The sequence below is a fragment of the Rhinoderma darwinii genome, unplaced genomic scaffold, assembly GCF_050947455.1.
Source record: "Rhinoderma darwinii isolate aRhiDar2 unplaced genomic scaffold, aRhiDar2.hap1 Scaffold_88, whole genome shotgun sequence".
In the NCBI taxonomy this organism is placed as follows: Eukaryota; Metazoa; Chordata; class Amphibia; order Anura; family Rhinodermatidae; genus Rhinoderma; species Rhinoderma darwinii.
Genome location: NW_027464450.1, coordinates 391,182 through 535,360, shown reverse-complemented (window position 1 = coordinate 535,360; position 144,179 = coordinate 391,182). Strand labels below are relative to the sequence as shown.

At 45.8% G+C, this 144,179-nt stretch overlaps 3 long non-coding RNA genes across 3 annotated transcripts; 2 read left to right on the top strand and 1 right to left on the bottom strand.

Moving 5' to 3' along the window:
* Window positions 1–20,839: 20,839 nt before the first annotated feature.
* Window positions 20,840–47,916, bottom strand: LOC142731927 (uncharacterized). The gene is made up of 3 exons (XR_012879293.1): window positions 47,824–47,916; window positions 32,097–32,249; window positions 20,840–21,352 (listed from the first exon to the last, which is right to left on the bottom strand). It is a non-coding gene; the product is annotated as an uncharacterized LOC142731927 (long non-coding RNA).
* Window positions 47,917–66,482: 18,566 nt separating this feature from the next.
* Window positions 66,483–112,039, top strand: LOC142731928 (uncharacterized). Its single transcript, XR_012879294.1, has 4 exons — window positions 66,483–66,541; window positions 71,607–71,757; window positions 103,987–104,085; window positions 111,936–112,039. It is a non-coding gene; the product is annotated as an uncharacterized LOC142731928 (long non-coding RNA).
* Window positions 112,040–125,271: 13,232 nt separating this feature from the next.
* Window positions 125,272–133,172, top strand: LOC142731924 (uncharacterized). The gene is made up of 5 exons (XR_012879291.1): window positions 125,272–125,685; window positions 128,660–128,780; window positions 128,909–129,111; window positions 130,178–130,272; window positions 132,665–133,172. It is a non-coding gene; the product is annotated as an uncharacterized LOC142731924 (long non-coding RNA).
* Window positions 133,173–144,179: the final 11,007 nt, after the last annotated feature.

Here is a 144,179-nt window from a genome sequence, read left to right as displayed (position 1 = left end):
TAAAGCCATATATGCACAGTAAAGTGAGAGGCTTTCTCTACAAGCGTAATTCCCGGCCACAGCGCTGCCAATGCTCCGACTTGGAATTCTCACATTACAAAGCCCCTAATGTCACTGTCTATGTACAGACAGTAACATCAAGGGATCCTCCAGGAGCAGAATCCATATATAAACAGTGACGTCAGGGGCTCCCTCCAGGAGTGGAATTCTCAGCCAGTGCAATGCCAGTGTTCTGGCCTAGGATTTTGGCATCTTAAAGCTCCTAACGTCAGTGTCCATTTATGGACAGTCTTGTCAGGGGCTTCCCTAGGAGCAGAATCCCCAGTCAGAGCGTTGCTAACGTCAGGGGCTTTCCGAGTTTAGTGCTTAAAGTAACGCTGTGCCCGGGGAGTTCAGGTGATATATCCCACTCTATGCCTATACAGCCTTCCGTTGGAGGTATACGTAGAGACTTCTCCCAACGCATACCTCTGACGAAAATAAAAAATTTAATGTGAATATACTCTAAGAAGCCCACAGCTCTGATAAATATGGTGCAACTTGGGTTGTCAGTGCTGCACAAACTGACATCTACACCAGTTAGCATAGATGTCAGCTATAATATCCGCAGGTGTAAATTAAATATGTCATGCAGGAGATCTGCTCTCCCGCTGGTCCCGACTTACTAGCTGAAAAGACGCGAAAACAGCATAATGTCTCAAAAAGCTAAAATTTTTACTCAAAACGGGCATGCACCAAAATTTCCCATTACATTACTTTACAATATCATGTATTATAAAGACATTTACTTTTGAGCTACTTTGACTAAATCGTTAGCAAATGGAAAAAAAAAACACCAAGGAAAAAAATGTAATTAAAAAACTACGGCCTCCTCCATTTCCCCTCTAGCCGTCCTTTCCATCTCCAAAATGGTGTGTTTTCTGCCATTTTAGGTAGAAACATTTCTATTTGCTCACCATTTAGGCAAAGTAGCAGGAGGGTATATTATACAGCTTCTCAAACTCTACCTTGAAGAGCTGTGGGGTTTGTATTTTAATAGTAACTTTTTAATATAAATTTACTTTTTACTCTGCCTGACTTGGTATTTATTTGTTCAGAGTTTCAAGCTCACATTGGCTTGGTCCTCCCCTATAGGACCTCTCTATCTGTTGAACTAAGTATCATTACTAAAACTTATGTGAATCTGATTCTTAAACATCTAGTTACTACTTCTGATCATACAGTACAGTCAGCCAAGCATATCAAGTTACCAAGTTCAATCACACACTATTAAAATGAGTAAGGAGCATGGATACATATCAGCATTAGATACACATGGGTAGAACTTATCATTGTCAAACCTTGTTCTTGAAGCTTAAAAAAATGGTTTACATTTATTAAAGATCATATCCGACTACTACCATAACAATTGACAGACATCAGGGGCTCCTTCCAGGAGAGTAATCACTAACCAGAGCATTGCCGACGCTCTGGCCATGGATTCCTGGGTTTTTAAACTCCTAACATCACTGTCCATATAGTGAAAGTGACATCAAGGGCTTTCCCAAGTCAGGAGTTCCCGGCCAGTGAGTGCTTGCGATGCTCTGGCCGGGGACTCCAGAGTTTAAAGCCAAATATTGATATTTAAAGCCATATATGCACAGTAAAGTGAGAGGCTTTCTCTACAAGCGTAATTCCCGGCCACAGCGCTGCCAACGCTCCGACTTGGAATTCTCACATTACAAAGCCCCTAATGTCACTGTCTTTGCACAGACAGTAACATCAAGGGATCCTCCAGGAGCAGAATCCATATATGGACAGTGACGTCAGGGGCTTCCTCCAGGAGCGGAATCCCCAGCCAGTGCAATTCCAGTGTTCTGGCCTAGGATTTTGGCATCTTAAAGCTCCTAACGTCAGTGTCCATTTATGGACAGTGTTGTCAGGGGCTTCACTAGGAGCAGAATCCCCAGTCAGAGCGCGTTGCTAACGTCAGGGGCTTTCCGAGCCTAGTGCTTAAAGTAACGCTGTGCCCGGGGAGTTCAGGTGATATATCCCACTCTATGCCTATACAGCCTTCCGTTGGAGGTATACGTAGAGACTTCTCCCAACGCATACCTCTGACGAAAAGAAAAAATTGAATGTGAACATACTCCAAGAAGCCCACAGCTCTGATAAATATGGTGCAACTTGGGTTGTCAGTGCTGCACAAACTGACATCTACACCAGTTAGCATAGATGTCAGCTATAATATCCGCAGGTGTAAATTAAATATGTCATGCAGGAGATCTGCTCTCCCGCTGGTCCCGACTTACTAGCTGAAAAGACGCGAAAACAGCATAATGTCTCAAAAAGCTAAAATTTTTACTCAAAACGGGCATGCACCAAAATTTCCCATTACATTACTTTACAATATCATGTATTATAAAGACGTTTACTTTTGAGCTACATTGACTAAATCGTTAGCAAATGGAAAAAAAAAAACACCAAGGAAAAAAATGTAATTAAAAAACTACGGCCTCCTCCATTTCCCCTCTAGCCGTCCTTTCCATCTCCAAAATGGTGTGTTTTCTGCCATTTTAGGTAGAAACATTTCTATTTGCTCACCATTTAGGCAAAGTAGCAGGAGGGTATATTATGCAGCTTCTCAAACTCTACCTTGAAGAGCTGTGTGGTTTGTATTTTAATAGTAACTTTTTAATCTAAATGTACTTTTTACTCTGCCTGACTTGGTATTTATTTGTTCAGAGTTTCAAGCTCACATTGACTTGGTCCTCCCCTATAGGACCTCTCTATCTGTTGAACTAAGTATCATTACTAAAACTTATGTGAATCTGATTCTTAAACATCTAGTTACTACTTCTGATCATACAGTACAGTCAGCCAAGCATATCAAGTTACCAAGTTCAATCACACAATATTAAAATGAGTAAGGAGCATGGATACATATCAGCATTAGATACACATGGGTAGAACTTATCATTGTCAAACCTTGTTCTTAAAGCTTAAAAAAATGGTTTACATTTATTAAAGATCATATCCGACTACTACCATAACAATTGACAGACATCAGGGGCTCCTTCCAGGAGAGTAATCACTAACCAGAGCATTGCCGACGCTCTGGCCATGGATTCCTGGGTTTTTAAACTCCTAACATCACTGTCCATATAGTGAAAGTGACATCAAGGGCTTTCCCAAGTCAGGAGTTCCCGGCCAGTGAGTGCTTGCGATGCTCTGGCCGGGGACTCCAGAGTTTAAAGCCAAATATTGATATTTAAAGCCATATATGCACAGTAAAGTGAGAGGCTTTCTCTACAAGCGTAATTCCCGGCCACAGCGCTGCCAACGCTCCGACTTGGAATTCTCACATTACAAAGCCCCTAATGTCACTGTCTATGCACAGACAGTAACATCAAGGGATCCTCCAGGAGCAGAATCCATATATGGACAGTGACGTCAGGGGCTTCCTCCAGGAGCGGAATCCCCAGCCAGTGCAATTCCAGTGTTCTGGCCTAGGATTTTGGCATCTTAAAGCTCCTAACGTCAGTGTCCATTTATGGACAGTGTTGTCAGGGGCTTCACTAGGAGCAGAATCCCCAGTCAGAGCGCGTTGCTAACGTCAGGGGCTTTCCGAGCCTAGTGCTTAAAGTAACGCTGTGCCCGGGGAGTTCAGGTGATATATCCCACTCTATGCCTATACAGCCTTCCGTTGGAGGTATACGTAGAGACTTCTCCCAACGCATACCTCTGACGAAAAGAAAAAATTGAATGTGAACATACTCCAAGAAGCCCACAGCTCTGATAAATATGGTGCAACTTGGGTTGTCAGTGCTGCACAAACTGACATCTACACCAGTTAGCATAGATGTCAGCTATAATATCCGCAGGTGTAAATTAAATATGTCATGCAGGAGATCTGCTCTCCCGCTGGTCCCGACTTACTAGCTGAAAAGACGCGAAAACAGCATAATGTCTCAAAAAGCTAAAATTTTTACTCAAAACGGGCATGCACCAAAATTTCCCATTATATTACTTTACAATATCATGTATTATAAAGACGTTTACTTTTGAGCTACTTTGACTAAATCGTTAGCAAATGGAAAAAAAAAAACACCAAGGAAAAAAATGTAATTAAAAAACTACGGCCTCCTCCATTTCCCCTCTAGCCGTCCTTTCCATCTCCAAAATGGTGTGTTTTCTGCCATTTTAGGTAGAAAAATTTCTATTTGCTCACCATTTAGGCAAAGTAGCAGGAGGGTATATTATGCAGCTTCTCAAACTCTACCTTGAAGAGCTGTGTGGTTTGTATTTTAATAGTAACTTTTTAATCTAAATTTACTTTTTACTCTGCCTGACTTGGTATTTATTTGTTCAGAGTTTCAAGCTCACATTGACTTGGTCCTCCCCTATAGGACCTCTCTATCTGTTGAACTAAGTATCATTACTAAAACTTATCTGAATCTGATTCTTAAACATCTAGTTACTACTTCTGATCATACAGTACAGTCAGCCAAGCATACCAAGTTACCAAGTTCAATCACACAATATTAAAATGAGTAAGGAGCATGGATACATATCAGCATTAGATACACATGGGTAGAACTTATTATTGTCAAACCTTGTTCTTAAAGCTTAAAAAAATGGTTTAAATTTATTAAAGATCATATCCGACTACTACCATAACAATTGACAGACATCAGGGTCTCCTTCCAGGAGAGTAATCACTAACCAGAGCATTGCCGACGCTCTGGCCATGGATTCCTGGGTTTTTAAACTCCTAACATCACTGTCCATATAGTGAAAGTGACATCAAGGGCTTTCCCAAGTCAGGAGTTCCCGGCCAGTGAGTGCTTGTGATGCTCTGACCGGGGACTCCAGAGTTTATAGCCAAATATGGATATTTAAAGCCATATATGCACAGTAAAGTGAGAGGCTTTCTCTACAAGCGTAATTCCCGGCCACAGCGCTGCCAATGCTCCGACTTGGAATTCTCACATTACAAAGCCCCTAATGTCACTGTCTATGTGCAGACAGTAACATCAAGGGATCCTCCAGGAGCAGAATCCATATATGGATAGTGACGTCAGGGGCTCCCTCCAGGAGTGGAATTCTCAGCCAGTGCAATGCCAGTGTTCTGGCCTAGGATTTTGGCATCTTAAAGCTCCTAACGTCAGTGTCCATTTATGGACAGTCTTGTCAGGGGCTTCCCTAGGAGCAGAATCCCCAGTCAGAGCGTTGCTAACGTCAGGGGCTTTCCGAGTTTAGTGCTTAAAGTAACGCTGTGCCCGGGGAGTTCAGGTGATATATCCCACTCTATGCCTATACAGCCTTCCGTTGGAGGTATACGTAGAGACTTCTCCCAACGCATACCTCTGACGAAAAGAAAAAATTTAATGTGAACATACTCCAAGAAGCCCACAGCTCTGATAAATATGGTGCAACTTGGGTTGTCAGTGCTGCACAAACTGACATCTACACCAGTTAGCATAGATGTCAGCTATAATATCCGCAGGTGTAAATTAAATATGTCATGCAGGAGATCTGCTCTCCCGCTGGTCCCGACTTACTAGCTGAAAAGACGCGAAAACAGCATAATGTCTCAAAAAGCTAAAATTTTTACTCAAAACGGGCATGCACCAAAATTTCCCATTACATTACTTTACAATATCATGTATTATAAAGACATTTACTTTTGAGCTACTTTGACTAAATCGTTAGCAAATGGAAAAAAAAAACACCAAGGAAAAAAATGTAATTAAAAAACTACGGCCTCCTCCATTTCCCCTCTAGCCGTCCTTTCCATCTCCAAAATGGTGTGTTTTCTGCCATTTTAGGTAGAAACATTTCTATTTGCTCACCATTTAGGCAAAGTAGCAGGAGGGTATATTATGCAGCTTCTCAAACTCTACCTTGAAGAGCTGTGTGGTTTGTATTTTAATAGTAACTTTTTAATATAAATTTACTTTTTACTCTGCCTGACTTGGTATTTATTTGTTCAGAGTTTCAAGCTCACATTGACTTGGTCCTCCCCTATAGGACCTCTCTATCTGTTGAACTAAGTATCATTACTAAAACTTATGTGAATCTGATTCTTAAACATCTAGTTACTACTTCTGATCATACAGTACAGTCAGCCAAGCATATCAAGTTACCAAGTTCAATCACACAATATTAAAATGAGTAAGGAGCATGGATACATATCAGCATTAGATACACATGGGTAGAACTTATCATTGTCAAACCTTGTTCTTAAAGCTTAAAAAAATGGTTTACATTTATTAAAGATCATATCCGACTACTACCATAACAATTGACAGACATCAGGGGCTTCTTCCAGGAGAGTAATCACTAACCAGAGCATTGCCGACGCTCTGGCCATGGATTCCTGGGTTTTTAAACTCCTAACATCACTGTCCATATAGTGAAAGTGACATCAAGGGCTTTCCCAAGTCAGGAGTTCCCGGCCAGTGAGTGCTTGCGATGCTCTGGCCGGGGACTCCAGAGTTTAAAGCCAAATATTGATATTTAAAGCCATATATGCACAGTAAAGTGAGAGGCTTTCTCTACAAGCGTAATTCCCGGCCACAGCGCTGCCAACGCTCCGACTTGGAATTCTCACATTACAAAGCCCCTAATGTCACTGTCTATGCACAGACAGTAACATCAAGGGATCCTCCAGGAGCAGAATCCATATATGGACAGTGACGTCAGGGGCTTCCTCCAGGAGCGGAATCCCCAGCCAGTGCAATTCCAGTGTTCTGGCCTAGGATTTTGGCATCTTAAAGCTCCTAACGTCAGTGTCCATTTATGGACAGTGTTGTCAGGGGCTTCACTAGGAGCAGAATCCCCAGTCAGAGCGCGTTGCTAACGTCAGGGGCTTTCCGAGCCTAGTGCTTAAAGTAACGCTGTGCCCGGGGAGTTCAGGTGATATATCCCACTCTATGCCTATACAGCCTTCCGTTGGAGGTATACGTAGAGACTTCTCCCAACGCATACCTCTGACGAAAAGAAAAAATTGAATGTGAACATACTCCAAGAAGCCCACAGCTCTGATAAATATGGTGCAACTTGGGTTGTCAGTGCTGCACAAACTGACATCTACACCAGTTAGCATAGATGTCAGCTATAATATCCGCAGGTGTAAATTAAATATGTCATGCAGGAGATCTGCTCTCCCGCTGGTCCCGACTTACTAGCTGAAAAGACGCGAAAACAGCATAATGTCTCAAAAAGCTAAAATTTTTACTCAAAACGGGCATGCACCAAAATTTCCCATTACATTACTTTACAATATCATGTATTATAAAGACGTTTACTTTTGAGCTACTTTGACTAAATCGTTAGCAAATGGAAAAAAAAAAACACCAAGGAAAAAAATGTAATTAAAAAACTACGGCCTCCTCCATTTCCCCTCTAGCCGTCCTTTCCATCTCCAAAATGGTGTGTTTTCTGCCATTTTAGGTAGAAAAATTTATATTTTCTCACCATTTAGGCAAAGTAGCAGGAGGGTATATTATGCAGCTTCTCAAACTCTACCTTGAAGAGCTGTGTGGTTTGTATTTTAATAGTAACTTTTTAATCTAAATTTACTTTTTACTCTGCCTGACTTGGTATTTATTTGTTCAGAGTTTCAAGCTCACATTGACTTGGTCCTCCCCTATAGGACCTCTCTATCTGTTGAACTAAGTATCATTACTAAAACTTATCTGAATCTGATTCTTAAACATCTAGTTACTACTTCTGATCATACAGTACAGTCAGCCAAGCATATCAAGTTACCAAGTTCAATCACACAATATTAAAATGAGTAAGGAGCATGGATACATATCAGCATTAGATACACATGGGTAGAACTTATCATTGTCAAACCTTGTTCTTAAAGCTTAAAAAAATGGTTTAAATTTATTAAAGATCATATCCGACTACTACCATAACAATTGACAGACATCAGGGGCTCCTTCCAGGAGAGTAATCACTAACCAGAGCATTGCCGACGCTCTGGCCATGGATTCCTGGGTTTTTAAACTCCTAACATCACTGTCCATATAGTGAAAGTGACATCAAGGGCTTTCCCAAGTCAGGAGTTCCCGGCCAGTGAGTGCTTGCGATGCTCTGGCCGGGGACTCCAGAGTTTAAAGCCAAATATGGATATTTAAAGCCATATATGCACAGTAAAGTGAGAGGCTTTCTCTACAAGCGTAATTCCCGGCCACAGCGCTGCCAATGCTCTGACTTGGAATTCTCACATTACAAAGCCCCTAATGTCACTGTCTATGTACAGACAGTAACATCAAGGGATCCTCCAGGAGCAGAATCCATATATGGACAGTGACGTCAGGGGCTCCCTCCAGGAGTGGAATCCCCAGCCAGTGCAATGCCAGTGTTCTGGCCTAGGATTTTGGCATCTTAAAGCTCCTAACGTCAGTGTCCATTTATGGACAGTGTTGTCAGGGGCTTCCCTAGGAGCAGAATCCCCAGTCAGAGCGTTGCTAACGTCAGGGGCTTTCCGAGCCTAGTGCTTAAAGTAACGCTGTGCCCGGGGAGTTCAGGTGATATATCCCACTCTATGCCTATACAGCCTTCCGTTGGAGGTATACGTAGAGTCTTCTCCCAACGCATACCTCTGACGAAAAGAAAAAATTGAATGTGAACATACTCCAAGAAGCCCACAGCTCTGATAAATATGGTGCAACTTGGGTTGTCAGTGCTGCACAAACTGACATCTACACCAGTTAGCATAGATGTCAGCTATAATATCCGCAGGTGTAAATTAAATATGTCATGCAGGAGATCTGCTCTCCCGCTGGTCCCGACTTACTAGCTGAAAAGACGCGAAAACAGCATAATGTCTCAAAAAGCTAAAATTTTTACTCAAAACGGGCATGCACCAAAATTTCCCATTACATTACTTTACAATATCATGTATTATAAAGACGTTTACTTTTGAGCTACTTTGACTAAATCGTTAGCAAATGGAAAAAAAAAAACACCAAGGAAAAAAATGTAATTAAAAAACTACGGCCTCCTCCATTTCCCCTCTAGCCGTCCTTTCCATCTCCAAAATGGTGTGTTTTCTGCCATTTTAGGTAGAAAAATTTATATTTGCTTACCATTTAGGCAAAGTAGCAGGAGGGTATATTATGCAGCTTCTCAAACTCTACCTTGAAGAGCTGTGTGGTTTGTATTTTAATAGTAACTTTTTAATCTAAGTTTACTTTTTACTCTGCCTGACTTGGTATTTATTTGTTCAGAGTTTCAAGCTCACATTGACTTGGTCCTCCCCTATAGGACCTCTCTATCTGTTGAACTAAGTATCATTACTAAAACTTATCTGAATCTGATTCTTAAACATCTAGTTACTACTTCTGATCATACAGTACAGTCAGCCAAGCATACCAAGTTACCAAGTTCAATCACACAATATTAAAATGAGTAAGGAGCATGGATACATATCAGCATTAGATACACATGGGTAGAACTTATCATTGTCAAACCTTGTTCTTAAAGCTTAAAAAAATGGTTTAAATTTATTAAAGATCATATCCGACTACTACCATAACAATTGACAGACATCAGGGGCTCCTTCCAGGAGAGTAATCACTAACCAGAGCATTGCCGACGCTCTGGCCATGGATTCCTGGGTTTTTAAACTCCTAACATCACTGTCCATATAGTGAAAGTGATATCAAGGGCTTTCCCAAGTCAGGACTTCCCGGCCAGTGAGTGCTTGCGATGCTCTGGCCGGGGACTCCAGAGTTTAAAGCCAAATATGGATATTTAAAGCCATATATGCACAGTAAAGTGAGAGGCTTTCTCTACAAGCGTAATTCCCGGCCACAGAGCTGCCAACGCTCCGACTTGGAATTCTCACATTACAAAGCCCCTAATGTCACTGTCTATGTACAGACAGTAACATCAAGGGATCCTCCAGGAGCAGAATCCATATATGGACAGTGACGTCAGGGGCTCCCTCCAGGAGTGGAATCCCCAGCCAGTGCAATGCCAGTGTTCTGGCCTAGGATTTTGGCATCTTAAAGCTCCTAACGTCAGTGTCCATTTATGGACAGTGTTGTCAGGGGCTTCCCTAGGAGCAGAATCCCCAGTCAGAGCGTTGCTAACGTCAGGGGCTTTCCGAGCCTAGTGCTTAAAGTAACGCTGTGCCCGGGGAGTTCAGGTGATATATCCCACTCTATGCCTATACAGCCTTCCGTTAGAGGTATACGTAGAGACTTCTCCCAACGCATACCTCTGAGGAAAAGAAAAAATTGAATGTGAACATACTCCAAGAAGCCCACAGCTCTGAATAAATATGGCGCAACTTGGGTTGTCAGTGCTGCACAAACTGACATCTACACCAGTTAGCATAGATGTCAGCTATAATATCCGCAGGTGTAAATTAAATATGTCATGCAGGAGATCTGCTCTCCCGCTGGTCCCGACTTACTAGCTGAAAAGACGCGAAAACAGCATAATGTCTCAAAAAGCTAAAATTTTTACTCAAAACGGGCATGCACCAAAATTTCCCATTACATTACTTTACAATATCATGTATTATAAAGACGTTTACTTTTGAGCTACTTTGACTAAATCGTTAGCAAATGGAAAAAAAAAAACACCAAGGAAAAAAATGTAATTAAAAAACTACGGCCTCCTCCATTTCCCCTCTAGCCGTCCTTTCCATCTCCAAAATGGTGTGTTTTCTGCCATTTTAGGTAGAAAAATTTATATTTGCTCACCATTTAGGCAAAGTAGCAGGAGGGTATATTATGCAGCTTCTCAAACTCTACCTTGAAGAGCTGTGTGGTTTGTATTTTAATAGTAACTTTTTAATCTAAATTTACTTTTTACTCTGCCTGACTTGGTATTTATTTGTTCAGAGTTTCAAGCTCACATTGACTTGGTCCTCCCCTATAGGACCTCTCTATCTGTTGAACTAAGTATCATTACTAAAACTTATCTGAATCTGATTCTTAAACATCTAGTTACTACTTCTGATCATACAGTACAGTCAGCCAAGCATACCAAGTTACCAAGTTCAATCACACAATATTAAAATGAGTAAGGAGCATGGATACATATCAGCATTAGATACACATGGGTAGAACTTATCATTGTCAAACCTTGTTCTTAAAGCTTAAAAAAATTGTTTACATTTATTAAAGATCATATCCGACTACTACCATAACAATTGACAGACATTAGGGGCTCCTTCCAGGAGAGTAGTCACTAACCAGAGCATTGCCGACGCTCTGGCCATGGATTCCTGGGTTTTTAAACTCCTAACATCACTGTCCATATAGTGAAAGTGACATCAAGGGCTTTCCCAAGTCAGGAGTTCCCGGCCAGTGAGTGCTTGCGATGCTCTGGCCGGGGACTCCAGAGTTTAAAGCCAAATATGGATATTTAAAGCCATATATGCACAGTAAAGTGAGAGGCTTTCTCTACAAGCGTAATTCCCGGCCACAGAGCTGCCAACGCTCCGACTTGGAATTCTCACATTACAAAGCCCCTAATGTCACTGTCTATGTACAGACAGTAACATCAAGGGATCCTCCAGGAGCAGAATCCATATATGGACAGTGACGTCAGGGGCTCCCTCCAGGAGTGGAATCCCCAGCCAGTGCAATGCCAGTGTTCTGGCCTAGGATTTTGGCATCTTAAAGCTCCTAACGTCAGTGTCCATTTATGGACAGTGTTGTCAGGGGCTTCCCTAGGAGCAGAATCCCCAGTCAGAGCGTTGCTAACGTCAGGGGCTTTCCGAGCCTAGTGCTTAAAGTAACGCTGTGCCCGGGGAGTTCAGGTGATATATCCCACTCTATGCCTATACAGCCTTCCGTTGGAGGTATACGTAGAGACTTCTCCCAACGCATACCTCTGACGAAAAGAAAAAATTGAATGTGAACATACTCCAAGAAGCCCACAGCTCTGATAAATATGGTGCAACTTGGGTTGTCAGTGCTGCACAAACTGACATCTACACCAGTTAGCATAGATGTCAGCTATAATATCCGCAGGTGTAAATTAAATATGTCATGCAGGAGATCTGCTCTCCCGCTGGTCCCGACTTACTAGCTGAAAAGACGCGAAAACAGCATAATGTCTCAAAAAGCTAAAATTTTTACTCAAAACGGGCATGCGCCAAAATTTCCCATTACATTACTTTACAATATCATGTATTATAAAGACATTTACTTTTGAGCTACTTTGACTAAATCATTAGCAAATGGAAAAAAAAACACCAAGGAAAAAAATTTAATTAAAAAACTACGGCCTCCTCCATTTCCCCTCTAGCCGTCCTTTCCATCTCCAAAATGGTGTGTTTTCTGCCATTTTAGGTAGAAACATTTCTATTTGCTCACCATTTAGGCAAAGTAGCAGGAGGGTATATTATGCAGCTTCTCAAACTCTACCTTGAAGAGCTGTGTGGTTTGTATTTTAATAGTAACTTTTTAATCTAAGTTTACTTTTTACTCTGCCTGACTTGGTATTTATTTGTTCAGAGTTTCAAGCTCACATTGACTTGGTCCTCCCCTATAGGACCTCTCTATCTGTTGAACTAAGTATCATTACTAAAACTTATGTGAATCAGATTCTTAAACATCTAGTTACTACTTCTGATCATACAGTACAGTCAGCCAAGCATACCAAGTTACCAAGTTCAATCACACAATATTAAAATGAGTAAGGAGCATGGATACATATCAGCATTAGATACACATGGGTAGAACTTATCATTGTCAAACCTTGTTCTTAAAGCTTAAAAAAATGGTTTAAATTTATTAAAGATCATATCCGACTACTACCATAACAATTGACAGACATTAGGGGCTCCTTCCAGGAGAGTAGTCACTAACCAGAGCATTGCCGACGCTCTGGCCATGGATTCCTGGGTTTTTAAACTCCTAACATCACTGTCCATATAGTGAAAGTGACATCAAGGGCTTTCCCAAGTCAGGAGTTCCCGGCCAGTGAGTGCTTGCGATGCTCTGGCCGGGGACTCCAGAGTTTAAAGCCAAATATGGATATTTAAAGCCATATATGCACAGTAAAGTGAGAGGCTTTCTCTACAAGCGTAATTCCCGGCCACAGAGCTGCCAACGCTCCGACTTGGAATTCTCACATTACAAAGCCCCTAATGTCACTGTCTATGTACAGACAGTAACATCAAGGGATCCTCCAGGAGCAGAATCCATATATGGACAGTGACGTCAGGGGCTCCCTCCAGGAGTGGAATCCCCAGCCAGTGCAATGCCAGTGTTCTGGCCTAGGATTTTGGCATCTTAAAGCTCCTAATGTCAGTGTCCATTTATGGACATTGTTGTCAGGGGCTTCCCTAGGAGCAGAATCCCCAGTCAGAGCGTTGCTAACGTCAGGGGCTTTCCGAGCCTAGTGCTTAAAGTAACGCTGTGCCCGGGGAGTTCAGGTGATATATCCCACTCTATGCCTATACAGCCTTCCGTTAGAGGTATACGTAGAGACTTCTCCCAACGCATACCTCTGACGAAAAGAAAAAATTGAATGTGAACATACTCCAAGAAGCCCACAGCTCTGAATAAATATGGCGCAACTTGGGTTGTCAGTGCTGCACAAACTGACATCTACACCAGTTAGCATAGATGTCAGCTATAATATCCGCAGGTGTAAATTAAATATGTCATGCAGGAGATCTGCTCTCCCGCTGGTCCCGACTTACTAGCTGAAAAGACGCGAAAACAGCATAATGTCTCAAAAAGCTAAAATTTTTACTCAAAACGGGCATGCGCCAAAATTTCCCATTACATTACTTTACAATATCATGTATTATAAAGACATTTACTTTTGAGCTACTTTGACTAAATCGTTAGCAAATGGAAAAAAAAAAACACCAAGGAAAAAAATGTAATTAAAAAACTACGGCCTCCTCCATTTCCCCTCTAGCCGTCCTTTCCATCTCCAAAATGGTGTGTTTTCTGCCATTTTAGGTAGAAAAATTTCTATTTGCTCACCATTTAGGCAAAGTAGCAGGAGGGTATATTATGCAGCTTCTCAAACTCTACCTTGAAGAGCTGTGTGGTTTGTATTTTAATAGTAACTTTTTAATCTAAATTTACTTTTTACTCTGCCTGACTTGGTATTTATTTGTTCAGAGTTTCAAGCTCACATTGACTTGGTCCTCCCCTATAGGACCTCTCTATCTGTTGAACTAAGTATCATTACTAAAACTCATGTGAATCTGATTCTTAAACATCTAGTTACTACTTCTGATCATACAGTACAGTCAGCCAAGCATACCAAGTTACCAAGTTCAATCACACAATATTAAAATGAGTAAGGAGCATGGATACATATCAGCATTAGATACACATGGGTAGAACTTATCATTGTCAAACCTTGTTCTTAAAGCTTAAAAAAATGGTTTACATTTATTAAAGATCATATCCGACTACTACCATAACAATTGACAGACATCAGGGTCTCCTTCCAGGAGAGTAATCACTAACCAGAGCATTGCCGACGCTCTGGCCATGGATTCCTGGGTTTTTAAACTCCCAACATCACTGTCCATATAGTGAAAGTGACATCAAGGGCTTTCCCAAGTCAGGAGTTCCCGGCCAGTTGAGTGCTTGCGATGCTCTGGCCGGGGACTCCAGAGTTTAAAGCCAAATATGGATATTTAAAGCCATATATGCACAGTAAAGTGAGAGGCTTTCTCTACAAGCGTAATTCCCGGCCACAGCGCTGCCAACGCTCCGACTTGGAATTCTCACATTACAAAGCCCCTAATGTCACTGTCTATGTACAGACAGTAACATCAAGGGATCCTCCAGGAGCAGAATCCATATATGGACTGTGACGTCAGGGGCTCCCTCCAGGAGTGGAATCCCCAACCAGTGCATTGCCAGTGTTCTGGCCTAGGATTTTGGCATCTTAAAGCTCCTAACGTCAGTGTCCATTTATGGACAGTGTTGTCAGGGGCTTCACTAGGAGTAGAATCCCCAGTCAGAGCGTTGCTAACGTCAGGGGCTTTCCGAGCCTAGTGCTTAAAGTAACGCTGTGCCCGGGGAGTTCAGGTGATATATCCCACTCTATGCCTATACAGCCTTCCGTTGGAGGTATACGTAGAGACTTCTCCCAACGCATACCTCTGACGAAAAGAAAAAATGGAATGGGAACATACTCCAAGAAGCCCACAGCTCTGAATAAATATGGCGCAACTTGGGTTGTCAGTGCTGCACAAACTGACATCTACACCAGTTAGCATAGATGTCAGCTATAATATCCGCAGGTGTAAATTAAATATGTCATGCAGGAGATCTGCTCTCCCGCTGGTCCCGACTTACTAGCTGAAAAGACGCGAAAACAGCATAATGTCTCAAAAAGCTAAAAATTTTACTCAAAACGGGCATGCGCCAAAATTTCCCATTACATTACTTTACAATATCATGTATTATAAAGACATTTACTTTTGAGCTACTTTGACTAAATCGTTAGCAAATGGAAAAAAAAAACACCAAGGAAAAAAATTTAATTAAAAAACTACGGCCTCCTCCATTTCCCCTCTAGCCGTCCTTTCCATCTCCAAAATGGTGTGTTTTCTGCCATTTTAGGTAGAAAAATTTCTATTTGCTCACCATTTAGGCAAAGTAGCAGGAGGGTATATTATGCAGCTTCTCAAACTCTACCTTGAAGAGCTGTGTGGTTTGTATTTTAATAGTAACTTTTTAATCTAAATTTACTTTTTACTCTGCCTGACTTGGTATTTATTTGTTCAGAGTTTCAAGCTCACATTGACTTGGTCCTCCCCTATAGGACCTCTCTATCTGTTGAACTAAGTATCATTACTAAAACTCATGTGAATCTGATTCTTAAACATCTAGTTACTACTTCTGATCATACAGTACAGTCAGCCAAGCATACCAAGTTACCAAGTTCAATCACACAATATTAAAATGAGTAAGGAGCATGGATACATATCAGCATTAGATACACATGGGTAGAACTTATCATTGTCAAACCTTGTTCTTAAAGCTTAAAAAAATGGTTTAAATTTATTAAAGATGGGGGCGTGGCCTGGCTGCTGACCGAGATGGCTGCATTAGAGGTTAGCTCCGCACCCGAGATCTTATAACAGCGACGATAAAGACAACAACTTACCTTCAGAGACAAGAATCAACCGTGGGAAACTGCTGTCGACATGCCCAAGAAGAAAAAGCTGACGGCGAAACCGGAGAAGCTGATGGATTTCTTCTTCTCTGCAGCCTCCGAGTGAAGCCAAGATGGCGCGGCCGCAGACTCAGGCACGGGCCTCGTGGTGTCTGAACACCCGACCAGACAAAGGGACGCGCGTGCTGCAGCGAACATGCCGAGACGCAGTACATCAGCACCTCCCCATCCTCCGGTAATATCTCCTGCAAATGAGTGGAACCAAGAGAGAGAGGAGGTGAGAGACACCGAAACAGACCTACCAGTGAGACGCCATTCAAGGGAGCTCTCCTCATCGGCTCCGTCGTCACCATCCCCCATCAACAAGAAGAGCCATGCACAGCAGATACAACCTCCGTCTGTCCTCAGCAATGAGGTAAGCCATGATGTGATTCCAGGGATGGGGGTTCTGGAGACAACAGATATGTTTGAGGGCATTCCTACATCTGACATGGCACTTACTGAGTCCAGCATGAAGCACATGTTGCAAGCGTTGAGACGCTCATTGCAAACGGACATTGGCCATTTAATTAATCCTCTCCAAGTAGCGGATGAAAGGGTTCATGTTGTTGAATCCAAGATGGGAGAATTTGCAAGCTCACATAATAATTTAATTGATGCACATTACCAAATGGAATCAGAAGTGCAGTTTCTCCGCACCAAGGTGGCAGATCTGGAGGATAGGTCAAGGAGAAACAACATCAAATTTAGGGGTATACCTGAAAATGTAGCCCCCCAAGAGTTGGAGCAATTTATCCAAAAGTTTATACATGTTATGCTTCCCACATGTCGACCATCTGATATGCTGATAGACAGAGCTCATAGAGTCCCTCGCCCTAGACACCTGGAAGAATCAGTACCTAGAGATGTATTGGCTCGGATCCATTTTTATCAGACCAAAGAGAATTTAATGGCGGCGACAAGAAAGCTAGGAAATCTACCAGAGCCCTACCGGAAGCTAATGTTATTTACGGACCTATCAGTGGCAACGCTTCAACTTCGTCGACAACTGAATCCGATTACTGCAGTATTGAGAGAAAACAAGATTGTATATAAGTGGGGATTTCCGGTGCGGCTGATTATATCCAGTAACAACGAATTCCACATCGTTAGGAATATGGAAGAAGGGATGGCCTTATTACGCAAGTGGAACTTACAAGTAACGAATGCAGAGCCAACACAACGACAAATTCAGAGACCGTTATCAGATGGATGGCAGTCCGCGAAACAGCGGAGAAGGGATAAGATCTGAGGTTCCTAAGAGAGATCTCGGGTGAACCGAGCGGCTATTTCCTGTAGACTCGGTACTCAGGGACAATGTTCTCTAAACCTGAAAATTTGAGGTTAGCTAATATGCTAGACCTTTTTGTTTGTCTGCCCGCAAGGGCATTATCCACAAAGTCATGTTTACTCATGGTTATTCAAGTTTATTGTTTGTCTGTTTTTCCACAAAGTCTGACAATATGTTTAAGTATACTGAGGACACATCATTATGTGAATGTTCATCCGCTGACAGGTGCATCTCTAACATATATCAATCTTGTTCTATTTCCCAATGGTACTTAAAATTCTTTCCTTAAATGTAAAAGAGCTGAATAGTCCACAAAAAAGGGCATCCCTGTGGGCGGAAGCTAAAAGCCTATCGTGCGATGTCATATGTGCTCAGGAGACGCATCTTGTCCAGAAGGATGCCTTTCGGATGAAGCATCCAAATTTCAGATGCGTGTTTCAAGCACACTATCATTCCAAATCTAGAGGAGTACTTATTGCTATGAAAGATTCCCTGGCTTTCCAGCTTATTACTGAGGTTGTGGACCCAATGGGTAGATTTGTCATACTGGTCTGCTCCATTAATAGTGTAATATACACAATAGCATCTATCTACGCTCCAAATAAAGGCCAAATAAGATTTGTGCACAAACTATTAAGACGGGTAAATAAGATCAAACAGGGGAGACTTGTCATATGTGGGGATTTTAACACTGTATCAGATCCTGAGGTGGATGCAACCTCTTCTGCCAGAGGAAATGTGCCGTCACTGGGCAGAGTACTGTGGCAGAGGGAGTTGTATGATGTCTGGAGAACACATCATACGACGGAAAGAGATTATTCATTCTTCTCGGCAGCACACAAAACATATTCAAGAATAGATATGTTTGTAGTAGACAAAGAAATTTTAACAATATCTCAGGCGTCCACGATTGAAAACATCACGTGGTCGGACCATGCCGCCATTACTTTGTCAATAGAGGAGACGCATAATTCCAAGCAGACATACATATGGAGAAGTAATTCATACATCTTAAATCACTCGAAATATAGACCTATTTTTGAAACAGATTTGAAGGAATATTTTGAGGCTAATGTTGACTCGGTGAATGATCCATACACATTATGGAATGCCCATAAAGCTTTTATAAGGGGAACATTTATTAAGCTGGGACATAGGGACAAAAAAGTAAGGAATGAGCAGATATCTAAGCTTCTTGAAGAAATCAAACAACTAGAAGTACTTAATAAAGCCCAACAAACATCGGCACAAGTAGAGGCCCTGGCGAATCTTAGACAGAAACTCCGTACCTCTCACCTTTTTCGCTATCAACAAAATTTTAAAAAGGTGAAAGCCAAATACTACTCCCAGAATGATAAAGCAACTAAACTTCTAGCTTCCCGAATTAAAGTACAACATACTAAAAATAGAATTCCCTATCTGAAAAATAAAACGGAGACTGGTAAGCTATATAGCCCTATTGAGATTGCTAATAGATTTAAAGACTATTATGGTACGCTCTATGACCTGCGCTCAGACCCTTTTTCCTTCCCAATACTAGAAACAGAAATCCAACAGTTCTTGTCTAAATTACAACTTAGCAAACTAACGGAATAACAAATAGAGGAGTTGAACTCTCCTGTGACAAAGGAAGAGATATCTAAAATTATCGCTTCCCTTCCTACATTTAAATCTCCGGGACCAGATGGACTGGCAAATGACTATTACAAAACATTTCAACCTATTCTTGTCCCATACATGCAAAGGGTGTTTGAGAAGGCTATGGAATCGGGTTCATTCCCAAGGGAAAACCAGGAGGCCCTAATTGTAACATTGCCCAAACCAGGAAAGCATTCAGATGTTCCACAAAATTTTAGGCCTATATCACTACTTAATTCGGATCTGAAAATTTATGCCAAATTATTGGCTGTTAGATTAGCTCCTTTGATACCTGATTTGGTGAATCCTGACCAGGTTGGATTTGTTAAAAACAGACAAGCCCCGGACAACACCAGACGCATTCTAAACATTTTACATTATCTGGAGACGGAGAACATACCCTCCATACTGGTATCATTAGACGCTGAAAAAGCATTCGACCGGATTAATTGGATGTATGCGTTTTCGGTTCTTAAACATATGGGATTCAGGGGTAACATATTGACAGCCATTATGGCATTATATTCGGCTCCTTCAGCAAGGGTTTTTACAAATGGAGCTCTATCAGACGCGTTCCATATTTCTAATGGGACCAGGCAGGGATGTCCGCTATCCCCCCTAATATTTGTCCTATCAATAGAGCCACTGGCACAAGCATTAAGAGAAGACCCTTTGGTTAAAGGGGTAAAGATAGGAGAGCGGGAGCATACCGTTTCACTATATGCAGATGATGTGATCCTCAAATTATCAGACCCAGAGGAATCTCTTGAGGCAGCAGTAGACATCATCACAAAATTTGGGCGCATCTCACATTACAAGCTGAACACCTCCAAATCACAAGTTCTCCCCATAAATATTGCTGGACATTCACTTTCTTTTATGAAAAATCGGTTCTCTTTTGACTGGCAATCAGAAGGGATAGATTATCTAGGGGTAGTATTAACCTCATCTCATAAGGATCTCTAGAAACGCAATTATATACCAATGTTAAACATTATTCAACTTGAGACTCAGAGAATTACTAAATTTGAGATTTCATGGATAGGACGGATAGCAGCTTTTAAAATGATGTTACTCCCTAAGCTTCTATACCTCTTCCGTACCCTCCCTGTCTCAATCCCTAAGTCATTCTTTGCTTCCATACAGAAGATTATCTCAAAATTTATATGGGCCGGGGGTAAACCTAGGACTTCATACACACTATTAACTAAAGACAGGAAAGCAGGCGGGGTTGGTGTACCGGACATATACCACTATTATATGGCCTCTCTAATATCTCCGCTAGTATCTTGGTGGCAACTGGATACCCACAAACATTGGGTACAAATTGAAAACCACGGAGCCCAACCGTTTAACTTGAAACTGATGATGATGGCTGCATACTGGAAGATGCCCATTTTTTTAAAGGTTTCTCCATTGATTAAAGCCTCCCTACATATGTGGTCAAAATTTCACGAGCTGTCTATACCAAACAATGTTTTAGATATATATACCTACCCCACGGAATTATTGGAATTAGCGATCCCAAATTTAAATATGACAACATGGATCCAAAAGGGTATCACGGACATCTCTAAAATATGTGTAAATTCCCAAATTATGCCTTTTGAGAGATTATCGGGTATATATGCTCTTACAGAGACAGATAGATATAAATATATACAAATTAAACATTTTATGACAGTACGATGTCAGGAGGAGACCAGAGGTAATAAACCTATCTTTCAGGTATTCACACAGCGAAGCAAAGGGTTAAAACATATATATTCCTTTATTGAGGGAAAAAATACGTTTGTTAAGACATATCCGTTTCGGGAATGGGAAAGAGATTTAGGTATTACCTTTGAAAATGAGGATTGGGCCAAGGCGTTCAGATGGATTAACAAATCTCTAACCTGCAGCTCACATTATGAATCGGCAATGAAAACAATACTGAGATGGTATTATACTCCAGAACGGTTAAGTAAAATGTATCCAACATCCTCGTACTTGTGTTGGAGGGGTTGTGGCCAAAAGGGTACTTTATTACACACTCTGTGGACATGTCCCTGTATTTTAGGGTACTGGAGAAAGATATTCAAACTAATTTCGGATATTAACGGGACAACTGTCATAGGAACAACTCAGTTGGCTTTATTATTTATGGAACTTCAGGTTATCCCTCCGAGATTCAGAGTTCTGATATGCAAAATATTGGTAATAGCTAAAATTATCCTGTCCAGGTATTGGAAATCCAGTTGCATCCCATCAATAGAAGAAGTGATACTAGAAATAAATAATACATATATACATGAGAAAATAGTGGCATATGGATCACCGTCCCCCCAATCCTTTTCGAATGTATGGGAAGCATGGAGAATAAATCCTAATTATAAAAACTAATAGCTTCAAAGGCTGGGGAGACTGGGAGGGGGAGAACCTAAAGGTACTGAGTAAGAAGAAATGACTAAAAACAATCTGAGACAGAATTGTTAAAAGTGTATGCACAATAAACGCTAATGTAAGTTAAAAGAGGCATCTTAATGTCAACTCTGTGGACTTTATGTATGTATATGTGTTATTTTATGTGTTTTTCAAAGCTTCTGCTATGTTGAAAATATTACTTGACTTTATGTATGACAAATTGTGTAGTATTATGCTTATGAAATCAATAAGTATACTGTCATGCTTGTTATATGTGAAAAAACATTAATAAAAAGATTGAACCATAAATTTATTAAAGATCATATCCGACTACTACCATAACAATTGACAGACATCAGGGGCTCCTTCCAGTAGAGTAATCCCTAACCAGAGCATTGCCGACGCTCTGGCCATGGATTCCTGGGTTTTTAAACTCCTAACATCACTGTCCATATAGTGAAAGTGACATCAAGGGCTTTCCCAAGTCAGGAGTTCCCGGCCAGTGAGTGCTTGCGATGCTCTGGCCGGGGACTCCAGAGTTTAAAGCCAAATATGGATATTTAAAGCCATATATGCACAGTAAAGTGAGAGGCTTTCTCTACAAGCGTAATTCCCGGCCACAGCGCTGCCAACGCACCGACTTGGAATTCTCACATTACAAAGCCCCTAATGTCATTGTCTATGTACAGACAGTAACATCAAGGGATCCTCGAGGAGCAGAATCCATATATGGACAGTGACATCAGGGGCTCCCTCCAGGAGTGGAATCCCCAGCCAGTGCAATGCCAGTGTTCTGGCCTAGGATTTTGGCATCTTAAAGCTCCTAACGTCAGTGTCCATTTATTGACAGTGTTGTCAGGGGCTTCCCTAGGAGCAGAATCCCCAGTCAGAGTGTTGCTAACGTCAGGGGCTTTCTGAGCCTAGTGCTTAAAGTAACGCTGTGCCCGGGGAGTTCAGGTGATATATCCCACTCTATGCCTATACAGCCTTCCGTTGGAGGTATACGTAGAGACTTCTCCCAACGCATACCTCTGACGAAAAGAAAAAATTGAATGTGAACATACTCCAAGAAGCCCACAGCTCTGAATAAATATGGCGCAACTTGGGTTGTCAGTGCTGCACAAACTGACATCTACACCAGTTAAGCATAGATGTCAGCTATAATATCCGCAGGTGTAAATGAAATATGTCATGCAGGAGATCTGCTCTCCCGCTGGTCCCGACTTACTAGCTGAAAAGACGCGAAAACAGCATAATGTCTCAAAAAGCTAAAATTTTTACTCAAAACGGGCATGCGCCAAAATTTCCCATTACATTACTTTACAATATCATGTATTATAAAGACATTTACTTTTGAGCTACTTTGACTAAATCGTTAGCAAATGGAAAAAAAAAACACCAAGGAAAAAAATGTAATTAAAAAACTACGGCCTCCTCCATTTCCCCTCTAGCCGTCCTTTCCATCTCCATAATGGTGTGTTTTCTGCCATTTTAGGTAGAAAAATTTATATTTGCTCACCATTTAGGCAAAGTAGCAGGAGGGTATATTATGCAGCTTCTCAAACTCTACCTTGAAGAGCTGTGTGATTTGTATTTTAATAGTAACTTTTTAATCTAAATTTACTTTTTACTCTGCCTGACTTGGTATTTATTTGTTCAGAGTTTCAAGCTCACATTGACTTGGTCCTCCCCTATAGGACCTCTCTATCTGTTGAACTAAGTATCATTACTAAAACTTATCTGAATCTGATTCTTAAACATCTAGTTACTACTTCTGATCATACAGTACAGTCAGCCAAGCATACCAAGTTACCAAGTTCAATCACACAATATTAAAATGAGTAAGGAGCATGGATACATATCAGCATTAGATACACATGGGTAGAACTTATCATTGTCAAACCTTGTTCTTAAAGCTTAAAAAAATGGTTTAAATTTATTAAAGATCATATCCGACTACTACCATAACAATTCACAGACATCAGGGGCTCCTTCCAGGAGAGTAATCACTAACCAGAGCATTGCCGACGCTCTGGCCATGGATTCCTGGGTTTTTAAACTCCTAACATCACTGTCCATATAGTGAAAGTGACATCAAGGGCTTTCCCAAGTCAGGAGTTCCCGGCCAGTGAGTGCTTGCGATGCTCTGGCCGGGGACTCCAGAGTTTAAAGCCAAATATGGATATTTAAAGCCATATATGCACAGTAAAGTGAGAGGCTTTCTCTACAAGCGTAATTCCCGGCCACAGCGCTGCCAACGCTCCGACTTGGAATTCTCACATTACAAAGCCCCTAATGTCACTGTCTATGTACAGACAGTAACATCAAGGAATCCTCCAGGAGCAGAATCCATATATGGACAGTGACGTCAGGGGCTCCCTCCAGGAGTGGAATCCCCAGCCAGTGCAATGCCAGTGTTCTGGCCTAGGATTTTGGCATCTTAAAGCTCCTAACGTCAGTGTCCATTTATGGACAGTGTTGTCAGGGGCTTCCCTAGGAGCAGAATCCCCAGTCAGAGCGTTGCTAACGTCCGGGGCTTTCCGAGCCTAGTGCTTAAAGTAACGCTGTGCCCAGGGAGTTCAGGTGATATATCCCACTCTATGCCTATACAGCCTTCCGTTGGAGGTATACGTAGAGACTTCTCCCAACGCATACCTCTGCCGAAAAGAAAAAATTGAATGTGAACATACTCCAAGAAGCCCACAGCTCTGAATAAATATGGCGCAACTTGGGTTGTCAGTGCTGCACAAACTGACATCTACACCAGTTAGCATAGATGTCAGCTATAATATCCGCAGGTGTAAATTAAATATGTCATGCAGGAGATCTGCTCTCCCGCTGGTCCCGACTTACTAGCTGAAAAGACGCGAAAACAGCATAATATCTCAAAAAGCTAACATTTTTACTCAAAACGGGCATGCGCCAAAATTTCCCATTACATTACTTTACAATATCATGTATTATAAAGACATTTACTTTTGAGCTACTTTGACTAAATCGTTAGCAAATGGAAAAAAAAAAACACCAAGGAAAAAAATGTAATTAAAAAACTACGGCCTCCTCCATTTCCCCTCTAGCCGTCCTTTCCATCTCCAAAATGGTGTGTTTTCTGCCATTTTAGGTAGAAAAATTTCTATTTGCTCACCATTTAGGCAAAGTAGCAGGAGGGTATATTATGCAGCTTCTCAAACTCTACCTTGAAGAGCTGTGTGGTTTGTATTTTAATAGTAACTTTTTAATCTAAATTTACTTTTTACTCTGCCTGACTTGGTATTTATTTGTTCAGAGTTTCAAGCTCACATTGACTTGGTCCTCCCCTATAGGACCTCTCTATCTGTTGAACTAAGTATCATTACTAAAACTTATCTGAATCTGATTCTTAAACATCTAGCCATTACTTCTGATCATACAGTACTGTCAGGCAAGCATATCAAATTCAATCACACAATATTAAAATAAGTAAGGAGCATGGATACATATCAGCATTACATACACATAAGAAGAACTTTTTATTGTCAAACCTTGCTCTAAAGAGCTTAAAAAAAATACTTTCAATTCATTAAAGCTCATATCCGACTACCTTAATTCATTTACCCTACCTTAACAACTAACAATGTCACTTGTTGTGATAATTGACTTTTAAGTCCTAAAGCTGGTTACATGAATGCAATGGGGGAATTTATTAGGACTGGCATTTCATATACCGGTTTTAAACAGAAACCTTCAGAAGTAAGTTGCCATAAATTTACTAAGAAGCGGACGGCTCTGAAATAAATCTGCCGCAACATGGGCTGTCAGGACTCCACAAACTCAAAGCTATGCCAGATACAAGCTTGCATAGATTTCCGCTATAATTTACACTAATTTCTGTTGTGTTTATATTGAATCTGTTGTGCAGCAGAACCCCCTACCGCTGGGACCCACTTCCTGTTTGGAAAGAGGCGAAAGCAGCATAATTTTCCAAAAAAAACATAATTTCTTTTTAAAACAGGTGTGAAACATAATTTGCTACTTTTCCTCTGTCAGATAACTACCACAAGATATTTAATAAGTCCCCCTCAATGTCTTTATTTTGACCCATTACATTGCTTTACAAATGACGTTACCGCCTTTTTATGGACAATGACGTCAGGGGTTCCCTCTAGAAGTCGAGTCCCCAGCCACAGCTTTGTCAATAATCTGGTCTGGGACACTTGCATTAGAAAGCCCCTCACGTCACTGTCAAAACATGGACAGTAAAGTCAGGGGATCCTACTGAAGCAGAATCCCCGGCTAGAGCGTTGCCGATGCTTTGGCCGGTGATTCCAGCATCTCAAAGCCCCTAAGATCACTGTCCATATCTGGACATTGACGTCAAGGGCTCCTTCCAGGAGCGGAATCACTGGCCAGAGCATTGGCAACGCTCTGGCCTGAAATTCTCGCATTACAAATCCCTTAATATTACTATCTATGTAACGTCAAGGTTTCCTCCAGGAGCAGAATCCCTGGCCAGAGCATTGCCAATGCTCTGGTCGGGAATTCCAACATCTCAAAGCCTCTAACGTCACTGTCCATATTTTGACCCTGAAATCAGAATCTCCCTCCAGGAGCGGAATGCCCAGCTAGAGCAATGCCGAGGTTCTGGCCTAGGATTTCGGCATCTTAAAGCTCCTGAACTCACAGTCCATTCATGGATAGTGTTGTCAGGGTCTCCTCAAGGAGCGGAACTCCCAGCCAGAGCGTTGCCAACGTTCTGCCTGTGGATTCTGAGTTTTTAAGCTCCTAACATCACTGTTCATATATGGACAGTGATGTCAAGGGCCTTCCCAAGACAGGGGCCCCCAGCCAGAGGGCTTTCGATGCTCTGGCTGAGGACTCCATAGTTGAAAGCCCCTGACATCACTGTCCATATATGGAAAGTGACATCACAGGCTCCCTCAAGAACCGGTTTTCCCTGCCACAGCATTGTCGATGCTCTGGCTAGGGATTCCAGCATCTCAAATCTTCTGACGTCACTGTCCATATATACACAGTGACGTTAGGGGCTTCCTCCAGGAGCAGAAACCTTGTCCAGAGTGTTGCCGATGTTCTAGCCTAGGATTCCGGCATCTTAAAACCCCTGTAGTCACTGTCCATATATGGACAGTAACGTCAGGGGCTCCTCCATGGGCCGAATCCCAGGCCAGAGCAATGCTAACGCTCTGGGTGTGGATTCTTGATTTTTTTTAAGCCCCTAACATCACTGTCCATATATGGACAGTAACGTCAGGGGCTTTCCCGAGCCTAGTGCTTAAAGTAGCTCTGTGCCCGAGAAATTCAGGTGACATAACCCACTGTATGCGTATACAATGGGATACGTCGAGGCCTTCCGATGGAGGTATACGTACAGTCTTCTCCCGACGTATACCTCAGTCGAAAAGAAAAAACTTAATGTGAACATACTCTAAGAAGCCCACAGCTCAGAACAAATTTGGCGCACCTTGGGTGTTCAGTGCTCCACAAACAGATACCTACGCCAGCTAGCATAGATTTCAGCTATAATATCCGCTGGTGTAAATTATATTAAATCTGTCATGCAGGAGGTCCCCTCTCCCGCTGGTACCAACTTACTATTTAAAAGATGTGAAAACAGCATAAAGTCTCAAAAAGCTAACATTGTTACTCAAAACAGGCGTGCGTGAAAATTTCCAATTACAATACTTCACAAAATTACGGATTTTAAAAATTTTTACTTTTGAGCTACTTGCCTAAATTGTTAGCAAATGGAATAAAAAAACACCCAGGAAAAAAAAGCAATTAAAATACTATGGCCTCCTCCATTTCCCTTCTAGCCATCCTTTCCATCTCCAAAATGGTGTGCTTTCTGCCATCTTAGGTAGAAAAAACAAAATCTATTTGCTTACCATTTAGGCAAAGTAGCATTAGAATATAGTATGCAGCTTCTCAAACTCTACCTTGGAGAGCTGTCTGGTTTGTATTTTAATAGTAAGTTTTTAATCTAAATGTACTTTTTACTCTGTTTTTTTTTGGTTCAAAATTTCGAGCTCACATTGACTTGGTCCTCCACTATAGGACCTCTCTATCTGTTGAACTAAGTATCATTACTAAAACTTATCTGAATCTGATTCTTAAACATCTAGCCATTACTTCTGATCATACAGTACAGTCAGCCAAGCATACCAAGTTCAATCACACAATATTAAAATGAGTAAGGAGCATGGATACATATCAGCATTAGATACACATGGGTAGAACTTATCATTGTCAAACCTTGTTCTTAAAGCTTAAAAAAATGGTTTCAATTTATTAAAGATCATATCCGACTACCACCATAACAATTGACAGACATCAGGGGCTCCTTCCAGGAGAGTAATCACTAACCAGAGCATTGCCGACGCCGCTCTGGCCATGGATTCCTGGGTTTTTAAACTCCTAACATCACTGTCCATATAGTGAAAGTGACATCAAGGGCTTTCCCAAGTCAGGAGTTCCCGGCCAGTGAGTGCTTGCAATACTCTGGCAGGGGACTCCAGAGTTTAAAGCCAAATATGGATATTTAAAGCCATATATGCACAGTAAAGTGAGAGGCTTTCTCTACAAGCGTAATTCCCGGCCCGACAGTAACATCAAGGGATCCTCCAGGAGCAGAATCCATATATGGACAGTGACATCAGGGGCTCCCTGCAGGAGTGGAATCCCCAGCCAGTGCAATGCCAGTGTTCTGGCCTAGGATTTTGGCATCTTAAAGCTCCTAACGTCAGTGTCCATTTATGGACAGTGTTGTCAGGGGCTTCCTTAGGAGCAGAATCCCCAGTCAGAGCGTTGCTAACGTCAGGGGCTTTCCGAGCCTAGTGCTTAAAGTAACGCTGTGCCCGGGGAGTTCAGGTGATATATCCCACTCTATACCTATATAGCCCTCCTTTGGAGGTATACGTAGAGACTTCTCCCGACGCATACCTCTGCCGAAAAGAAAAAATTGAATGTGAACATACTCCAAGAAGCCCACAGCTCTGAATAAATATGGCGCAACTAGGGTTGTCAGTGCTCCACAAACTGACATCTACACCAGTTAGCATAGATGTCAGCTATAATATCCGCAGGTGTAAATTAAATATGTCATGCAGGAGATCTGCTCTCCCGCTGGCCCCGACTTACTATTTGAAAAGACGCGAAAACAGCATAAAGTCTCAAAAAGCTAAAAATTTAACTTAAAGCGGCCGTGCGCCAAAATTTCCCATTACAATACTTTACAAAATCATGTATTATAAAGACATTTACTTTTGAGCTACTTTGCCTAAATCGTTAGCAAATGAAATAAAAGACACCTAGGAAAAAAAATAATTAAAAAAACACCGGCCTCCTCCATTTCCCTTCTAGCTGTCTTTTATATCTCCAAAATAGGTGTGTTTTCTGCCAATTTAGGTAGAAAAATAAAAGAAACAATTTGCTTATCATTTAAAGAGGCTCTGTCACCACATTATAAGTGCCGTATCTCCTACATAAGGAGATCGGCGCTTTAATGTAGGTTTATTTTAAAAAAAACTATCTATTTTTACCACTTTATTAGCGATTTTAGATTTATGCTAATGAGTTGCTTAATGCATAAGTGGGTGTATTTTTACTTTAGACCAAGTGCGCGTTGTACAGGGGAGTGTATGACGCTGACCAATCAGCCTTATGCACTCCTCTCCATTCATTTACTCAGCGCATAGGGATCCTGCTAGATCCTTATGTGCTGTCTTATACTAACACATTAACAATACTGAAGTGCTTAGACATTTAATAGACATTCCACGGGATGTCTATTCACAATCTCTGCACTTCGTTACTGTTTCTATGGTAGTTACAGCAGAGGAAGCGTGATCTCGTTGTATCACGCTTCCTCTGCTGTAACTACCACAGACAGAGTAACGAAGTGCAGAGATTGTGAATAGACATCCCGTGGAATGTCTATTCACTGTCTAAACACTTCAGTAGAACGGGTGTCGCGAAAAAAAATTATTATATATAAATTTGATTTTAGTGTGTTATTAAAATAAATTTTATTTATTTGTGTGTTTGTGTTTTACTTTTTTATTTTTTCTAACTTTTACTTCACTATGGGGGCTGCCATTTTTTTTTTCATCTCTGTATGTGTCGATTAACGACACATACAGAGATGGAATACGGCACATACATCCCCATAGAGAATGCGAACGGGAGCCGTTCCATTCACTATGGTGTACGCCGTCTGTGTGGGAAAGGCGCATGCGCCGCTCCCACACAGTCCAAAAGGAAGGTCTTCGGCCGAGCGACATCCAGCGGCATTTTCATGTGGACTGGAAGCCGCGGCCGGACAGTAAGATGACTACTTCCGGTCGTGACTTCCGGACATGTGATTAGGAGCAAGTACTAGGAGCGGAGCGAGCGGACGGAGCCAAGTTAGCGGCGGCAGGAGCAGGTAAGTTGTGTTTGTGTATGTTTGTGTTTTACTGTGTGATTACCACTGTATGTAAGCCTACTACACTGTGCATTCGCTCAAAAAATGACGGCACATAGTGTAGGAGGTTTGAACATTCAACCCCCTCCTTTCTCCTGCCACTAGCCAGGACAAGGGAGGGGGGATTCTGTGAGCTCACTAGAGCGTGTGTGTCTATACCAAATTTTCAGCATAAAGCAATGAGGTTGCTTTACCCCATTGCAATGCTGCAATTTTGGGAATTGCTCCCTCTAGTGACCAGCACAAGGAAATGTTATAAATTAGAATCTAATTTATAATATTTCCTGAGTTGTGAAAAAATGACAAAAAATAAGACAATGTCTAATCATGTATATACTAACAAAAAAGTCATGTATATACAACTAAAAAAGTTTCAATACAATAAAGATAATATCCGACTAGCTTAATTCATTTACCCTACCTTAACAACTAACAATGTCACTTGTTGTGAAAATTGACTTTTAAGTCCTAAAGCTGGTCACATGAATACAATGGGGGAATTTATTAAAGAGGCTCTGTCACCACATTATAAGTGGCCTATATTGTACATGATGTGATTGGCGCTGTAATGTAGATTACAGCAGTGTTTTTTAATTTAGAAATACGATCATTTTTGACAGAGTTATGACCTATTTTAGCTTTATGCTAATGAGTTTATTGATGACCAACTGGGCGTGTTTTACTTTTTGACCAAGTGGGCATTGTAAAGAGGAGTGTATAACGCTGACCAATCAGTGTCATACACTTCTCCCCATTCATTTACACAGCACATAGCGATATAGCTATATCGCTATGTGCAGCCACATAAACACACTATAACATTACTGCAGTGTTCTGATAATGAATATACATTACCTCCAGCCAGGACACGATGTGTATTCAGAATCCTGACACTTCTCTGTGATTTACAGCATAGCAGGCGTTGTCTCGTGAGATTACGCTGTAAGCTGTCATTTACAGCGAGATCTCGCTGTGCTGTGCTGTAGTCTCACACAGACGCTACAGAAGTGGTCAGGATTCTGAATAGACATCACGTCCTGGCTGGAGGTAATATATATTCATTGTCAGGACACTGCAGTAACGTTAGTGCTTGTATATGTGGCTGCACATAGCGATATAGCTATATCGCTAGTGCTGTGTAAATGAATGGGGAGAAGTGTATGACGCTGATTGGTCAGCGTCATACACTTCTCTTCACAACGCCCACTTAGTCAAAAAGTAAAACACGCCCAGGTGGTCATTAAGAAACTCATTCGAATAAAGCTAATATAGGTCATAACTCCGTCAAAAATGATAGTTTTTCTAAATAAAAACCACTGCTGTAATCTACATTACAGCGCCGATCACATCATGTACAAGATAGGCCACTTATAATGTGGTGACAGAGCCTCTTTAAGACTGTCATTTCATATGCCATTGTTAAACAGAAGCCTGCAGAAGTAAGTTGCGATAAATTTACTGTTAGTGACATTTTTACTACTTTTTTGTAGGGTTTTTATGACTGCCTCTGACAATCCTTCGGCTTTCAGTATCAGGCCCTCAGAAGTCGACTGCACTATTTATTCTGTCAAAACAACGACGGAACCTTGTCACAACGGTGACAAACGGAAACCATTAGCAACGTTTCCGTCACTATTGAGATCAATGGTGATGCAAACAGAAGCTAAGGTTTCCGCTTGCCTTTCCATTGAGGGGTTTCCCCGATGGAAACCCTCAAAGGAAAGACAACGCTGATGTGAACACAGCCTTAGAGGGCATCTCTACCCATAAAATGCTGTATTTGGTATTCTTCCATAGTGTAAATTTTTCTTTTTGTCATGCATGTAGCCATATAACTACAATCAGGGGTGCACCAGGCTGTTAAGTAAGTTCTTATGACCTCCAGGTAATGCTGGAGGTTTCTGACCTATAGCAGCATTCATGGAAAGAAATCAACATTAGCTTATTGTATATTGAAAGCTGCTGCAGCGCTCAGGAGGAAGGACGTTACAGCCGCTTGAGTGGCCATACAATAATTACATATGAAAAGGGGGACATGGTTTTGAAAACTGCTGTAACTCTTGAAACATGTAAGAAACATGTAAAATGGCTAGAGAAAGTCTGAATGTGACCCCCTGCCCTGGCATACAAAACTGGAATGGTCTTTACCTGTTTCCCTGCGGTGAACTTTCCTGCAGAGCCTGTGATTATGATGTGAAGATCTTGTAGCATGAAGAAAATGGTGGTCTTGTCTGAGAACTGAACAGGTTTGATGGGACGAAGACGGCTCTACACATAAGAGCTGCTGCATCAGGTGCTTGTCTGTAAAAAAGACACATCACAATGCCTTAGTATTCCATCAGCTGTGATGTCATCAACTGAAGGGAGAAGACTATGATGTCAACTGTAGGGAGAAGCCTGTGAGTGCTATAGATGAATATCCATGAAGAATTCATCATTTGTAGAGCACTGAAAGCAGATCATTATGCTTTATAAACAAATGTACATTTTGAGGCAACTCTGTTAGTAGAAAAAAAAAACACATCGTATACCATTTTACACATTGGCAATAGAATTCAGAATCACTACTGTAGGCTTATACTGGAACAATTGGGAACTTATTAAGGTTGCAGCATGCTTGGCCATTTTAATGTTTTTGCCTTCTAGCCATAATCTTTTTTTTTATTTTAATGTCTACGTTTCTATTTGAGGCCTTGTTTTATTTTTGCAGGACAAGGTGTAACTTTTTTATGCATCACGTTTACGCTAGAAGACTTTCACTTTTGATTAGCATTTTAGAGCTTTACATGTGTATTCTTTTTATAATATTTTTTGTGCTGTATTAACATAACAGCCCAGCGGATCTCTACCTATAATATGCTGCCCTTCGGGAGTATTCCCAGGAACAATCCTCACTTCCTCATGTCTCATGTTAAAAGTGACACAAAGGCCTATTTTACACGAGCGTGATATACGTGCGTGCGACGCGCGTGCTTTTCACGCGTGTCGTACGCACCTATATTAGTCTATGGGGGCATGCAGACAGTCCGTGAGTTTTGCTCAGTGTGAGTCCGCTGAAAAAAACTCACGACATGTCCTATCTTTGTGCGCTGTTCGCGCATCACGCACCCATTGAAGTCAATGGGTGCGTGAAAACCACGCATGCCGCACGGAAGCACTTCCGTGCGAACTGTGTGATTCGCGCAACAGCTGTCAAACTCTGAATGTAAACAGAAAAGCACCACGTGCTTTTCTGTTTACAAACATCCAAATGGAGTGTCATAATGATGGCAGCTGCGAGAAAATCTCGCAGTCGCGCATCATACGCTGATGACAAACGGAGCTGTTAAGTGCCTTTTGCGCACGCAAAACGCAGCGTTTTTTGCGTGCGCAAAACGCACACGCTCGTGTAAATCAGGCCTAAGGGTATGTTCACACGGCTTATTTTCAGCTGTTTTTCGGGCTGTAAACGCATTGAAAAATGGCTGAAAATACATGGCCTGAACACCTCCGAACATATGCCGATAAATGTCAATGGGAAAAACGGCGTTTCGTTCCCACGAGGCGTTTTTTACGCGTCGTTTCTAAAAACGGCACATAAAAAAACGCCCTGTAAAAAAGAAGTGCATGTCACTTCATGAGCCGTTTTGGAGCCATTTCTCATTGTCTCAAAGAAAAACAGCTACAAAAATGGCAGAAAAAAAACGCATCAAATAACGCTTTGCGTAAAAAACACCTGAAAATCATAGGCTGTTTTCCCTTGAAAACAGCTACGAATTTTACAGCCGTTTTTTGTTAAGCATATGAGCATACCCTTAACCTTAAAAACACACATTAAATGAAATAAATCCTTTTATAAAATTGCCCCCTATAGATAAACCTGCAAGACTTCCAGCAAGCTGCAGAAAAAAGCCGTTGTGATTTTGCAGAAAAGAGGGAGCCTTTTCCTACCAGCCTCCTCTATCTAAACATCTGCAGCGGAAATGCCACTTGTGAACGCCCTAAAAGTATGTTCACACTGAGTTTTTTGTAGGCAGAAAAATCTGCCTCAAAATTCCTTCAGGAGGCTGCACTCTCTTTGCTGCGGTTTTTTTTTTTGCGAGTTTTTCGGCCGTGGGCAAAAAGCGCAGTGAAAAACATTTTCTCTGCCTCCCATTGATGTCAATGAAAGGTCAGAGATGGAAACGCCTGAAGAAAAAAAGCCTTTACCTCCCTTTGAAATCAATGGTAAGCGATTTCTGCTGTATTTTGGCGCAGTTTCCAACGTGTTTTCCGCACCAAAAACAGGGCCCAAAAAAACTCAGTGTGAACTAGGCCTAAGGAAATGACGCAGCATTTACAGTAGCAGCACAGTGAGTGAGATTTGAACAAATCTCATGCAGACGCTACAGTAAAAATCTGCAGCAAAAACGTTCATAAATTGACCTGCAGTGCGGATTTTAAATCCTCAGAATGCCAATTTATGCTGCGGATCCGTTGCTATTTTGTTGCTGGTTTTCCACATTGATTAAATTCAATGAGGAAAACCCGCAACAAAATAGCAACAAATCCGCAGCATAAATTGACATGCCATTGATAGGTCAATTTATTACATTTTTTGCTGCGGAAGTGAAACCTAGAACAAATAGCAAATGTTGTCACTTTTGTGGCGGAAACGCTGCGATTCTGCTTCAAAATTCACAAAAAAGCTAATGCTTACCTCCAGCCTTTGTCATAGTGACGCGTTTCTCTGTTCTGAGTGACACCTGGCCTCCTGGGATGACGTTTCAACCCATGTGACTGCTGTAGCCAATCACAAGCTGTGGCGGTCAATTGGGCTGCCGCATCATTCCAGGAGGCGAGGCTGCACTGAAACAGAAGAAGGCGTTGCTATGACAACAGCCAGGGGTAACTATCAGCTTCTTTTATTTTTTTTCAAGCAGTGTTTCTGCAGCGGAGATTCCGACTGAAAATCGGCACCATGTGCACTTTTTCAGGCGGAATTCCCTGCAGGTTCAAGGTTGGATATGCTGTGTAGCCTAAAGCTGGGTTCTCACTGTGCAGATTTTGCAAGTATTTTTTAACCCAAAACTAGGAACGGAACCTAAACAGAAAAAATATATAAGGGAAGGCCTTATAGGTTCGCTCTCCTTGATCCAATTCTGGCTTTGGCTTACAAAATGCTGACAAAATCTGCAGCAAATCTGCACTGTGGAAACCCAGTCTTAGGCCTTATTCACACGAACGTGTCCGTTTTACGAGCGCAAAAGTTCAGTGTGACATCATTATGACACTCTGTTTTTATGTTTACAAACATAAAAGCAGGAGATGCTTTTCTGTTTTCATTCATTTCTTTTACTACTGTAGCGAGCATCACGTGCGGCACCGGGAAGTGCTTCCATGAGCGCGATTTGCACGGACCCATTGACTTCAATGGGTGCGTGCTGCGCGAAACACGGGCAAGTATAGGACATGTCGTGAGTTTTACGCAGCGGACACACGCTGTGAAAATCACGACATGTCAGAACGGCCCCATTGACTTACATAAGTCTGTGCGACGCGCGGGATTTCCACGTGCGTAGCACGGATGTAATACACGTTCGTGTGAATAAGGCCTAAGGGTGTGTCCGGATGTGGCAGTTTTTCTTCCGATTTGCAGCGTGGGTTCTGCATCGCAAATCCGCAGCAGCTTACAGTACATCACAAGGGGATGGGGTTTTCAAAACCCCATCCACATGTAGCAGAAGACGACGAACGCAATAACAGCGGAGCATTCTGCTTATCTCAAATCTGCAGCGTGCTCATTCTGTTGCGGAGAAGCCACGGATTTTCACTGCGGATTTCAGCCTTTGCAATGCATAGGCTGAAACCTAGGTCAAATCTGCTGCTAAATCCGCAACTAAATCTGTATGTAACATATGTGGATTTCCCAAGAATTCACATCAAAATCTGCGGGGAAATTGTCCGCTAAGTCCCCCTACGGAATACAGGTTGCCCAGGTTCCTGAAAGACAAATCTGCCTAGATATAGTGCAATTTGGTAGCGACGAGGGGCATTTATTTAGGGGGATTAAGTATAAGGCAGATCTCTATTACAGCTTCATATAGTTTGTTACCCAGCTTTTCTGAAACCCTCAAAGGCAAATCTGCCTAAATATGACACAATTTGAGAGATAATGGTTTGTTACCCAGCTGTCCCAGTACCCTGAAAGGCTTTGCCTTATCTATGGCACAATTTGGTAGCGAGGAGGGGCATTTATTTATGGGGATTTAGTATTCTACAGTCTCTATTACAACTTCACATGGTTTGTTACCCAGCTTTCCTGGGATCCTGAAAGACAAATCTGGCTAGCTAAGCTACAGTATGCAAAATGTATCACTGCATAAAAAGGCAGGTGTGTTAATCGCAGCTTCACAGCGATTCTTGGCTCCTGATTAGCAAATCTGACTAGTAATGCTACGATATAGGGGATGTAGATTTATCAATGCAGGACCAGGCAGATCTGGCATTCTGCCGCCTGGGAAAGATTGGTAACAAACTCTGTGGGGCAGTGATGGATGGCATATTGGTCACATAAAACACACACAATACTGCTCTGATACGTTGAGTGTATCTATTAGATAGTATCAGGGAAATATGGCTTGTGGTCACCATTGCAGATCCACAGTGTTGCTGTTCTATGAGAGCTGAGTGACTAGTCGTTCTAGCTATATATATATATATATATATATATATATATATATATATATATATATATATATACATACAGGCCATGCTCCAGGTTTATGTGGGCCCTTGGGCGACACAGACTTAGTAAGCCCCTTTGCGGGTGAACTCACAGCGGCAGTAAAATGTCAGAAAACGTAATTTTTTTTTTTCCCATATAGACATTAGGCCCTGTTTATGCCCCCATATAGAATTTATGCCCTCAGTTTGTACCCCCATAAATTTAATGCCCTCTGTAGATAGTGCCACACAGCCCCCCTCCCAGGTAGTGCCAAACAGCCCTCTCCTCCCAGGTAGTGCCACACAGCCCCCCTCCCTGGTAGTGCCACACAGCCCCCATCCCAGGTAGTGCCACACAGCCCCCTCCCTGGTAGTGCCACACAGCCCCCATCCCAGGTAGTGCCACACAGCCCCCTCCCAGGTAGTGCCACACAGCCCCCTCCTCCGAGGTAGTGCCACACAGCCCCCCTCCCTGTAGGTAGTGCCGTTGGGGTTCCCTCTAGGAGTAGAATACCCAGCCAGACCATTGCCGATGCTCTTGTTGGGGATTCCACTACAGAAGAAACCCCTGACATCACTGTCCATATATGGACATTGTTGTCAGGGACAACCCCATAGCCATAGTCCCGGGCAGAGCACTACTAGCACTCTGCCTGAGACATTTGACAGGGCTCAGGAGTGAAAGAGTACCATGTAAAATTGAGGCCTAATTTGGGGATTTACAAAGTATTGGTTCACAATTGCAGTGCTCTGATGTGAAATAATAAAGGAAACCCCTGACAAGTGACCCCATTTTGGAAACTGCACCCCTCCAGTCATTTATTAAGGGGTGTAGTGAGTATTTTCACCCTACAGGACTTTTCCATAAATGATTGTGTGGCGGATTGTTGCAGAGTAAAAATTGTAATTTTTCCCTAGATATGCTATTTCAGTGGCAAATATTGTTAAAAGGGTTGTCCCGGGTATGAAAATGCCTTATATGTGGAAGTAAACAGCTATTTAGGCACTGTCACGGCGCGGGGTGTGGACCCACTGAGCCGAATCGCGTAGTGGGATAGCAGCTGGCCAACTAGGTACAATACAATGTCTATAGTCCAGAAAAGGTTTCTGAGGCAATGTAAACAGTAGCGGTGACACAACTTGACATTCACTGTAGATGGCACAGTAGATGCAGCGGAAGACACGACTTGACTCTCACTGTAGATGGCACAGAGGCACGGTAGCACAGGATACAGGGTACAGGCAGCAGGAACGGGTAATACCGGGAACTGAAAACACTAGGAGATCATTTACAACACAAACTTTAGGTATACAACAACGTTCAGACAAGGATCAAGTGGGCAGAACCCTTTTTATAGTCCAGCAGCAAAGAAAGCAGCCCAATTTGCCAAGTTGGCAACCCTGCTTAGGGCCCTAAATAAATGGCAGATCTGTGCAAAATGTATTTTATTAGATATTCTGACCACATAGTGGAGCATACATTAACCCCTTTCTGTCGTAAACAACTTTCAGATTTTAATTTTAGTTTTTTTCTCCCCACCTTCCGAAAGCCATAACTTTTTTTTTTGCATCTATATTGTCCTATGAGGGCTTGATTTTTGCGGAACGAGTTGTAGTTTTTCGTAGCACCATTAAATGTAATGTACTAGGAAACAGGAAAAAAATTATTTGTGGGGTAGTAAATTTAAAAAACAGCGATTCCTCCATGGTTTTTTGCGCATCGTTTTTACGGAATTCACTGTGCAATTAAAACAACATGTTAACTTTATTCTGTGGGTCAATACGATTACGGCGATACCAAATATATATAGTTTTTTCTATATTTTACTACTTTTAAAAACCTAAGTGTAAAAAATACAATTTATTTTGTATCGCCAAATTCCGAGAGCCACAACTTTTTTATTTTTCCGTCAATTAAGTGGTATGAGGGCTTATTTTTTGCAAGATAAGCTGTCGTTTTTAATAATACCATTTTGGGGTACATACAACGTTTTTAGCACTTTTTATTTCATTTTTTGTAGGAGATGAGGTGACCAAAAAATAGAGATTCTGGCATTTACAATTTCTCTGAGGGGGCGGCAGCGCCACTGAAATCTGCAACTGCCACCCCCTCCTGCACTATAATTGTACCTGCGTCTTTAGGACACAGATACAATTACATGCATAATTGCAGAATGGCAGGGCAGGTTTCGTGCCCTGTCATTCAGAGGCTTTCAATGACGCAAGCGGCGTGATGACGTTGACGGCTCTAATGCTGTATATAGGTACTGAGCTTTGTGCTGGTGCAGTATATATGTAGAGAGCTTGGTTCTAGTACTGCATACATGTACTGAGCTTGGTTCTGGTGTTGTATTTATGTACTGAGCTTTGTTCTGGCGTTGTATATATGTATTGAGCTTGGTTCTGGTACTGTATTTATATTCTGAGCTTGGTTCTGGTGCTGTATTTACGTACTGAGCTTGTTTCTGGTTCTGTATTTATGTACTGAGCTTTGTTCTGGTACTGTATATATGTATTGAGCTTTGTTCTGGTACTGTATATATCTATGAGCTTGGTTCGGTAGCGGTAATTATATAGGATATATGTATAATAACAAAATTGCAGGGCAGATGGAATTGTTTTCATTGTATATTTAATGGAAAACTGTCAGGTAGTTTAACCCCTTGAACCACCACCATGCAGTAATACATGACCTGACAATATTTTCAAACATTCCCCGTGTATGTTTTTTTTAGATGCAACAAAATCTGTATTATCAACTTTTAAAACGGTGCACACTATAAGCTAATTATTGTATTTATGTACTGAGCTTTGTTCTGGCGTTGTATATATGTATTGAGCTTGGTTCTGGTACTGTATTTATATTCTGAGCTTGGTTCTGGTGCTGTATTTACGTACTGAGCTTGTTTCTGGTTCTGTATTTATGTACTGAGCTTTGTTCTGGTACTGTATATATGTATTGAGCTTTGTTCTGGTACTGTATATATCTATGAGCTTGGTTCGGTAGCGGTAATTATATAGGATATATGTATAATAACTAAATTGCAGGGCAGATGGAATTGTTTTCATTGTATATTTAATGGAAAACTGTCAGGTAGTTTAACCCCTTGAACCACCACCATGCAGTAATACATGACCTGACAATATTTTCAAACATTCCCCGTGTATGTTTTTTTTAGATGCAAAAAAATCTGTATTATCAACTTTTAAAACGGTGCACACTATAAGCTAATTACTCATTAAAGGGTCATGGGGTGGTGCCGCTATCCCGAATAGTCCTGCCTTCAAACCCACCTTCCCATGCTTGATTGACATTCCCCTGGCTGTTATACATCACTAGCAGCCTCCTCCAACTTGCTCGGATGTGCCATTCCCTTGCACTATTTGGGCATTCACTGTTCAGCGAGGTGTACTTTCCCCGCTTCATCGCTGCACCAGGCATGCCAGGGGAGTACAAGACAATGGCGCATCTGCAAGTGTTGGAGGAGGCTGCTAGTCATGTAGAACAGCCAGGGGGATGTCAATTACATTTTCAGCAGAAAGACTAGAATGGGCCTTGGTCGGCGGTATACATTGGAAGTCCTCCAGATCTACCACAGAAAGCTATAAAAGTTATGTAAACAGGGCCTTAGAGCAGTATTACACATAGCTGGCTCTACCTCACTGACATTCAGTGGCATAATAGAAGGCATTTTTATAGCAGACGCAAAACATTATATATACCAACGTATAGCATCAATGAGGCAGTGTTTACTCAGCCAATTGTGGCCTCCATTATAGTTCTACAAGGAGTGCTTTCCAAAGTTCCTAAAAGGCACACCTGCGTTTTTATGCCTTGATAATTCCGACTTTCCAATCTCGCTGTATAATTAGGCTTTCAGTCACTTTGGAAAGCTGGGTAACAAACAACCAAATATGCTAAAGACCAACCTGAGCATGTAGTACACTCGCTGTTGCCCTGATGCCATATGTATGTATTTCGTTTGTACAGAATGTATGTGCCAAGTGTGGTCTCAAATGCAGTGGTTTCCCAACTTTTCCAGACTGCTGAATTTCAAAGTTGCCTTGTTAAGTGGTTGGCCACTTTGTATGGACCATTACTAACCTGCTCACCTCCCTAGATGTCCTTATGGCTCCCCTACAGCTGTCCTGGGCTATATGCATGATATACAGACTTCAGCTTTCTGAGGGAAGTGTATGTGTAACGTGTGTACTGTGTTATTATACGTTTGTAATGTTTTTTGTGTGTAATATGTGTATATACTGTATGTGCATGTACTGTACATATATATTTGTGTAATATGTGTGTGTGTATATACTGTGTGTGCATGTACTGTGTGAGCAATGTGTGTGTTTGTATATATGTGTCTACAGTGTCAGACTGGCCCATTGGAGCACCAGAGGATCCTACAATACGCCCAGGCATGGACATCAGAATGTTTTCTTCCCCTGATGTTGAAATTTTAACTCATCAAAGTCAGGAGATGATTTGCTTAAAAGCTATGTACACCTTTGAGGGGCATTTTTTTAAAAATTAACCTCTTCCTGGCCAGGAGCTTTAACCCCCTTCCTGACCAGGCCAATTTTTAAGTTTTAGCCATGTGCCAATTTAAAAGCAAATTGTTGTTCTATTATTTATTCAACCTACTGTATTTGGTCTTGTTTTTCTCAGAACATATTGGGCTTCCATATTGGGTAAAAAAATAAGATATATTGAATTTTTTTTTAAAATATGGAAGGAAAAATGGAAAAAAAAGTTGAAAAAATGTGAATGTGTGATTTTAGGTGATTTTTTTTTTACATCTGGTGCATGCCAATGGGTAAACACACCTGAATACATATTTGCTGACTTCAACAATACTAAATATGTGCGCATTTCTTACATGCTGGGCGCAAGGTGGCGCATACAGTGAATGATGTGCAAACTGGTTTTTTGAGAAAAAATTTCCAATGCTGGTTCACTGACACCATACGACCATTACAGATGTTGTGATGTCTCCAGTCCACAAAAACTCAGTCCTCAGGATAGGCCATCAATATCTGATTGGTCAGGGTCCGGCACCCCCGTCAATTGGCTCTTTTGAAGGGGCCACAGTGCTCGTACGAGTGCTGCTTCCCCTCTATTTCCTTTACTGCTCACACTGTGAATCACGGACGCACTTGTAGTGGCGGTTCACAGTTTTACAGCCTTCTCCCATTTAAGTGTATACTGTAATACTGCGAACCGCCGCTACAATTGTGTCCGCGATTCACAGTGTGAACAGTAAAGGAAATGAAACGGGAAGTGACGATCGTAAGAGCATAGCGGCCTGCAGCTGTATCACGGAGCTAAATGCCGCTGCGGAGCGGCAAACTTGCTAACTCTGCAGGACGGTCTGGAATGGCCCTGCAGAGTTAATTGCGGACTGTCCGGACGTTTATAGTCTATGGGCGATCCGCAAGTGGTTAAACAGGTCAGTCAGTGTGTTTGGTGTAACTTTATAAATAGTTTTTGATTAAAGATCTGTTTTACTTTTTGAGATACAGCTGCTCAGTATTCTCTATACATAGCAGCCATATCTTTCGCTATGATCTTAATCCGTCAGTCCCACGGACGTCACAGGTTCAGGGTCAGTGGGTGCTGCATGTCTCTGATATGCAGAATCTACCTGTAATCTATCACATCTAAGTTATGAACTTAGAAATGATGGATAACAGGTGGATCGTGCGTGTCAGAGACACACAGGATCCACTTTCACTGAACTCGTCAGTCCCACGGACCTGACGGGAACAGGATTTAGTGCTACATACAGCTGCTCTGTATACAGAATACAGAGCAGCTGTATCTAAAAAAGTTAAAAAAATGTTTTAATAAAAACAAATTAAAAAGTTACACCAATCACACTGATTGACCTGTTTATTAAAAAAAAAAATACAATACATACTCATCAAAGGTTTACATAGCCTTTAAAGGGGTTGATTCATGGTCTATCCTCAGGATAGGGCATCAATAGCTGATGGGTCGGAATCCGACTCCCGGGACCCCCGCCGATCAGCTGTTTCGAAGGAGCCGTAGCGCTTGTATTTCTACTGCTGTTCCGTGGCAGTCAGGGGACATACTGCTCGTTGCACAGGGGCCCCTATAGGAGGGTGGCCCAACTGGACTGCTCTAGTGTTAGGTGGTGAGTGTAAGAAGAACGTTTAAATTTTTTTTTAAATGTGATGGGCGGAGCTTAACAAAAGGGGCGATGTTTATCGGCTACACGGACGGGCTTAGTGGTGGTAGGGAGTTTCGGTACAGATGCCTATGTACTACTAGCGTTCTGCTTGCCAGTTGCCAAGGTTCAGCACTCTACAAAAGAAAGCAGGAAAATATTGCAATGTGAGTGAATTGTTGTATTTGTTTGTTTGATTGATTGATTGATTGATTGATTGATTGATTGATTGATGTATTGTATGAGTGAATTATGCAGTGTGTGAGCTATGTGTGTGCCATGTGTCTAATGTATCAGTGGTGTCTGTGTGTCCAATGTGTGAGCTGTGTATGCGGTACGTGTCCAGTGGGTGAGTGGTGATTGCTGTATGAGTCCAGTGGGTGAGTGGCGTTTGTATTGGGGAGGGCAAAGGGAACAGGTTGGCAGCAGTTCTTTGTGGGGACAGAAAGTGACAGGAGCTATGTTTGGGTGGGGTGGGAGAAGGCAGACGGTGGAATATGCTTAGTTATGGGAGACGGCCATGGACACAGTAGAAGTTGGCAGGGGCTCTGTTAGGGGAGGAGACTGGGGTACAATAGATGGCGGTATAAGGGTGTGGAGGAGGATTTCTAACCCTTAAAGGAAACGTTGCTGCCTAATTTGTATATATGCCAGTAGGGATGCATGATAGATCGAAACTTCGATACTGTTTCGATACCGTGCATCCCCAAACGGTTCAATACCGTTATTTCATGTATTTCGATACTAAGCTGTGCGGCCGCACAGCTAAGTATAGTAATACATGAATGTATGAGAGCGGGGCTGCCTCTGTGTAATACAACCATTGCCCCGCTCCTGAGTCCTGACAAGTGCGCACCGTCAGGATGATGCGATGCAGCCAGCGCTGCACTAATGAGCGGCGGCACTGAAGACAGAACATGGCGGGCGCACTGCAAAACACCCCCATGTTCTGTCTTCAGTGCCTTCACCGCCGCTCATTAGTGCAGCGCCAGCCGCATTACCTTATGCTGACCGCGCGCGCACTTAATGTCAGGAGCGGGGCAATTGTTGTATTACACAGCCGCAGCCTTCGCTCTATAATGGCGGAGATCAGAGAAACCTCTAATCTTCGCCGTTATTCCCCTGAATGCTGCGATCAAAGCTGACTGCAGCTTTCAGGAGAAAATGAGATGGGGGATGCCCCTTGGATCGTGTCACAGGGAATTCCTGTGACGCGATCGAGCGCAATACCATATATGGCCAGACAGCCCAGGGTCCATTGAAGGACCTGTCTTACCATATTTCCTAGTAGGGCACACTTAGGTATGTCCTAACAACTGCCTGTGTACTATCAGTACACAGACCAATGTACTGGCATATATCTGATATATGCCAGTACATTAAAGTTTAAAAATAAAGTAAAAATATAAAGTAATATTACATTTAAAAAAAAATACACATACACCTTTTTTTTACAATAAACATTAAAATAAGTCTCAATACATAAAATCTACACATATTCGGTATTGGCGCGGCCGTAATAACCTGCACAACAATTTTTTTCCGTCATTTATGATGTGTACGCTGTAAAATAAAAAAAAAACACTTTTCACTTATTAATGTGAGGCACGAGGTGTGATGAATTTAACCTCCATGTGCCTCACATTAATAGTAATTAACCCCATCATGTACCTCACACATTAACCCATTATGACTGAGAAACATGATGGGGTTAATTACTATTAATGTGAGGCACACGGAGGTTAAATTCATCATCACACCACGCGCCTCACATCAGAAAATGGAAGAACTTTTTTTTATTTATTACTGTTGGCAAAGTATCGTTTTGGTATCGAAATCGCAATACTACACGAAGTATCGGTATCGAAGTCCAAATTCTGGTATTGTGACATCCCTATATGCCAGTATTGGTTATTTATTGGTGCACTGTGCCTTTTAGTAAAGCTGTTTATGTGCTTTTGCTGCTGTCCCCCCCATAGGTGCCGTTACATAGGAAGAGTGGCCAGTTTGGCCTGTGTATTTATTTGAGGCCAGTTATATCATTTTTGTATATATGTCTTTGACTGTGTTTTTCCCCTCAGAAGGTGATATCGTTTCAAGACATGTTATGTTGTGCTGCTGTTATTGCATTGTAACGTTATGACTGTACACGTGATCCTTCCCACATGTACAGCATGCATCAAGTACAGTGCAGCCAGTTGCGGCCTGTGACTGACGGACCAACCAGGGAAGAGAGCCCTTGGATCTTTCTGCAACAAAATGTGAGCCAGTCAGCAGTCATCCGCCTGAGTAAGCCACATCTTAGGCTGGGTTCACACGTGGCGGAATTTCACTTAAATTCCGCTGCGGACACTCCGCAGCGTTAATCCGCAGCGGAGCCGTTTGTCCATTGACTTACACTTTAATTTAGCAGTGTTCGTTTAGACGTGGCGTAAAATTCCGCTGCGGAGCATAGGCTGCGGAGCGGAATTTGGTGTCCGCAGCATGCTCTGTCTGTTGCGGAGCAGTGGCGGACTCATGGCGGAATTTCTCCATTGACTTCAATGGAGAGTCAAAATTCCGCAATGAAGTCCGCAGATCTTATGTGTGCTGCGGAGCGTATTGGTTTTACTACCATGACATTTCTTCATTCTGGCTGGACCTATGTATTTCTAGGTCTACAGCCAGACTGAGGAAGTCAATGGGGCTCCCGTAATGACGGGAGCGTTGCTAGGAGACGTCTGTAAATAGTCACTGTCCAGGGTGCTGAAAGAGTTAAGCGATCGGCAGTAACTGTTTCTGCACCCGGGACAGTGACTACCGATCTCAATATACATGTATCTGTAAAAAAATAGATAAGTTCATACTTACCGAGAACTCCCTGCGTCTGTCTCCAGTCCGGCCTCCCAGGATGACGTTTCAGTCTAAGTGACGGCTGCAGCCAATCACAGGCCAAGCACAGGCTGCAGCGGTCACATGGACTGGCGCGTCATCCAGGGAGGTCGGGCTGGATGCCGAAAGAGGGACGCGTCACCAAGACAACGGCCGGTAAGTATGAAAATCGTTTACTTTCACTAGGGAAAGTGCTGTCCCTTCTCTCTATCCTGCACTGATAGGGAGAAGGGAAGCACTTTTCCCGCAGTCCGCAGCAGCTAGTCCGCATCAATGTACTGCACATTTTGTGCAGATCCGCAGCAGAATCTGCAACGCAGATTCTGTGCGGCATTGACGCGGACAGTTGCGGAGGAAATCCGCCACGTGTGGTCATGCCCTAAGAACTATGCCTCTAATATTGAGAAGTTTTGTAGTTCCTGCTGTGGTTGGGTGTGCTGTGAACACCGGCTTAGTAAAGTTGAGTTTGCAAGAATTCTCCTGTCTTCGTACCATCAATGCTGCGAAACACCTGCATTAACCCTTACTTCACCACCTGCCCGGGGCCACTTCCTTACAGTGGGGCCCTGTGAGGAAAGGGGGCACGAAAGATGGCCACAGGCTCTGTAGGGTAGCGGGGTAGCACAGGGTGACAAGCAGGCACTGCCTACTCTTCAGCTTCTTCTGCTGGCTGGGCTGGCACTGCTGTACAGGGCTGGCTTCAGACTGGTGGCAGGCACTCCAGACTCCTGCCTCAATCAAAGCTCTACCTCCTCAAACATACAGAGACACCCTTGTCACTGTAAGGAGGGAAAAGACAGAGTGGGAGGGACTAGTATGAGTGGGGGCGGGCATTGGCTGTTGCTTGGGATCCGTATAGTTTCAACGTATAGGTCAACGGAAGAGGGCTCTGCGATGCTATAGTGCCCGTTCCATTCACCTAAATGCAGCTATATGGGCCCTATAGTGTTAGGATATCGGTGGACACCTTTATGAGTTTTACATGTTAGCGGTTTCCTGGAGTTATAAAACTTGCACTAAGTTTCAGGCTGCAAATTTCATTCAGAAGTATTGCAATGTATTATATTAGCAATCAGCATATTGTATGTTAAAATCCCGCAGTAGGACTAAAATAAAAATGTAAAAAAAAAGTTTAATAAAGTTTATAGAAAAATGAAAAAAGAAACTAGTTTCCCTTACAAAATGCCTGACAGTACAAGATTGGTATCGTGGCATCTGTAGCGACCTGTACTATAAAAATACAACATTATTTATCCTGCACAGGGAATGACGGAAAAAACAATGTCAGAATTGCTATAATCTCGCCTCCCAAAACAGCAAAAACAACTCATCAAAAAACAATGGTGAAAAAAAAGTTTCATTCTCAGAATGAAGTGTTTTTAAAAGTTTTTATTGTGCAAAACGAATAAAACACAAAATAACTGGATATGTTTGCTATCGCCATAATTGTGACGACCTTCAGAACAAAGTCATGTCATTTGTACTGCACATTGAATTCTATAAAAACAAGACTAAAAGTTGTTCAATACATTTATGTGCCCCAAAATGGTAAGATTAAAAAATACACCTCATTCCGCACCAAATAGGCCTTTATAAGGCAGTGTCGATGGAAAAACAAAAAAACATGGAAATGTGGAGATGAAAAGAATCATTATGTGGACCCCAACATGGTACCGGTAAGACATACAAGGAATACGCTTTCTAATAGGCGTCCTGCGGGCTTCTGCGCAGGTCAATTTAAATAGAGGGGGAAGCAAATATTTGTAAATCAGTCATTAACAAGAATACATAAAAACATGGGATTTATTTTGTTATTGTCAAAGATCTGTTATCCATGTCATGTACAGATAAAGTACAAAGCTGCCGGTACACGCTGCCGCCAAACAGCAGGAGATGTCGCGTAGCCAAGAACTGCTTAGTAAATCCGCAAATAACACCGCGTGGGATTTGCCACCCGGCAGCCACCATTGTTCAGCTGCAGGGTGCATGGGCAGCCTAACTGTCAGTTAGTCACATGGCTGCTTAACATTAAAGCAACAACTGAACAGTTCAGCCCCATCTGTTGTGCTACACTGCATAGTGTGACTATATTGTCCTGTGTGTAGTGTGTTCAGAGTAGTGCTTACCGATAGATGTCCAGGAGATCTGAGCACTCACAACCAGGTACACATGAAAGGAAATCATGTGCAGGACATTCTCCTCAGAGATCACCAGTCACTGGAAGAGTCGTTACAACTCAACTGATCATGGCAGTTGGCCAACGGTCTTACCAACCAGTCCAAATCATAACGGGGCGTACAGCCAATCACTGCCAGACATGTCTGTCACATGACCTCTTCACTGCAGCCAATTGTCTTTCAGGAATTATCTTTAAAACTGGACAAATATCATTTTCATCAATAATCTTTTTGGACAGTCGTTTCATCCAAATCCAACAAAGCAGATATTATAATGTGTAAGGAAGGGAAATCCCATCATGAAAATGTTCCCAGTGTATTCATTTTCAACAACTGTATGTGGCAGTTTTTAATGCCAAATTCCCAGTGATCGAGACCACGGCTTCTCAATCTTTTACTACTGGGTCCTGAACCAGCCAGAACATGGCGATGCCCGGGCCTAAAAAATGGTCGCAGTCCATGCCAAGATGTTTACAAATATTTATTTCTCAATGTGTCATAATGTGTCATTTTTGTGCAGCGACAGATGCCATACAGTAGATTCGAAGATTCCTTTCTAGGATTTTTTGTTCTATGTTCACCCGGGGGTGTATTTGTTCCAGATTTTCTGCAAAGATTCTTCACCAAAAATCTGCAGCAACTTGCATTGCAAGTTTTCCAAACCTCATTCACACATTGCAGAATAAATCAGCAGGGTTGTTCGGGCTTGCAGATCTGAAAATCCACAGCATGTTCTATTCTGCTGCGGAAAGGTGGAAGAATTTGTATTTGACCCTTGCCATGACAAATCCATGGTTAAATCCAAGTAAAAATCAGCTTCAAACTCCTCAGGGGTGCGATGCAGATTTGTGTTGCTGATTTGAAGGCAGAAAATACTCCCTGTGTGAACATAGACTATGGCTGATGGGGCTTCTCTTTGCTGCATGACAGATCATATAGATAGTATTTTGCATGTTTACAATGTGTTCCTTTCCAAACCAGAACAGGTCACTTTTACAGCAGTTTCAGACAAGGTGGATCACATAATGCCGGCTGTACTATAGTGTGTTTAACCCCTTAGTGACCAGCCTATTTTAGGCCTTAATCACCAAGCAGTTTTTTACGTTTTACCATTGTGGCATTCAAAGAGCTAGAACTTTTTTATCTTTGCATCGACATAGCAAACATAGGGACTTGTTTTTTGCGGGACAAGTTGTATTTTTTAATAGCACTATTTTGGGGTACATATAATTTATTGATTAGCTGTTATTAACTTTTTTTGGGGGGAATAGAAAAAAAAGTTTTCTTATGTTTTACTACTTTTAGGCCCGCTGCACACGGCTGTAATCCCAGTCCGTGATTACGGCTACGGCCGGCCACGGACAGTCGTCCTCATTCGCAGGCCATGCTCCCATTATAAAGTATGGGAGCATGGTCTGTAAAATAAAAAAATTACACATGTCCTATTTTTTACGGAAGCTTCCTATGGCCTGAGCACCTTCCCATAAATATACGGGACGGTGACCGTTGGCAAAAGAAATGAATGGGTCTGTAATTACAGTCCTTAATTACGGATGAAATGTACGGTCGTGTGCATGGGGCTTTACACAGTAAAAACACCTTTTAAAAAAAAAAAAATTTGTTTTTGTGTCGCCATATTTTTAGAGCCATAACTTTTTCTATTTTTCAGCCGATGCAGCTGTATGAGGGATTTTTTTGCGGGATTACTTGTAGTTTTTATTTGTACCATTTTGGAGTACATGCGACTTTTTGATCACTTTGTATCAAACTTTTTTGAAGGCAGGATGAACAGAAAACAGCAATTCTAGCAAATTGTTTTTTACTTTATTTTTTATAGTGCTGGCCGTAGAGGGTTAAATAATGTAATAGATTTATAGTTGAGGTCATTACAAACGCGTCAGTTTGTTAGGGGAAGAAGTGGGTTTTTAATTGTTTTTTAATTGAGGTTTTTATTTATTTATTAACTTTATTAAGCTTTTTTTAAACTTTTTTTTGGTCCCACTAGGGGACTTTACTATGCGATCATTTGATTGCTTTCATAATACATTGCAATACTTCTGTACTGTAGTGTATTATTGCCTGTCAGTTTTACACTGACAGGCATCTGTTAGGCCATGTCTCTGGCATTCATTAGAGGCAGACCTGGGGGCCTCTTTTATCCACCGATCGCATCGTGGGTGTGCTGGTGGGGTGAGAGAGGGAGCCCCCTCCCTCTAAAACCACTCAGATGTGGTGACCGCCACATCTGAGGGGTTAAAAGGACGGGATCGATGATGATTTCGATCCCGCCCCCTCAAGCTTGTCTGCTCCCAGCCCTCAGATACCTACGGTAGCTGAGAGCAAAGCGATCTAACTGCTCCCGGCGACTCCGATTTATTCTGATGCAGTGCCATAGAAAGGCCCATGAATCAGAATAAAGCCTGTTAGTGGCCGCATATTGGTGGTCACTAACGAGTTCATTATACAATGTTAGTAGCCTATCTGAAGACTTGCGAAACATGCGCATATGTTCTGAACACAGATCAGGACAAGCAGCGTCAATTGTTTATATAAAAAAACCAGAAACAGCAGCAGTGCCGGGGTCCTGGATTCAAATGTGAGCTTGTATGTTCTTCCTGGATTTGCGTGGATTTTCTTCCGGGTACTCCGGTTTCCTCCCACACTTTAAAAACATATAAAACTGGCCCCAGTGTGTGTGTCTGAGATAGGATGAGCTCCAATGAGACAGTGAGCTCCATTGGGGGCAGGGAATGATGTAAATGGTGACAATCTCTGTACTGCACTGAAGAATATGTTAGTGCTATATAAGAAACAATAGAAAATAGAAAATGTAAAACAAAAAAAAAATCCCAATGAAACGACTTACAATAAATGTAACTTCCATCCCCTAAATTTACAATGTATTAGTTCCTTACAATGAGTAGCAATCCATTAGTTACCTTATTGGCACTGTCGTTTTCTAAAAAGAACATTCTTGTATGGGATTACCAGACTGTAACCTTACCTTTGACTGATGACTTCCAAGAGGCCACAAGTTCTTTATATTGTATATGTTGCTTAGTCAATAACATTGCTAAAGGGGTTGTGTGATGACAGACATTTATGGCATATCCACAGGATACGCCATAAATGTCTGATAGATACGGGTCCCAGCTCTGACATCAGGGACTTCTCCTGGAGTGGAATCCCCGGCCAGAGCGTCGGCTGTGAGAATAGCCCCATTTGGGGTGAATTGTTTTTACTGCTTCCGTGTGACGGCCATTATAAAGAACGTCCTTCACATGGCCGGAGAACCCTGCTGTGTGAATAGGGACTAATAGATTGTCTTTCAGTTTTACACTGACAGGCAATAATGCGATCAGAAGATCGCATTGTAAAGTCCCCTAGCGAGACTAAAAAAAATCATTAAAAAATAGATTACAGTAAAAATTTAATTACATTTTTTCATAAAAATTGGTTTTATTTACTAGGAGTATAAAAACAAAATACAAATATATGGTATTGCTGCGATCATAATAACAAAAATCTATACATATTTGGTATCGTCGCAATCGTACTGACCCATAGAATAAAGCTAACATGTTATTTACACCGCATATTGAACTGCGTAAATTATAAACGTGAAAATCAATGTTGAAATTGCTGTTGTTTTTTTTTCCAGAGACACGCAGGACCCGCTGTCACTGAACCCGTCAGTCCCGCTACAGGTTTCAGTGCTAGATACAGCTGCTCTGTATACAGGATCCAAAGTAGCTGTGTATCAAAAAGTTAAAATATCTTTGAATAAAAATATAATTACAAAGTTGCACTAATTACACCGATACACGTTTTATATATATATATATATATATATATATATATATATATATATACATGCAAATATTCCCCAGGTACAACATTCGATAAAATATTTGGGGATTTAAGTGTGCCATACTTCAGACACGCTATACAAATTGAATTACCCCTCCTAATACAAAAAAATACAACAGGAATTGACCAGATGGCATAAGTTTTATCCTCATTGGGAAGAAATCATCTTTAACCCCTTCCCGATATTTCACGTATCCATATGTCATAGCCGGGTAGGGGAAGTATGGAACAGGCTCACGGAGTAAACCCGCTCCATACGATGTGGGTGTCGGCTGTATGTTACAGCCGACACCTCACAGTAACGACCGCACCATTTAAATAGTTAGAAAGAGGGGGCGACCCCCTCAAGCAGCTCATCGCGCCCCCCGCAATGCAATCGCGGAGTGGCGATGGTTACTATGGCTGCCTGGGGGCCTAACAAATGCCCCCAGGTCCACCATCTTTGTGCTCCTATTAAGACCTGCCTCTGGCATCATACACTCCTCTTTACAACGCCCACTTGGCCATATAGTAAAACACGCCCAGTTGTCCATTGAGAAACTCATTCGCATAAAGCTAATATAGGTCATAACTCCGTCAAAAATGATCGTTTTTCTAATTAAAAAACACTGATGTAATCTACATTACAGTGCCGATCACATTATGTAGAAGATAGGGCACTTATAATGTGGTGACAGAGCCTCTTTAAATACACAGTGACAGTGTTTTGTCAATGCCTTTTTAATGACTTTTGTTGCGTAATATCACGCTTCAGCAAGTTATCCGAGTCAAGATAAAGATGGCTACATCCGTACATACACGAGATCACATTGTTTGCATTTAATGGCATAAATTACATGATGCTTAGTACAATTTTTATAAACGCATCAATATCGTAAGTACTTTTTAAAAAAGAAAAAACTTTTTGGGAAAGTCAAGTTTTGTTGTTAGTGACACTGTAGAAAAGACTTGTAACAACATGTAACTAAGAGATCTCATCCTCTAGGTGACCCAAGGGCAGCCTTTACCCACAATTTGTGTCAGGACTGGATCCGGATTTAACATGGGTTCATTTTTTCTGAATAATGTTTTGATATTTCTCCAAACTTTTGGCTCTATGCCGTTGAAAAAACTGGTAATTGATCTCTCGTGCTTCAGTATTTATTATTAAACAAGATGGATTCTTGTGTCCTTTGTTTTGATGCCCTTCTTAACATCCATTGTTAATATCCTGTAAAATGTAATCCATGGTCAATATTTATACATTGGTTGTGAAATGTCTTGTCATTTGAGCAGGCTACCCTAGTTCTTATAAGGTCCCCTGTAGGTATTGCCTAGATGCTGTGAGCTGGGTGACAGCTCCTAGCATTAAGGATGGTAGTGCCCGAAGAGGGTTCACAAAATGTTTCCTTTTCTGTATTACAATTCCCCTGTAACATAATCTCGAAGAAGGTAACAGAATCCATGGATGCCGAGCCTGTAACATTGTAAATTATATGTATTGGTTTTATTGTATTCCATAAATGGTGGTACAGACGCCACATCACGACCCCTAAACAAAAAAAGTCATCGATGTATCGTCCATCCCACACAATCCACTCATAAAAAGGATTATTGGCTGAAAAAATTTTCTCCCACCATGTCATAAACAAATTGTCCATGGAGAGGGATAATGTAAAGGATCTGCCAGGCACAGCGGGGTTAACTCCCAGAACTAATCAGTCAGCACCTGAGAATACATCCCTGAGACTGACTCCTGCTTCCACCATTCAGGCTGGCAGGCTTAGGAGTGGGAGAGCCTATCGTAACCTGGCCAGACTCAGCTAGCTCCCGCCCTCGGTCTATTTAAGCCTGCACTTCCTGTCCCTCGGTGCTTGTTATTGCTTTTGTTTCTTTCCTTGTGGTTCCTGGCCCAGCTACAGCTCCTGCTATTTTTGACCCTGCTCCATACCGACCCTGGCTTACCGACTACTCTTCTGCTTTTCGTTTTGTACCTCGCACACTCCTGGCTTGACTCGGCTCGTTCACCACTCTGGTTGCTCACGGTGTTGCCGTGGGCAACGGCCCCTTTTCCTTGCTTGTGTTCCTTGTATGTTTGTCGTGTTTGTCGTGCACTTACTGAGCGCAGGGACCACCGCCCAGTTGTACCCCGTCGCCTAGGGCGGGTCGTTGCAAGTAGGCAGGGACAGAGTGGCGGGTAGATTAGGGTTCACTTGTCCGTCTCCCTACCCCCTGCCATTACATAATAACAAGCCCATACCTAGTCTACCCCTGGTCCCTGACACCACTATGGATCCCCGTGAGACCCTGGCTCAGCAAATGCAGGGTCTCTCCCTACAGGTCCAGGCCCTGGCTCAGAGGGTCAACCAGCCTGATGCCACCCTGGTAGTTCCCCGCACCGCACCTCTTGAACCCCACCTCAAGTTGCCCGACCGGTTGTCAGGGGACCGGAGGACTTTTCTCTCCTTTCGGGAGAGTTGTAGGCTTTACTTTCGTTTAAAGCCTCATTCCTCAGGTTCTGAGAGCCAGCGGGTGGGTATAATTATGTCCCGGCTCCAGGAAGGGCCCCAAGAGTGGGCCTTCTCCTTGGCTCCTGACGCCCCTGAACTTTCCTCCGTTGATTGTTTCTTTTCTGCTCTCGGACTTATTTATGACGAGACTGACAGGACTGCCTTTGCCGAGAGTCAGCTGGTGACCTTACGTCAGGGTAAGAGACCTGTTGAGGAGTATTGCTGTAAAGGATCTGCCAGGCACTGCGGGGTTAACTCCCAGAACTAATCAGTCAGCACCTGAGAATACATCCCTGAGACTGACTCCTGCTTCCACCATTCAGGCTGGCAGGCTTAGGAGTGGGAGAGCCTATCGTAACCTGGCCAGACTCAGCTAGCTCCCGCCCTCGGTCTATTTAAGCCTGCACTTCCTGTCCCTCGGTGCTTGTTATTGCTTTGGTTTCCTTCCTTGTGGTTCCTGGCCCAGCTACAGCTCCTGCTATTTTTGATCCTGCTCCATACCGACCCTGGCTTACCGACTACTCTTCTGCTTTTCGTTTTGTACCTCGCACACTCCTGGCTTGACTCGGCTCGTTCACCACTCTGGTTGCTCACGGTGTTGCCGTGGGCAACGGCCCCTTTTCCTTGCTTGTGTTCCTTGTATGTTTGTCGTGTTTGTCGTGCACTTACTGAGCGCAGGGACCGCCGCCCAGTTGTACCCCGTCGCCTAGGGCGGGTCGTTGCAAGTAGGCAGGGACAGAGTGGCGGGTAGATTAGGGCTCACTTGTCCGTCTCCCTACCCCCTGCCGTTACAATTGCTCTGACTTTCGGAAGTGGTGCGTAGCTTCTCGGTGGAATGACCCTGCCTTAAGGTGCCAGTTTAGGTTGGGTCTGTCGAATGCCCTGAAAGACCTGCTAGTTAGCTATCCCTCTTCTGACTCCCTAGACCAGGTTATGGCTTTAGCGATACGACTTGACCGACATCTTAGGGAACGACAACGTGAACGTTTATGTGTTTTCTCCTCCGACTCCCCCATGATGCCTCCCGAAGCTCCGTTGCTTCGTTCCTCCCCGAAAGATTCAGAGATACCTATGCAACTCGGGGCCTCCGTGTCCCCCCAACAACGTAGAGAATTCCGCAGGAAGAATGGTCTCTGCTTCTACTGTGGGGACGACAAGCATCAAGTGAACAACTGTCCTAAGCGTAAGGTTGCAGCCAGAGAACTTCCGCGTCTAAGTGATCATCGGGGAGGTCACTTGGGCGCACAGGTATTTCCCGTAAATATGAAACGTACTAAGATCTTGCTTCCCTTTCAGGTCTCTTTTGGTGGTAGGTCTGCTACCGGCAGTGCTTTCGTGGATTCAGGGTCCTCTACTAATATCATGTCTGTGGAATTTGCTATGTCCCTTGCTATGCCTCTTATTGATTTGCCTAAACCTGTCCCGGTAGTGGGTATCGACGCCACTCCTCTTGCTAATGGTTATTTTACACAGCATACCCCTGTTTTTGAACTCCTTGTTGGCTCCATGCATTTGGAGCAATGCTCTGTACTGTTGATGCAGGGATTATCGTACGATTTGGTTCTAGGTCTTCCCTGGTTGCAGTTGCATAATCCTACGTTTGACTGGAATACTGGGGAGCTAACCAAATGGGGTAATGAATGTTGTACGTCATGTTTTTCTGTTAATTCTATTTCTCCCCCTAAGGAGGCGAATACGCTACCCGAGTTTGTTCAGGACTTCGCTGATGTTTTCTCTAGGGAGGCCTCCGAAGTGTTACCTCCTCATAGAGAATACGATTGCGCTATCGAATTGGTACCAGGAGCTAAGCTTCCTAAGGGTAGGATATTTAATCTTTCTTGTCCCGAACGTGAAGCTATGAGAGTGTATATCCAGGAATCCCTGGCCAAGGGTTACATTCGTCCCTCTTCTTCTCCGGTAGGTGCTGGCTTCTTCTTCGTGGGGAAGAAGGATGGTGGTCTTAGGCCATGCATTGACTACCGTAGCCTGAATAAGGTCACGGTAAGGAACCAGTATCCCCTTCCTTTGATTCCTGATCTCTTTAATCAGGTTCAGGGGGCCCAATGGTTTTCTAAATTGGATCTACGGGGGGCGTATAACCTTATTTGCATCAAAGAGGGGGATGAGTGGAAGACTGCGTTTAACACGCCCGAAGGCCATTTTGAATACCTCGTCATGCCCTTTGGGTTGTGTAATGCCCCTGCGGTCTTCCAGAATTTCATAAATGAGATTTTGAGAAATTACCTGGGGATTTTTCTGGTAGTGTACCTTGATGACATACTGGTGTTTTCCAAGGACTGGTCCTCCCACGTGGAGCATGTCAGGAAGGTGCTCCAGGTCCTTCGGGAAAATAAACTGTTTGCCAAAACCGAAAAATGTGTGTTTGGGGTACAGGAGATTCCATTTTTGGGTCAAATCCTTACTCCTCATGAATTCCGCATGGACCCCGCCAAGGTTCAGGCTGTGGCGGAATGGGTCCAACCTGCCTCCCTGAAGGCGTTACAGTGTTTTTTGTGGTTTGCTAATTATTACAGGAGATTTATTGCTAACTTCTCGGTCATCGCTAAGCCCCTTACGGACCTCACTCGCAAAGGTGCTGATCTCCTCCACTGGCCTCCTGAGGCTGTCCAGGCTTTTGAGGTCCTTAAGAAGTGCTTTGTCTCGGCCCCGGTGCTGGTTCAGCCCAACCAAATGGAGCCATTTATCGTGGAAGTTGACGCATCTGAGGTGGGAGTGGGGGCTGTCTTGTCCCAGGGTACCAGGTCCCTCACCCATCTCCGCCCCTGTGCCTACTTCTCCAGGAAGTTTTCGCCAACTGAAAGTAACTATGATATTGGCAACCGCGAACTCTTAGCCATTAAATGGGCATTTGAAGAGTGGCGCCACTTCCTGGAGGGGGCTAGGCACCAGGTAACGGTCCTTACCGACCACAAGAATCTGGTTTTCCTAGAATCTGCCCGGAGGCTAAATCCGAGACAAGCTCGATGGGCGTTATTTTTTACCAGATTCAATTTTTTGGTTACCTATAGGGCTGGGTCTAAAAATATTAAGGCTGATGCACTGTCGCGTAGCTTCATGGCCAGCCCTCCTTCGGAGGAAGATCCTGCTTGTATTTTGCCTCCAGGTATAATCATTTCCTCGATCGATTCTGATTTAGTCTCTGAAATTGCTGCTGATCAAGGTTCAGCTCCCGGGAACCTTCCTGAGAACAAGCTGTTTGTTCCCCTGCAATTCCGGCTAAGGGTACTTAGGGAAAATCATGACTCCGCACTATCTGCCCATCCAGGCATCCTGGGTACCAAACACCTCATTACCAGAAATTATTGGTGGCCTGGGTTGCCTAAAGACGTTAAGGCCTACGTCGCCGCTTGTGAGGTTTGTGCTAGGTCCAAGACTCCCAGGTCCCGACCAGCGGGCTTACTGCGTTCGTTGCCCATTCCCCAGAGACCTTGGACACATATCTCCATGGATTTTATCACCGATTTGCCTCCATCCCAAGGCAAGTCGGTGGTGTGGGTGGTGGTGGACCGCTTCAGTAAGATGTGCCACTTTGTGCCCCTCAAGAAACTACCCAACGCCAAAACGTTGGCTACCTTGTTTGTCAAACACATCCTGCGTCTCCATGGGGTCCCTGTCAATATTGTTTCGGACAGAGGGGTACAATTTGTTTCATTGTTTTGGAGAGCCTTCTGTATGAAGTTGGGGATTGATCTGTCCTTCTCCTCTGCCTTCCATCCTGAAACCAATGGCCAAACGGAGAGGACTAATCAATCTCTAGAACAATATTTAAGGTGTTTTGTCTCTGACTGTCAATTTGATTGGGTCTCTTTCATTCCCCTCGCCGAATTTTCCCTTAATAACCGGGTCAGTAACTCGTCAGGGGTCTCTCCTTTTTTTTGTAATTTTGGGTTTAATCCACGGTTCTCCTCCGTTTCACCTGGTAGTTCCAACAATCCTGAGGTAGAGGTCGTTCATCGGGAACTGTGCACAGTCTGGGCCCAGGTTCAGAAAAACCTAGAGGTGTCCCAGAGCGTACAAAAAACTCAGGCTGATAAAAAACTTTCTGCTAACCCCCTGTTTATGGTCGGGGATCTGGTGTGGTTGTCGTCTAGGAACTTGCGTCTCAAGGTTCCGTCCAAGAAGTTTGCTCCCCGGTTTATTGGGCCGTATAAGGTCATTGAGGTCCTCAATCCTGTCTCCTTCCGGCTGGAGTTACCCCCGTCTTTTCGGATACACGACGTGTTTCATGCCTCCCTCCTCAAACGCTGCTCCCCGTCCTTGGCTCCCTCGAGGAGACCTCCTGTTCCCATCCTCACCCCGGAGGGGGTGGAATTCGAGGTGGCCAGGATTGTGGACAGCAAGATGGTCCAAGGCTCCCTCCAGTACCTGGTCCATTGGAGAGGATACGGGCCCGAGGAGAGGACTTGGGTACCCGCCCGGGATGTTCACGCTGGGGTATTGGTCAGGAGGTTCCACCTGCGTTTCCCCAGTAAGCCAGGTCCACTTAGAAAGGGTCCGGTGGCCCCTCATAAAAGGGGGGGTACTGTAAAGGATCTGCCAGGCACAGCGGGGTTAACTCCCAGAACTAATCAGTCAGCACCTGAGAATACATCCCTGAGACTGATTCCTGCTTCCACCATTCAGGCTGGCAGGCTTAGGAGTGGGAGAGCCTATCGTAACCTGGCCAGACTCAGCTAGCTCCCGCCCTCGGTCTATTTAAGCCTGCACTTCCTGTCCCTCGGTGCTTGTTATTGCTTTTGTTTCTTTCCTTGTGGTTCCTGGCACAGCTACAGCTCCTGCTATTTTTGACCCTGCTCCATACCGACCCTGGCTTACCGACTACTCTTCTGCTTTTCGTTTTGTACCTCGCACACTCCTGGCTTGACTCGGCTCGTTCACCACTCTGGTTGCTCACGGTGTTGCCGTGGGCAACGGCCCCTTTTCCTTGCTTGTGTTCCTTGTATGTTTGTCGTGTTTGTCGTGCACTTACTGAGCGCAGGGACCGCCGCCCAGTTGTACCCCGTCGCCTAGGGCGGGTCGTTGCAAGTAGGCAGGGACAGAGTGGCGGGTAGATTAGGGCTCACTTGTCCGTCTCCCTACCCCCTGCCATTACAGATAATTTTGACCCCATCAGGGCGTCTTCTATCTGCAATAAAATAAAACTATCAAGGCACAAGTAATTATGTGAGTGCAGATACTCCACTGACATTAAAATAAATTCTTGTAGACATTTGGAATACCTGGTGTATTTCCTCAAATGGAATTCCATTGCCTTGATTGCTGGAATATGTGGTATGCAGGTAGGGCCACCATCAGAAATTTCTGGTCTTCATACAGTCAGTGGAATTCCATTTGAGGAAATACATCTGGGTCCCCCATTATTAGGGGATTTGGAGAGTTTGCAACGGAAAGTCGTGGGATGGGAGCAGGACGCAAAGTGCCAGGGACTCTGTGAGCGGGCGGAGGAGTCGGCTAAGAGAACGGAAGGTGGCCGAGGCGGGAGTTGTGCCAGAGTGGATATGACGCTTGACCGGGGTCTGGGGAGGGGAAGGGGAGAGAGACCGGTTGGAAGGGGACAGAGGCCGGTGGAAAGGGGAGAGAGACCGGTGGGAAGGTGGGAGAGAAGGGGCAACATAAAAAAAATAATTAAACTGAATCTACTGCTTTAAAACAGAGTCACTTACCAAGTTGCAGAACTGGCTGCCGCTTCTGGCCTCTGCATGGGTCCCATTCCTTTCTACAAACCAATTACCACTGATCATAACCTTGATGAGCGGCGACTGCCCACTTTAAATTACTTTTGTGGCCAGGCCCCTGACAGTAGTACCAGCGGTACTACCCTGATGGCAGGCCTGTTTGCAGGGGTACTAGCCAACTACGTCACAGATAACTCAAGTTTCAAGACCAGGAAAAGTTATGGATTTTTGGCATCCCATGGAATATGGGAACAATAGGGAATTCTATCAGTAAGTATTCTGCCTGTTTCTTGGCTAATACTCCTAATCAAATTCCTTCTTCCAGCAGATTTTTTAAAGATTCTTTACATGCGGTGCTTGGTTTCACCACAAGTTTGCGATATGTCGATTCATTGTCTAAAATGGTATGAACGTGTTTGGGATATAAACAGGAATCTAGAACAACTCCTGCTCCGTGCACTCCTAAGATTTGGAGGACACAATTATACGCTGGATATATGCCCTTATGTGTATGTATGAACCTTTTAGATGGTTAATCTTTACCCGCTAAGGTGGGAGGGTTGGTTCCAATGCCTAGTTATGGTGGTGTCTGTAGACTGGAGTGTGGTGTCTGAGGAAGTAAAGGTCCTTTTAGACGGGCCGATACTGACCATGAAAACAAGCGCCGATTGACGATACATCGTGATGCAAAGAGCAATCATCGGTAATGTATGGGGGGGGGATCGGTAATGTATGGGGGGGGGGGCAAACAATCGTTACTACACCCAGACACCGCACCGATACGCCAGTCCAGCTGCCTCCGGGCACTGGACAATATTGCCGGAAGCAGATGGCTCCGACTACTGCATAGCGGAAGTTCGGCAGAACTGCAGCTCGGCCTCTATTCTTTGACCTGAGCCATCTGCTTCTGGCAGTGTTGTTCGGTGCCGGGAGGCAGCTGGAGTGGCGGATCGGTGTGAGGTCCGGGTGTCGGGCACGCACTGATCATATACTAGTGACCTATCCAGTGGATAGGTCATTAGCTGTCAAAACGTGGAAAACCCCTTTAATACTGGCGTTTCATACACCAGTCCTATTAAACAGTTTGCTGGAGTAAAATGCAACACATTTATTAACAGGCGAAAGACTCTTAATAAATGTGTCGCATCTCTTAGCTGCAACGCGGCCTGTCATCAGTACTTTCTACATGCTGCGGCCTGCTGTAAGAGTCTGAGGGGATCCGGGAGGGAGAATCGGAGTAGTGAGGTAAATACATTTTTAAAATGTATTTTATTGTCTGATTCGGGGGGCATACAGTCTGATTGGGGGGGAGGTATGTGTCTGGCACGGACCTTTGCCTTGTTACGCTCCCCAGAGATAAATCTGGGCCGCACTATACATATAGATTTCTGCTATAATTTACATCAGTTACTGGCGTAAATTATTGTAAAATTGTTGGCCATTTCTGCTAAGCCCCGCCCATTTCCCCCCCAAATTTTTTTAGACTTTTGTGAATTTTCTACGCTAGTAAACTGTTGTAGAAAGGTTAATATATTCCCCCCAAAGGCTACAGACCGTAATACGATATCTTTTTTTTTCGTTATCAAATTTTTTTATTAGAAATTAAACAGAGCAAATAAAACATTTTCACAAAACTGCAAAAGTTTGCACGCAGTGCAATACAATAAAGTCAAACTGTAGAAATTGTTACAGAGATATATGAACAATGGTAGGAGGTAGCCTCCCAAACAGTGAAGTAATAGGAAGTAAATAATAAAATCTAATGGTAAGTAACAGTCCCATAACCATAGCAGAAGTAGTGCAATATTTAGGGAAACCAGTCCCAAAACAAATAGCAATGACTAGAGATGAGCGAACCGGGACAACCGAACCCGGTTTCGGTCCGAACTTCCGGAAAAGTTCGGTTCGCAGTGAATCCGAACTTCACCGGGTTCGGCCGAACCCGTTTTGACCGAACCCGGTCAAAAATATTATACAAATCGGCAGCCACTTATCACTATCAATCACTGATAGAGAAAAGAGGCTGCTGATTAAAAATAAAATAAAAAGCATTTCATACTTATCTGGTCGTTGTCTTGGTGACGAGTCCCTCTTCTTCCTCCAGTCCGACCTTCTTTTCTGACGCGGCAGCCTGTGATTGGCTGCAGAGGCCTCTGCAGCCTGTGATTGGCTGCAGAGGCCTCTGCAGCCCGTGATTGGCTGCAGCGCTCACATGGGTTGCATCGTCATCAAGGAATGTCGGGCCGGATGTCGCGAGGGACGCGTCACCAAGGCAACGGCCAGGAGACCGGACTGGAGGAAGCAGGGAGTTCCCGGTAAGTATGAATGTCTTTTTTTTTTACAGGTACTCTATATTGTGATCGGTAGTCACTGTCCAGTGTGCTGAAACAGTTACTGCTGATCAATTAACTCTTTCAGCACCCTGGATAGTGACTACTTACTGACGTCGCCTAGCAACGCTGCCGTAATGACGGGTGCACACATGTAGCCACCCGTCATTACGGTGCCTCATGCACACGACCGTAAAAACACCCGTTATTACGGGTCGTAATTACGACCCGAAATAGCGGGCCCATAGACTTCTGTTAGCCACGGGTACCATCCCGTTTTCTCACGGGAAGGTGCCCGTGCCGTTAAAAAGATGTTCTATTTTTTTCTTTTACAGGCCGTGCTCGTAATTACGACTCGTAATTAAGAGCACGGCCGGCCACGGGCAGCCGGCCGCTTTTGCGAGCCGTGCTGTCATTATAAGGGTATGTTCACACGACAGCGTCCGTTACGGCTGAAATTACGGGGATGTGAACTCTGCTCTTACCATTACGTAGCTCAGTCTGTTACCTCTCCTCCACTCCTGTCTTCAATAACACCTTCACATGATTGGCAAGTCACCACCCCGCACAAGATCTGCACGCTTATCTCCTGAAATACTCTGTGCTGCTGTGAACTCTGCTCTTACCATTACGTGGTGACTTGCCAATCATGTGAAGGTGTTCTTGAGGACAGGAGTGGAGGAGAGGTAACAGACTGAGAGCTACGTAATGGTAAGAGCAGAGTTCACAGCAGCACTGAATCTGCACGCTCATCTCCTGAAATACTCTGTGCTGCCTTAAACTCTATGGACAGGTCAGGATCCTGTTTCTTTTAAATGCTGCACTATAGCGCAGCCTTATATAGTGGATCGAGCGGGTTCCCCAGCAGCATTTAAAAGAAGCAGTGTGTGTGTTTGGGTATGTGTCTTTGTCTGTTTTTGTTTTTATATGTGTGTTTGTGTATATGTGTGTTTATGTGTGTTTGTGTATATATGGGTGTGTTTGTGTGTATATGTTTGTGTATATGTGTGTGTGTGTGTACATATGGGTGTATGTGTATATGTTTGTGTGTAGATGTTTGTGTGTGTGTGTTTTTGTATATGTGTGTGTTTGTGTATATGTGTGTATATGTGTGTGTGTGTTTATGTGTGTGTGTTTGTGTGTATATATGGGTGTGTTTGTTTATATGTGTGTTTGTGTATATGTGTGTGTTTGTGTATGGTTGTTTGTGTGTGTGTGCGTGTATATATGTGTGTAGGTGAGTATAAGTATCGGTATTGTTCACATTGATAACTGTTTTTTTATGTTGTTGCAGATTTTGATGTACCGATTGGACTACATCTTCAATTCGTTGGACTACTGCGTAGATCTACGTTTTTTCAAATTTTAATAAAATGGTTAACGAGGGTTTTGTTGGGGATTTCTTATTTCAATAAAAAATAATTGTCTTTGTGTTTTTTTTAAACTTTATTAGTGCCTAGATAATGGCAGTTGGCTGATTGACAGCGTCCATTATTAAGGTGGTACTTAGTGTTAGCCGATGCAGAGGCTAGCACTAACCACCCATTATTACCCCGGTACCCACCACCACCAGGGGTGCCGGGAAGAGCTTGGTACGATCCAGTACCCGACCATCTGTTGTGATGGTCGGGTATTGGGGCGGCCGTAGGCTGGTATTATGAGGCTGGGAAGGGCCAAAATCAGTGGAACTTCCCACCCTTGTAATGCTAGGCTGCTGCTGCTGTGTTGTATCGGGCTGGTTATAAAAATGGGGGACCCCACGTCGTTTTTTTTTTTGAATTTAACAAATTTAATAGACGTTGGGTCCCCCACATTTTTAATAACCAGCCATATACAAGGCCGCAGCAGCCTGGCATTACACGGGTGGGAGGGGCCACTGGTTTAGTACATTCCCAGGCTAATAACACTGTATTGTTGGTGGCTGGTTATGATAAATTGGGTGGAACCCCATGTCTTTTTAAAAAAAAAAAATAAATAAATAAATAATTTAAAAAAATGACGTGGGGTCCCCCCCACTTTTATAACCAGCCAGATACAACACAGCAGCAGCAGCCTAGCATTACAAGGGTGGGAAGGTCCACTGTTTTTGGCCCTTCCCAGCCTCATAATACCAGCCTGCGGCCGCCCCAGAGCCCGACCATCACAACAGATGGTCGGGTACTGGATCGTACCTGGCTCTTCCCGGCACCCCTGGTGGTGGTGGGTACCGGGGTAATAATGGTGGTTAGTGTTAGCCTCTGCACCGGCTAACACTAAGCCTCGCCTTAGTAATGGATGCTGTCACTCAGACAGCGGCCATTACTAAAGTGGTAGTAATAAAATGTGAAAAGAAAAGACAAAGATATAGATAAAATATTTTATTGAAATAAAGCACCCCCAACACAACCCTCATTAACCATTTTATTGTAGATAAAAAAAACGTCATCTAAGTAGTCCTCGAAACCGACGTAGTCCAAACACCAAACCTGTAAAAAAAAGAAAAAATGAAATAAAACATGTTGTAAGCTTAGATTCAGTTTAATGTGTGATACTGACTGTTATACCATGTATAGAAGCCTGCCGTGAAGTTGACTTACATTCAGGGCGCCAGCAGACAGTATCATACATGGCCATACAGACATATATACAAACAAACATACATGCAAACATACATACATACATGCATATATACAAACATACAAGCATGCACATATATACATGCAAAAATGCACACATATATACATGCATACACACACACATGAAAACATACATACATACAAACAAACATGCAAAGATACATACATACATACAAGCATGCACAAATATACATGCAAACATAAATACATGCAAACATAATTACATACATGCACATATATATAAACATACATGCAAAAATAAAAACATGCAAACATACATACATACATGACAACATACATACATACATACATGCAAACATACATACATACATGCCAATATATACATGCAAATATACATACACACATGCACATATATACATACATGCCAACATACATGCAAACATACATGCACATATATACATACATACATGACAACATACATACATACATACATACATGCAAACATACATTCATGCAACCATACATACATGCAAATATATACATGCAAATATACATACAAACATGCACATATATACATACATGCCAACATACATACATGACAACATACATACATGCAAACATACATACATGCAAACATACATAAATGCAAACATACATACATGCAAACATACATACATACATTCATGCAAACATACATACATACATACATGCAAATATATACATGCAAATATACATACACACATGCACATATATACATACATGCCAACATACATGCAAACATACATGCACATATATACATACATACATGACAACATACATACATACATACATACATACATGACAACATACATTTATGCCAAAATAAATAAATAATACGTTCATACTTACTTTCCTCCTGTCCGGCCTCCAGCGATGACGTTTCATCCATGTCGCCGCTACAGCCTGTGATTGGCTGCAGAGGCGGTCACGTGGGATGAAGCGTCATCCTGACGTGCGTGACCGCCACTACAGCCTGTGATTGGCTGTAGCGGCGAAAGGGATGAAACGTCATCGCTGGAGGCCGGACAGGAGGAAAGTAAGTACGAACATATTATTTTAATTTTTTTATTACATTAAAATTGTATTTTCCGTGCGCCGAGCATGTACTGTCAAGGTTGCTGAAAGAGTTAGTGCAGCCCATTAACTCTATCAGCACCCGAGACGGTAGCATGCTCGGCGCACGGAAGTGACAGGTTCGGTCCGAACTAGTTCGGTCCGAATCAAACTTTTTTGTGAAATTCGGCGAACTGGCCGAACCGAACTTTTGAAAAGTTCGCTCATCTCTAGCAATGACGGTTAAGTGCAGATTTTAACCCCTTAACCCGTTAGTGACCGACCCATCATGTTTCTACGTCGGTCACTAACGGGCCTTATTCCGATGCCATCATGGCCGGACTTAGCTATGTGAGACACGTGCGGTCGCACAGGGCGCCGGCCGCCATGCTGTAAGGGGGGTGCCAGTGGGTACGAGCCGAAGAGAGGAGAAATTTTCCTTCCTCTCCACGGCTGTGTGAAGTGAGCGCTGATTGGAGGAGCAGCAGCAGGTGCTTCTGTCTGCTCCACCAATCGGCACAGCCTGTACTGCAGTGTCACTCAGAGCCTCCCGCAGCTCCTTCCTGCTGTGCTGCTGCCACAGTGAAGACTCCTCCACGGAGCTCCAGTGTCAGGTAAGAGCAGAGGCTTTAGCTTAATCTATGTTTATTTATGTGCTGTGTGAGGGAGGAGGAAAGAGGGAAGGGGTTAAGTGATGTGTAACAGGATGGTTTTTTTTGTTTGTTTTTTTAAAAGATCGATTTTGTGGGGGAGGGGAGACGAGGTTATAGGTGATTTAAGTGTGTATTTTTTACAGATCGATTTTGAGGGTGAGGGGACATTGCTCTAAATGCTATAGGAGTGTGGGGGGGATTCTTTATACATGTATTTTGTGGGGAGGGGACATTGCCCTAAATGCTATAGGAGTGTGGGGGGGATTCTTTATACATGTATTTTGTGGGGGAGGGGACATTGCTCTAAATGCTATAGGAGTGTGGGGGGATTCTTTATACATGTATTTTGTGGGGGAGGGGACATTGCTCTAAATGCTATAGGAGTGTGGGGGGATTCTTTATACATGTATTTTGTGGGGGAGGGGACATTGCTCTAAATGCTATAGGAGTGTGGGGGGATTCTTTATACATGTATTTTGTGGGGGAGGGGGACTTCTGTATAGTTTATTTAGTGGTGTAGGAGCTTATTATGAATCATGGGGGAGGGGAACTTAGTGTTCTGTATGGGGAGAAAGGATTCTTTAGGGTACGGCCACACGGAGCGGCCCTCACACTGTCGCAACGCGGCCAACAACCGCGCTGGCACTATGTAGGAGCGGCTGTCAAATACCTTGTTAAGGGGTATTCCGGTTACATTCGCATGCGCACTGCCGCTCCATTCATTCTCTATGGGAGCGCCGGAGATAGCCGAGTGTAGTGTTCTGCTTTTTCCGGCGCTCCCATAGAGAATGAATAGGAGGTAAGTTGTTGTAATTTGCTAAATCGTGCGGCCATAAAGGGTGTATTAATTCATGGCCGCACGTTAACGCGGGTAAACCGTCCCTTTATCTGCAAAATCGTGCGGCCATGAATTAATACACCCTTTATGGGCGCACGATTTTGCAAATTACAACAGCTTACCTCCTATTCATTCTCTATGGGAGCGCCGGAAAAAGCAGAACACTGCACTCGGCTATCTCCGGCGCTCCCATAGAGAATGAATTAGAGAATGAATGGAGCGCATGAGCGTGTAACCGGAATACGTGCGGCCACTAACAGGCTGTTTGACAGCCGCACTGAACATGGTGCCGGCGTGGTTGTTAGCTGCGTTGCGACCGTGTCAGGGCCGCTCCATCTGGCCTTACCCTTAGGCTGGATTCACACGAGCGTGGCGTTTTTGCGGACACAAAAATGCGCCGTTTTGCGCGCGCAAAAACCACTTGACAGCTCCATGTGTCATCAGTGTATGATGCGCAGCTGCGTGATTTTCGCGCAGCCGCCATCATAGAGATGAGGCTAGTCGACGTCAGTAAATAGTCACTGTCCAGGGTGCTGAAAGAGTTAACTGATCGGCAGTAAGGCTATGTTCACACGGAGTATTTTGGGGGAGGAATATCTGCCTCAAAGCTCCAAACGGAATTTTGAGGCAGATATTCCTCCCCCAAAATACTCCGTGTGAATAGCAATGATCGCGCCGTTTTTCGCCCGCGGCCATTGAGCGCCGCGGGCAGAAAACACGCTTTCTCCTGCCTCCCATTGAAGTCAATGGGAGGTCGGAGGCGGAAGCGCCCGAAGATAGGGCATGTCGCTTCTTTTTCCCGCGAGGCAGTTTTACTGCTCGCGGGAAAAAGACGCCGACGCCTCCCATTGAAATCAATGGGAGGCGTTCTCGGGGAGTTTCTGCCGAGTTTTGCGACGCGGTTTCCGCGTCAATAAACTCGGCAAAAGACCCCGTGTGAACATAGCCTAACTCTTTCAGCACCCTCGACAGTGAATTCCGATCACAATATCGAGCAACCTGTTAAAAAAAAAAAGACGTTCGTACTTAACGAGAACTTCCCTCCCGACCGTTGTCTTGGTGACACGCCTCTCTTGACATCTGGCCCCACCTCCCTGGATGACGCGGCAGTCCATCTGACCGCTGCAGCCTGTGCTTGGCTGGTGCTGTCACTTGGACTGAATTGTCACCCCGGGAGGTCAGACTGGAGGAAGGAGCAGGGAGTTCTCGGTAAGTCAGAACTTACACGTTCATGTATATTGGGATCGGAAGTCACTGTCCAGGGTTCTGAAACAGTTTAACTCTTTCAGCACCCTGGACAGTGACTATCTCCTGACGTCGCGTACCGGAATTTTTTTTGCCGGGTTCAGTCAAAACGAGTTCGGCCGAACCCGGTGAAGTTCGGTTCGGTTGTCCGGGTTCGCTCATCTCAAAGACACTCCGCGTTGCACGGATGTTTTTCCCGTTCGTCTGAATAAAGCCTTAGGCTGGATTCACACGAGCGTGTGCTTTTTGCGCTTGCAAAAAACGTTACGTTTTGTGTGCGCAAAAGGCACTTGACAGCTCCGTGCGGCAGCATCATATGATGCGCGGCTGCGTGGTTTTCGCGCAGCCGCCATCATTATGACACTCCATTTGGATGTTTGTAAACAGAAAAGCACGTGGTGCTTTTCTGTTTTGATTCATCCTTTTCACAGCTGTTGCGCGAATCACGCTGTTCGCACGTTAGTGCTTCCGTGTGGCATGCGTGGTTTTCACGCACCCATTGACTTTAATGGGTGCGTGATGCTCAAAGAACGGACATGTCGTGACTTTTGCGCAGCGGACACACGCTGAGTAAAAATCACGCGCATGTCTGCACGGCCCCATAGACTAATATAGGTCCGTGCCACGCGTGTGAATATCACGCGCGTCGCACGGACGTATATCTCGTTCGTCTGAATAAGACCTTAGAGATAATATTTGTGGGGAGAGCAACTTGATTATAAGGGTAGGAACACACAGGGCGGATACGTAAAACTACACAGTGTATACGTCCTGAGAACCGCAGGGAATTTCACCTGAAAAACAGCACCAAATTTTGGTGCAGTTTTTTGGGCGGAAAGACTGCAGAAATAAATAAATAAAAAAAAGCTAATACTCCCAGCCGTAGTCCCTCTCTCTCTCTGAGCGTAGCCCGGCCTCCTGCGATGACGCTGTAGTCCATGTGACTGCTGCAGCCTTTGATTGGCTGCAACAGTCACATGGGATGCATCGTCATCCCTGGAGGCCGGGCTACACTCAGAACAGAATACGCATCGCTATGACTACGGCCAGGTGTATTACCTTTTTTTCATTGATCTTCTCCTTTGTTAACACTGACCAAATATCATTATAATTGGTCAGAAACTGGCGAATCATGATGATAATTGGCTAAACTAAATAGGCCTTTAATGGGGTATATTCAGGCTTAGTGCCTAGGACAGCGTGAGCTGTAAATACGGCCCTGCTAAAGACGCAGATACTATTCAACACTATAGCAGAGCAGGGAGGTAACTCCCTGCTCTGCGATCTACTAGGCTGGTGGTTCCCAACATGAGGTTCCCATGAGAGCCCTCCAGGGGTGCCGCAACTGGACAACTGCCACGGACGTGCTTTCTCTCCTCCTCATAGCGCGAAGTGGATATGAGGAGGAGGAGAATTTTTGCAGAACCTCTTTCACTTATTAATGTGAGGCGCGAGGTGTGATGAATTTAACCTCCATGTGCCTCAAATTAATAGTAATTAACCCCCTCATGTACCTCACACATTAACCCATTATGACTGAGAAACATGATGGGGTTAATTACTATTAATGTGAGGCAAATGGAGGTTAAATTCATCATCACACCTCACACCTCACATCAGAAAATGGAAGAACTTTTTTTTATTACTGTTGGCAAAGTATCGTTTTGGTATCGAAATCGCAATACTACACGAAGTATCGGTATCGAAGTCCAAATTCAGGTATCGTGATATCCCTACTACCTACAAAGGGGCTGTGTGGCATGACCTACAGGGGGCTGTGTGGCACGAACTACAAGGGGGCTGTGCAGCAAGGGGGCTGTGTGGCACTACCTACAAGGGGGCTGTGTGGCACGAACTACAAAAGGGCTGTGTGGCACGAACTACAGGGGGCTGTGTGGCACTACCTACAAGAGGGCTGTGTGGCACTACCTACAAGGGGGCTGTGTGGCACGACCTACAAGGGGGCTGTGTGGCACTATCTACAGGGGGCTGTGTGGTACTATCTACAGGGGGCATCTGTGAGTGGGGGGCTGATGGTCGTTTTACTGTGAGTGGGGGCTGATGGTCGTTTTACTGTGAGTGGGGGCTGATGGTCGTTTTACTGTGAGTGGGGGGCTGATGGTCGTTTTACTGTGAGTGGGGGCTGATAGTAGTTTTACTGTGAGTGGGGGGCTGATGGTCGTTTTACTGTGAGTGGACGGGCTGATGGTCATTTTAGGGTATGTTCACACGGCAGCCTCCGTTACGGATGAAATTTCAGGAGAAAACAGCTCCGGAATTTCAGCCGTAATGGCATGTACAGGCGCTTTTCGCTGCGTCCATGACGGACGTAATTGGAGCTGTTTTTCCATGGAGTCAAGGGAAAATGGCTCCAATTACGTCTCAAGAAGTGACAGGCACTTCTTTGACGCGTCGGCACAGAACATCGTAAGACCCATTCAAATGAATGGGCAGATGTTTGCCGACGCTTTTGAGCCGCATTTTCAGACGTAATTCGGGGCTAAACCGCCCGAATTACGTCCGTAAATAGTGTGTGTGAACCCAGCCTTACTGTGAGTGGAGGGGCTGATGGTTATTTCACTGTGAGTGGAGGGGCTGATGGTTATTTCACTGTGAGTGGAGGGGACTGATGGTTATTTCACTGTGAGTGGGGGGGCTGATGGTCTTCAAGTGGTTTCCACCTCTGACCTCCAATTGAAATTAATAGTAGGAAGAAAATAGATGTGGCGCTCGTTTGGAGCTTTTTTTGCTGCGTCTTTTGCATTCGCTTCAACGGCTTAAAAAAAACCGCAAAAAAAACCCCATCAAATAACGCTGTCAATTCAAAAGCAGATTTTTTCTGCCTTACAAAAAACGCTGTGTGAACATACCCTAAGAATGTAGTGCTTATTTTAGCTATTTTCTGTCTTTCTCTAAACAATTTTTGGTATTTTTTTTTTCCAGGGGTGGCTCAAGTCCGAAAAGGTTGGGAAACTCTGTAGCAGGCTACAGCGGCGCCTGCAGCCTATGAGGCGCAGGGACAGGATCCCTGCGCAGTTGGCGTGATGACATCTCTGGATCAAGCCGGCCTATGCAAGGATCCTGTCAGGTGGAGGTGGGGGCTGTATGTCACTTTCTATAATGGGGAGGTGGGGGCAGTATGGCACTGTCTACAAGGGGGAGGTGGGTGCTGTATGACACTCTCTACAAGGGGGATGTGGGGGGCTGTATGGCACTGTCTACAAGGGGGAGGTGGGGGCTGTATGTCACTTTCTATAATGGGGAGGTGGGTGCTGTATGACATTGTCTACAAGGGGGCGGTGGGGGGCACTGTGTACAAGAGGGAGGTTGGGCTGTATGACACTACAAGGGGCAGGTGGGGGCTGTATGGCACTGTCTACAAGGAGGAGGTGGGGGATTATGGCACTGTCTACAGGGAGGATGTACGGCACAATCTACAGGGGGCACTTTCTACTAGGGGGGCTGTAGGGGCATTCTACTCTGTGGAGGCCACTAAGCGGACATCATACTGTGTAGGGGCACTACAGGGGGCAATATAATGTGTGTGGCACTTAGGGGGCATAACACTGTGTGGGCACAATTAGAGGACAAAATACTGTGTCCTTGAAGGCGTTATAATATATTACATTATTAAATATTATTATTATACTGTGTGTGGGGCACTAAAGGGGCATTACACTGTGTGGGGGCACTATATAGGGCATTATACTGTGGGGAGGAATTATGCTTTTTTTATGGGGCATTTTTTATAATGGCGTGGGGCGCCGAAAGATAATTTCGCACGGGGCGCCATCTACCCTAAGGCCGGCCCTGGATGCCATAGACTTTTTACGTCGCGGCATCGGAATAAGAAAACAGAGCAGGGAGCTGTCAAATCTCCCTGCTCTCAGCTGCTAGAGGCAGATGAGGGCTGGGAGCGTCCCTGCTCTGCCGGGTGAGATCGATATTCGTATCGATCTCACCCGTTTAACCCCTCAGATGCGGTGCACAATAGCGTGCACCGCATCTGAGTGGTTTTGGATAGAGGGAGGGAGCTCCCTCTCTCTCCCACCAACACCCAGCGATACGATCGCCGAGTGTCTGTGTCTCCAATGGCAGCCGGGGGTCTATTAAAGGCCCCCAGGCTGCCTGGAGTGAATGCCTGCTAGATCATGCCGCAGGCATGACCTAGCAGATGCCTGTCCGTGTTAAACGGACAGGCAGTAATACACTGCAATACAAAAGTATTGCAGTGTATTATAAATTCGATCGCAGAATCGCATATTATAGTCCCCTAGTGGGACTAGCAAAAAAGTGAAAAAAAAGTTTAATAAAGTTAATTTAAAAAAAAATGTGAAAAAAAATGAAAAACCCAGCTTTTCCCCTTACAAACTGCTTTACTATTAAAAAAACAAAATAAAGTAAAAAAGTTACACATATTTGGTATCGCCGCGTCCGTAACGACCCCGACTATAAATCTATTACATTATTTAACCCGCACGGTGAACGGCGTAAAAAATGTAATAAAAAACTATGGAAAAATTGCTGTTTTCTGTGAATCCTGACTTTAAAAAAATGTGATAAAAAGTGATCAAAGAGTCGCATCTACTCCAAAATGGTACCAATAAAAACTACAAGTCTTCCCACAAAAAAAAAGCCCTCATACAACCGCATCGGCAAAAAAATAAAAACGTTACGGCTCTTCAAATATGGAGACACAAAAACTAATAATTTTGAAAAAAAAGCGTTTTTACTGTGTAAAAGTAGTAAAACATACAAAAACTATACAAATTTGGTATCGTTGAAATCGTAACAACCCGCTGAATAAAGTTATTGTGTTATTTATATCACACGGTAAACGGCGTAGATTTAAGACGCGAAAAAGAGTGGCAAAATTTCAGGGTTTTTTTCTATTTCCCCCCAAATAAAAGTTAATAAAAGTTAATCAATAAATAATATGTCCCCCAAAATGGTTCTATTAAAAAATACAACTTGTCCCGCAAAAAACAAGACCTTATACAGCTATGTCGACGCAAAAATAAAAAGGTTATAGCTCTTGGAATGCGACGATGGAAAAACTTAAAAAATGGCTTGGTCATTAAGGTTTAAAATAGACATGTCATTAAGGGGTTAAGGACGCAGCCTTGTTTTGGCCTTAAGGCTCAGAGCCCATTTTTCAAATCTGACATATTTCACTTTATGTGGTAATAACGTCGGAATGCTTAAACCTATCCAAGCGATTCTGAGAATGTTATCTCGTGACACATTGGGCTTCATGTTAGTGGTAAAATTTGGACGATATATTCAATGTTTATTGGTGAAAAATGTCAAAATTTAGAGAACATTTACAAAAAATAGCATTTTTCAGAATTTAAATGCATCTGCTTGTAAAACAGACGGTTATACCACCCACAATAGTTACTAGTTCACATTTCCCATATGTCTACTTTAGATTGGCATCGTTTTTTTTGAACATTCTTTTATTTTTCTTGGACGTTACAAGGCTTAGAACATAAACAGCAATTTCTCATATTTTTAAGAAAATTTCAAAAGCCTTTTTTTTAAGGTACCTGTTCAGTTCCGAAGTGGCTTTGAGGGGCCCATGTATTACAAACCCCCATAAAACACCCCATTTTGAAAACTAGACCCCTCAAAGTATTCAAAACAGCATATAGAAAGTTTATTTAACCCTTTAGGCATTTCACAGAAATTAATGCAAAGTAGTATTTTTCTTGCTGAATTTCAATTGTATTCAATTTTTTTCTGTAACACAGAAGGTTTTACCAGAGAAACACTACTAAATATGTATTGTCCAGATTCTGCAGTTTTTAGAAATGTCCCACATGTGGCTCTAGTGCGCTCGTGGACTAAAACACAAGCCACAGAAGCAAAGAAGGACCTAGTACATTTTGAAGCCTCTTTTTTATTAGAATATATTTTAGGCAGCATGCCAGGTTTGAAGAGGTGTTGAGGTGCCAAAACAGAAGGAATCCCACAAAAGTGACCCCATTTCAGAAACTACACCCCTCAAGGAATTCATTTATGGTTGTTGTTGTTACCATTTTGACCGCACAGTTTTTACACAGCACCTATTTAAATTGGGCTGTGAAATAAAAAAAATGACATTTTTTTCCAATAAGATGTCTTTTATGATAAAATTCTTATTTTCACAGGGAACAAAATACACCATTTTGTTGCCCAATTTCTACTAAGTGCAGCAATACCCCATTTGTGGAGATAAACTGCCGTTTGAGCCCATGGGAGGCCTCTGAAGGGAAGGAGCGCTGTGTGTTCTTTGGAGTGCAGATTTTGCTGGATTGGTTTTCGGGTGCCATGTCGCATTTGCAGAGCCCCAGAGGTATCAAAGCAATGGAAACCCACCAGAAGTGACCCCATTTTGGAAACTACACCCCTCAAGGAATTAATTGATGGGTTATGTGACCATTTAGACCCCCATAGTTTCTTCACAGAACTTATTTGAATTAAGCTGGGAATTTAAAAAAATATAATTTTTTCCAATAATGTTTTTTTTAGCTCAAAATATATTATTTTCACAAGAAATTTGTCCTGAGTGCGGCAATGCCAAATTTGTGGTGATAAACTGACATTTGGGCTCATGGGAGGGCTCAGAAGGAAAGGACCACCATTTGGCCTACTGGGGATTTTCTGGTGCAAAGTCATGTATGCAGAAGCCCCTGAGGTACCAGTACAGTTGAAACCTCTGAGAAGTGACCCAATTTTAAAAACTACACCCTTAAGGCATTCATCTAGAGGTGTAGTGAGCATTTTTACCGGGACATACACCCCATAAACTGTAATTTTGGTTCTCACGGGTATGGCAATACCCTCAATGTGGCTGTTATCAGCTGCCTGGGCACACGGCAGGGCTCAGAAGGGAAAGATAATGGGGGATAATCTGTGCGGAGTGCATCAGGGTAAGTAAAATTGGGGTAGATTAAAAATCAAGGGATGTGTGATACATTTTGAAGCACTCTTTCATACGGAGCCTTAGTTTTTCGGGACACGTCACATTGATATATTGTGTCATCCCTTATCCCCCTCTTATAGCAGACTTTGTACCTCTTTTGACTTTTCCCTTTCTTGCCAGTTTGGGGAACTTCTCCTGGAAAGTGTTGCCCTGGTACGATGCGTGTGGGCTCGCTTCCAGAAGTACTGGGTGTCCCCCCTTCTTATTCCCTAAAAATTAGTTTCTTGATAACCACCTCTTGAAATTCCAGGAAAGTTCCCGTCTGGCCTGTACATGGATGTAGCACGTATGCATTGTACAATGCCATCTGTATGATGTGCACGGCCAGCTTCTCATACCACACTGCATGGCGCAGTAGGGCTTCAGGACTTGATCTGACAAGTCCACCCCTCCCATGTACCTATTGTAGTCCAGGGTGCAGTCTGGTTTGGGGGTCTCTGTACTGGTACCTCGTACAGGTACATGGGTACTGGTGTGGCATCTCTCTTGTCTTGTACTTGACACACAATATGTTGCTGCTGGATTGTGCCTTGCTCTCACCCCTTCTTGTTTGCCCAAGCAGAGTCTTAGGGAGGCCTCTCAGATTTCTTCTAGCAGTGCCGCATGCCGCAGGAGTTCTGGAAGCGAGGCAGTTGAAGAGTGGGATGCTGGTATAAAAATTATCCAGGTAGAGGTGGTAACCCTGGTCCAGCAGTGGGTGCACCAAATCCCACACAATTTTTGCATAACTCCCAGTAAGGGGGGGGGGGGGGGGCATTCTGGGGGCTGAATACTGGTGTCCTTCCCTTCATATATCCTAAATCTGTAGGTATACCCTGATGCACTCACACAGCTTATACATCTTCACGCCATACCTTACCCTCTTACTCGGCAGGTACTGGCGGAATTGAACCCTCCCTTTAAAATGTACCAAGGACACATCAATAGAAATACACTTCTCGGGGGTGTATGCTGGGAAAACCGGGCACTGAAACGGTCTAATAGGGGTCTCCGTTTATACAAACGGTCAAAACTGGGGTCATCTTGGAGTGGGCAATGCTCATTAGGAGAAGCGAAGTATTGCTTCATTTTTTATCTTTTTTTAGGTTCCAGTTCAGTTCTGAAGATGCTTTGAGGGGCCTATATATTAGACACCCCTATGAAACACCCCATTTTAGAAACTAGACCCCTCAAAGTATTCACAACAGCATATAGAAAGTTTATGAACCCTTAGGTGTTTCACAGGAATTTAGAGCAAAGTAGAGGTGAAATCTACATATTTATTTTTGTCAGAAAATCATTTTTATACCATTTTTTTCTATAACACAAAAGGTTTTTTCAGAGAAACGAAACTCAATACTTATTGCCCAGATTCTGCAGTTTTGAGAAATATCCCACAAGTGGCCCTAGTGCGGTAATGGACTGAAGCACCGCCCTCCGAAGCAAAGGAGCATCTAGCGGATTTTGAGGCCTCTTTTTTATTACGCATCATGTCCGGTTTGAAGAGGTCTTGTGGTGCCAAAACAGCGGAATCCCCCAAAAAGTGACCCCATTTTGGAAACTAGACCCCTTGAGGAATCCATTGTAGTTTTCTTGGGGTGCATGTGACTGTTTGATCAGTTTTTATTCTATTTTTAGGTGGCGCGGTGACTAAAAAACAGCAATTCTACTATTGTTTTTTTGTTCTATTTTTTTACAGCGTTCACCGTGCGCTATAAATGACATATTCAGTTTATTCTGCGGGGCGATACGATTACGGCGATACCAGATGTTTATAGCTTTTTTTTATGTCTTATGGCGTTTGCACAATAAATAAGTTTGGTAAAAAATCATTCACTTTTTGTGTTACCTTATTCTAAGAGCCAGAACTTTATAATTTTTCCATCAATAAAGTCGTGCGAGGACTTATTTTTTGCGTAACGAACTGTAGTTTCCATCAGTACCATTTTTCGGTACATGCGACTTTTTGATCTCTTTTTATTCCATTTTTTGGGAGGTGAAGTGACCAAACAATTGTGATTGTGGATCGGTTTATTATAATTTTTTTTTACGGCGTTCACCGTGCGGGATAAATAATGAAATAATTTTGTAGTTCAGGCCGTTACGGACGCGGCGATACCAATTATGTATAGTTTATTATTAATAAAAATATATAAACAAACAAATAAAGGACTGATAAGGGAAAAAGGGGGATTTTTACTTTTATTACTTTTAAAACAGTGCTCCCTTAACAGTGCCAGCCACAGTGCTCCCATAACAGTGCCAGCCACAGTGCTCCCATAACAGTGCCAGCCACAGTGCTCCCATAACAGTGCCAGCCACAGTGCTCCCATAACAGTGCCAGCCAGTACGCCCATAACAGTGCCATCCAGTGCTCCCATAACAGTGCCAACCAGTGCTCCCATAACAGTGCCAACCACAGTGCTCCCATAACAGTGCCAACCAATACTCCCATAACAGTGCCAGCTACAGTGCTCCCATAACAGTGCCAGCTACAGTGCTCTCATAACAGTGCCATCCAGTGCTCCCTTAACAGTGCCAGCCACAGTGCTCCCATAACAGTGCCAGCCACAGTGCTCCCATAACAGTGCCAGCCACAGTGCTCCCATAACAGTGACAGCCACAGTGCTCCCATAACAGTGCCATCCAGTGCTCCCATAACCAGTGCCCATCCAGTGCTCCCATAACAGTGCCAACCAGTGATCCCATAACAGTGCCAACCAGTGCTCCCATAACAGTGCCAACCAGTGCTCCATAACAGTGCCATCCAGTGCTCCCATAATAGTGCCAACCACAGTGCTCCCATAACGGTGCCAGCCACAGTGCTCCCATAACGGTGCCAGCACAGTGCTCCCATAACGGTGCCAGCCACAGTGCTCCCATAACGGTGCCAGCCACAGTGCTCCCATAACAGTGCCGCCACAGTGCTCCCATAACAGTGCCAGCCAGTACTACTCATAACGTGCCAGCAGTACCCATAACAGTGCCAGCCATGACTCCAGAACAGTGCCATCCAGTGCTCCCATAACAGTGCCAACCAGTGCTCCCTTAACAGTGCCAACCACAGTGCTCCCATACAGTGCCAACCAGTACTCCCATAACAGTGCCAGCTACAGTGCTCCCATAACAGTGCCAGCAACAGTGCTCCCATAACAGTGCCAGCTACAGTGCTCCCATAACAGTGCCAGCCACAGTGCTCCCATAACAGTGCCAGCCACAGTGCCCCATAACAGTGCCAGCCACAGTGCTCCCATAACAGTGCCAGCCACAGTGCTCCCATAACAATGCCAGCCACAGTGCTCCCATAACAGTGTCCAGCCACAGTGCTCCCATAACAGTGCCAGCCACAGTGCTCCCATAACAGTGCCAGCCACAGTGCTCCCATAACAGTGCCAGCCAGTACTCCCATAACAGTGCCATCCAGTGCTCCCATAACAGTGCCAACCAGTGCTCCCATAACAGTGCCAACCAGTGCTCCATAACAGTGCCAACCAGTGCTCCCATAACAGTGCCATCCAGTGCTCCAATAACAGTGCCAACCACAGTGCTCCCATAACAGTGCCAGCCACAGTGCTCCCATAACGGTGCAGCCACAGTGCTCCATAACGGTGCCAGCCACAGTGCTCCCATAACGGTGCCAGCCACAGTGCTCCCATAACGGTGCCAGCCACAGTGCTCCCATAACGGTGCCAGCCACAGTGCTCCCATAACGGTGCCAGCCACAGTTCTCCCATAACGGTGCCAGCCACAGTGCTCCCATAACGGTGCCAGCCACAGTGCTCCCATAACGGTGCCAGCCACAGTGCTCCCATAACGGTGCCAGCCACAGTGCTCCCATAACGGTGCCAGCACAGTGCTCCCATAACGGTGCCAGCCACAGTGCTCCCATAATGGAGCCAGCCACAGTGCTCCCATAACGGTGCCAGCCACAGTGCTCCCATAACGGTGCCAGCCACAGTGCTCCCATAACGGTGCCAGCCACAGTGCTCCCATAACGGTGCCAGCCACAGTGCTCCCATAACAGTGCCAGCCACAGTGCTCCCAATAACGGTGCCAGCCACAGTGCTCCCATAACGGTGCCAGCCACAGTGCTCCCATAACGGTGCCAGCCACAGTGCTCCCATAACGGTGCCAGCCACAGTGCTCCATAACGGTGCCAGCCACAGTGCTCCCTTAACGGTGCCAGCCACAGTGCTCCATAACGGTGCCAGCCACAGTGCTCCCATAACGGTGCCAGCAGTGCTCCATAACGGTGCCAACCAGTGCTCCCATAACGGTGCCATCCAGTGCTCCCATAACAGTGCCACCACAGTGCTCCATAACAGTGCCAACCACAGTGCTCCCATAACAGTGCCAGCCACAGTGCTCCCATAACAGTGCCAGCCACAGTGCTCCCATAACAGTGCCAGCCACAGTGCTCCCATAACAGTGCCAGCCACAGTGCTCCCATAACAGTGCCAGCCACAGTGCTCCCATAACAGTGCCAACCACAGTGCTCCCATAACGGTGCCAGCCACAGTGCTCCCATAACGGTGCCAGCCACAGTGCTCCCATAACGGTGCCAGCCACAGTGCTCCCATAACGGTGCCAGCCACAGTGCTCCCATAACGGTGCCAGCCACAGTGCTCCCATAACGGTGCCAGCCACAGTGCTCCCATAACGGTGCCAGCCACAGTGCTCCCATAACGTTGCCAGCCACAGTGCTCCCATAACGGTGCCAGCCACAGTGCTCCCATAACGGTGCCAGCCACAGTGCTCCCATAACGGTGCCAGCCACAGTCCTCCCATAACGGTGCCAGCCACAGTGCTCCCATAACGGTGCCAGCCACAGTGCTCCCATAACGGTGCCAGCCACAGTGCTCCCATAACAGTGCCAACCAGTGCTCCCATAACAGTGCCAACCAGTGCTCCCATAACCGTGCCAACCAGTGCTCCCATAACGGTGCCATCCAGTGCTCCCATAACGGTGCCAACCAGTGCTCCCATAACGGTGCCAACCACAGTGCTCCCATAACGGTGCCAGCCACAGTGCTCCCATAACGGTGCCAGCCACAGTGCTCCCATAACGGTGCCAGCCACAGTGCTCCCATAACGGTGCCAGCCACAGTGCTCCCATAACGGTGCCAGCCACAGTGCTCCCATAACGGTGCAAGCCACAGTGCTCCCATAACTGTGCCAGCCACAGTGCTCCCATAACGGTGCCAGCCACAGTGCTCCCATAACGGTGCCAGCCACAGTGCTCCCATAACGGTGCCAGCCACAGTGCTCCCATAACGGTGCCAGCCACAGTGCTCCCATAACGGTGCCAGCCACAGTGCTCCCATAACGGTGCCAGCCACAGTGCTCCCATAACGGTGCCAGCCACAGTGCTCCCATAACGGTGCCAGCCACAGTGCTCCCATAACGGTGCCAGCCACAGTGCTCCCATAACAGTGCCAGCCAGTGCTCCCATAACAGTGCCAGCCAGTGCTCCCATAACAGTGCCAGCCAGTGCTCCCATAACAGTGCCAACCAGTGCTCCCATAACAGTGCCAACCAGTGCTCCCATAACAGTGCCAACCAGTGCTCCCATAACAGTGCCAACCAGTGCTCCCATAACAGTGCCAACCAGTACTCCCATAACAGTGCCAGTTACAGTGCTCCCATAACAGTGCCATCCAGTGCTCCCTTAACAGTGCCAGCCACAGTGCTCCCATAACCGTTCCAGCCACAGTGCTCCCATAACAGTGCCAGCCACAGTGCTCCCATAACAGTGCCAGCCACAGTGCTCCCATAACAGTGCCAGCCACAGTGCTCCCATAACAGTGCCAGCCACAGTGCTCCATAACGGTGCCAGCCACAGTGCTCCCATAACGGTGCCAGCCACAGTGCTCCCATAACGGTGCCAGCCACAGTGCTCCCATAACGGTGCCAGCCACAGTGCTCCATAACGATGCAGCCACAGTGCTCCCATAACGGTGCCAACCACAGTGCTCCCATAACGGTGCCAGCCACAGTGCTCCCATAACGGTGCCAGCCACAGTGCTCAAAAAGTGCCAGCACAGTGCTCCCATAACGGTGCCAGCCACAGTGCTCCCATAACGGTGCCAGCCACAGTGCTCCCATAACGGTGCCAGCCACAGTGCTCCCATAACGGTGCCAGCCACAGTGCTCCCATAACGGTGTCAGCCACAGTGCTCCCATAACGGTGCCAGCCACAGTGCTCCCATAACGGGCCAGCCACAGTGCTCCCATAACGGTGCCAGCCACAGTGCTCCCATACGGTGCCAGCCACAGTGCTCCCATAACGGTGCCAGCCACAGTGCTCCCATACGGTGCCAGCCACAGTGCTCCCATAACGGTGCCAGCCACAGTGCTCCCATAACGGTGCCAGCCACAGTGCTCCCATAACGGTGCCATCCAGTGCTCCCATAACGGTGCCAACCAGTGCTCCCATACGGTGCCAACCAGTGCTCCCATAACGGTGCCAACCAGTCCTCCCATAACGTGCCATCCAGTGCTCCCATAACGGTGCCAACCACAGTGCTCCATAACGGTGCCAGCCACAGTGCTCCCATAACGGTGCCAGCCACAGTGCTCCCATAACGGTGCCAGCCACAGTGCTCCCATAACGGTGCCAGCCACAGTGCTCCCATAACGGTGCCAGCCACAGTGCTCCCATAACGGTGCCAGCCACAGTGCTCCCATAACGGTGCCAGCCACAGTGCTCCCATACGGTGCCAGCCACAGTGCTCCCATAACGGTGCCAGCCACAGTGCTCCCATAACGGTGCCAGCCACAGTGCTCCCATAACGGTGCCAGCCACAGTGCTCCCATAACGGTGCCAGCCACAGTGCTCCCATAACGGTGCCAGCCACAGTGCTCCCATAACGGTGCCAGCCACAGTGCTCCCATAACGGTGCCAGCCACTGTGCTCCCATAACGGTGCCAGCCACTGTGCTCCCATAACGGTGCAGCCACAGTGCTCCCTAACGGGCCTGCCACAGTGCTCCCATAACGGTGCCAGCCACAGTGCTCCCATAACGGTGCCAGCCACAGTGCTCCATAACGGTGCCAGCCACAGTGCTCCCATAACGGTGCCAGCCACAGTGCTCTCATAACGGTGCCAGCCACAGTGCTCCCATAACGGTGCCAGCCACAGTGCTCCCATAACGGTGCCAGCCACAGTGCTCCCATAACGGTGCCACCAGTGCCATAACGGTGCCAGCCACAGTGCTCCCATAACGGTGCCAGCCACAGTGCTCCCATAACGGTGCCAGCCACAGTGCTCCCATAACGGTGCCAGCCACAGTGCTCCCATAACGGTGCCAGCACAGTCTCCCATAACGGTGCCAGCCACAGTGCTCCCATAACGGTGCCAGCCACATGCTCCCATAACGGTGCCAGCCAAGTGCTCCCATAACAGTGCCAGATACAGTGCTCCCATAACAGTGACAGCCAGTGCTCCTTAACAGTGCCAACCACAGTGCTCCCATAACAGTGCCAACCAGTACTCCCATAACAGTGCCAGCCACAGTGCTCCCATAACAGTGCCGCCCACAGTGCTCCCATAACAGTGCCGCCACAGTGCTCCCATAACAGTGCCAGCCACAGTGCTCCCATAACAGTGCCAGCCACAGTGCTCCCATAACAGTGCCAGCCACAGTGCTCCCATAACAGTGCCAGCCACAGTGCTCCCATAACAGTGCAACCAGTGCTCCCATAACGGTGCCATCTAGTCTCATAACGGTGCCATCCAGTGCTCCCATAACGGTGCCCAACCACAGTGCTCCCATAACGGTGCCAGCCACAGTACTCCCATAACGGTGCCAGCTCAGTGCTCCCATAACGGTGCCAGCCACAGTGCTCCCATAACGGTGCCAGCCACAGTGCTCCCATAACGGTGCCAGCCAACAGTGCTCCCATAACGGTGCCAGCCACAGTGCTCCCATAACGGTGCCAGCCACAGTGCTCCCATAACGGTGCCAGCCACAGTGCTCCCATAACGGTGCCAGCCACAGTGCTCCCATAACGGTGCCAACCACAGTGCTCCCATAACGGTGCCAGCCACAGTGCTCCCATAACGGTGCCAGCCACAGTGCTCCCCATAACATGTGTACAGCCAGTGTTCCCTTAACAGTGCCAACACAGTACTTCCCATAACAGTGCAATCCAGTGCTCCCTTAACAGTGCCAACCACAGTGCTCCCATAACAGTGCCAACCAGTACTCCCATACAGTGCCAGCTACAGTGCTCCCATAACAGTGCCAGCCACAGTGCTCCTATAACGTGCCAGCCACAGTGCTCCCATAACAGTTCCAGCCACAGTGCTCCCATAACAGTGCCAGCCACAGTGCTCCCATAACAGTGCCAGCCACAGTGCTCCCATAACAGTGCCAGCCACAGTGCTCCCATAACGGTGCCAGCCACAGTGCTCCCATAACGGTGCCAGCCACAGTGCTCCCCATAACGGTGCCAGCCACAGTGCTCCCATAACGGTGCCAGCCACAGTGCTCCCATAACGGTGCCAGCCACAGTGCTCCCATAACGGTGCCAGCCACAGTGCTCCCATAACGGTGCCAGCCAACAGTGCTCCCATAACAGTGCCAGCCACAGTGCTCCCATAACAGTGCAGCCACAGTGCTCCCATAACAGTGCCAGCCACAGTGCCAGCCACAGTGCTCCCATAACAGTGCCAGCCACAGTGCTCCCATAACAGTGCCAGCCACTGTGCTCCCATAACAGTGCCAGCCACAGTGCTCCCATAACAGTGCCAGCCACAGTGCTCCCATAACAGTGCCAGCCACAGTGCTCCCATAACAGTGCCAGCCACAGTGCTCCCATAACAGTGCCAGCCACAGTGCTCCCATAACAGTGCCAGCCACAGTGCTCCCATAACAGTGCCAGCCACAGTGCTCCCATAACAGTGCCAGCCACAGTGCTCCCATAACAGTGCCAGATACAGTGCTCCCATAACAGTGCCAGATAAAGTGCTCCCATAACAGTGACAGCCAGTGTTCCCTTATCAGTGCCAACCACAGTACTCCCATAACAGTGCCATCCAGTGCTCCCTTAACAGTGCCAACCACAGTGCTGCCATAACAGTGCCAACCAGTACTCCCATAACAGTGCCCGCTACAGTGCTCCCATAACAGTGCCCAGCTACAGTGCTCCCATAACAGTGCCAGCTACAGTGCTCCTTAACAGTGCCAGCCACAGTGCTCCCATAACAGTGCCAGCCACAGTGCTCCCATAACAGTGCCAGCCACAGTGCTCCCATAACAGTGCCAGCCACAGTGCTCCCATAACAGTGCCAGCCAGTACGCCCATAACAGTGCCACCATTGCTCCCATAACAGTGCCAGCCAGTGCTCCCTTAACAGTGCCAACCACAGTGCTCCCATAACAGTGCCAACAGTACTCCCATAACAGTGCCAGCTACAGTGCTCCCATAACAGTGCCAGCTACACTGCTCCCATATAAGTGCCATCCAGTGCTCCCTTAACAGTGCCAGCCACAGTGCTCCCATAACAGTGCCAGCCACAGTGCTCCCATAACAGTGCCAGCCACAGTGCTCCCATAACAGTGCCAGCCAGTACGCCCATAACAGTGCCATCCATTGCTCCCATAACAGTGCCAACCAGTGCTCCCTTAACAGTGCCAACCACAGTGCTCCCATAACAGTGCCAACCAGTACTCCCATAACAGTGCCAGCTACAGTGCTCCCATAACAGTGCCAGCTACACTGCTCCCATATAAGTGCCATCCAGTGCTCCCATAACAGTGCCAGCCACAGTGCTCCCATAACAGTGCCAGCCACAGTGCTCCCATAACAGTGCTAGCCACAGTGCTCCCATAACAGTGCCAGCCACAGTGCTCCCATAACAGTGCCAGCCACAGTGCTCCCACAACCGTGCCAGCCAGTGCTCCCATAACAGTGCCATCCAGTGCTCCCATAACAGTGCCAACCAGTGCTCCCATAACAGTGCCAACCAGTGCTCCCATAACCGTGCCAACCAGTGCTCCCATAACAGTGCCATCCAGTGCTCCCATAACAGTGCCAACCAGTGCTCCCATAACAGTGCCAACCAGTACTCCCATAACCGTGCCAGCCAGTGCTCCCATAACGGTGCCAGCCAGTGCTCCCATAACGGTGCCACCCAGTGCTCCCATAACGGTGCCAGCCACAGTGCTCCCATAACGGTGCCAGCCACAGTGCTCCCATAACGGTGCCAGCCACAGTGCTCCCATAACGGTGCCAGCCACAGTGCTCCCATAACGGTGCCAGCCACAGTGCTCCCATAACGGTGCCAACCACAGTGCTCCCATAACAGTGCCAGCCACAGTGCTCCCATAACAGTGCCAGATACAGTGCTCCCATAACAGTGCCAGCTAAAGTGCTCCCATAACAGTGACAGCCAGTGTTCCCTTAACAGTGCCAACCACAGTACTCCCATAACAGTGCCATCCAGTGCTCCCTTAACAGTGCCAACCACAGTGCTCCCATAACAGTGCCAACCAGTACTCCCATAACAGTGCCAGCTACAGTGCTCCCATAACAGTGCCAGCTACAGTGCTCCCATAACAGTGCCAACCAGTGCTCCCTTAACAGTGCCAACCACAGTGCTCCCATAACATTGCCAACCAGTACTCCCATAACAGTGCCAGCTACAGTGCTCCCATAACAGTGCCAGCCACAGTGCTCCCATAACAGTGCCAGCTACAGTGCTCCCATAACAGTGCCAACCAGTGCTCCCTTAACAGTGCCAACCACAGTGCTCCCATAACATTGCCAACCAGTACTCCCATAACAGTGCCAGCTACAGTGCTTCCATAACAGTGCCAGCTACACTGCTCCCATAACAGTGCCATCCAGTGCTCCCATAACGGTGCCAGCCACAGTGCTCCCATAACGGTGCCAGCCACAGTGCTCCCATAACAGTGCCAGCCACAGTGCTCCCATAACAGTGCCAGCCACAGTGCTCCCATAACAGTGCCAGCCACAGTGCTCCCATAACAGTGCCAGCCACAGTGCTCCCATAACAGTGCCAGCCACAGTGCTCCCATAACAGTGCCAGATACAGTGCTCCCATAACAGTGCCAGCTAAAGTTCTCCCATAACAGTGACAGCCAGTGTTCCCTTAACAGTGCCAACCACAGTACTCCCATAACAGTGCCATCCAGTGCTCCCTTAACAGTGCCAACCACAGTGCTCCCATAACAGTGCCAACCAGTACTCCCATAACAGTGCCAGCTACAGTGCTCCCATAACAGTGCCAGCTACAGTGCTCCCATAACAGTGCCAGCCAGTGCTCCCTTAACAGTGCCAACCACAGTGCTCCCATAACATTGCCAACCAGTACTCCCATAACAGTGCCAGCTACAGTGCTCCCATAACAGTGCCAGCCACAGTGCTCCCATAACAGTGCCAGCTACAGTGCTCCCATAACAGTGCCAACCAGTGCTCCCTTAACAGTGCCAACCACAGTGCTCCCATAACATTGCCAACCAGTACTCCCATAACAGTGCCAGCTACAGTGCTTCCATAACAGTGCCAGCTACACTGCTCCCATAACAGTGCCATCCAGTGCTCCCTTAACAGTGCCAGTCACAGTGCTCCCATAACAGTGCCAGCCACAGTGCTCCCATAACAGTGCCAGCCACAGTGCTCCCATAACAGTGACAGCCACAGTGCTCCCATAACAGTGCCAGCCACAGTGCTACCATAACAGTGCCAACCAGTGCTCCCATAACAGTGCCAACCAGTGCTCCCATAACAGTGCCAACCAGTGCTCCCATAACAGTGCCATCCAGTGCTCCCATAACGGTGCCAGCCCCAGTGCTCCCATAACAGTGCCAGCCACAGTGCTCCCATAACAGTGCCAGCCACAGTGCTCCTATAACAGTGCCAGCCACAGTGCTCCCATAACAGTGCCAGCCACAGTGCTCCCATAACGGTGCCAGCCACAGTGCTCCCATAACGGTGCCAGCCACAGTGCTCCCATAACAGTGCCAACCAGTGCTCCCTTAACAGTGCCAACCACAGTGCTCCCATAACAGTGCCAACCAGTACTCCCATAACAGTGCCAGCTACAGTGCTCCCATAACAGTGCCAGCTACAGTGCTCCCATAACAGTGCCATCCAGTGCTCCCTTAACAGTGCCAGCCAGTGCTCCCTTAACAGTGCCAGCCACAGTGCTCCCATAACAGTGCCAGCCACAGTGCTCCCATAACAGTGCCAGCCACAGTGCTCCCATAACAGTGCCAGCCACAGTGCTCCCATAACAGTGCCAGCCACAGTGCTCCCATAACAGTGACAGCCACAGTGCTCCCATAACAGTGACAGCCACAGTGCTCCCATAACAGTGCCAACCAGTGCTCCCATAACAGTGCCAACCAGTGCTCCCATAACAGTGCCATCCAGTGCTCCCTTAACAGTGCCAGTCACAGTGCTCCCATAACAGTTCCAGCCACAGTGCTCCCATAACAGTGCCAGCCACAGTGCTCCCATAACAGTGCCAGCCACAGTGCTCCCATAACAGTGCCAGCCACAGTGCTCCCATAACAGTGCCAACCAGTGCTCCCATAACAGTGCCAACCAGTGCTCCCATAACAGTGCCAACCAGTGCTCCCATAACAGTGCCATCCAGTGCTCCCATAACGGTGCCAGCCACAGTGCTCCCATAACGGTGCCAGCCACAGTGCTCCCATAACGGTGCCAGCCACAGTGCTCCCATAACGGTGCCAGCCACAGTGCTCCCATAACGGTGCCAGCCACAGTGCTCCCATAACGGTGCCAGCCACAGTGCTCCCATAACGGTGCCAGCCACAGTGCTCCCATAACGGTGCCAGCCACAGTGCTCCCATAACGGTGCCAACCAGTACTCCCATAACAGTGCCCGCTACAGTGCTCCCATAACAGTGCCAGCTACAGTGCTCCCATAACAGTGCCAACCAGTGCTCCCATAACGGTGCCAGCCACAGTGCTCCCATAACGGTGCCAGCCACAGTGCTCCCATAACGGTGCCAACCAGTACTCCCATAACAGTGCCAGCTACAGTGCTTCCATAACAGTGCCAGCTACACTGCTCCCATAACAGTGCCATCCAGTGCTCCCTTAACAGTGCCAGTCACAGTGCTCCCATAACAGTGCCAGCCACAGTGCTCCCATAACAGTGCCAGCCACAGTGCTCCCATAACAGTGACAGCCACAGTGCTCCCATAACAGTGCCAGCCACAGTGCTCCCATAACAGTGCCAACCAGTGCTCCCATAACAGTGCCAACCAGTGCTCCCATAACAGTGCCAACCAGTGCTCCCATAACAGTGCCAGCCACAGTGCTCCCATAACGGTGCCAGCCACAGTGCTCCCATAACGGTGCCAGCCACAGTGCTCCCATAACGGTGCCAGCCACAGTGCTCCCATAACGGTGCCAGCCACAGTGCTCCCATAACGGTGCCAGCCACAGTGCTCCCATAACAGTGCCAACCAGTGCTCCCTTAACAGTGCCAACCACAGTGCTCCCATAACGGTGCCAGCCACAGTGCTCCCATAACGGTGCCAGCCACAGTGCTCCCATAACTGTGCCATCCAGTGCTCCCTTAACGGTGCCAGCCACAGTGCTCCCATAACGGTGCCAGCCACAGTGCTCCCATAACGGTGCCAGCCACAGTGCTCCCATAACGGTGCCAGCCACAGTGCTCCCATAACGGTGCCAGCCACAGTGCTCCCATAACGGTGCCAGCCACAGTGCTGCCATAACGGTGCCAGCCACAGTGCTCCCATAACGGTGCCAGCCACAGTGCTCCCATAACGGTGCCAGCCACAGTGCTCCCATAACGGTGCCAGCCACAGTGCTCCCATAACAGTGCCAGCCACAGTGCTCCCATAACAGTGCCAGCCACAATGCTCCCATTACAGTTCCAGCCACAGTGCTCCCATAACAGTGCCAGCCACAGTGCTCCCATAACAGTGCCAGCCACAGTGCTCCCATAACAGTGCCAGCCACAGTGCTCCCATAACAGTGCCAGCCACAGTGCTCCCATAACAGTGCCAGCCAGTGCTCCCATAACAGTGCCATCCAGTGCTCCCATAACAGTGCCAACCAGTGCTCCCATAACAGTGCCAACCAGTGCTCCCATAACAGTGCCAACCAGTGCTTCCATAACAGTGCCAACCAGTGCTTCCATAACAGTGCCAACCAGTGCTCCCATAACAGTGCCAACCAGCACTCCCATAACAGTGCCAGCTACAGTGCTCCCATAACCGTGCCAACCAGTGCTCCCATAACAGTGCCAACCAGTGCTCCCATAACAGTGCCAACCAGTACTCCCATAACCGTGCAAACCAGTGCTCCCATAACGGTGCCAGCCACAGTGCTCCCATAACGGTGCCAGCCACAGTGCTCCCATAACGGTGCCAGCCACAGTGCTCCCATAACGGTGCCAGCCACAGTGCTCCCATAACAGTGCCAGTCACAGTGCTCCCATAACAGTGCCAGCCACAGTGCTCCCATAACAGTGCCAGCCACAGTGCTCCCATAACAGTGCCAGCCACAGTGCTGCCATAACAGTGCCAGCCACAGTGCTCCCATAACAGTGCCAGCCACAGTGCTCCCATAACAGTGCCAGCCACAGTGCTCCCATAACAGTGCCAGCCACAGTGCTCCCATAACAGTGCCAGCCACAGTGCTCCCATAACAGTGCCAGCCACAGTGCTCCCATAACAGTGCCAGCCACAGTGCTCCCATAACAGTGCCAGCCAGTGCTCCCATAACAGTGCCATCCAGTGCTCCCATAACAGTGCCAACCAGTGCTCCCATAACAGTGCCAACCAGTGCTCGCATAACAGTGCCAACCAGCGCTCCCATAACCGTGCCAACCAGTGCTCCCATAACAGTGCCATCCACAGTGCTCCCATAACAGTGCCAGCCACAGTGCTCCCATAACAGTGCCATCCAGTCCTCCCATAACAGTGCCAGCTACAGTGCTCCCATAGCAGTGCCAGCCACAGTGCTCCCATAACAGTGCCAGCCACAGTGCTCCCATAACAGTGCCAGCCACAGTGCTCCCATAACAGTGCCAGCCACAGTGCCGCCATAACAGTGACAACCAGTGCTCCCATAACAGTGACAACCAGTGCTCCCATAACAGTGCCAACCAGTACTCCCATAACAGTGCCAGCTACAGTGCTCCCATAACAGTGCCAGCCACAGTGCTCCCATAAAAGTGCCAGCCACAGTGCTCCCATAACGGTGCCAGCCACAGTGCTCCCATAACGGTGCCAGCCAGTGCTCCCATAACGGTGCCAGCCACAGTGCTCCCATAACAGTGCCAGCCAGTGCTCCCATAACAGTGCCAACCAGTGCTCCCATAACAGTGCCAACCAGTGCTCCCATAACAGTGCCAACCAGTGCTCCCATAACAGTGCCAACCAGTGCTCCCATAACAGTGCCAACCAGTGCTCCCATAACAGTGCCAGCCACAGTGCTCCCATAACAGTGCCAGCCACAGTGCTCCCATAACAGTGCCAACCACAGTGCTCCCATAACAGTGCCAGCCACAGTGCTCCCATAACACTGCCAGCCACAGTGCTCCCATAACAGTGCCAGCCACAGTGCTCCCATAACAGTGCCAGCCAGTGCTCCCATAACAGTGCCATCCAGTGCTCCCATAACAGTGCCAACCAGTGCTCCCATAACAGTGCCAACCAGTGCTCCCATAACAGTGCCAACCAGTACTCCCATAACGGTGCCAGCTACAGTGCTCCCATAACGGTGCCATCCAGTGCTCCCTTAACGGTGCCAGCCACAGTGCTCACATAACGGTGCCAGCCACAGTGCTCCCATAACGGTGCCAGCCACAGTGCTCCCATAACGGTGCCAGCCACAGTGCTCCCATAACGGTGCCAGCCACAGTGCTCCCATAACGGTGCCAGCCACAGTGCTCCCATAACGGTGCCAGCCACAGTGCTCCCATAACGGTGCCAGCCACAGTGCTCCCATAACGGTGCCAGCCACAGTGTTCCCATAACGGTGCCAGCCACAGTGCTCCCATAACGGTGCCAGCCACAGTGCTCCCATAACGGTGCCAGCCCCAGTGCTCCCATAACGGTGCCAGCCCCAGTGCTCCCATAACAGTGCCAACCAGTGCTCCCATAACAGTGCCAACCAGTGCTCCCATAACAGTGCCAACCAGTGCTCCCATAACAGTGCCAACCAGTGCTCTCATAACCGTGCCAACCAGTGCTCCCATAACAGTGCCAGCCACAGTTCTCCCATAACAGTGCCAGCCAGTGCTCCCATAACAGTGCCAGCCAGTGCTCCCATAACAGTGCCAACCAGTGCTCCCATAACAGTGCCAACCAGTACTCCCATAACAGTGCCAGCCACAGTGCTCCCATAACAGTGCCAGCCACAGTGCTCCCATAACAGTGCCAGCCACAGTGCTCCCATAACAGTGCCAGCCACAGTGCTCCCATAACAGTGCCAGCCACAGTGCTCCCATAACAGTGCCAGCCACAGTGCTCCCATAACAGTGCCAGCCACAGTGCTCCCATAACAGTGCCAGCCACAGTGCTCCCATAACAGTGCCAGCCACAGTGCTCCCATAACAGTGCCAGCCACAGTGCTCCCATAACAGTGCCAGCCACAGTGCTCCCATAACAGTGCCAGCCACAGTGCTCCCATAACAGTGCCAGCCACAGTGCTCCCATAACAGTGCCAGCCACAGTGCTCCCATAACAGTGCCAGCCACAGTGCTCCCATAACAGTGCCAGCCACAGTGCTCCCATAACAGTGGCAGCCACAGTGCTCCCATAACAGTGCCAGCCACAGTGCTCCCATAACAGTGCCAGCCACAGTGCTCCCATAACAGTGCCAGCCACAGTGCTCCCATAACAGTGCCAGCCACAGTGCTCCCATAACAGTGCCAGCCACAGTGCTCCCATAACAGTGCCAGCCACAGTGCTCCCATAACAGTGCCAGCCACAGTGCTCCCATAACAGTGCCAGCCACAGTGCTCCCATAACAGTGCCAGCCACAGTGCTCCCATAACAGTGCCAGCCACAGTGCCCCCATAACAGTGCCAGCCACAGTGCCCCCATAACAGTGCCAGCCACAGTGCTCCCATAACAGTGCCAGCCACAGTGCTCCCATAACAGTGCCAGCCACAGTGCTCCCATAACAGTGCCAGCCACAGTGCTCCCATAACAGTGCCAGCCACAGTGCTCCCATAACAGTGCCAGCCACAGTGCTCCCATAACAGTGCCAGCCACAGTGCTCCCATAACAGTGCCAGCCACAGTGCTCCCATAACAGTGCCAGCCACAGTGCTCCCATAACAGTGCCAGCCACAGTGCTCCCATAACAGTGCCAGCCACAGTGCTCCCATAACAGTGCCAGCCACAGTGCTCCCATAACAGTGCCAGCCACAGTGCTCCCATAACAGTGCCAGCCACAGTGCTCCCATAACAGTGCCAGCCACAGTGCTCCCATAACAGTGCCAGCCACAGTGCTCCCATAACAGTGCCAGCCACAGTGCTCCCATAACAGTGCCAGCCACAGTGCTCCCATAACAGTGGCAGCCACAGTGCTCCCATAACAGTGGCAGCCACAGTGCTCCCATAACAGTGGCAGCCACAGTGCTCCCATAACAGTGCCAGCCACAGTGCTCCCATAACAGTGCCAGCCACAGTGCTCCCATAACAGTGCCAGCCACAGTGCTCCCATAACAGTGCCAGCCACAGTGCTCCCATAACAGTGCCAGCCACAGTGCTCCCATAACAGTGCCAGCCACAGTGCTCCCATAACAGTGCCAGCCACAGTGCTCCCATAACAGTGCCAGCCACAGTGCTCCCATAACAGTGCCAGCCACAGTGCTCCCTTAACAGTGCCAGCCACAGTGCTCTCATAACAGTGCCAGCCACAGTGCTCCCATAACAGTGCCAGCCACAGTGCTCCCATAACAGTGCCAGCCACAGTGCTCCCATAACAGTGCCAGCCACAGTGCTCCCATAACAGTGCCAGCCACAGTGCTCCCATAACAGTGCCAGCCACAGTGCTCCCATAACAGTGCCAGCCAGTGCTCCCATAACAGTGCCAGCCAGTGCTCCCATAACAGTGCCAGCCACAGTGCTCCCATAACAGTGCCAGCCACAGTGCTCCCATAACAGTGCCAGCCACAGTGCTCCCATAGCAGTGCCAGCCACAGTGCTCCCATAACAGTGCCAGCCACAGTGCTCCCATAACAGTGCCAGCCACAGTGCTCCCATAACAGTGCCATCCAGTGCTCCCATAACAGTGCCAACCAGTGCTCCCATAACAGTGCCAACCAGTGCTCCCATAACAGTGCCAACCAGTGCTCCCATAACAGTGCCAACCAGTGCTCCCATAACTGTGCCAACCAGTGCTCCCATTACAGTGCCATCCAGTGCTCCCATAACAGTGCCAGCCACAGTGCTCCCATAACAGTGCCAGCCACAGTGCTCCCATAGCAGTGCCAGCCACAGTGCTCCCATAACAGTGCCAGCCACAGTGCTCCCATAACAGTGCCAGCCACAGTGCTCCCATAACAGTGCCAGCCACAGTGCTCCCATAACAGTGCAATCCAGTGCTCCCATAACAGTGCCAACCAGTGCTCCCATAACAGTGCCAACCAGTGCTCCCATAACAGTGCCATCCAGTGCTCCCATAACGGTGCCAGCCACAGTGCTCCCATAACGGTGCCAGCCACAGTGCTCCCATAACGGTGCCAGCCACAGTGCTCCCATAACGGTGCCAGCCACAGTGCTCCCATAACGGTGCCAGCCACAGTGCTCCCATAACAGTGCCAACCAGTGCTCCCTTAACAGTGCCAACCAGTGCTCCCATAACAGTGCCATCCAGTGCTCCCATAACAGTGCCAACCAGTGCTCCCATAACAGTGCCAACCAGTGCTCCCATAACAGTGCCAACCAGCACTCCCATAACAGTGCCAGCTACTGTGCTCCCATAACAGTGCCAACCAGTGCTCCCAAAACAGTGCCAACCAGTGCTCCCATAACAGTGCCAGCCAGTACTCCCATAACCGTGCAAACCAGTGCTCCCATAACGGTGCCAGCCACAGTGCTCCCATAACGGTGCCAGCCACAGTGCTCCCATAACTGTGCCATCCAGTGCTCCCTTAACGGTGCCAGCCACAGTGCTCCCATAACGGTGCCAGCCACAGTGCTCCCATAACGGTGCCAGCCACAGTGCTCCCATAACGGTGCCAGCCACAGTGCTCCCATAACGGTGCCAGCCACAGTGCTCCCATAACGGTGCCAGCCACAGTGCTCCCATAACGGTGCCAGCCACAGTGCTCCCATAACGGTGCCAGCCACAGTGCTGCCATAACGGTGCCAGCCACAGTGCTCCCATAACGGTGCCAGCCACAGTGCTCCCATAACGGTGCCAGCCACAGTGCTCCCATAACGGTGCCAGCCACAGTGCTCCCATAACGGTGCCAGCCACAGTGCTCCCATAACAGTGCCAGCCACAGTGCTCCCATAACAGTGCCAGCCACAATGCTCCCATAACAGTTCCAGCCACAGTGCTCCCATAACAGTGCCAGCCACAGTGCTCCCATAACAGTGCCAGCCACAGTGCTCCCATAACAGTGCCAGCCACAGTGCTCCCATAACAGTGCCAGCCACAGTGCTCCCATAACAGTGCCAGCCAGTGCTCCCATAACAGTGCCATCCAGTGCTCCCATAATAGTGCCAACCAGTGCTCCCATAACAGTGCCAACCAGTGCTCCCATAACAGTGCCAACCAGTGCTTCCATAACAGTGCCAACCAGTGCTTCCATAACAGTGCCAACCAGTGCTCCCATAACAGTGCCAACCAGCACTCCCATAACAGTGCCAGCTACAGTGCTCCCATAACCGTGCCAACCAGTGCTCCCATAACAGTGCCAACCAGTGCTCCCATAACAGTGCCAACCAGTACTCCCATAACCGTGCAAACCAGTGCTCCCATAACGGTGCCAGCCACAGTGCTCCCATAACGGTGCCAGCCACAGTGCTCCCATAACGGTGCCAGCCACAGTGCTCCCATAACGGTGCCAGCCACAGTGCTCCCATAACAGTGCCAGTGACAGTGCTCCTATAACAGTGCCAGCCACAGTGCTCCCATAACAGTGCCAGCCACAGTGCTCCCATAACAGTGCCAGCCACAGTGCTGCCATAACAGTGCCAGCCACAGTGCTCCCATAACAGTGCCAGCCACAGTGCTCCCATAACAGTGCCAGCCACAGTGCTCCCATAACAGTGCCAGCCACAGTGCTCCCATAACAGTGCCAGCCACAGTGCTCCCATAACAGTGCCAGCCACAGTGCTCCCATAACAGTGCCAGCCAGTGCTCCCATAACAGTGCCATCCAGTGCTCCCATAACAGTGCCAACCAGTGCTCCCATAACAGTGCCAACCAGTGCTCGCATAACAGTGCCAACCAGCGCTCCCATAACCGTGCCAACCAGTGCTCCCATAACAGTGCCATCCACAGTGCTCCCATAACAGTGCCAGCCACAGTGCTCCCATAACAGTGCCATCCAGTCCTCCCATAACAGTGCCAGCTACAGTGCTCCCATAACAGTGCCAGCCACAGTGCTCCCATAACAGTGCCAGCCACAGTGCTCCCATAACAGTGCCAGCCACAGTGCTCCCATAACAGTGCCAGCCACAGTGCTCCCATAACAGTGACAACCAGTGCTCCCATAACAGTGACAACCAGTGCTCCCATAACAGTGCCAACCAGTACTCCCATAACAGTGCCAGCTACAGTGCTCCCATAACAGTGCTAGCCACAGTGCTCCCATAACAGTGCCAGCCACAGTGCTCCCATAAAAGTGCCAGCCACAGTGCTCCCATAACGGTGCCAGCCACAGTGCTCCCATAACGGTGCCAGCCAGTGCTCCCATAACGGTGCCAGCCACAGTGCTCCCATAACAGTGCCAGCCAGTGCTCCCATAACAGTGCCAACCAGTGCTCCCATAACAGTGCCAACCAGTGCTCCCATAACAGTGCCAACCAGTGCTCCCATAACAGTGCCAACCAGTGCTCCCACAACAGTGCCAACCAGTGCTCCCATAACAGTGCCAGCCACAGTGCTCCCATAACAGTGCCAGCCACAGTGCTCCCATAACAGTGCCAACCACAGTGCTCCCATAACAGTGCCAGCCACAGTGCTCCCATAACACTGCCAGCCACAGTGCTCCCATAACAGTGCCAGCCACAGTGCTCCCATAACAGTGCCAGCCAGTGCTCCCATAACAGTGCCATCCAGTGCTCCCATAACAGTGCCAACCAGTGCTCCCATAACAGTGCCAACCAGTGCTCCCATAACAGTGCCAACCAGTACTCCCATAACGGTGCCAGCTACAGTGCTCCCATAACGGTGCCATCCAGTGCTCCCTTAACGGTGCCAGCCACAGTGCTCACATAACGGTGCCAGCCACAGTGCTCCCATAACGGTGCCAGCCACAGTGCTCCCATAACGGTGCCAGCCACAGTGCTCCCATAACGGTGCCAGCCACAGTGCTCCCATAACGGTGCCAGCCACAGTGCTCCCATAACGGTGCCAGCCACAGTGCTCCCATAACGGTGCCAGCCACAGTGCTCCCATAACGGTGCCAGCCACAGTGTTCCCATAACGGTGCCAGCCACAGTGCTCCCATAACGGTGCCAGCCACAGTGCTCCCATAACGGTGCCAGCCCCAGTGCTCCCATAACGGTGCCAGCCCCAGTGCTCCCATAACAGTGCCAACCAGTGCTCCCATAACAGTGCCAACCAGTGCTCCCATAACAGTGCCAACCAGTGCTCTCATAACCGTGCCAACCAGTGCTCCCATAACAGTGCCAGCCACAGTGCTCCCATAACAGTGCCAGCCAGTGCTCCCATAACAGTGCCAGCCAGTGCTCCCATAACAGTGCCAACCAGTGCTCCCATAACAGTGCCAACCAGTACTCCCATAACAGTGCCAGCCACAGTGCTCCCATAACAGTGCCAGCCACAGTGCTCCCATAACAGTGCCAGCAACAGTGCTCCCATAACAGTGCCAGCCACAGTGCTCCCATAACAGTGCCAGCCACAGTGCTCCCATAACAGTGCCAGCCACAGTGCTCCCATAACAGTGCCAGCCACAGTGCTCCCATAACAGTGCCAGCCACAGTGCTCCCATAACAGTGCCAGCCACAGTGCTCCCATAACGGTGCCAGCCACAGTGATCCCATAACATTGCCAGCCACAGTGCTCCCATAACGGTGGCAGCCACAGTGCTCCCATAACAGTGCCAGCCACAGTGCTCCCATAACGGTGGCAGCCACAGTGCTCCCATAACAGTGCCAGCCACAGTGCTCCCATAACGGTGGCAGCCACAGTGCTCCCATAACAGTGCCAGCCACAGTGCTCCCATAACAGTGCCAGCCACAGTGCTCCCATAACAGTGCCAGCCACAGTGCTCCCATAACAGTGCCAGCCACAGTGCTCCCATAACAGTGCCAGCCACAGTGCTCCCATAACAGTGCCAGCCACAGTGCTCCCATAACAGTGCCAGCCACAGTGCTCCCATAACAGTGCCAACCACAGTGCTCCCATAACAGTGCCAGCCACAGTGCCCCCATAACAGTGCCAGCCACAGTGCTCCCATAACAGTGCCAGCCACAGTGCTCCCATAACAGTGCCAGCCACAGTGCTCCCATAACAGTGCCAGCCACAGTGCTCCCATAACAGTGCCAGCCACAGTGCTCCCATAACAGTGCCAGCCACAGTGCTCCCATAACAGTGCCAGCCACAGTGCTCCCATAACAGTGCCAGCCACAGTGCTCCCATAACAGTGCCAGCCACAGTGCTCCCATAACAGTGCCAGCCACAGTGCTCCCATAACAGTGCCAGCCACAGTGCTCCCATAACAGTGCCAGCCACAGTGCTCCCATAACAGTGCCAGCCACAGTGCTCCCATAACAGTGCCAGCCACAGTGCTCCCATAACAGTGCCAGCCACAGTGCTCCCATAACAGTGCCAGCCACAGTGCTCCCATAACAGTGCCAGCCACAGTGCTCCCATAACAGTGCCAGCCACAGTGCTCCCATAACAGTGCCAGCCACAGTGCTCCCATAACAGTGGCAGCCACAGTTCTCCCATAACAGTGCCAGCCACAGTGCTCCCATAACAGTGGCAGCCACAGTTCTCCCATAACAGTGGCAGCCACAGTGCTCCCATAACAGTGGCAGCCACAGTGCTCCCATAACAGTGCCAGCCACAGTGCTCCCATAACAGTGGCAGCCACAGTGCTCCCATAACAGTGCCAGCCACAGTGCTCCCATAACAGTGCCAGCCACAGTGCTCCCATAACAGTGCCAGCCACAGTGCTCCCATAACAGTGCCAGCCACAGTGCTCCCATAACAGTGCCAGCCACAGTGCTCCCATAACAGTGCCAGCCACAGTGCTCCCATAACAGTGCCAGCCACAGTGCTCCCATAACAGTGCCAGCCACAGTGCTCCCATAACAGTGCCAGCCACAGTGCTCCCATAACAGTGCCAGCCACAGTGCTCCCATAACAGTGCCAGCCACAGTGCTCCCATAACAGTGCCAGCCACAGTGCTCCCATAACAGTGCCAGCCACAGTGCTCCCTTAACAGTGCCAGCCACAGTGCTCTCATAACAGTGCCAGCCACAGTGCTCCCATAACAGTGCCAGCCACAGTGCTCCCATAACAGTGCCAGCCACAGTGCTCCCATAACAGTGCCAGCCACAGTGCTCCCATAACAGTGCCAGCCACAGTGCTCCCTTAACAGTGCCAGCCACAGTGCTCCCATAACAGTGCCAGCCAGTGCTCCCATAACAGTGCCAGCCAGTGCTCCCATAACAGTGCCAGCCACAGTGCTCCCATAACAGTGCCAGCCACAGTGCTCCCATAACAGTGCCAGCCACAGTGCTCCCATAGCAGTGCCAGCCACAGTGCTCCCATAACAGTGCCAGCCACAGTGCTCCCATAACAGTGCCAGCCACAGTGCTCCCATAACAGTGCCATCCAGTGCTCCCATAACAGTGCCAACCAGTGCTCCCATAACAGTGCCAACCAGTGCTCCCATAACAGTGCCAACCAGTGCTCCCATAACAGTGCCAACCAGTGCTCCCATAACTGTGCCAACCAGTGCTCCCATTACAGTGCCATCCAGTGCTCCCATAACAGTGCCAGCCACAGTGCTCCCATAACAGTGCCAGCCACAGTGCTCCCATAACAGTGCCAGCCACAGTGCTCCCATAACAGTGCCAGCCACAGTGCTCCCATAACAGTGCCAGCCACAGTGCTCCCATAACAGTGCCAGCCACAGTGCTCCCATAACAGTGCCAGCCACAGTGCTCCCATAACAGTGCCAGCCAGTGCTCCCATAACAGTGCAATCCAGTGCTCCCATAACAGTGCCAACCAGTGCTCCCATAACAGTGCCAACCAGTGCTCCCATAACAGTGCCAACCAGTGCTCTCATAACCGTGCCAACCAGTGCTCCCATAACAGTGCCAGCCACAGTGCTCCCATAACAGTGCCAGCCACAGTGCTCCCATAACAGTGCCAGCCACAGTGCTCCCATAACAGTGCCAGCCACAGTGCTCCCATAACAGTGCCAACCAGTGCTCCCATAACAGTGCCAACCAGTGCTCCCATAACAGTGCCAACCAGTGCTCCCATAACCGTGCCAACCAGTGCTCCCATAACCGTGCCATCCAGTGCTCCCATAACAGTGCCAGCCACAGTGCTCCCATAACAGTGCCAGCCACAGTGCTCCCATAGCAGTGCCAGCCACAGTGCTCCCATAACAGTGCCAGCCACAGTGCTCCCATAACAGTGCCAGCCACAGCGCTCCCATAACAGTGCCAGCCACAGTGCTCCCATAACAGTGCAATCCAGTGCTCCCATAACAGTGCCAACCAGTGCTCCCATAACCGTGCCAACCAGTGCTCCCATAACAGTGCCATCCAGTGCTCCCATAACAGTGCCAGCCACAGTGCTCCCATAACAGTGCCAGCCACAGTGCTCCCATAACAGTGCCAGCCACAGTGCTCCCATAACAGTGCCAGCCACAGTGCTCCCATAACAGTGCCAGCCACAGTGCTCCCATAACAGTGCCAGCCTCAGTGCTCCCATAACAGTGCCAGCCACAGTGCTCCCATAACAGTGCCAGCCACAGTGCTCCCATAACAGTGCCAGCCACAGTGCTCCCATAACAGTGCCAGCCACAGTGCTCCCATAACAGTGCCAGCCAAAGTGCTCCCATAACAGTGCCAGCCAAAGTGCTCCCATAACAGTGCCAGCCACAGTGCTCCCATAACAGTGCCAGCCACAGTGCTCCCATAACAGTGCCAGCCACAGTGCTCCCATAACAGTGCCAGCCACAGTGCTCCCATAACAGTGCCAGCCACAGTGCTCCCATAACAGTGCCAGCCACAGTGCTCCCATAAGGGTATGTTCACACGGCCTATTTACGGACGTAATTCGGGCGTTTTTGCCCCGAATTACGTCTGAAAATAGCGCCTCAATAGCGCTGACAAACATCTGCCCATTGAAAGCAATGGGCAGACGTTTGTCTGTTCACACGAGGCGTATATTTACGCGCCGCTGTCAAATGACGGCGCGTAAATAGACGCCCGCGTACAAGAAGTGACCTGTCACTTCTTTGGCCGTATTTGGAGCCGCTATTCATTGACTCCAATGAATAGCAGCGCTAATTACGGCCGTAATTGACGCGGCGTTCAAGCGCCTGCACATGCCGGTACGGCTGAATTTACGGGGAGGTTTTCAGGCTGAAACATCCCCGTAATTTCAGCCGTTACGGACCCCCGCCGTGTGAACATACCCTAACAGTGCCAGCCACAGTGCTCCCATAACAGTGCCAGCCACAGTGCTCCCATAACAGTGCCAGCCACAGTGCTCCCATAACAGTGCCAGCCACAGTGCTCCCATAACAGTGCCAGCGACAGTGCTCCCATAACAGTGCCAGCCACAGTGCTCCCATAACAGTGCCAGCCACAGTGCTCCCATAACAGTGCCAGCCACAGTGCTCCCATAACAGTGCCAGCCAGTGATCCCATAACAGTGCAATCCAGTGCTCCCATAACAGTGCCAACCAGTGCTCCCATAACAGTGCCAACCAGTGCTCCCATAGCAGTGCCAAACAGTGCTCTCATAACCGTGCCAACCAGTGCTCCCATAACAGTGCCAGCCACAGTGCTCCCATAACAGTGCCAGCCACAGTGCTCCCATAACAGTGCCAGCCACAGTTCTCCCATAACAGTGCCAGCCACAGTGCTCCCATAACAGTGCCATCAAGTGCTCCCATAACAGTGCCAACCAGTGCTCGCATAACAGTGCCAACCAGTGATCCCATAACAGTGCCAACCAGTACTCCCATAACCGTGCCAACCAGTGCTCCCATAACAGTGCCATCCAGTGCTCCCATAACAGTGCCAGCCACAGTGCTCCCATAACAGTGCCAGCCACAGTGCTCCCATAACAGTGCCAGCCACAGTGCTCCCATAGCAGTGCCAGCCACAGTGCTCCCATAACAGTGCCAGCCACAGTGCTCCCATAACAGTGCCAGCCACAGTGCTCCCATAACAGTGCCAGCCACAGTGCTCCCATAACAGTGCCAGCCAGTGCTCCCATAACAGTGCAATCCAGTGCTCCCATAACAGTGCCAACCAGTGCTCCCATAACCGTGCCAACCAGTGCTCCCATAACAGTGCCAACCAGTGCTCCCATAACAGTGCCAGCCACAGTGCTCCCATAACAGTGCCAGCCACAGTGCTCCCATGACAGTGCCAACCAGTGCTCCCATAACAGTGCCAACCACAGTGCTCCCATAACAGTGCCAACCACAGTGCTCCCATAACAGTGCCAGCCACAGTGCTCCCATGACAGTGCCAACCAGTGCTCCCATAACAGTGCCATCCAGTGCTCCCATAACAGTGCCAACCACAGTGCTCCCATAACAGTGCCAACCACAGTGCTCCCATAACAGTGCCAGCCACAGTGCTCCCATAACAGTGCCAGCCACAGTGCTCCCATAACAGTGCCAGCCACAGTGCTCCCATAACAGTGCCAGCCACAGTTCTCCCATAACAGTGCCAGCCACAGTGCTCCCATAACAGTGCCAGCCACAGTGCTCCCATAACAGTGCCAGCCACAGTGCTCCCATAACAGTGCCAGCCACAGTGCTCCCATAACAGTGCCAGCCACAGTGCTCCCATAACAGTGCCAGCCACAGTGCTCCCATAACAGTGCCAGCCAGTGCTCCCATAACAGTGCCATCCAGTGCTCCCATAACAGTGCCAACCAGTGCTCCCATAACAGTGCCAACCAGTGCTCCCATAACAGTGCCAACCAGTGCTCCTATAACAGTGCCATCCAGTGCTCCCATAACAGTGCCAACCACAGTGCTCCCATAACAGTGCCAGCCACAGTGCTCCCATAACAGTGCCAGCCACAGTGCTCCCATAACGGTGCCAGCCACAGTGCTCCCATAACGGTGCCAGCCACAGTGCTCCCATAACAGTGCCAGCCACAGTGCTCCCATAACGGTGCCAGCCACAGTGCTCCCATAACAGTGCCAACCAGTGCTCCCATAACAGTGCCAACCAGTGCTCCCATAACAGTGCCAGCCACAGTGCTCCCATAACAGTGCCAGCCACAGTGCTCCCATAACCGTGCCAGCCACAGTGCTCCCATAACCATGCCAGCCAGTGCTCCAATAATCATGCCAGCCACAGTGCTCCCATAACCATGCCAGCCAGTGCTCCAATAATCATGCCAGCCACAGTACTCCCATAACAGTGCCAACCACAGTCACAGTGATAGCTGCAACAACAGTTCTAGTCAGGTGTAATGGGCCCCATTGAGAGATCTGTAACGGGGACCCCCACCTACCAGGTGCCATTTATAATACTGGTGTCTTCTTATGTGAAAGGGGGGCCTTTGCGCCGCCTCAGGCACTGGAACCCAGATACGACTGCTGCCTCTGCACTCCTTATAGCCAAGTCCCAGTTTTCACCCACAACGCTCCAATAATATCTTTCCCACAACAGCACCAGCACAGTGCCCCAATCACAATGAATCTCACGTAGCAAGAGCTCCTACTCGGCAGGGGCTACGCGGGATTGTGATTGGGCACTTGGGAGGAATGCATTAGGGACAGTCTGAAAAAAGGCTGCTCTAGAAATATTATTTTATTTATATGTATATATATATATGTATATATATGAATATGAGTTCCTGCATTCTGTTGTTTCTCCACTAGATGCCACTCTAGTTCTGTGTTTTGATTTTGGATTCTTTCAATGTACAAAATGATTGTAGACTTAGGCTTTTTCTTCTTCTACCTCCAGTCCAATCACAGGCTGCAGCGGTCACATGGACTGCCGCGTCATCCAGGGAGGTCGGACTGGATGTCAAGAGAGGGACGCGTCACCAAGACAACGGCCGGGGTACGTATGAACTTTTTTGTACTTTCAAACGCTGCGGAAACTCTGACCGAAAGGGCTGCCCCTTCTCTCTATCCTGATAGAGAGAAGGGGCTGCCGATTAGTGCAGAGAAAATGGGTCCGTAAATACGGGTGGGGCCTAAAACAGCAAAATTTCCTGCATTTTTTACTGCAGCAATTCAGTCCACTTTCCGCAGCAGGAATTCACATTCTGCGGTACGAAAAATACATACCGCAGGTGAATTTCTGCTCCAAAATATTACGCATCGTGAGGATGAGATTACATGTGGACAAGTCCTTAACCCCTTCCCGCCGCAGCCCTTTTTCAGATTTTCATTTTCGTTTTTCCCTCCCCACCTTCCAAAAGCCATAACGTCTTTATTTTTCCCGTCGATATAGTCCTATGAGGGCTTGATTTTTGCAGGGCGAGTTGTCGTTTATCGTGCCATATAATGTTATAGGAAACGGGAAAAAAAATAATCGTGGGGTAGAAAAGGAATAAAAACAGCGATTCCTCCATTGTTTTTTGGGCGTCGTTTTTACGGAATTCACTGTGCAATTAAAACAACATGTTAACTTTTTTCTGTGGGTCAATTCGATTGCGGCGATACCAAATATATGTCGTTTTTTCTATATTTTACAACTTTTACGAGTAAAAACCGAAGTGTAAAAAAGAACATTTATTTTGTGTCGCCAAATTCTGAGAGCCGTAACTTTTATATTTTGATGACTTTTTATTTTATTTTTTGTGGGCGATGAGGTGACCAAAAAATAGAGATTCTGGCGCTTACAATTTATTTTTTTACGGCGTTCACCGTGCGGGTTACATAATGATATATTGTAATAGTTTACGGACGCGGCGATACCAATTATGTTTATTTCTTTTTTACTATGCTCTAGGGGGAAAATGGGAAAAGGGGGGTGTTTGGAACTTTTAATCTTAAAATATGTTTTACATAAAAACACAACAACTTTACTTTACTAATTTGTACTTTTTTTATTAGTCCCCCTAGGGGACTTCAACCAGCGATCGTTAGATCGCTTGCACTATATACTGCAATACTAATGTATATATCGTGATTCTGACAGGCATCTATTAAACCCTGCCGGAGACATAGCTTAATAGGCGCACAAAGATGGCGGACCTGGGGGCCTTCATTAGGCCCCCAGGCAGCCATAGCAACCATCGCTTTCCACGATTGCATTGCGGGGGGGCGTGATGAGCTGTTAGAGGGGGTCGCCCCCCTCTTTCTAACGATTTAAATGCTGTGGTCGCTATTGACCGCGGCATTTAATGAGTTAAACAAGCGGGATCGCGCACGAGTGTCATATACAGCCGACACCGGCATCGTATGGAGCGGGTTCACTCCGTGAGCCCGTTCCATACTTCCCCTTCCCGACTTTGGCGTATGGATACGTCAAATGTCGGGAAGGGGTTAAACTTCATGTTGGTTCCTGATTTATTCGTCCTTGTCTACCAAGGTGCCTTCCTGCCGGGACGTATGAGATTCCCATCTTGACAGGGAAGGGTTAAAGAAGTTGTCCAGGATTAGAAAAACATGGCTGCTTTCTTCCAAAAACAGCGCCACACTTGTCCATGGGTCGTGCCTGGTATTGCAGCTCAGCTTCATTGTAGTAAAAGAGGCAGGGCTGCAATAACACACACAACCTGTGGGCAGGTATGGCAGGTATGACTCAAAAAGTGATCGCAGCATATTCCATGTTAAAGGAATACCCTTATTTTGGAAAACGAGGCTTAAAAAAACGCCCCGTCCGAACGGAGCGCCGTATTTCCCATTGAAATCAATGGGCAGATGTTTGTAGGCGTTCTTCCATTTTTTTCAGGCATTTTTCGATGCGTAAACGCCCCAAAATACGCCTAAAAACACTCCGTGTGATCATACCCTGATTGCAGAAGAGGCTGTTCTTCATGAGACAAACCTTAAGGAGGCGCTGTCACCACATTATAAGTGGTCTATCTTGTACATGATGTGATCGCCCACTTGGTCATATAGTAAAACACGCCCAGTTGTCCATTGAGAGACTCATTAGCATAAAGCTAATATAGGTCATAACTCCGTCAAAAATGATCGTTTTTCTAAATAAAAAAACACTGCTGTGATCCACATTACAGCGCCGATCACATCACGTACAATATAGGCCACTTATAACGTGGTGACAGAGCCTCTTTAAGCGCTTTATTTCGGCCTTTCTTCTTGGAGGTTCTCAATTCTCACAAATGAAGGGGTTGTCCAGGTTTTGAGGAAATAAAACAGAGACTGGCGGGAGACCACAGGGTCATCGGCGCTGGAGCAGCGGGGAATTTCCAGGGGACTATGGGCTTTTTTTTATTTTACCATACACGCAGCTGTCCAATGTTTTGGGGTGCATATAAATCTCAGTCATGAGGTGTCGTAAAGAAGAGAAACGCGTCACAAGTCATTTATTATGTACAATGTTCCTCATGACACTAATAATAAATCTCTTCCAATATCTCCGCTCACTGGTAATGGCAGTTGTAATATTTCCTATACGAGCTCCTGGGTGGCTCATGGCAACGCTGCTCTGTTGTCATGGTTATTACCGGCTTCAGCTGCGGCCTAGTAGAGGACAGCGGGGGATCTCCAGAACGGCGCCATTCAGGTGACATATCGGGGGCAGGTAGAGCGCCATAACTCTGATCAGAAGCCGACATCTCAGTGTTAGAGGGTAAATCAGACGTCCGGTGACTATAACAAGAAGACGCCAGGACATGTCCACAGGGGAGATAATAAAAGCGCTGGATTATGGGGACACTCCTGCAGGAGAGCGGTTTTATCTTATCTGGATCTGAGTGAAGCTGCACAAGGACCTGCGATCCCTCCATTTCTGCAGACGCCGGAGCTTCAGGACCTCCCAGTGACGTCACTATTCAGCAGTTCCATGATTCTGGGGGTGACAATCACTCCATGGAAATGAGGACGAGGGGACGGCAGCAGCGTCCAGACCAGAGGACCGAGCAGCCCCTCCATCAAGTCCTCCCGTGTGACAGACCCTCCTGCTTCTGCATTAGGAGGCAGGAGACGTCAGTACAGCAAACGGCCGAGCCCTGAACAGAAAGACGTCACCCAGATACCGCAGCGGAGGATTCAGGAGCGCTGGGAAGTCTTCATCTGTGGCCGGAGGTTTCCTGTAAGACAGGTGAGAGCGGGGGTGGAGCTTCACACCTGTCCGCCCACTGGTTTACCCACAATTCTCCTTGTCTTTACCCCTCTCACCTGCTCACTTATAGGGTCTATCTGCTTTATACACCCCCTGTCCATATACTCTATTACACCACATGGCCGTCATTACACAGAGCAGCCCCCCCTCCCCCGCAGCCACGCTGTATATATGTTGTGTATATAATGTTCATATCTCTACAGCTTGTGTGTTAATATAAACATAGAGTGTAATTCCTTTAATCCGGCATCCAATAATCCAGACACTCTGATAATTCAGCACTTGTTTCTAGCACAGAACTGCAATATAAACCCACAAATCAAGGAGCACTGTGTGTGGGGATCCCCCAATTATTATACTGGAGCAGGATCATGTAATACCCAAGTCTCCACCAAAAGTAAACAATGGAGGTTGGGAGCCAAAGGGGCCCTAACCATTTGTCAGTACAGGGCCCAGATACTACTAATGGCCGCTCTGGGTCTGGTGTCTTAATTGAATTTGGGGTCTAGTCAGGGGTCTGAATATATTCAGGTGTCTGGTCTAGAGACAGTATTAATATCAGGTTCTGAATTAATTTAGGGTTCTGGTCTGGGGTCTGAATTTAATTTTGGAGGCTGACATCTGACAGATTTTTATCCAATGTAAGTAAAATAAATGTACATTACTATTCAATGACAGCAAGAAGAGATCTTAAAATCGTAAGGAAATAATACAGAAAGTATATTGAAAAATGTTATATCTTTCCTTTATACAAAAAATAATTTTTATTCGCAGAAACTGGAATAGCCCTTTAACCCTTTGAGGACCAGACTGATTTTCGTTTTTATGCTTTTTTTTTCCGCCCTGCCTTCCAAGAGTAATAACTTTTTTATTTTTTCGTTGACACGGCCATGTGTGGGTTTCATTTTTATGGGACAAGTTGTACTTTCTAATGGTGCTATTTAACCCCTTCCCGAATTTGTCGTAAGTATACGACATGGAAAGCCAGTGCTTCCCGCAAAATGTCGTATACTTACGCCAAATGTTTGGCACCGGCTCAGAAGCTGAGTCGGTGCCATCATCCCCGGATGTCAGCTGTATCTGACAGCTGACATCCTGCTGTAACGGCGGGACCGAAGTTAACTTCGATCCCCGACATTAACCCCTTAAATGCAGCCGTCAGAAGCGATGGCTACATTAAAGGTGTTTGCATCTCATCGACACCCCAGCAATGAAATCGCTGGGGTGTCGGTGGCTGCAATGGCAACCGGAGGCCTAATAGTGGCCTCCCGGTGTGCCTAGCACGGAAAACTTCCAGCCTCCGCCCGGAGGCGTGGCCTGAAAGGCTTCCGTAGCTGCCGGCAAGATGGCGCCGGCTCAGGAGATGAGCCGGAGCCATCAGCGGTGGATATCAGCTTTATGTTACAGCTGACATCCACATGTAACGGCAGGAACCGGAGCTAGCGCTGATCCCTGCCATTAACCCCTCAGATGCAGCGATCAGATCCGATCGCTGGATCTTTGTGGTTGCTAGCAGATCGGCAGCTGTGCCCTGCAATCGCACAACTGCCGACTGCTACTATGACACCAGGAGACCTAACAATGGCCTCCTGTTTGCCATTACGGAAGCCGATTAGGCCCCGCTCGGAGGCGAAGCCTAATCGGCTTGCTGTCAGTGAATGACTGACAGATCTAATACATTGCACTACGTAGGTAGTGCAATGTATTAGAAAAAAAAAATCTGACAGTTGGACCTTCAAGTCCCCTATCGGGACTAAAGTAAAGTGTAAAAAAAGTTGTAAAAAATATAATAAAAGTTTTAAGTAATAAAATAAAACACAATCGCCCTTTTTCCCTTATCAAGTCCTTTATTATTGAAAAAAATAAATAAAGCATACATATTTGGTTCTCACAACTTGGCGACAGAAAAAATACATTCTTTTTACAAAAGTAATTTTATTGTGCAAAAAGTTGTAAAACATAAAAAAGTGCCATAAATTAGGTATTGCCGGAATCGTACCGACCCGCAGAATAAAGTTAACATGTAATTTATAATGCTTGGTGAACGCTGTATAAAAAAAACCTAAAAAAACTATGGCAGAATTGCTGTTTCTTGGTCACCTTGCCTCTCAAAAAATAGGATAAAAGGTGATCAAAAAGTCGCATGTACCCCAAAATGGTACCAATAATAACTACAGCGTGTCCCTCAAAAAAACAGCCCTCATACCACTACGTCTATGAAAAAATCTAATTAGTTATGGCTCCAATAAGTCAGGAAATAAAAACATGCAGTTGTGCAGATCAGAGGGGAACATTTCATCTGTTTCAAGATACGATTTATCAGGGCCCTCAAATTATTGAACCATGAAGGGGGGACCCAAACATATCTGCTAGAAGCGAGGGTGCCCATATTATACCAGGACAACACTTCCCAGCAAAATTCCACAAACTGCAAAGGTGCAGAGTGTGGACCAAAGGGGGATAAGAAAGGACGCCATATATGAGTGCGACACGGGCCTGTGCAGAAAGGATGGCTTCACTGCGTAACACACATCTATGGATCATTTTATTGGTTTTTTACCCCATTATTATGCCACCTGACTATGCCCCTGATGTACTCTGCCCAGCTTACATGTACCCCCACATTATAAATGGAAACACCAGTAATACTCAAACAAAACTACTACCAAGCAAAATCTACGCTTCAAAAGCCAAATGGCGCTCCCACCCATCTGAGCCCTACAGTGTGCCCAAACAGCAGTTTACTTCCACATATATGGCGCCGCCATACCCGGGAGAACCCTTTTAACAATTTTTGGGGTGTGTGTCTCCAGTGTCCTAAGCTGGGCACGACATACTTGCCACTGAATTGGCAATTCTGGGGAAAAAATTTAATTTTTACTTTGCACCATACGCAGCACATTTATTTATGGAAAAAACCTGTGGGGTGAAAATGCTCACTACACCCCTTACTAAGTGCCTCGGGGGGTGTAGTTTCTAAAATGGGGTCACTTATGGGGGGTTTATTTTATTATTTCCCATCTGAGCCTCTGCAATTGTGAACCAATTCTGTGTAAATCGCCAAATTAGGCCTCAATTTCGCATGGTACTCTCGCAATGAGCCCTGTCAAATGTCCAGGCAAAAGATTAGGGCCCCATGTAGGGTGATTCTAAAACCGGGAAACACAGCATAATAATTAGAGTGCGGTCTTGTTATGGTGGCACAAGCTGGGCACCACATATTGGCATATCTATGGAAAATATCCCATTTTCACTCTGCAATATCGAGTGCACACTAATTTATGCAAAACAGCTGCAGAGTTAACATGCTCACTACACCACTATGTAAATGCATTGAGGGGTGTAGTTTCCAAAATGGGGATCACTTTTGGGGGGGTTTCCACTGTTTTGGTCCCACAGGGGTTTTGCAAATGCGACATAACGACCAGAAACCAATCCAGCAAAATCTGTACTCCGAAAGCCCAGCTAGTAAATACACATATATAGATGTAACGCACATAATACACGCCCAGTTGTACTTTTACTGTAAACACGCCCAGTTGGACTTTAGAAAGCCTCATTTGCATAAATACAAAAGTGGTCATAACTTGGTCAAAAATGCTCGTTTTTTAAAAATAAAAACGTTACTGTAATCTACATTGCAGCGCCGATCTGCTGCAATAGCAGATAGGGATTGCAAAATCTGGTGACAGAGCCTCTTTAACCCATGCAAACGACCGTATTTTTCATCCGTAATTAAGGACCCATTCATTTCTATTGGCCACGGACACCTTTCTGTATTTTTGCTGAAAAAATGATAGAACCTGCCACTCTCCCATAGAAGCCTATGGGCGCTTCCGTATATATGGACGGCTACGGATGTGTATGCATAAACCATCCGTATTTACAGAAGCGTTGCTAAGCAACATGTTAGTGACATCATTTGCAGCCTACCTTTTTTTTTACGTATACGTATATACGGATCAAATACGGATGCACTACAGACCGTATTTGCGGATATCGTTCCATATATATACGGATGACTACGGATTCGTATTTACCGACAGTATTTACGGATAGATGAAAATACGGTCATGTGCATGGGGCCTAACCCGAGATATATGGCGCGAGATGTTAAACGAAGATGTAAAAGAAAGTATTTACTCCGACGGATGCCCTATGTCGCCCATAGACTCCCATGTTAAAAACAAGTGTACGTTGCTTTTTTTTGCTAGATGGCACGAGATTGTATTGAATTGGTATTATGATACATTGTATAACTTGATGCAAGTTAAGGGTTAACACATCTGTAAGGCCCAGTTCACACAAAGTTTTTTTATGCGGAAACCGTATCAGATTTAGTGTAAAAAAAAGTCCCAAACCACCTCCCATTGATTTCAATGGGAGGCGGAGGCGTTTTTTTCCGCGGCGGCTTTCAGCCGCTTGTGTTACAAAAAAGCGGCATGCTCTTTCTTTCCGCCGTTTTTTACCCGAAAAATGCAGCGAAAAAGGCCACGAAAATAGCGGCAAGAATTTGCAGGCAGATTTTCCATTCCTGAATGAATTTTGAGGCAGATTTTTCTGCCTGCAAAAAAACTCTGTGTAAACGGGGTCTAACTGAGAATTATTATTTTTATTTACAATCTATTTACTGTTTTTTCTTCCCTTTTTAGAGATGACGTGTCTTCATATGATGTCATCAGTCCTACTCCTATGTGGTGAACAGGTAAGTTACAAGAGGTAGGTGACTATTTAATATGAATGTATTGTCTGCGTTATTCACATAGAGTATATATGTATACTGCTACACATGGCCGGACGTGTTGCACCCATAAAATGGCGTAATCAGGAAAGATTGGTGACATATTTAGGAATGAATGACTCTCTTTTATGGACAGTTGTAGACACATGAAGGATTTTTGTGGGAATGATCTTCTACATGGGGAATAATGCCGGGGTTGCAGATATCTTGTAATGTCTGCCCCTTACATGAAGAGAGTCTCTATAGTGAGACATATGAGAATGCGTGTACGATTGGGAGCAGATCCCATCTACAGCCCCCATATCCTTCCAAATCACTTTACTGCATCATGGGAAATACCTATTTTTGTTGGCAGCTTTGCCCATGAAGGAACTTTATGCTTTAGGTTGGGGCTACATGGGAATTTCTAATCATGTGCAACACAAATGACTACTAGTACTACAGGGGCTCAGCAAATGTGACATGGCGCCCAGAAACCATTCCAAAATCCAAATGGTGCTCCTTCCATTCTGATCCCTACCGTGTGTCCAAACAGATGTTTATGACCACATGTGGGGTATTGTTTTACTCGGGAGAAATTGCTTTACAAATGCTTTTTCTCCTTAAGTCCTTGTGGAAATGAAAAAAAATTAGCTAAACCTACATTTTCTTTGAAAAAATGTAGATTTTCATTTTTACGGCCTACTTCCAATAAGTTCTGTAAAACGCCTGTAGGGTCAAACTGCTCACTGTACCCCTAGATAATTTCCTCATGGGGTGTAGTTTCCAAAATGGGGTCACTTGTTGGGGGTTTCCACTGTTTTGTCCCCTCAGGGGCTTTGCAAATGCAACATGGCCTCCGCAAACCATTCCTGTTAAATTTGAGTTCCAAAAGCCAAATGGCGCTCTTTCCCTTCTCAGCCTCGCCGTGTGTCCAAACAGCCATTTATTACCACATGTGAGGTACTGTTTTACTCGGGAGAAATTTCTTTACAAATTGTATGGTGCTTTTTCTCCTTTAGTCCTTGTGGAAATGAAAAAAAAATAGCTAAGCCTACATTTTATTTGAAAAAAATTTGATTTTCATTTACACAGCCTACTTCCAAAAATGTCTGCAAAAAACCTGTGGGGTCAAAATGCTCACTATACCCCTAGATAATTTCCTCATGGGGTGTAGTTTCCAAAATGGGGTCACTTGTTGGGGGTTTCCACTGTTTTGTCCCCTCAAGGGCTTTGCAAATGAGACATGGCCTCCGCAAACCATTCCTGCTAAATTTGAGCTCCAAGAGCCAAATGGCGCTCTTTCCCTTCTCAGCCCTGCCGTGTGTCCAAACAACCGTTTATTACCACATGTGGGGTATTGTTTTACTAGGGAGAAATTGCTCTACAAATGTTGTGGTAAAAAATGTAGATTTTAATTTTCATGGCTTAGTTCCAAAAATTTTTGCAAAAAAACTGGCGGGTCAAAATGCTTGCTACACCCCTAAATAAATTCCTTGAGGGGTGTAGTTTCCCAAATGGGGTCACTTTTGGGGAGTTTCCACTGTTTTAGTTCCACAAGACCTCTTCAAAGCTGACATGGTGCCTAAAATATATTCTAATAAAAAGGAGGCCCAAAATCCACTACGTGCACCTTTGCTTCGGAGGCCGGTGCTTCAGTCCTTTATCACACTAGAGCTACATGTGGGATATTTCCTAAAACTGCAGAACCTGGGAAATAAATATTAAGGGTATGTTCACACGGCCTATTTACGGACGTAATTCGGGCGTTTTTGCCCCGAATTACGTCTGAAAATAGCGCCTCAATAGCGCTGACAAACATCTGCCCATTGAAAGCAATGGGCAGACGTTTGTCTGTTCACACGAGGCGTATATTTACGCGCCGCTGTCAAATGACGGCGCGTAAATAGACGCCCGCGTCAAAGAAGTGACCTGTCACTTCTTTGGCCGTAATTGGAGCCGCTATTCATTGACTCCAATGAATAGCAGCGCTAATTACGGCCGTAATTGACGCGGCGTTCAAGCGCCTGCACATGCCGGTATAGCTGAAATTACGGGGATGTTTTCAGGCTGAAACATCCCCGTAATTTCAGCCGTTACGGACCCCCGCCGTGTGAACATACCCTAAGTTGTATTTCTCTGGTAAAACCTTCTGTGGTACAAAAAAAATTGATTCGAATTGAATTTCTGGAAAAAAATAATGAACTTTGTAAATTTCACCTCTAATTTGCCTTAATTCCTGCGAAATGTCTAAAGGGTTAAGAAACTTTCTAAATGCTGTTTTGAATACTTTGAGGGGTGCAGTTTTTAAAATGGGGTGACTTATTGGGGGTTTCTAATATATAAGGACCTCAAAGCCACTTCACAGCTGAACTGGCCCCTGTAAAAATAGCCTTTTGAAATTTTCTTGAAAATGTGAGAAATTGCTGCTAAGTTTCTAAGCCTTGTAACGTCCTAGAAAAATAAAAGGATTTTCAAAAACAGAGGCCAATCTAAAGTAGACATATGGGGGATGTTAATTAGCAACATTTTTGTGTGTTATAACTGCCTGTCTTACAAGCAGATACATTCAAATTGAGAAAAATGCAAATTTTGGTGTTTTTCACAATTAAATACTGAATGTATCGGGGAAATTTTGCCAGTAACATAAAGTCCAATGTGTCACGAGAAAACAACCTCAGAATCGCTTGGATAGGTAAAAGCATTCTGGAGTTATTACCACATAATTGAAACATGTCAGCTTTGAAAAATGAGGCTCTGTCAGGAAGGTCAAAAGTGGCCACAGCGGGAAGGGGTTAAAGAGGCTCTGTCACCACATTATAAGTGCCCAATCTCATACATTAGGAGATCGGCGCTGTAATGTAGGTGACAGTAATGCTTTCTATTTAAAAAAAAACGATCTATTTTCACCACTTTATTAGTGATTTTAGATTTATGCTAATGAGTGTCTTAATGCCCAAGTGGGCGTGTTTTTACTTCAGACCAAGTGGGCGTTGTACAGAGGAGTGTATGACGCTGATTGGTACTCCTCTTCATTCATTTAGGCAGCGCATAGGGATCCTTTTAGATCGCTATGTGCTGTCTTATACTAACACATTAACAATACCGAAGACAGTTTTGACAGTGAATATACATTCCACGGGATGTCTATTCACAATCCCTGCACTTCGTTAATGTGTCTATGGTAGTTACAGTAGAGCACAGCGTAATCTCGCGAGATTACGCTGTAGATGAAAGGTTACAACGAGATGTTGCCCTAGAAAAGGGCCAAAACAAAGAGAGCCCTAAAGAGGCCAAATAAATGGTATCCAAATGAGGACCATAGAAATGGTTCCTGAGTAAGAACTATATAAATAGTGGCCGAGGACCACTGAAATGGTGCCTGCGTGTGGCCAAAAACAGATGATGCCCTAGAAAAGGGCCAAAACAAAGAGAGCCCTAGAGAGGCCAAATAAATGGTAGCTAGATGGAGACCATAGAAATGGTTCCCGAGTAAGGACTATATAAATAGTGCCCGAGGACCACTGAAATGGTGCCTGCGTGTGGCCAAAAACAGATGCCCTAGAAAAGGGTCAAAACAAATAGAGCCCTAAAGAGGCCAAAATAAATGGTACCCAAATGAGGACCATAGAAATGGTGCCCGAGAAAGGACCATATAAATAGTGCCCGAGGACCACTGAAATGGTGCCTGCGTGTGGCCAAAAACAGATGCCCTAGAAAAGGGTCAAAACAAATAGAGCCCTAAAGAGGCCAAAATAAATGGTACCCAAATGAGGACCATAGAAATGGTGCCCGAGAAAGGACCATATAAATAGTGCCCGAGGACCACTGAAATGGTGCCTGCGTGTGGCCAAAAACAGATGATGCCCTAGAAAAGGGCCAAAACAAAGAGAGCCCTAAAGAGGCCAAATAAATGGTACCTAGATGAAGACCATAGAAATGGTTCCTGAGTAAGGACTATATAAATAGTGCCCGAGGACCACTGAAATGGTGCCTGCGTGTGGCCAAAAACAGATGCCCTAGAAAAGGGTCAAAACAAATAGAGCCCTAAAGAGGCCAAAATAAATGGTACCCAAATGAGGACCATAGAAATGGTGCCCGAGAAAGGACCATATAAATAGTGCCCGAGGACCACAGAAATGGTGCCTGCGTGTGGCCAAAAACAGATGCCCTAGAAAAGGGTCAAAACAAATAGAGCCCTAAAGAGGCCAAAATAAATGGTACCCAAATGAGGACCATAGAAATGGTGCCCGAGAAAGGACCATATAAATAGTGCCCGAGGACCACAGAAATGGTGCCTGCGTGTGGCCAAAAACAGATGCCCTAGAAAAGGGTCAAAACAAATAGAGCCCTAAAGAGGCCAAAATAAATGGTACCCAAATGAGGACCATAGAAATGGTGCCTGAGAAAGGACCATATAAATAGTGCCCGAGGACCACTGAAATGGTGCCGGCGTGTGGCCAAAAACAGATGATGCCCTAGAAAAGGGCCAAAACAAAGAGAGCCCTAAAGAGGCCAAATAAATGGTACCTAGATGAAGACCATAGAAATGGTTCCTGAGAAAGGACTATATAAATAGTGCCCGAGGACCACTGAAATGGTGCCTGCGTGTGGCCAAAAACAGATGATGCCCTAGAAAAGGGTCAAAACAAAGAGAGCCCTAAAGAGGCAAAATAAATGGTACCTAGATGAAGACCATAGAAATGGTTCCCGAGTAAGGACTATATAAATAGTGCCCGAGGACCACTGAAATGGTGCCTGCGTGGGGCCAAAAACAGATGCCCTAGAAAAGGGTCAGAGCACATAGAGCCCTAAAGAAGCTAAAATAAATGGTAATGGATGAGTATAATATAGTGAGTGTGGGTAGGTTTGTGTAAAATGGAAGTGTGTTATTTAGTGAGTGCAAAGAAGTATATAATAGATGAGTGTAAATTAGTGAGTTTGGGTAGGTAGGTATATAATCGATGAGTGTAATATAGTGAGTGCAGGTAGGTAGGTATATATTGGATGAGTGTAATATAGTGAGTTCAGATAGGTAGGTATATAATGGATGAGTGTTATATAGTGAGTGCCGGTAGGAAGGTAGGTATGTAATGGATGTGTGCAATATAGTAAGTGTGGGTTAGTAGGTGTATGTCACGTAGTGATGGAGGTATGTGGTGGTGGCCAGGAGCCAGAGGACGTCATGTAGAGGTAAGTATATGGCAGCCGCAGAGAGCCTTATGCCCCCTCTTTTTAGCCTTGTGGGGAAAGTGAAGACAACATTTCCAGAGGAGAGATGAAGCATGATCATTTTCCTCAGGTTCCCAAGATTTCTCCTCAGACCAAAGATTTTCTAATTGACCAGGTACCGGAGCTTCCCTCTGGACCTCTTGGTGCCCAGAATCCTGTTGACTTCATACTCTCTATCAGGAGTGGAGGAAGCAGGAGAACGAGGAAACTTCTTGGAGAAGTGATTCCGGAACAGAGACTTGGGAAGAGGCACATGAAAACATTTGGGAGTTTTCAAAGACTGTGGGAGTCGGAGCTTGTAGAAAACCAAGGATCCAATTTAAAACAGTGGGTCCCCAAACAAATGTACTTGGTGGATAACTAGACCTTGTCTCCTGGGTGGAATTGTGGAGGAACTCCATACTTCTTGTATGCATTTCCCTTCAATCGGCCTACTCCTTTACTTATAGACTCCTTGGCCTCCTGCCCTTTGTGCAAGAATTGAGTGAAACTGGCTGCTGGAACTTTGGACAGTGTTGGAACTGGCAGAGGGATTCTTGGATGCTGTCCATAAATCAAGAAAAAAGGTGTGGATTCCCAGGTGTAGTTATTATAAGCAAACTCTGCCCAGGGAAGGAGACTAGTCCAGTCATCTTAAAGTGCGGACACAAAATTGCTGAAAAAGTTTTACAAAACCTGGTTGAACCATTCCAATTCTCCATTAGATTAATGGTGGTAGGCGGAAAGAAAATCCAACTTAACTTCAAACAACTTGCAGAGTGGCCTTTAGAACTTTGAAGTAAATTTCACTCCTCTATCGAACACGATATGCTTAGGGAGTCATCGCAGACAAAAAATGTGTTTACTGAAGAGATTAGACAGACGTTTAGCAGAAGAAAGGCCGGTCAGAGGAATAAAGTGTGCCATCTTCAAAAAACAGTCAACTACGAACCAGATTACAGTACAACCAGAGCAACTTGGTAAGCCAAGTCCAACCTGCTTGATGAGGGTTTAGTTTATATGCCGTTTGCAGATACAATAAATTTTTGTGGTCGGTGTAGACAGTGATGGCATAATGAGCACCTTCTAGCAAACGTCTCCATTCTTCGAGAGCTAATTTTATGGCCAAGAGTTCCTGATCTCCAATGCCATCATTTTTCTGGGTAGGGGACAAGGCATTGGAGAAGAATCCACAGGAAAGCGTTTTTGCTTTATAATTTTTTGGAAAAAGAACAGCACGCACTCCTTACAGATGAGACCTGCTTCTCCAAGATGGAGGTTTTACTGTAGTCCGGTCCATGGAGAACTAAGGCAGAGGAGAAGGCCTGTTTAAGGCTGAGGAAAGCAGAAACAGCTTTAGAAGTCCGAATTTTGGCAATGAAACCCATTTTGGTGATAGCAGAGATGGGTGCCACCAGGTAAGAAAATTTAGGAATTAATTGTCGATCATAATTAGTAACTTCAGGAAGTCGTTGTATGGCTTTGAGTCCATGGGGACTAGACAATTTAAGTACTGCTGGATCTATTTGAATTCCTTGATCAGAGATATATCCTACAAAAGACAGTCTGGATCACTCAAAAAGCAATTTTTTAAGCTTGGCATATAGATGATTCTCTGTAAGTCGGTGCAGAACAAGACTCTATTGCTTGCGATGAGTATAGTGGTCTGGGGAGAAAACAAAAATGGCATCCAAATATAACAAAACACAGCCGTATAATAGATCTTGCAAAATGTCGTTAACAAGTTCTTGAAAGACAGCCGGGGGATTTCTGAGACCAAAAGCCACAATTAGATATTCATGGTTTCCATCTCTAGTGTTAAACATGATTTTTCCCTCATTCCCTTCACAGATGTGAATCAAATTGTAAGTACCACGTAAGTCTAGCTTGGTGAAAATCTTAGCACCTTGCAGTCAGTCAAAGAGCTTGGAAATGAACGTGTTTTTTTTTTTATCGTGATTTCATTAAGACCTCGGTAGTTAATACAGGGCCTGTTCATCCTTGATGCGGTCTGCCAGACCTTTCCAAAACATAGCGACAAGAGAATCAATGTTCCACTGTAACTCTGTGGATAATGTGCAAAACTGGATGGCATATTGTCCTACTGGAGTAGTGACGAAGAAGCAGATGATGACTTTTTTAAAAGTCGTGAAAAATTCTTGGATAACAAAGATGATGGGTTTTTCCTTTTCCATAGAGGTGAAGCCCAGGCCTGCGCCTCACCAGACAGTAGAGACAAGATGTTGGCTACCTTAGCGTGGTCGGAAGCTAATTGCTGCGCTACTAGCTCAAAACGGATTGTGCATTGATTTAATCCTCTACAAGGCTTGGAGTCGCCTTTGTAACGTGGAGGAGTTGGAAGATGCAATCCAGGACTGAAGGCAGCAAATTGAGGAGGTGGCGATTGCGCCCCAGCAGCAGATAAAACACTTAAATGTGAAGAAACATTTTGTAATAACTGATACAATTGATACTAGCGGACACGTTGCCTGAAATGGTGTCGAAAGTTCTCTAGGATCTGGTTGACCCTCTCCACTTGGCCATTGAACTGTGGATGGTATTCAGAAGAAAGATCTGACTTGACTTCCAGCAGGCCACACAGAGCTCTCCAAAATCTTTAGGTGAACTGTACACCGTGGCCTGAAACAATATGATGGGAAAGAACATGCAGGCGAAATATATGCTGTATAAAGAGACCGGCAAGATGAGGAGCAGAAGGCAAACAAGACAAAAGACCAAAATGTGCCATTTTGAATAAGCGATCTACCACCGGCCAGATGGTATTGCATTTGGATGAAAGGAGTAGATCCCTCACAATGTCCATCGCAATATGTTGCCACAGAGAATCAGGGACTGGAAGAGGTAGAAGAAGACCAGGTGGTCTGGACTTGGAGGTCTTGTTCTGGGAGCAGAAGGAACAGGAAGCCACATAGTCCTGAACATCCTGGACCATGGCTGGCTACCAAAATTGATGAGAAATGAGCTCTCTGGTTTTACGCACTCCTGCGTGACCGGCCAGTTTAGGGTTATGTCCCCAGGAAAGCACTGTCCTTCTTCTGGCTGAGGGAACAAAGGTTTTACGATGATGGATATCCTTCAGTAGGACCGGAGCCACCAGAATGATGCGAGAAGGATCGATATAATATGTTTCACTTGATCAGAGTCATCAAATCACCGAGACAGATTCGGATATTACATCGCTGAAAGGTTTGGCCTCAGCTTACTTGTCCTTAAACACCCACAGCTCATTTCTCAAATTGAAATACATGTCTCAGTGGGAGATGGATATGGGTCGGGAGTTCTCGGAGGAGGACTGGAGGGCTGCTTTACATCACTCACATAGGATATCCAAATGTGTCAATCATATAGAAGCCGTTAGGAAAATTCAGTTTCGTTGGTACCTCACACCTGTTACAACATATGCAAGCCAGGGCTTCTCCTTTGTGTTGGAGGGAATGTGGAGCAAGGGGCACATTATTTCATCTATGGTGGACATGTAAATCAGTCTACCCATTCTGGAAGCGTATCTTCCGCTACATATCAGAATTAATGGGAGCAGAACTTTTACCTTCCCCTTCATTGGCTTTAACTGATATGCAGATGGATGAGATCCCTTTAGAATATAGGTGGCCAATAAGCCATATTCTTATCGCTTCCAGATTCCATATAGCCAAGAGATGGAAAACAGCTGAGGCTCTGAATCTCTCGGAGGTGCTAAACAGGGTTTATCTTCACTTCTATTACGTATTGCACTTTGCTACATCTAAAGGTTATAGGCAGAAGTGTTTGTCTCAATGGGCCCCTTGGACGGAGTTACCCCATGTTCAACTTCTGCTCCGCAAGAACTCTGTCACTCTGTGAATGTATCTGTGCTAACTTATACATGGTTTTCGTATCCTGCATCATCCTGTTCCTTTTTGACATCTCATATGTATAATTGCTTGTATTTATCACCACCACTCTTTGTATGTCTGTTTTTATGTTTGTTTGTCTGTTAATATGTCAGTATGTCAACGTCCGAGGCACGTTTCTGATATCTAAAGGTGCAAGCTTTTTCTGTGTTCTGTATACAACACTGTGAGACTGTATCATTGGGATGTTGTATACTTTTGTATTGTACTTTGGAAAAATAAAAACCAAGTTAATTTCAATTCACCGAGACAGAGCGTCAGCCTTAGTATTCCTTTCGGCAGGACGGAAATGTAACAGAATTTCAAATCAGGCAAAGAAGAGCGCCCACCTGGCCTGGCGCGGATTCAACCGCTGAGCGGTCTGTAGATAGACCAAATATTCGTGGTCTGAAAATAATTACAGGATGCATGACCCCTTCTAGCAGATGTTTCCACTCTTCCAATGCCAATTCAATGGCCAGAAGCTCCTGATCTCTAAGAGTAATTCTTCTCGGCAGGAGAAAATAACTTGGAGAAGAAGCCGCAGGTGACAGTCTTGCCGGTAAGACCTTTTTGCGTCAGGTCTGCACCTGCACCGATAGTAGAGGCATCCACCTCAAAGAAGAATTGCTTGGAGATGTCCGGATGCTGCAATATAGGGGCGGCAGAGACAGACTGAGTTGAAGAAATGCCAATTTGGTCTCTTGGGTCTCATTTTTGGCATTCACTCCTTTCTTTGTAAGAGCTGAAATAGGCGCCAGTAATGAAGAGTAGTGGGGAATAAACTGCCGGTAGAAATGTGCAAATCCCAGAAAGCGTTGAATTGCACGGAGACCCTGAGAACAAAGCCAGTTCAACACAGCAGATATTTTGTTGGTGTCCATCTTCAATCCCTGGTCAGAGACTATATAATCTAGAAAGGGAAGGGAGGATTTCTGGAAGACCCACTTCTCCAACTTTGCACAGAGCTTATTCTCCAGCAACCGTTGAAAGACCTGTCGAACACGTTTCCAATGTGTAGTCAAAGCGGGTGAGAAAATCTTGATGTCGTCTAGATACATCACCACATTGACATATAACGGATCCCGGTGGATGTCGTTAACTTGCTTATCATTGCTTTGCATCAAAAGAGCCTTACAGGCAAAGACATTGCTGCTTGTAAGATTACCCCAAAATGAACCATTTATCGGATCATCCAGTACTTCAAGGAGAGAGGTTCATTTGCTATGAAGAAGGCTTCAGGGTGTCCATGAAATTCCAGCAAGTACCAGGACCTTCTCCTAAAGAGGATTCAGCTATGGGATCGGTTCAACAGCAGTGCAGCGCTTCCTCAGACATCTGTCAGTGCATCTGCACACACAGTGAGGTGAAGGCTTTTGGAGGCTGGACTGGTGTCAAGAAGAGCTGCAAAGAAGCCACTTCTCTCCAAGAAAAACATCAAGGACAGACTGACATCCTGTTTTAAGTATATTGATTGGACTGCAGAGGACTGGGGTAAAGTTATTGTAACGCTGGCGGCAAGTCCCTCTCCTGCCAGTGGTCTCCGTCGCTGGATCCTGTACCTTGCTTGACAGCCTCCTCCACCACGAGGTCGCTAACGTCCACTGATGTCTCCTGCTCACGGCAGCCGGATCCCAAGTGCGCGCTGGCCCAGGCCGTTTCTTAAAGGGCCAGCATGTAAGTATATAATGGATGAGTGTAATATAGTGAGTTCAGGTAGGTATATAATGGATGAGTGTAATATAGTGAGTGCAGGTATGTATATAATGGATGAGTGTAATATAAAGAGTGCAGGTAGGTATATAATGGATGAGTGTAATATAGTGAGTGCAGGTAGGTATATAATGGATGAGTGTAATATAATGAGTGCAGGTAGGTATATAATATATGAGTGTAATATAATGAGTGCAGGTAGGTATATAATGGATGAGTGTAATATAATGAGTGCAGGTAGGTATATAATGGATGAGTGTAATATAGTGAGTGCAGGTAGGTATATAATGGATGAGTGTAATATAATGAGTGCAGGTAGGTATATAATGTATGAGTGTAATGTAGTGAGTGCAGGTAGGTATATAATGGATGAGTGTAATATAATGAGTGCAGGTAGGTATATAATGTATGAGTGTAATGTAGTGAGTGCAGGTAGGTATATAATGGATGAGTGTAATATAATGAGTGCAGGTAGGTAGGTATGTCAGTAATACACTGCAGAATTAAGGCGGGATTCACACGACCACACGACAGGGTTTCCCGGCCGGGTGCCGGCCGTTCATAAATCGGCCGGCACCCGGCTGCATTAGGAATAATAGACCCCTAATGGGGCTATTCACACGACCGATTTTTTGACGGGCCAGGAAAACCGGCCGTCAAAAAAATGGACATGCCCTATATTCGGCCGGGTACCCGGCCGCCCGGGTCCCATAGAAGTCTATGGGGCCGGGTAATACACGGCCATCACCGGAATGTGTCCCGAGTGATGGCCGGGTCAACCGTCACTCGCGCACTCTCTCCTCCTCACAGTGCAGAGTGCATGTGAGGAGGAGGAGTTGATACCATTCGGACGAATGGCTACGCTGGTGATACTGTGTGGCAGGGTCGGGGTGTACAGCAGGTGGAAGGGAGCGCTGCGCTGGCTCTCTTCCCCTGCTTGTTACGGTTCCCGACCGCTGGCTGTGTTTTTACGGCCAGCGGTCAGGGTCCTTAAAACCCGAGCCATAGACTTTTTACGGCTCGGGTTTTAACTTGCTGCCCGCGCGATCGGGCAGCTGAATGTCGGGTCTCCGGCTGTCCGTGACTGCCGGGGACCCTGAGGAGAGGATAGAAGCAGCTTTCACTGCTTCTGTCTTCTACGATGTCTTTTTACACAACGCTCAATGAACGCTGTGTATAGAAATAGAGACAGCAGCGGTGCTGTCTCTATTCCTCCCGGTGATCATGTGACTGGTCACATGATCGCCGGGTGCCGTTAGTGACAGACTGCTGCTGGGTCTTACTAGACCTAGCACAATCCTATTAGTGACAATCGTCACTGTGAGAGGGCTGATTTCCCCTGTAACTGGGGCTGCTGTGCAACTCCAGTTACAGGGAAAAACATGGTGTAAAAAAAAGAAAAAAAATATTAAAAGTTCCAAAAAGGTCTTTTTTGACCTTTGAGGGACAGAACATAATAATAAAAAAATAAGTAAAGTGCAAAAAATTAATCCGATTAAAAAACGGTCAGGGAAAAAACCGGATGCAAATCGGGTCCAAATCGGCCGGTAAAAACAGCAACACGGCCCGGAACGGAATCGGAACGGATGCAAACCGGCCGGGAAAATCGGCCAAAAACGGCCGATTTTCCCGGCCGACACTCGGACCCTGTCGTGTGAATGAGGCCTAAGGCGGGATTCACACGACCGGGTCGCGCCCGAGCCCGAGTGCCGGCCGGTAAAATCGGCCATTCTGCCCGGCCGGTTTGCATAAAGTTTTGCATCCGGGCCGGGCAGATCTGGACAGTGACATCAGCGGCAACTCCTGAAGGGGAATCCCCATGTGTTCGGGGATTCCGCTTCAGGAGTTTCCCCTGATGTCACTGCCCAGATATGGACAGAGACATCAAGCGCTCTGTCCAGGAGCGGAATCCCCGAAAACACGGGGATTCCGCTCCTTCAAGGAGCTAAAGTGCGGCTAGCACATAGCAGAGCGGGGAGATACCTCCCTGCTCTGCGATAGTGGCGTCGCTGCAGTAGTAGCAGCCGCAGCAGCTGCTAGCGGCGCCATCGAAGGTGTCGCCGGGCCAGGGTGCTTTTAAAACAAGCAGGGGAAGGGAGCCAGCGCAGCGCTCCCTTCCACCTGCTGTACACCCCGGCCCTGCAACACAGTGTACAGCGATGCCATTCGTCAGAATGGCATCAACTCCTCCTCCTCACATGCACTCTGCGCTGTGAGGAGGAGGAGATAGAGCGCAAGCGCCGGAAAACCCGGCCATCACTCGGGACACATCCCGGTGATGGCCGGGTATTACCCGGCCCCATAGACTTCTATGGGAGCCGGGCGGCCGGGTACCCGGCCGAAGATAGAGCATGTCCTATTTTTTGACGGCCGGTTTCCCGGCCGTCAAAAAATCGGTCGTGTGAATAGCCCCATTAGGGGTCTATTATTCCTAATGCAGCCGGGTGCCGGCCGATTTATGAACGGCCGGCACCCGGCCGGGAAACCCTGTCGTGGGAATAAGGCCTAACGCAGCATGTGATTACGATTTTTATAAATATTATTCACTTGTATTAAATAGATTTCTACTACATGTAAACATAAAGGTTTTCTATATTTTCTTTGCTATCTTTTCTCTACCCCACATGGCCACTCTATGGTGATGCAGGTGGGCGCGCTATTTCACTGTTTACCTCCGGCAGCAGAAGGGCGAGGTGCAGCCCTGCCACACAACAACAATCCTGGTTCCGCAGTAGAATTTTCTGTTTTTTTGGTGTAAACTTTTTGCATAGATTTTCATTGTAGGATCTGTACAAAGTGGAGCTGCCAGGAGATCGGAGACTTGATGAGATGGACGCATGCAGCTCCCGTCAGGAACATACTGGTTAGGTGAGTCGTCCCACCTCATAATATCCATGAAATATGGAAATAAATAGGTTTTGGACAAATATCAAACTATCACTGCCAGGCAAAAAACTTTAAAACAGAATTTTTAATAAATATTAACTGTAAAAAAAATAATCAAATACCAATTTAATTTTACTACAAAACACATAGCACCTCGATCAGTGGTACAAGCATCTTTGGGGTACTCCAGCGGGTAGAGTTCATAGAACAGGGTATAATACTAGTAATACCAGTTCAGTATCAGGGCATAATAAATGAGTAGTCCCACCTCCCCTTTCTCATCCATATTAGGCTCTGTTCACATCTGCGTTGGGGTCCCGTTCTGACGTTCCGTCGGAGGTTTCCGTTAGAACGGGACCCTGAGCAGACACCGACGAAAACCAGGGGTTTCCGTTTCCATCACCATTGATTTCAATGGTGACGGAGCCGGTGCCCGTGGTTTCCGTTTGTCTCTTTTGTGCTCCGGACCCTTCGTTTTGCCGGAAGCAATAGCTTAGTCGACTACTGAAATCAATGGTGATGGAAACGGAAACCCCTGGTTTCCGTCGGTGTCAGTTTGTGTCTGCTCAGGGTCCTATTCTGACGGAAACCTCTGACGGGAACGTCAGAACGGGACCCCAATCAGATGTGAACAGAGCCTTAGGGCATGACCAGACGTGGCGGAATTGCTCTGCAATTCCGCTGCGGATAGTCCGCAGCGGAAATCCGCAGCGTACACGTTTCTCCATTGCTTTCCACAGCTTTTTAGTTGAGTTCGTTTACACGTTACGGACAATTCTGCGGAGCATAGGCTGTGGTGCGGAATTTGGTGTCCGCAGCATACACTGGCTGTTGCGGACGTGTAGCGGACTTGTTGAGGACTCATTGCGGAATTTCTCCATTGACTTCAATGGAGAGTGAAAATTCCGCAATGAAGTCCGCAGATGTTATGTGTGCTGCGGAGCGTACTGGTTTTACTAACATGATAGTTCTTCATTCTGGCTAAACCTATGTATCTCTAGATCTACAGCCAGACTGAGGAAGTCAATGGGGGGGCTCCTGTAATTACGGGTGATTACGTGTGTGCACCCGTAATTACAGGAGCGTTAATAGGCGATGTCAGTAAATAGTCACTGTCCAGGGTGCTGAAAGAGTTAAACGATCGGCAGTAACTGTTTCAGCACCCTGGACAGTGACATCCGATCACAATATACATCAGCCTGTAAAAAAAATAGAAGTTCATACTTACCCATAACTCCCTGCTTCTTCCTCCAGTCCGGCCTCCCGGGATTACGTTTCAGTCCAAGTGACGGCTGCAGCCAATCACAGGCCAATCACAGGCTGCAGCGGTCACATGAACTGCCGCGTCATACAGGGAGGTCGGGCTGGATGTCGAAAGAGGGACGCGTCACCAAGACAACGGCCGGGTAAGTATGAATTTCTTTTTCTTTTACTAGGGAAAGGGCTGTCCCTTCTCTCTATCCTGCACTGATAGAGAGAAGGGAAGCCCTTTCCCCCTCAATACGCAACGGCCAGTCCGCATCAATTTAATGCCCATTTTAGGCAAAGCCGCGACAGAATCTGCAACGCAGATTATGTGCGGCATTGATGCGGACAGTGTATGCAGAACTCCGCCACGTCTGGTCATGCCCTTAGACTGTCACACAGAAACCTCTGCATGTTCTTTATATCCACAATTTCTAGTTATAATCCCTCCTCATCGGGCTGCAGCGGCCAAACCGCAGGAGAAGTGGGGGGTGTGAACATAATCTTAGGCAGCCTTGGCTGGAATTACAGCTGTGATTGGATAGAGTAGGTCACATGTGGACACGAAGTCCCTGTTTACACACCAAGTTTTTTGCAGGTGGAAAAATCTGCCTCAAAATTCCTTCTGCCGCTTTTTTTACGCATTTTTCGACCACGGCCATTGAGCACCGCATGCAAAAATGCTGCGAAAACCATCTTCTTTGCCTCCCATTGATGGCAATGGGAGGTCAGAGACGGAAACGCTTGAAGAAAGGGCTTGACGCTGCTTTTTCCTGTGAGTGTTTTTTTCTCGTGGGAAAAACGCCTCTGCATCCCATTGAAATCAATAAGATTAGTTTTCGGACGTTTTTTGGTGCGGTTTTCGATGTGTTTTCCACTTAAAAAAACGCTCCAAAAAAACTCTGTGTGAACTAGGCCTAATATTTCTCCATATATTACATGTGGCTTTTGCAGCATATTTGGCTGTGCATCCTTTGCATTACAATCTACTGCAGATTGTTACTGCTGCAAGTTTATGCAGTTTTCTAGAACCCTATTCACATTCATACTTTATGTGTCAATTTGACCATGGAAATCTGCAATAAATATGTAACATGTGAACATAGACTTAGGAGCTACATGTGATGTTTCAGGCTACATTTACACACTGCAACCAGGTTACATCACACTTGTCTTCTCTCCCAGATTGTCCTGGAGACTTCCAAACTAGGGAAGATCTTACATGATGTAGCTGCATAAAGGAAGGCACTCTGCTGGGACTATTTGTGAGGGGGAACTCTGCTTGTAGTGGTTATTGGGGGCAGTCTGCTGGCACTAATTATTGGAGGCACTTTGCTGGCAATATGGTTTATTGAGGGGGTCTCTGCTGGTAGTGTTGTTTATGAGGGGGCAGTATACTGGCACTGTTTAAGGGACAATACTCTGCTGGCACTGTATGGGGGCACTCTGCTTAGTCTAATGATGGGGTCGCTCGCTGATAACTGAGGCTTCTTAGCTGTCCTTATCGGTGGCGTTTACATAGGAAAGAAATTCTCAAACCACATCTCAAATCTCCCTTTAGTTGATTCTAAAAACAGACAAGTATGGCTCAGAAAAACGGCTGCAAACAAATAACCATTGATGTGAATGGAAATGAACAAAATGTTTTTTGCTTTCTGCGATTATTATTGACATGTTTTATAAGACATGTTGCATCTCGTGTTATACACAGCAGGAGGCAACAACACACGTCTTATCACACAGGAAGAGGAAATACATCAGAAAGGGAAACGGGAAGAGGAAGAGCAGCCATGTCATACAGGAAATACAGGGAAGTGACATCATCACAGGAGGTAATGTATATCCTGTGTGCGGGGACCCCAGAAATATGATGAGACTGACGTATCAGGGCTGATACATAGTAATGTTATGTTATTATATATAATTACGTGTGTGTTTAGGCTGTGCTTATATATGTTAGTAGGTCAGACCAGAAGGATTGCGTGTTCTGTATACAAGCTCCAGATAAGAAGAACATGGATCAGCACAACAACACCAGCGCTCCTGGGACTACGCTCCAACCACACAGCATTTCATCCGGAGGATCGACTGTTCCGTAGTCCAAAACGTGGCTTCTCGGGTTCTATTCCTACAATGCAGGAAAAAGTCAATTACATATTTTCAGTAATTATTGTTACAATATCTCCATTAAGGAAATCTCTTGTATGGAATATTTTTTTGTATCACCTTAACTTCTGGTTACACCTGAAATGCCCTATAAGGGTATTTAGATATCATAGAGGGGGGTATCACGCTGGAGACCCTCTCTATGACCCAAATGGAAGCTCTGCGCCACCTCTGTCCAGAGGCTGTGTGTGGTATTGCAGCTTTTCTGTATTGAAATGTATAGGGCTAAGCTGTCCACACATCGCACATCACCTGTGGACAGGTGTGGCTCTGTTTTTGGAAGACAGCAGCTCTATTTTTCTAATTATGTACAACCCCTTTAATTACATAATCTCTTTAGAGGGTTTTCTCCATCTCAGACGTTTATGTGATATCCACCTGTGCGCATGCACGCAGCTCTCTCCGTTCTGTACTATGGGAGTTACACAAATAGTTCAACAGCGCTCAGCTGTTTCCGAAACTTCCATAGAACAGAATAGAGAGAGGGACGTGCGAGGCCTTTCCCAAGTCATTCTCCACCTGGAATCAGCAGCCATTAGACGGGACAGGGATCTGGGAACAAAGCAGGACAGGGTCAGGGAGAGACCTCCGTTTTCCACATAGGTGTGAGTCCCAGAGAAATAGTAAGATGGGAGTACACCTTTAAATAAAACTTCTTGGTGATAATCCATTTTCTTAAGGTGTTTAATTAAACTATGGACAGTGGGGTCGAAGAACCCGCACCCAAAATATCTATAGTGGAGTGACATGCCTGTTACTAACGCTGTATACAAGCTCCCCCCGTATAACAGACAGGGCCCTCACTAAGACTTTGTAGGGGCTCCTAGAGACAAATATATATTGATGTACAGACATTTTCCCCTCCGTTATTGTGCAGCAAGACCTCCCCACATATAACAGGCAGGACCCTCACTGACCCCCTGGACAGACACATAGGCCTGAATATATTTATATCTTTATATTTTCCATTATTCACCTGCAGGAAATGTTATTTTTAGAAATGGGGAGAAATACTTGGAATTGTGTTTTTTTAGTTTCTGATGTTATTTTTGTTACTTCTCAGGTATAAGGAGAAAAGTATCCGGCACATACAAGATGAGACGTGGATGAAGATGTGCGGAGGACTGTACCCCCCCGGGAAAGAGCGGGCTGTCACTGGTATTACCATGGGGCAGATTTACTAAGGCCTCATGCACACGACCATAGTGAGGTGCATTGACCGTGACTTACGGCTCGTACGTCCGCGGAGTGTCACCCACGGCCACCCTCAAATCACGGGCCGTGCATATGACCGCGTGCATTATTTTCTATGAGCCTGTACCGCAAAACACGACCGTAATAAGACATGTCCGTTGTTTTTGCGGTCCAGGTTCCTGGGCAATGCATGGACCGTGGAAACCAAGGTCGTATGCATGGGCCCATTGAAATGAATGGGGTCGCAATTCACCTGCAGATTTGCGGGTGAATTGCGGCCGCAAAAATACGTTCGTGTGCATGGGGCCTAAAACTATCTGAGTTTTACACAGTGTAAACTGGTACAAGGAAGTCAGAAATTGCGCCAAATTTATCACAGTGGTGCACGATGTATGATAGATTTTGCTAGACATGTTAGACACTTTTCTCTTCCTTATACCACCTCTTGGTTGGCTTAGTTTAAGACACGCCCCTTTATTCTAGGCCACGCCCCTTGTCAAGCACGCCGCAAAATGTGTCTAAAACAATTAATAAATATGGCGCACAACATGTACGCCATAATTCTGCCTCAATTTGAATAGTAAATCTGCCCTACTATAAATGTAATATAAATTTGGGGTTAGTATTCAGGGCATATTCCCTATTTAAAGAATTGATAAGAGTCGGGAATCCTTCAGCTTAGTCCATTCTCTCTACTATCAGTCAGTACAGGGAGTAGTAGTACATATAAAACATTACATTGTCACCATGTCAGGTTTATTCTGCCTTCACTGACAGCACAAAGTCTTCATGGTGACTGCAGGACTGGAAGTCAAGGACCACCTCTATGATGTCCGCGGGACCTAATAGGGATATGGCTCTTTTTCCATTTATTTGTTGTTGTACTGTAATGAGAATATTATTTACATGCAGTATTTATTGCTAGGGGTATTTTTTTTTCTGAAAATTCTATAAAGAGCAATTGGTGTAGGATTGGTTCAGACTGGTGACATCAAGACACAAATGTGACCTCAAGAATTCGTCAATGAGCTTATAATCCCGATGCCAATTCTGGCTGCAAGTAATATATAAAGGGGCACACCTACCTCAAGTACTGGCACAGTATAAGGTCATCAGGGTGACTGCAGGACTGGAATTAACGCTCTTTTATGAAAAGTGTGTTTTGCAATGTTCAGCACATGGCAGCTTTGTGTATACAGTAGTATATAGACCCTACTGCACTGATTCTTCATACTATACCCTAATAGAGCATAGTTGACAATATTTGGAATTTCTTTCTAGGGACACTTTAGTTTCAGATGGATTGAGACAGGACTTGACAGGGCGTACCTTTGACAGAACGTGGTTCATTGGGCATGGCTTGTCATGGGGCAGGGTTAGTGAGAATACGCTTTGTGTACCAGATATTCCCTGTATTCTGTCCTCACTATAAAAACATTGCAGTAAGGACAGTATAGAGGGAGGGTATCACCTGCAGAAGTGATCTAAGTAAGTATGGCACGTGACCACTGTGGCCAGTGATTGACTAGTGCGATCATGTGCCGATACGGGACATCACTGGTCCAGCCTATGTAAACAGGCCGGCAGGGGATTGTGAACCGCCGGCACTGGAGCCGCAGAGAATTAGAAGGTGGGTATTTGCTAAATGGTGCAATTTTCAGTTTGAATTACAATTTTTATAAAGCCTGGAAAACCCCTTTAATACCAAACCCTAAAATGTATTCAGACCCCCGGACAAATCCGCTTTATGTACTTCCCGCTCCTTCAGCAGCTCTGGGTCCCATTCGGCTCCGGACCCCACCTCTGCGGGCTGAGCCAGGAGCTGTTAGTGATATTGGCCTTTACATATTGGAGTAATCCAATAGATAACAGCCAATTTTTTAAATAAAATCCTGCGATGTAGTTTGGGTGGGCACTGCGCCTTTGATTGCATGACAAATTTTTCTTGTAGTTCCCCTTTAAAAATTGGTAAGCGGCGGGTAACACAAATACTTCACACGTGGACAGTAAAGTAAAACCCATTTTATTTTGACTGTATTTCTGGACCGGACTGGTCCGGGACTAAACTTGACTGGTCCCTTCGTCAGGTTAAGATCAGATAAAGGGACAAGTCGTGCCAGAAACGCGTATTTAAATAAAATTCTACCATCGCTTGGCGCCCTATCTGTCCCCGTTTTGAAACCTTTGTGTTAACCGCATCTTAGTTGAGCAGATTTACTTGTGAATTTTGTATCTTAGTTGAACATAGAACGCACTATCTACCTACCTGGCAGATAAAGGGTCTTGGTGTGGGTCACGGGGAATATCTTCAAGAGAGCAACTCTTCACTAGGACATTTTATTTATTCTTGTTTCAGAACTGAAGGGAATGTACCGTACAACATCAGCAGGAGGAAGCCCTGGTGTCGAGAACGTCAGCCATGGAAAGGGATGTGCCAGATCAAGGTCTCTACGCTAAAGAGGCAGCAGATATGAACCACTAATGTCCATCTAAGAATGCCGGAACGTCATCCGTCCACACCTCCTCCTTCCCATCCCCCACTGTCCAGAAGGGGTTTTTAAGATCCATCCAATTAAAAGACAACTGTCCAGAAGTCTTTGAAAATGAAGCCTTGTCCATGATTCGCAGGGCTGCGGTGAAGTACAATGGGTTTGGGTGTTTAATGGCAAGTCTCTTCAGATGCCCGGCAATGGACTGCCTCCCCTCGTCCTGTTTGGTAGGGTCTCTGCACTCCCTTTCCTGTAGAACAGCTGCCTCTACAGATTCCCAAGGCCATCCATATTTTTTTCCTGTCTGGCTGATAGCAACACATGTCAATAAAAACATACCTCAATGTATTTATTGTATTTCTAATAAAAATGGATAGACAAATACATAAAAATAATTTGTTTTAATTCCAAAGAACTTTCATAAAATCTATATTATACCTGTGTAATCAATTGTGGACATGGTCACTGATTCATTGAAGTCCAGCAAAGAAATCCCCCAGCCTGAGACATACTGTACTCCGTGTCAGAAGAACAAGAAGCTACAAAAAGAGAGACAACTGCATCCAGTCGATGTTCAACAAAGAGGTTTAAAAGGTGAGAAGACTAATTGACATTTTTTTTCAAGGTATTATCCTAGGGAGCGCTCCTGTTATCATCTTTGTCTCACACTGTATTTTCCTAAGGTACTGTATACATTTCACTCATTAATGCCGACCTAGCCAAGTGAGCACACAACAAACTAAGCCTGCGCACGCAAATAGAGTACCAACCATCTACACATCATTCCAATAAAGGAGTTTTGCCTTTGCACAGTGCTCCAAGGGGAGCACAATACAACTTCAATACTGCAAATACATAACCTGAACGTCACATCTACACCTTCCTCTTCTCTTTTGAAGGTGTTAGTGTACAGAGTAGTAGGGGAATTGACCAGACATGATGTGCTGCCTCGTGGACTGTCCTATATTTCCAGAGCGAAGGAAAGATAGGTGGTCTGGCCAGTTGTAGACTTCATCCCTAACATCTGACACAGACCAAAATATTCGGCACTCAAAGCCAAAGTTTTAAGAAATCTCAAGTGCGCCAACTACAGCGGTCAGCCGCCATTCGGAACGAAGCGCCAACTACTGGATGTACCAGCAACCAGAACGGCACAGTGCCTGATGAAGGTCATGTAATGACCGAAGCGTCGCACTAAGCCTCTGGCATCTACAACCACTTGAAAAAAATCAAGATTTCTTCTTTAAACTTCAGCTTTGTGTGCCAAATACTTATTTTGACTACGATTGGGTTGGGACCCTATTCGTGCACCTACATCGTCTAGTGCGTTCTGAACCACTACTTATCTGACACAGACCATCCTGGAGCTGAATGTCTCTGAGGCTGCTCTTTCAAAGTTGCTAATGTAGCTCATCTGGGCTCCATAGACCCAACCTTTATATATGACTCCTAGAGAAATGGGTTAGTGAAAGAAAAAGGTAAAATTCAGATCCTGGAGGCCATTGAGTATGTCAACCTTTGGAGCTTGATTGGCACCTACGCCATATTTTCAAAGTAATCCATCAGATGTCTCAAGAAGAACAAAGGACAATGTTGATGAGATTGCAGGTCCTCCTGTTTCTAACTCACATAATTATTACCGAGCATCCAGGTAAATAGTGCATACAAAGTCCAGAAATATAACCAGGCGACTGTCCAGATAAACATTGGATACAGCGCCCAGAAATGGTGCATTGTGACCCGATAAATATTTCCTTAAAAGGAATGTCCGAGAAATTAAACTAGTTGCATGGAATGTTTTGAAATGAAAAAAACAGCCATTACTCACCTGTTAAATCCCCTGCACCCATGATCTGGTGGTCAACCCGATGGGTTGATTGAAGAGACTACCCTACGTGGATCGACACCCGCTACAAAATTCTCACCTAAAAATTAAGATATGGAATAGGTTACCCCTTTCTATGGCAGATCGAATAGCCGTAATTAAAATGATAGTATTACCCCAGTTGTTGTATCCACTGATTAACAGTCCCATATGGATAGGAGAAAAGACGTTTAAATGCATAGAAAGCTTAACCCCTTCCCGACATTTGTCGTAAGTATACGACATGGAAAGCCAGTGCTTCCCGCAAAATGTCATATACTTACGCCAAATAATTGGCACCGGCTCAGAAGCTGAGTCGGTGCCATCATCGCCGGATCTCAGCTGTATCTGACAGCTGACATCCGGCTGTAATGGCGGGGACCAAAATTAGCTTCGATCCCCGCCATTAACCCCTTCAATGCAGCGTTCAAACGTAATCGCTACATTTAACCTGTTTGCAGCTCATTGGAACCACAGCAATGAAATTGCCGGGGTTCCGGTGGCTGCAATAGCAACCTGAGGCCTAATACTGGCCTCCCAGTCTGCCTAGCACGGAAGCCGGTCAAGATCCGTACAGCGGCGGAGCCTGATCGGCTTCCGTAGCCGCCGGCAAGATGGCGCCGACTCAGGAGCTGATCCAGCGTCATCAGCGGTGGAGGTCAGCTGTATATTACAGCTGACATCCACATGAAATGGTAGGATCCGATCCCTGCCATTAACCCCTTTGATGCAGCAATCGAAAGCGATTGCTGCATCTTAGCGGTTGCTAGCAGATCGCCAGCCCTGACAGGCAATCAGGACTTGCGACTGCTGCTATGGCAACAGGAGACACAATGACCTCCTGCTCTGCCATTACGGAAGCTGATTAGGCCCCGCCGGGAGGCGAAGCCTAATCGGCTTGCTGTCAGTGAATAACTGACAGATCTAATACATTTCACTACGTAGGTAGTGCAATGTATTAGAAAAAAACTAAAGCTGACAGTTGGACCGTCAAGTCCCCTAGTGGGACTTGAGAAAAAGTGTAAAAAAAAGTATAAAAAAAGTGTCAAAAAAAAGTGAAAAAAATTAAAGTTTGAAAACAATAAAAGTTTCAAGTAATAAAATAAAACACAATCGCCCTTTTTCACTTATCAAGTCCTTTATTGTTGAAAAATAATAATAAACCATACGTATTTGGTATCGCCGGGACTGTAACGACCTGAGGTATCAAAATATAATATTATTTATTGCACACGGTGAACAACGTAAAAAAAAACGTACCAGAGTTTCTGGTTTTTGGTCACTTTGACCTACATATATTGGAATAAAAAGTGATCAAAAGTCGCACGTATCCAAAAATGGTACCTATAAAAACTATAGCTCGTCTCGCAAAATACAAGCCCTCATACAGCTCCGTCGACAAAAAAGTAAAAAAGTTATGGTTTTCACAACTTGGCGACAGAAAAAATACATTCTTTTTACAAAAGAAATTTTATTGTGCAAAAAAATGTAAAACATAAAAAAGTGCTAGAAATTAGGTATCGCCTGAATCGTACGGACCCGCAGAATAAAGTTAACATGTAATTTATAATGCTTGGTGAACGCTGTATAAAAAAAAACTAAAAAAAAACTATGCCAGAATTGTATTTTTGGGTTTACCTGGCCTCCCAAAAAATAGGATAAAAGGTGATCAAAAAGTCACATGTACCTCAAAATGGTACCAATAATAACTACAGCTCGTCCAGCAAAAAAACAGCCCTCATACCACTACGTCTATGAAAAAATAAAATTAGTTAAGGCTCCAATAAGTCAGGAAAGAAAAAATATGCAGTTGTGCCCGAGGGGAACATATCTTCTGTTTCAAGAGGCGATTTACCAAGGACCTAAAATTAGGGAACCAGGAAGGGCAGGGCCCAAACATATCTGCTGGAAGCGAGGGTGCCCGTATTATACCAGGACAACACTTTACCAGCAAAATTCCCCAAACTGCAAAGGTTCGGAGTGTGGACCAAAAGGGGCATAAGAAAGGACGCCATATATCAGTGCGACACTGGCCTGTGCAGAAAGGATTGCTTCACAGCGTAACACATCTATGGATCATTTTATTGTTTTTTTACCCCATTATTATGCCACCTGACTATGCCACTGATGTACTCTGCCCAGCTTACATGTACCCCCACATTATAAATGGAAACACCAGCAATAATCAAACAAATCTACTACCAAGCAAAATCCGCTCTCAAAAAGCCAAATGGCGCTTCCTCCGCTCTGAACCCTACAATGTGCCCAAACAGCAGTTTACTTCCACATATATGGCATCTTCATACCCGGGAGAACCCTTTTAACTATTTTTGGGGTGTGTGTCTCCAGTGGCATAAGCTGGGCATGACATATTTGTCACTGAAATGGCATATCTAGGGAAAAATATTTTTTTTTAATTTGCACCATCCGCAGTGCAATCATTTATGGAAAAGACCTGTCGGGTGAAAATGCTCACTACACCCCTTAATAAATGCCTTGAGGGGTATCGTTTCCAAATGGGGTCACTTCTCAAGGCTTTCTTTTTATTATTCCACATCTGAGCCTCTGCAGTTGTGAACCAATACTTTGTAAATCGACAAATTAGGCCTCAATTTTACATGGTACACTTTCACTCCTGAGCCTGGTCAAATGTCCAGGCAAAAGATTAGGGCCCCATGTAGGGTGTTTCTAAAACCGGGAAACACTGCATAATAATTAGAGAGCTGTCTTGTTATGGTGGCACAAGCTGGGCACCACATATTGGCATATCTATGGAAAAAATCCCATTTTCACTCTGCAACATCGAGTGCACACTAAATTCAACAAAACACCTGCAGGGTTAAAATGCTTACTACACCCCTAGGTAAATGTATTGAGGGGTGTAATTTCTAAAATTGAGTCACTTCCGGGGGGTTTCCACTTTTTTGGGCCCACAGGCGCCCAGAAACCAATCCAGCAACATTTGCACTCCAAATGGCGCTCCTTCCCTTCTGAGCCCTGCCGTGTGCCCAAACAGCAGTTTATGACCACTTATGGGGTATTGCCGTACTCGGGAGAAATTTCATTACAAATGTTGTGTTCTTAAATTCCTTTATTTGTTGGGAAAATGAAAAATGTTGCGCTAAAGCTACGTCTTATTGAAGAAAAAGGATTGTTTTTATTTTCACTGCCCAATTCTAATAAATTCTATGAAACATCTGTGGGGTCAAATTACTACACCCCTAGATGAATTCCTCAAGAGGTGTAGTTTCCTAAATGAAGTAACTTTTTGGGCGTTTTCATTGTTTTGTCCCCTCAGGAGCTTTGCAAATGTGACATTGCCTCTGCAAACCATTCCTGCTAAATGTGATCTCCAAAAGCCAAACAGCGCTCTTTCCCTTCTAAGCCCTGCCGTGTGTCCAAACAGCCGGTTATTACACATGTGGGGTATTTTTTTACTCGGGAGAAATTGCCTTACAAATTTTGTGGTGCTTTTTCTCCTTCAGTCCTTGTGGAAATGAGAAAATATTTGCTAAACCTACATTTTTTTTGAAAAAAATGTAGATTTTTATTTTCAGGGCCTACTTCCAATAATTTCTGTAAAAAACCTGTGCAGTCTAAATGCTTACTATACCCCTAGATAATTTCCTTGAGGTGTGTAGTTTCCCAAATGGGGTCACTTTTGGGGGATTTTCACTGTTTTGGCACCGCAAGAGCCCTTCAAACCTGACATGGTGCCTAAAATATATTCTAATAAAAATAAGGCCCCAAAATCCTCTAGGTGGTCCTTTGCTTCTGAGGCCGGTGCTTCAGTCCAGTAGCACGCTACGGCCACACGTGGGATATTTCCAAAAACTGTAGAACCTGGGCAATAAATATTGAGTTGCATTTCTCTGATAAAACCTTCTGTGTTATAAAGAAAATTGTATTAAAAATGATTTTCTTCAAAAAAATATGAAATTTGTAAATTTCACCTCTACTTTGCTTTAATTCCTGTGAAATGTCTAAAGGGTTAAGACATTTTCTAAATGCTGTTTTGAATACTTTGAGGGGTGAAGTTTTTAAAATGGGGTGACTTTTTGGGGGTTTCTAATATATAAGGCCCTCAAAGCCACTTCACAACTTAAAGAGGCTCTGTCGCCAGATTATCAAATCCCTATCTCCTATTGAATGTGATGGGCGCTGCAATGTAGATAACAGTAACGTTGTTTTTTTTTTTTAAAAAATGATCATTTTTGCCCAAATTATGAGCAATTGTATATTTATGCAAATGAGCATTTCAATGGACAACTGGGCGTGTTTTCTCGTATTTCCAACTGGGCGTGTTTACTTGTTTCACCAACTGGGTGTTGTGAATAGAAGTGTTTGACGCTGACAAATCAGCATCATACACTTCTCATTGTTCCAACTCAGCTTCTTTCACTGCAGAAATACAGCGTGACGTCACCCACAGGTCCTTCAACCTTGTCGTCGGACAAAGAAGATACATCGGCTCCAGGCGTCCATATATGCTCGTCTCTAGGGAGTTTGCTATGCTTACCTGCACATACCCTGCACTGTACTCCCTGACGCCTGGTGCTGATGTGTTTTCTCTCTTCCGACGCCAAGGTTGAAGGACCTGTGGGTGACGTCATCATTCCCAGCCAGCTTCCTTCACTGCAGACACAGCGTGACGTCACCCACAGGTCCTTCAACCTTGGCGTCGGAAGAGAGAAGACACATCCGCTCCAGGCGTCAGAGTACAGTTGAATTTGTAGCAGCATCACCATGTGCAGGTAAGCATAGCAAACTCCCTAGAGACGAGCATATTAACCTTTTGGACGCCTGGAGCCGATGTATCTTCTTTGTCCGACGACAAGGTTGAAGGATCTGTGGGTGACGTCACGCTGTATTGTCTGCAGTGAACGAAGCTGGGTGGGAACGATGAGAAGTGTATGATGCTGATTTGTCAGCGTCATACACGTCTATTCACAATGCCCAGTTGGTAAAAACACAATACACGCACAGTTGGTAAAAACACAATACACGCCCAGTTGGAAATACGAGAAAACACGCCCAGTTGTCCATTGAAAAGCTCTTTTGCATAAATATAAAATTGCTCATAACTTGGGCAAAAATTATCGTTTCAAAAAAATAAAAAAAAAGGTTACTGTTATCTACATTGCAGCGCCCATCACATGCAATAGGAGATAGATTTGATAATCTGGTGACAGAGCCTCTTTAACTGGCCCCTGTAAAAATAGCCTTTTGAAATTTTACTGAAAATGTGAGAAATTGCTGCTAAAGTTCAAAGCCTTGTAACGTCCTAGAAAAATAAAAGGATGTTCAAAAAACGATGATCTAAAGTAGACACATGGGGGATGTTAATTAGGAACAATTTTGTGTGTTATAACTGCCTGTCTTACAAGCAGATACATTTAAATTGAGAAAAATGCTAATTTTTGCAATTTTTGGCTACATTTTGGTATTTTACACAATTAAATACTGAATATATCGAGCAAATTTTGCCAGTAACGTAAAGTCCAATGTGTCACGAGAAAATAATCTCAGAATCGCTTGGATAGGTGAAAGCATTCCGACGTTATTACCACATAAAGGGAAATATGTCAGATTTGAAAAATGAGGCTCTGTCAGAAAGGTCAAAAGTGGCCAAAGAGGGAAGTGGTTCATGAGGGAGCTAATTTGGAGAGGAAGGAAACCCAGGATGAAGTTAAAATACTTGATGGATAGAGGAGAAGAGGGTGGACTGGCAGTACCTGACTTGAGAATATATTTTTTGTCAGGACAGTGGAGAAATATTTTGAGTGGGAAACAATCTCCGTTTATACAAAATATTAGTAAGTCTAGTAGGGGCCATCTTCAGAATATACTTGAGGTAATGGAGTCCGGTCAATTGAGAAATTGTAAGGAGTATCCAACAATATAAACAGAAACTGTGGGAGGGATCCTCCAGCTCACCTTTGATGCAGGTTTTATACGCTCTGCGCCTGGATCTCCGTGACGGCTCACGGTGTTGAAGACAGGGAAAACGAAAGAGTAGAGGATCCAGCGCAATTAGTTAAAATAGAACATTGTTCCAATTTTATTTTGGGTATTTAAAACAAGATCAGTCCCGAGTGTAATGCTTAGATATAGATAGATAGATAGATAGATAGATAGATAGATAGATAGATAGATAGATAGATAGATAGATAGATAGATAGATAGATAGATAGGTGCCTACGCGTTTCAGACGCACACCACGTCCTTCCTCATGGCTTTTTGTTAAATGACAAACTATCAGGGGGAGGTTTATATCCGGTTACCTACAGGTGGTAATTAAAACTAGTAGCTGAAACTAGTTCAGCAAAGTAATGCTGTTGGTTCAGCAAAGTGATGCTGTCCAGCATATTGGTTTTTAAACACAAGAGGGCGCACAACTGGCTTGAGCAATTTATGAATGGAAGCTATGTATCGTAATGGAGCTGTCCAGCAGAATGGTGCTGAACTGAAACGCCGGTAAAGTGTTATGTTGTTATTCTATAGTAGTTGTCATGTTTATCATATCATGGACACTGAAAATGTCCAAAATGATGGGGATACCAAATGTTCTAGTTGTAGCTTAATGAAATGGTATTTCATTTGTAAGGCTGACGGATATAAACCTCTTTTATGCTCACATCGAGAAATTAAAAATATGTATTATAGGCTAAAAAATACAATATTTCAAACAATTTAAAATAAGTTCTGAACTGAAAAGATTACTATAATTACGTATTTGGGGCAGATATCAGTATTATTTTCTTACTCATGGATACTATGACAGGTGGAAATAAAGTACATCGTACAGAATAGTTTGACCCGACAAATACATGAAGCCAATCAGATGGCACTATAGTTACAGTATTGCTTTATTAGCCAAGCTTTTGATATTTTTAGTTTGGTATTAATTATTCTATATTATTTTTGTTCATTATTTTTGTTCATTACTCACAATTAGGAAATTATACACATTATGAAGAATAATATATCCCGACAAACGCATATGGTCGTTTAGATAGCGTTGTAATATTACTTTGTTGACCAATGTTTTAAAGTTCCTAAATTTGTGTTACTGGGTCTATATTATTTTTATTCATTAGAAATGGAACATAAGTTCTTTTCTGAAGTTTAATCCATCGGGGATCCTCGTTTTTAGAGTTAATATCCAGTAGGGTTCTCGTGATAAGATTTTATGTTTTATGTTCCCCCCTCTAATTGGTGATTTTACTTTTTCTATGGCATAACATTGAAAGCTTGTAGTGGATCTATTATGTTGGGTTATAAAATGTCTTGCAACATTGGAAATGTTTGCAATGTTTGGATTTTTAATATAACCCAGATGTTCCAATATTCTCACTTTAAATTTACGGCTAGTACATCCTATGTACATATATTGCACTCTATGATGTAAATTAGTGCTTCACTTTTGCAGTTGATATGATTTTGGATTGTAAAGTTAGTTACATTATCTGAGTCTCTGAAAGTTTTTGTTGGTCTAGCATATGAGCAAACGTTACAGGGATGTGAGCCGCATCTAAAGAAACCCGCATAATGAAGCCATGTAGGTTTTAAAGTATTTAGCGGAAGAACAGAGGGAGAAAGAACATCACCTAAAGAGGGAGCTTTTCTGGGTACTACTTGACAGCCATCCTTCAGAATATCTGACAAGATGTCGTCATCCATAAGGATGACTAAGTTTATTTGGACAATTTTCTTAATGGCATTGAACTGAGTACTGTACTGTAACACCAGGGTGGGTATATTTTGAATGGTATTTGTATTGCATTTTGGTTCAAGAAGTCGATTTCTAGATTTATTCTCTACAATGGAGGATGCTCTTTTTAGGGTCCACTCTGGGTACCCTCTTTTTCATAGTCTCCTTTCTATTTGTTGTTGTTCCACTTGGTAATTGTTATCGTTACTACAATTTATTTTCGCCCGGTACATCTCACCCACAGGGATTGATGATATGGTCTGTTTGGGATGGCTGCTTGTTGCATGCAGGATGGTGTTTCCTGAGATGGGTTTTAGTGTTAATTATTTCTCCTGATTGGCCTGTGAGTTCTAGATCTAAGAACTGAATAGTGTTTTTTTGGACCAAATGGGTGAATTTTAAGTTAAATTGGTTGTCATTCAGATAGTATATAAAGTTAGGGATGTCTGATATATTACCCTCCCATATAAATAGCAGGTCATCAATGTATCTTGAATACCAATTGATGAATCTGCCAAAGGGATTAACAGTAGAAAAAAGAAACAGTTCTTCCCACCAGACCATCACAAGATTTGCCACGGAGGGGGAGAACTTGGGTCCCATTGATACTCCTTTCAGTTGTAAATAGAATGTACCATCGCATTTAAAAAAATTGTGTGTCATAAGAAAAGTAAGTGCCTCAAGTATGAAAGATTGTAATTCATAGCTATAGGCACTGTGTCTGAATAGATGATGTTCTAATGCCCTCTGAGCTATATGCAGTGCCGCATCTGCCATGAGGCCAGGTGAGCCAACGGCCTCAGGCGGCACCACCTACCCAAAGGGGGGGAGCGGTATTTTCAGCCCGGGACAGACTGGACCGGAGGGAGGGGCCATGCAGACGCACATAGCAGACGTGCCGAACGTCTGTAACACTCCTCCTCCTCCCTGACGCTGCACACAGTACATGCAGCCAGAGAGGAGCAAGTCTGCAGGAGGAGCACGAGCAGCACGAGGTAAGTTCCTGCCTTGCTGGGACCGGGACCCGTGACGTGAGTATACTGCAAGGGGGGGTCTTGGCATTTTACCGACAGCAGAGGGCTCTATGGGGCTAGAATAATCCACCCCATAGAGCCCTCACATCACTATAATGGAAGGATTAGTGTAGGTGGGGGAGGGTCTGAGCGTCTAACTGCAGATAGCTCTATAGGGGGGGATTCTGCCCCCCCTTTAAAGCAGTCAGTCAGATGCTCAGACCCCCCTAACCTTTCAGTATAGTAACTAGTCATGGCTCTATGGTGGGGGGGATAATTCCCCCCTATAGAGCCCTCTGCTGTCAGTAAAACGCCCCCCCCCCCTCTTGCAGTATACTCCTGGCTTTGTAGCTTTCCTGTGCTCAATTAGCGTGGGAAAGCTACAATCAGAGCTGTGACTGGTGAGTCTCACAGTCACTCACAGTGCACACTGCATGTAGCAGCTGCGGCAGCCAGTCTGACTGTGAGTCTCTGACCAGTCACCACCCACACGCAGCAGAGAGAGGAGAGACTAATAGTAAACCCTCAACTACTACAGTTTCACAGGCATTGACTATGACAGCTTCTATAGAGTAGTGGTTAGCTTGTCTTCCTTACACATGAAGGTTGCTGGCTCAAATCCCAGCTGGGTTTTTTTTTTTTTATTAATATTAATATCTTGTATTGGGCTTTGTTCACACTAGCATTAATATACGTTTACCTCTCTTCCGTCAGAGGGAGAGGATCGATACGTTAAACGGAAAGCAACAGTTCCATTAGAATTACCATTGCTTTCAATGGTAATTCTTTTG